The sequence below is a fragment of the Candoia aspera genome, chromosome 6, assembly GCF_035149785.1.
Source record: "Candoia aspera isolate rCanAsp1 chromosome 6, rCanAsp1.hap2, whole genome shotgun sequence".
Lineage (NCBI taxonomy): Eukaryota > Metazoa > Chordata > Lepidosauria > Squamata > Boidae > Candoia > Candoia aspera.
In genome coordinates, this window is record NC_086158.1 from 23574688 (window position 1) to 23696583 (window position 121896).

Genomic DNA, 121896 nt, shown 5'->3' on the forward strand with positions numbered 1-121896 from the left:
TGCATGCAGAGGCAGCAAACACATGAAAATTGTAGCATAAGCCCTAACACAGTGTTACCATAGCTTTAAGGAACAACAGAAATCCTCAAAACCCTTTTTGCAAACCAGTAAGTAGAGGAGATGAATGTGCAAAACAAACCCTCTTTGCTAATATCCAAAAGGCATTGTAAGGGAAAGGGGTGAGATTGTGTTACCTGCCCATTTGTTTACACACACACACACACACACACACACATATAAATTTAAAAGATAGGAAGCTGACTAGCTGCAAAACAAAGTTCCTAGCTTGTTTCAACCACATATTAGCACATAAATAAAGGAGAACGCATAATCTCCCTGAACAGTTTATTCTAAGAAACAATTACCTCAAATGTTACAGTTATGCCAAATCTCTCATTCAGTTTTATCATTTTTATGTCATTTTCAGATGATGTTATTTAATGAACGAGCCGGTGTTTACTAATAATTGCAAAGGTTGTTTTTTCACACTAGCTCACTTTGTTCATATGCAGTCTGCAAAACTAATTATGCATAGGTAAAGGTAAAGGTTTCCCTTGACATAAAGTCCAGTCGAATCCGACTCTAGGGGGCGGTGCTCATCTCCGTTTCTAAGCCTTGGAGCCGGCGTTGTCCCTAGGGACACTTCCGGGTCATGTGGCCAGCATGACGACTCGGAACGCCGTTACCTTCCCGCCGAAGCGGTACCAATTAATCTACTCACATTTGCATGTTTTCGAACTGCTTGGTGAGCAGGAGCTGGGACGAGCAACGGGAGCTCACCCCGCCGCGCGGTTTCGAACCGCCGACCTTCCGATCGGCAGCTCAGCGGTTTAACCCGCAGCGCCACCGCGTCCCTTATCATAATTTCATCTCTGTGTCAGGCAAAGCTTTATTGTATAAGCAACTTTGATTTTAAGAAGCTGAAAATGCAACAGGAGTGGTCTCATCTATCTCGTTACTCAAGTACTAATCACTGTACTTGTTTTCTTTCTGAGGTGTGAAAAACACCCTGGTTGGCAATGACATGGCTTTTGAGACAGTGCAGGCCCCTTGGAGCCCAGAGCATGAGCTCCATCGAATGAAGATGGTGAGGAAAGTTTTGGACACCGAGAACAAGGCTGCATTCCGTCTCCGTGACAACATGCCCAGATACATTTATTTTGCTGCCAACCGAACCAATAAGTGGGGCCATGAGCAGGGCTATCGGATCCAGATAGTCAGTTTTTCTGGAGACCATCTGCCAGAATCAGATCCAATGGAGCCAGGCATCAGCTGGGGTCGGTAAGTGAGTGATTCCTAGGTGCAGAAATAAAATATATTCACCTACTGTATGTCTCTGGGTTTCAGGAGCTTGAATAATATAGGCAGGAACTGCCCAATTTATTCATTTTAAAGAGCTCTGCCTAACCATCTCTCTGCTTTCTTTAGGCTCCATTGTAGATGATGTGGTACTGGAAGTGTTTAAAAAGTCTGGATAATGAACGAATATTTCCTAAGGAAAACCTTTCCAATGCCAAGATTAACTGTGGAACATATAAAGGAACAAAGTGCAATTCAAACTGTGCAGAATTTCTCCTAGTTCACATTCCTCACTGCCAATCATTACAGATCTTTCAAGACCCTGGGACTTCTTTTTATTAACAGTTAACTATTGGATTGAGTTTCAGCAAATGATTGTTACCTTGTTGTGGTGCTGGAGCTTGAGCACCTCAATGATGCCATGAGCTAAACCGTGAAGGGCCTCCCAAGACGGGAAGGTCATGACAGAGAGGCCAGACTAAATGTGATCCCTGGGGAAGGTAATTGCAACCCACCCCAGTATTCTTGCCGTGAAAACTAAATGGATCAGTACAACCAGAGATATGTCAGTATACCATCGGGAGATAAGACCCCCCAGGTCAGAAGATGGTCAAAATGCTACTGGGGAGGAACAGAGGATGAGTTCAACTAGCCCCAGACATGACGACGCAGCTAGCTCAAAGCCGAAAGGATGGCTAGTGGCCGAAGGTGCTGGTGGTGAACGGCGAATCCGTTGTTCTAAGGATCAACACACCATTGGAACCTGGAATGTAAGATCTATGAACCAGGGCAAATTGGATGTGGTTATTGGTGAGATGTCAAGATTAAAGATAGACATTTTGGGCGTCAGTGAACTGAAATGGACTGGAATGGGCCACTTCACATCAAATGACCACCAGATCTACTACTGTGGACAAGAGGACCACAGAAGAAATGGAGTAGCCTTCATAATGAATAGTAAAGTGGCTAAAGCAGTGCTTGGATACAATCCAAAAAACGACAGAATGATCTCAATTCGAATTCAGGGCAAGCCATCTAACATCACAGTGATCCAGATATACGCCCCAACCACAGATGCTGAAGAAGCTGAAGAAGCTGAAGTAGAGCAAATCTATGAGGATCTGCAGCACCTACTGGACAACACGCCTAAAAGATGTTATTTTCATCACAGGAGACTGGAATGCTAAGGTGGGCAGTCAAATGACACCTGGAATTACAGGTAAGCATGGCCTGGGAGAACAAAACGAAGCAGGACATAGGCTGATAGAATTTTGCCAAGACAACTCACTCTGCATAACAAACACTCTCTTCCAACAACCTAAGAGATGGCTTTATACATGGACTTCACCAGATGGACAACACCGAAATCAGATTGACTACACCCTTTGCAGCCAAAGGTGGCGGACATCTATACAGTCGGTAAAAACAAGACCTGGAGCTGACTGTAGTTCCGATCATGAACTTCTTATTGCACAAGTTAGGATCAGACTCAAGAGATTAGGGAAGACCCACAGATCAGCTAGATATGAGCTCACTAATATTCCTAAGGAATATGCAGTGGAGGTGAAGAATCGATTTAAGGGACTGCACTTAGTAGATAGGGTCCCAGAAGAACTATGGACAGAAGTCCGCAACATTGTTCAAGAGGCGGCAACAAAATACATCCCAAAGAATGAGAAAACCAAGAAGGCAAAATGGCTGTCTGCTGAGACACTAGAAGTAGCCCAAGAAAGAAGGAAAGCAAAAGGCAACAGTGATAGGGGGAGATATGCCCAATTAAATGCAAAATTCCAGAGGTTAGCCAGAAGAGATAAGGAATTATTTTTAAACAAGCAATGTGTGGACGTGGAAGAAGACAATAGAATAGGAAGGACAAGAGACCTCTTCCAGAAAATTAGAAACATTGGAGGTAAATTCCAGGCCAAAATGGGTATGATCAAAAACAAAGATGGCAAGGACCTAACAGAAGAAGAAGAGATCAAGAAAAGGTGGCAAGAATATACGGAAGACCTGTGTAGGAAGGATAACAATATCGGGGATAGCTTTGACGGTGTGGTCAGTGAGCTAGAGCCAGACATCCTGAAGAGTGAGGTTGAATGGGCCTTAAGAAGCATTGCTAATAACAAGGCAGCAGGAGACGATGGCATCCCAGCTGAACTGTTCAAAATCTTGCAAGATGACGCTGTCAAGGTAATGCATGCTATATGCCAGCAAATTTGGAAAACACAAGAATGGCCATCAGACTGGAAAAAATCAACTTATATCCCCATACCAAAAAAGGGAAGCACGAAAGAATGTTCAAACTATCGAACAGTGGCACTCATTTCACATGCCGGTAAGGTAATGCTCAAGATCCTGCAAGGTAGACTTCAGCAATTCATGCAGCGAGAATTGCTAGATATACAAGCTGGGTTTAGAAAAGGCAGAGGAACTAGGGACCAAATTGCCAATATCCGCTGGATAATGGAAAAGGCCAGGGAGTTTCAGAAAAACATCTATTTCTGTTTTATTGACTGTGTGGGCCATAACAAATTGTGGCAAGTTCTTAGTGGTATGGGGATACCAAGTCATCTTGTATGCCTCCTGAAGAATCTGTATAACGACCAAGTAGCAACAGTAAGAACAGGCCACGGAACAACAGACTGGTTTAAGATTGGGAAAGGAGTACGGCAGGGCTGTATACTCTCACCCCACCTATTCAACTTGTACACAGAACACATCATGCGACATGCTGGGCTTGAGGAATCCAAGGCTGGAGTTAAAATCGCTGGAAGAAACATTAACAATCTCAGATATGCAGATGATACCACTTTGTTGGCTGAAAGTGAAGAGGAACTGAGGAGGCTTATGATGAAGGTGAAAGAAGAAAGTGCAAAAGCTGGCTTGCAGCTAAACCTCAAAAAAAGCAAGATTATTGTCCTAACAACCAGGAAACACACTGAGACAATGAACTGGTCTCTAATATTTATTGCTAGTACTTAACAGGAATCCTAACAAACTGAAGAAGCGTGGGAAAAACCCAGACATATAACCCCCAAGGGTTAAGGCGGTCCCGATCTGTGTCTCTTTGAATGGCTGAACAATTCATCAGTGCTATGCATGCGCTTGACAGTCTGGATGGGAGCCCCCTGCTCGCCATCCTTACTCATGACAATTATGGCAACCAGCTTGATTGATAACTGGCAAATAGAGGGAGAAAATGTAGAAGCAGTGAAAGACTTTGTATTTCTAGGTGCGAAGATTACTGCAGATGCTGACTGCAGTCAGGAAATCAGAAGACGCTTAATCCTTGGGAGAAGAGCAATGACAAATCTCGATAAAATAGTTAAGAGCAGAGACATCACACTGACAACAAAGGTCCGCATAGTTAAAGCAATGGTGTTCCCCGTAGTAACATATGGCTGCGAGAGCTGGGCCATAAGGAAGGCTGAGAGAAGGAAGATTGATGCTTTTGAACTGTGGTGTTGGAGGAAAATTCTGAGAGTGCCTTGGACTGCCAGAAGATCAAACCAGTCCATCCTCCAGGAAATAAAGCCAGACTGCTCACTTGAGGGAACGATATTAAAGGCAAAACTGAAATACTTTGTCCACATAATGAGAAGACAGGACAGCCTGGAGAAGATGCTGATGCTAGGGAGAGTGGAGAGCAAAAGGAAGAGGGGCCGACCAAGGGCAAGGTGGATGGATGATATTCTAGAGGTGACGGACCCGTCCCTGGGGAAGCTTGGGGTGTTGACAACCAACAGGAAGCTCTGGCGTGGGCTGGTCCACGAAGTCATGAAGAGTCGGAAGCGACTAAATGAATAAACAACAAAATTGCATTGAGTAGAAAGAAACAGTTCCTTTGACAAATTTAGTATGCTTAGGCTGTGAACTTTATATATGTATGATCACGGTTGGAAGAGTAGTTAGAAGACACTGCCGTTTTGGGAAATTATCCTCAATCTTGAGAGCTCTTCTTGACCCTGCCTTAAGACAAACCATACAGATTGTTGGAGGATATGCTATCTATTTCCTTTTCTCCAGTGTGTCCCAAGGAGGCCAAGGAAATCCTGAACCAGATCAGTTTTTCATTGTAGGGAAATAGATTTAAGTTTATAGAAATAAAATTGAGAGACTGACTTTTAGTAAACTTAAGCAATGTAAACTAAAGTTAAAAGCTAGTCTTGGAGAGAATCGCACTACCTTTGGACGTTCAATATTGCATCTTAGATGTGCTTCCAGGTTCCTTTTTTTTGATAGAAGAGTACTGGAGATAGTCTTTGTGGCCTGGAATACATTTTTTAGCTTATCCTACTGTGCCAGCTACAACCATATCTGGAGTAGACCGACCTGGCTAATGGTGGCTGATGGTTTGTTTCAGTGTGTCTTTCAAATTGGTCTGGCTGAGTATTGAAAGGAATCCGAGCCAATTTATTATGATTTTGTGTGCTTGCACTTCTAGACCTAATTTGAGGTCCTGATGTTAAGTTTTTATCTCCTCATTGCTTTGGGGTCAGTATATTTAAGGGAATTCCTATCAGCATGGAGACCCATGAAATGTGCTAGGTTGGCAGGGATAATCACAGCAGTACTGTGGTTCTGTAAACCATCTAAGGAATTACACATGGCAGTTCAAGCCTCAGATCATCTCAGAAATTCATATCTTCTTTAATAATGAGTTACAACAATGTTTGTTCCTATATTTTTATAGTTAAGCTGTTCAAATTCATCTAAATGCAATAGCATCCTGTCATTATATTGCCTTTCAAGACCTATGTCTGGAACAATAACCTCTGAAGAGCTTTAAGAAGTAATATGATGATGAGTAAATCTCAATCTCTGCAACTCCTTTTGTTCTGCTTTTCAGTTATAAGCTGGCTGTAACAAAGAGGAAGGAAAATGAACCATTCAGCACCACTGCCTACAATCAGGTTGACCCATGGAAACCTCCCATCACCTTTGCTGAATTCATAAACAATGAGAGCATTGTCAATGAGGTAAGTGATGATGAACCCAAGATAGCATTGAAGCACCTTGCAGGCTATTATTCCAGAATCTGGTGCTGTCCAAATGAAGTGGAATTTAAGTCAACCATAATTGGAAGACCTGAGAACAGGAAGGTAGCCTGTTGGGCTATCACCCAAAGCTTACTCTGTTAGGAGGAAAATGCTGCTAAGGGTTTCCGCAGCACTTTCTCTTAGGGAAAAAACAGACATAGTGATCTCCAGGATGTTTGCTCAGAGGGGAATTGGCAAATTTAAATTCTCCTGTACCAGTGTTAGTTTTCCTGTTTACATTCTTGTTAGCTGAGGTAATGTGGCCTTGGAAAATACACTGAGGCAAACTACACTGCTGCTTTAATTAACAAGCTTAGTTTCTCTGAATCCACTCCTGTATCATCTTTCTATTTAATGGGTCTTTTTCCTAAGATGACAAAATAATCTTGTCCATTTCCCTCTCACAGGATCTGGTTGCCTGGATCAATACTGGCTTTCTGCATATTCCACATGCTGAGGACATCCCCAATACTGCAGCCCTTGGGAATGTGGTTGGTTTCTTCTTGAGACCGTACAATTATTTTGATGACGACCCTTCCATGTATTCTCCGGACAGCGTCTTCTTCGCCAGCCAGCAGGACGCCACGTCCTGTGAGATCAACCAACTTGCCTGTCTGGCAAAAATCGCTTCGTGTTTGCCCACTTTCCCCCCTTTCACTTACGAGGGTTTTCAAAACATGACGACTTTCTAATGTCTTCCACTTTTTGACAGGTGAATTAGAAATTGGGAACAAACAATGAATGTGTACTACAGGCAGCTAATGCTGAGAGTTTCTGCCCAGTATTTTTGAAATCAGAATTTTAAACTGTGTGCATGTATTAAATGTATTCTTAAACCGTATCTGCAATCATGCTTTTTTTTTTTTGCTTAAATATTCTAGGCAGGTTGATAGACATAATTTATCTTCCTCACTAGTCTCCTACAATTTTCTTCTTTTCTCTCTCCTTCCTTCTGTAGCATTAATGGATGTTTTTGCCTGATTATTGTTATCCTTCTGTCTACTGTCCTCCAGGAACTCTGGTGGAATGGAGTTCTCTGGGGATTATTGAGGACTGAAAAACTGCAACTACTGCTGCCACTCAATTCCCAGAATTTGGGAGAGCCATAACTTTCCATATTCATATATAAATGATGTAGTGGTTAAGGCATCAGACTAGAAACTGGGAGACCTTGAATTCTAATCCCACCTTAGGCACAACGCCAGCTGGGTGACCTTGGGCCAGTCACTTTCTCTCAGGCCTAGGAAGGAGGCAATGGCAAACCACTTCTGAAAAACCTGCCAAGAAAACTTCAGGGACTTGTCCAGGCAGTTTCCAAGAATCAGACACAACTGAACAGATTAAAAGAAAAAGAAAAAGCATGTGATATCAAGGTACTTGTTGATTGCCCTCTAATGCTGCCGATGAATTAACAGCTGAAATTTTTAGCCTGTTTAAAAACAAAAGGCAAAGCATTGTCTTTACCACAATGTAAATCTTATTTCTTTCTTGCTTTATAGTTTTCAGGACTTGCATTCTTTTCTATCCATCTGATATCCAGGTCCTGTAATTTCACACACATGCTTATACCCACCTACATGCCTGCACACGAATACATACATTTTTATTTTCTGAAATACTATTATATAGAAAGTTTGATATGTTTCTTCATATGCTAGTTTGAGTGTGTGCTTCTTTTGAATGGATTTGTTACCAACCTTTATATCCTTTTGGACTGGTTGCAAGGGTGTTTTTTTTTGTAGGGGGTAGGGATATTTTGTGATTTCCTTCCTGAGCAATCAATACCAGTTGGGGTGGTGATGGAGGAGTGATATCAGGCATTTGATTGCTTCATTGTGGTATAATACATGGCTCGGCCCTTCCCCCCTTACTATTTAATATTTACTTGAAACCACTGGATGAGGTCATTTGTCAGCATGGGGTGAGGTTTCATTGATGATACCAGCTCAAATGGACTGGACAGGTGATAAATGGGAGATCTTGACTTGGTCCTAACCTTGGTGGTTAGGGTCTGGATGGAAAGGAACCAACATAAGATGAATCCTAGCAAAATGAATCAGCTGTAGATTTGAAGTCTTTCTAAATCTGGAGACAGTCCATCTATAGTTCTGAATAGTTCACAATCTAGGGGTTCCCCTGGACCCACCGCTCCTATTTGAGCAGCAGGTAAAGACTTTGGCAGAAGAGCCTTACACTATTACATCTTGTGTGCCAATTCCAACCTGAATCAAAAGACATTGCACATGCTAACTTATCCCCTTATTATCTTATGGCTGGAGTATCTCTGTTCACTCTTGATGACAACCTACAAGCTGAAACTGATTCAGGATGCAGTTGCCCAGCTAGTGATGAGTCTACTTACATTTGCCCATATAACACTTCTATTCTGGGAACTGCATTGGCTGCTAGTTAGTTTCTGGGCACAGTTCAAAGTGCTGTTACCTTTAAACCTCTACATGGCTCAGGGCCTAGTCATCTTATTCTGAAATGAATTTGCTAATCCACTAAGATCATGGAGAGAAGGCTCCTGAGGATCCTATCCCAAAATAAGTTCAATCTGCTGGGACCCCAGTATCAGCATTTCTCAATACTTCCTCCCCTGCTGCCCCCCCTCCCCCCAATAGCTTAGTCTTGTACATACAGACTGCCATATCTCTGATGAGCTTTTGGAGACTTGTGAACATATGGTTCTAGAAGAGAGCATTTGGAAGATGCTAACTTTGGGCCTGCCTCTGGGGGATTGTGATCTTGTGATTTGTCTTTTGCCGTTTTTATTTTTGCTTATGTTGTACTCTGTTCAGAGATGGCTGGAATGGAATGGCATAGAAATGTTAGGAATAAATAAACCAGGAAATGAACAAATACATTTAATCTTAATATTGTTAAATCTTAATATGTTTCTGAATTGTTCATGATGACATGCATATCTGCCAAGTTCTAAAAATTAAAAGAATTATTCAAAAGACTTTCTCATCCTTCTACACTGGGCATATTCAATAGTCTTCTCTGTTTACTCTCTGAAATATTGAACCTACTGTGTAGTTGTTTATAATGAACAGCCTGTGGGATAGACTTATTTTCCACAAGAATCATGGTTGAGAATAAGGGATTTATGAATTATGGAATCAAATCCTGCATTGCATGGATCAGTTCATTTTGCTTTTTCTGATGGCCAAATTTAAACTGAATTTATTTATAATTTTCTTGTAAGGACAACTGCAAAACATTGCCAAGACAAGTTCCCATTTAAAATGAGCCAAATAAAATTCTCATCCATCTTTGCCCCCAGTCTGAAAAGAGGGGGGAAGCTATAGCCTAAAAGCAGAACACAGACACTGAATTTAAGAGGTGGTCAGTTCAGTCCATTGCATCTCCAGGAAGGTCTCAATCTACTCCTTCCTGAAACTCTGGCCAGACCTGCTGGTAACTGTTGACTATATGAGTGTCATGCGCTGCCTGCCTCTGAATAATACTCTGACACTGGTTCGTGGATCAGGCTCTGATTTATTCACAGCGCAGTTACAGCGTCGGAAGAAAAAAGCTGAGAGTGACAGGAGCGCGCCGGTGCGGGGTTTAAATACCCCGCACCGGTCAGCGCCCCCTCACTCGCGGTCACGTCACCCCCCTTTGTCCAATACGTTGCCCTGCCGGTGGGTGAGGGGTTGTGAGGCCCCACTGGCGTTCCAGGATCGCCCATCATCGGGTTTTCTATTCATCCGGTGATTGCTGTCAGCTGGGCGATCTCCGTGGTATTGGCGCTGATGGCTTGGGTGTGCTCCGTGATCCGTTTAGTTATTGTTTGTTGGCCGTTAGTCGTTGTGGGTTGATGGCTACTTATCTTGAGCCCCTTCACCTATTTCCTTGCTATTGTCATGTGTGCCATTGCGCTGATGACTTCAGCTCAACGGCACTCATGACATACTGCCCCCTGTCCGAATAGTGCTCCCCCCCGGTTTTCTGGTTTTTTTTTTTTTTTTTTCGGTGGAGCTGTCAAACGGCACTTTTTTTTTTTTTCCGAAATTCCCGCCAGAGTAGTTGTCGCCCCTCCCTTTGCTCCTCCCTCTACCACGTGCCTTCCCAGGGTGTATCCATGGTGCGCATGCCCGGGTCCCGTCCTGGCGTGCGCATGCTCCAGCCACACCCTGTTTGTTTGGCTCAGTTCGGCGAGGAGAGAGGCGTGGCTGGTCGGGTGCTTATCAGCTCCAGGTAGGGCCCTTCTTTTTTTCCTTTTAAAGTGCGTCGCCTTTGTTGTATCTCCTGGGCGTTGCCCCCAGGTTGCCCTGTTGACTTGCTTGCCACTCCCCCGCGGCCGGGGGGCGGGGGGAGGGTGCTGGCGAATGCTTGTCACCACCTCGTGGGCCCGGGGCGGGGGGAGTGAGTCCCGGGGGGGGGAGGTCCACCCAAGTCGCGGGCTTGGGGGGGCCCTTTCCCTTGGGGCACGGGAGGCGGGGGGGGGCCTGCAGGGGGGGTTTGGCTTGCTGACCTTGGTTGTGGCTTGTCGGGGTATGCCCGGTGAAATACTCTGGTTAGGTCAGGCGCGTTAACGTTGTGCGCCGCCACCCATTCCGGGTGGGGGAAGTGTTTCCACCTGACCAGATAGTGTAGAGTTCCTCGTTGCTTGCGGGAGTCGAGAATGTCCCTTATCTCGAAGTGGTGTTGCCCGTCGATCATCACCGGTGCGGGCTGTGGCGTGCTTGGGTGCCATCGGGAGGTGGTTGCCGGTTTCAGGAGGCTGGTGTGGAACACCGGGTGGAGTCTCCGTAGGTTGTGTGGCAGGTCCAAGCGTATTGCTACCGGGTTCACTATTTGGGTGACTCGGAACGGCCCGATGTACTTAGGCCCCAGTTTTTTCGAGGGTTGGGTTGACTTTAGGAACTTGGTGGATAGGTAGGCCATATCCCCCGCTTGGAACGTCGGTTGTTGGCGCCGGTGCTTGTCGGCCTGCTCTTTGTAGGCTGCCTGTGCAGCGCTGCCGTGATTACTGGCCATGCTTCCGCGATCTTCCGTCCCCAGTCGCTAGCGTCCACCTGGGGTTCCGGGGGTTGAGGTAGCTCTGGTATGGGGACGAAGTCGCGCCCCGAGACTACTTCAAACGGAGTTTTCCCCGTGCTCGTGTGGACGGCGTTGTTGTATGCGACTTCGGCGAACGGGAGCAGTTCAGCCCAGTCGTCTTGGTGGTAGTTAGTATATGATCGTATGAATTGCTCTAAGGTGGCATTAAGAACCTCTGTGGCTCTGTCCGTCTGGGGGTGCCAGGCCATATATAGGGCCTGTTGGGTCCCCGTCAGCTTTAGGAAGGCCCGCCAGAATTTGGAGGTGAACTGTGTGCCCCTGTCGGTCACCACACGTGCGGGACATCCGTGTAGCCTGTACACGTGGATGAGGAAGAGTTTGGCTAGCTGTTGTGCGGATGGGACCGACGTGCAGGGGATGAAGTGGGCCTGCTTTGAGAAGTAGTCCTTCACCACCCAAATGGCCGTTTTCTTCTGGCTGGGTGGGAGGTCCACTATAAAATCCATAGAGATTTCCTCCCATGGGCGGGAGGGTTCTGCCACCCGTTGTAATAGCCTGGTGCCTGTTTGGCCCTAGCGCACGTTGGGCAGGACGCTACGTAGGCTTTTACGTCACGCCTGAGCGCGGGCCACCAGAATTGACGCCGTGTTAGGTGTAGGGTCTTGAGGAACCCAAAGTGTCCCGCTTGTTTGGCGTCGTGTGACCTATGCAAGATCGCCTGGCGTTGCGAGTCCGGGACGTAGATTCTGCCTTCCCCCCATGCTAGGTCCTGTGCCATCGTTACCTTGTCGGGGTTTGCCAGGAACCAGGGGTCGGTTTTGAGGGCGGCGGCGAGGTCCATGCGCATTCCCCCTGGTAGTTGCGGTTGGCTTCTTCCGGTCGCCGGTTGTCCCGCCGTCGGCTGCACCGTAGAGTCGAGCTGCCTCCGCGCGCTGCTTCGGGTGGTCACGGCCATCCCCAGTTGCGAGGCGGATAGGACCGTCCCAATGGTGTCTGGGGCGGGCTCTTCGTCTTGGGGCAGTCGGGAGAGGGCGTCGGCCAGGAAGTTCTTTTTGCCCGGCATGAACTTCAGCTGGAAATTAAAGCGGCTGAAGAATTGGGCCCATCGGACCTGTTTTGGGCTAAGGCGTCTGGGCGTTCGTAGGGCCTCGAGGTTCCGGTGGTCGGTCCAGACCTCGAATGGTTGGGTGGCTCCCTCGAGTAGGTGTCGCCATGTCTCTAGCGCTGATTTCACCGCGAAGGCTTCTTTCTCCCAGACGTGCCATCGCCTTTCTGTCTCGGAGAACTTCCTTGACAGGTAGGCGCATGGTTTCAGGAGTCCCGTGGGGTCTTTCTGTAGCAGGATGGCTCCCAGGGAGAAGTCTGAGGCGTCGGCTTGGACCACGAACGGCCGTTCTGGGTCCGGGTGCGCGAGGATTGGCTCCGTAGTGAACAGCGCTTTCAGCTTGTTGAATGCGGTCTGGCACGCGGGAGTCCAATTCAGCACTGTGCCTGGGTTCTTGGCGCGTCGGGTGTCCCCCACCCCTTTGGTTTTGAGGAGGTCCGTTAGGGGGAGGGCTATCTCTGCGAACCCCCGGGCAAATGACCTGTAAAAATTCGCGAATCCGAGGAAGCTCTGTAGTTGGCGTCTGTTGCGGGGGCGCTCCCAGTTTAGCACCGCTTCGACTTTTGCGGGGTCCATTTCGATGCCGTCCCCGGAGATTCGGTACCCCAGGTAGTCTAGGCGCTCTTTGTGAAACTCGCACTTTGTAGGCTTGGCATAGAGCTGTGCCTTCTGAGCTTGTCGAGGACTTGCCTGACTAGGGTCACATGTTCCTCGTGCGTTTTTGTGTAAATAAGGACGTCGTCGATGTAGACCAGGACCCCTTTGAACAGATGTTCATGCAGTACCTCATTGATGAGCTGCATGAACACCCCAGGGGCCCCCGCGAGTCCGAAGGGCAGTACTTTGTACTGGAAGGCGCCTAGGGGGCAGTTGAACGCCGTCTTCCATTCGTCCCCCTCCCTGATTCGGATGCGATAGTACGCCTCGCGAAGGTCCAGTTTGGAAAAGACTTTGCCCGTGGACAGGTGGGCGAGCATGTCCTTCACCAGGGGTAAGGGGTATTTGTTGGACAGGGAAGCCGCGTTTAGGCCCCGGTAGTCGGTGCAGAGCCGTAGGGTGCCGTCTTTCTTCTCCCGGAATAAGACGGGGGCTCCGACCGGTGAGCATGCTGGCTCTATGAATCCCCTGTCTAGGTTTTTATCGATGAACTCCCGGAGGGTTGCCATCTCCTTCGGGGTCATCGAGTAGATCTTTGGTCTAGGTAAGGGGACGTCGGGCAGTAGGTCGATCCGGCAATCCGTCTTGCGGTGGGGGGGTAGTTGGTCAGCTTCTGCCTCTCCGAAGACCTCGGAGAAGTCGGCGTATTGTTCCGGTAGGTCTGCTGTGGTAGCGGCGTTGTCTTGTGTAGTCGCCTCCGCTCGTCCTACAGTGGGGTTGGTTCTGCCCGCTGGAACTGGTGCTCGATACTCGCCGTCGCCGAATGTGAAGGTGCGGGTCTCCCAGTTGATCCGCGGGTTGTTTGTCGCGAGCCATGGCATCCCCAGGACTGCAATGGGCCGTCCGATGTGCGTGACGACGAACGATGTGCGCTCGGTGTGAGTGCCCATTTGCAGGGTGACCGGCTCGGTTTGTAGCGTGGCTGGTTTCCCTCCCGCTGTGGAGCCGTCCAGCTGGTGGAATGCCAGCGGCGTGGGGAGGGGGAAGCAGTGGAGGTCGAGTTTGGCGACTAGGTCAGGGTGGATGAGGTTTTTTGAGCACCCCGAGTCCACTAGTGCCGCGGCCGTGGTGGCTCCATTGCCGGCAGAGAGTTTGATTGCTGCTATTATTATGGGGCTGTCGTCGTTCCGTCGAGGTGGTCCGTGCTGCTGTCCCACCGCCTGCCTCGCCACACGTTTCAGGGCAGGCGGGGAGCTTTTCCCGCCGGCTGGTCGGGGTCTGCGTTATCCTCTTCCCCCCAGTAAGCGTCCCAGCCTTCCTCTGGTGTCGCTGTGGCCACGGTCATTCGGCGGTGAGGGGGCGGCCCCAGGTTGGGTGGTTTGGGGCTAATTTTCGGGGTGGGTTTGGGCGCACTGGTCGGCGGTCGGTTGGCGAAGCAATCCACCGTCTTGTGCCCTAATTTGCCACACCTCCCGCAGGGCTCCCGATTGAATTTCTTTTTTGGGTATATGGGGCCGGCCATCCCCACGTGTGGTGCGGGTACCTTTTTTCCGGCATAGTTTGTGTCTTCCGTGGTTGTCATGAGGAAGGTGCGGTGCGCGTGTTCGGCTTTCCCCGCGAGGTGGATCCACCCGTGTAGCGTTTCTGGGTCGTCGCGGTAGAGGGCCCATTGGAGAACGTCGCGATTGAGCCCCCTTTTGAACATTTCCAGCAGGGTGGTCTCGGACCAGTCGCTGACCGTCCCCGCGAGGGCTTTGAACTCCAGGGCGTAGTCAGGGACCGTGCGTGTGCCCTGTTTAAGTCTTTGGAGTGCGCTTTTCGCCCTTACTTTGGCTAGGGGGTCTTCGAAGTAGTTTTTCATCTCATTGATGAAAGCAGGGAAGGTGGCGAGGGCAGGGGAGCTGGACTCGTACAGTTGGACGTACCAGTCCGCCGCCCTGTCTTGGAGTTTGATCGCCACGGCGGCGATCTTGTCGGCCTCGGAGTCGTAGGAGTGTCCGTGCCTCCCCATGAACTCCCTAGCGTTCGTGACGAAGAACGAGAGTTTCGTGGGGGTCCCATCGAAGAAGATGGGGAAGTCCTTTGGGGCCCGGGCGTTTTGCGCGGCCCTGCCTCTCGCTTCCCGGTCTGTGGTGTCGTCCGCCTGTGCCGTCTGCTGACCCTCCGCTGGCCCGTGGGGGTTCGGTGCTTCGCTCGGGGTGTGGGCCTGTGCGGGGACGTCGTTGGGTGGCGCGGGGGGCATAAGCGACTGGAGCATGGTCCGGAGTTCCGTCAGTTGAGCCCGCATGGCCGCGGGTTCAGCTCGTGCCTCCTCGTCCACAGCCCGCGCCGCCGCTGGGGCCGGTTCCGTTGGCGCGTCAGCGGGGGTGGGTTGCCAGCGGGGTTCATCCTCCCTCTGCCGCGGGTCCGCTTCCTCCGCCGTCTGCTGGGTGTCTCCATCGTCCTCCTCCGTGTTGACCGCCGTTGGGCTGTCGCTCCACGCCCGTTGCTGGGGTGCGATGTGGGGCGCGGGGTCCTCCGCTGGTTTCGGAAGTCGTGCTGCTCCCTCCCGCGGTCGGGTTGCCTCCGTCGCCATCTCCCCTTGGGGTTGGAGCTGAGGCTCGGGTCGGGTGGGGTGGGCGTCCATGGCTCCGGGAGTCCGCGGTGCCTCTGGCCTTGGTCGGTCCTCCTCTGTCTCTTGCCGCGCGGCTCGCCCTCCTTGCCCGCGCGGCTCCGGCCTCATCTTGCTGGTCTTCTCGCCGTCTACTCCTCCCGCGGCTCGTTGTCGTCCGGTGGGGCTCGGTGAGGCTGTGTTTATGACTCTCAGCTTTATGTCATGCGCTGCCTGCCTCTGAATAATACTCAGACACTGGTTCGTGGATCAGGCTCTGATTTATTCACAGCGCAGTTACAGCGTCGGAAGAAAAAAGCTGAGAGTGACAGGAGCGCGCCGGTGCGGGGTTTAAATACCCCGCGCCGGTCAGCGCCCCCTCACTCGCGGTCACATCACCCCCCTTTGTCCAATACGTTGCCCTGCCGGTGGGTGAGGGGTTGTGAGGCCCTGCTGGCATTCCGGGATCGCCCATCATCGGGTTTTCTATTCATCCGGTGATTGCTGTCAGCTGGGCGATCTCCGTGGTATTGGCGCTGATGGCTTGGGTGTGCTCCGTGATCCGTTTAGTTATTGTTTGTTGGCCGTTAGTCGTTGTGGGTTGATGGCTACTTATCTTGAGCCCCTTCACCTATTTCCTTGCTATTGTCATGTGTGCCATTGCGCTGATGACTTCAGCTCAACGGCACTCATGACAATGAGGCTTAGTATCTTAATGTTTTGACTTACTATTTTCTAGGAAAAAGACTGGACTTAAACAACTGAGAAGGTCAACAGAGACAAGAACCTGGCCTTGGGCAACTTCCAGGACCTTGGCAGAGTCCAGGATAGAGGCCTTTAAAAGTCTAACCCTATCCTTGTTGATTCAGGACTAAATTCATTCTGAAACAAGCATGACTGCTTGCCAGGTGCATAACCAGGAGAAAGGGTAAATGAACTTGAAACTGAGTAATGGCTACGATTTGTTTCTTGATTGTATCTATGCTATGAATCGGTATTAGTGTTATCTCCTCAATCTTCATAATGTTCCAGCCAACCTAGAGAAGGAAGCTGGTCCAACCTACCCCAATTTAGAGGAGACTGCAGTGAGATGGGTGGCCTTATAAATTGTTGAAATAAATAAGTAAGTAGTTAGAAATTCTGGAGTTTAGTCTGCCTCAAAGGCACGGACCTCTTCTTGCTAGCCTTCTCCCTAACCTCAATTGTTTTATGCAAATGCTCACAGCTTAGAAATATTCTCATCTTTAAAATTGTTTAATATGTCATAGTATTCCTTGAAATGGAATCCAGAGCTCTGTCTTGATATGATTCTTTATTAAAAGAAATGGAAAAAATAATGTTAGAAATGGGAAATAGGCTGAAAATAATTTATATATCTCTCTTTTTATTCAGCCAACAAATTGTGGACCGCTAGTAGGGGAAGCAGGACCTAAATTTTTAGCTTCTAATAAATATAATGACTAATATGCTATCAATTTGCAATGACATTTACCCTCCAGGGAGCTCAGGTCTATTAACAAGAAACCAAGGGTGACATGACTTGTCATTAAATGCCTAGAAGGACAATTGAACAGTTAATAACCGTGACAGTCCAAATGCAGATGGATTGACCAAAACACTTTGCAGCTTTGAGAGTTTATGGAAAATGAAGCTGAATACCAAATGTCTCACTGGACAAAATAATAATGTAATAACAGTGCCTGTTTCCTATATACATTTGCAATTTATTATTTCTCCAAACACCAGTACTCATTATTTTTCTAATAGATACATGTCTCTCAAATTCATTCACCAGGTATCTTGATCACTGTTTTACTGAAACATCAATTGGCTTTCAGTTTTAGAAAAAGACAGGACAGGATTGAAATGTGTTCAATGAGATTGTATAATGTCCCATTTCAGAGATGTCAGGATAAACCAGACATCGTTCTGCTTGTCAGGCAGCAAAGACTAATCCTTTTTAGAAAGCAAACGTTGTGGCTCCTTTATAATGGACAGAGGTGGTGAGATTTAATCCAGGTCCCATTAAGTATTCAATCTCTGTTCCTCACACATATGCCTTATATCTGCTACCTTTCCTCTTTGCATCCGTGTGGAAAAGGAACGTGAAAGTAGAAGAACTCCAAGTTTATCTGGGACTTCCAAATCCTTCTTCCCCCTTTGATTAAAATACAAGCAGAAACATATTATCCTGATCAATATATTTAAAGCAAGTTGCTTCATTTAATTCAACAAGAAGAAATCTAGAAGCTTTGGGGAAGAAACTGGGAGGGAGATCCCATAACATAAAGGACTTGTGGGGATAGATTTTCTGCTACCCATCAATTTCTGACCTATAAAATTAAATCCATTAAAACGGTGTCTCAGTTTGTTTACATGGGGATGGAACCATGATGAATCATTACTCTAGTAATGAATCATTACTCTAGTAAATTGTAAGGGCTGGTCAATGTTGCTGCTAAAGGAGAGGGATCTGAAGGTTAGGGAAGATGTTCAGCCCTGCTGATCTTTCAACCCATTATACAGCAGCATCTAGCCATGTGCCACATGTTTTTTTTTAAAAAAACATTCATATTGATATTGGTGTTTTGAACTTACTTGTATAGGGCCTGAATTTTTCTCAATCCAAGTTTACGTAAACAAACTACAATTTGCTCAAAGTCTAATAACTAAACCATGGATTTTTCAAACTACAAATTATATCTCCAATAGAAGAGAATCTATGTAGCTCAGGGTTGAACTGTGGAGTCCTTGGTGCTCTCTGAGCTTGGTTGTTTGCTTGCAGACATTTCATTATTTGACTGGGTAACATCATCAGCACGAGTGTTTGTTTGAATGGTATGTAAACCACATTTACACACCATTCAAGAGAGACAATAAAAAAGCTAAGAAGGAAACAAAAAGACCAGAACACATCCTCTCCAACAGCCAACACCCAGATAAGCAGGGATTAACACCAGACAAACAATCAAGCAGAAAACAATATCCTAATCAAGGAACTGCCAAGGAGAAAACCACAACCCCACCAACACTGGCAGGGCAAGCTACTGTATATAAACAGGGACCAACCCCACACTCACTCGCACTGATGATTTTACCCAGTTGGGTAGTGAAATGTCTGCAAACAACCAAACTCAGAGAGCACCAAGGACTCCACAGTATTATATCTGAATGGATGTCATGTTCACTGATTCAATGTAGTTTATACATCGTAACATTTCACATGCCATGGCGCTGACGTGCATTTCTGTTTGGGAGGGAGCTGCTGTGAGACCTTGTACCAAGCTCTGTATGTGAAATTAGTACAATGGAATGTGTTTGGGTTATGTTATCTGTTCAAGGCCTTTTCCCGCAGACCATCAGAAACCGTTAGGAGCACCTGGAGTTCTGAACTTGAGAAGACTCTGCGGGGGGAGGGATTTCATTTGCACTGAGGGTTTTTAGTTTGAATTTGGTGCGGTTTCATCATTCTCAGCTTTCTCTGTGATCCTGCATGTTATTCTTTAATAAATCAGATATCTTTGAATTCCTGCTCATGATGGTGTTTTAGAATAGGCAACCATTACATAAAGCTGAGAATCCCAAAGTTGTATCGTTAGCTCCTACCAAGATCAGTCTCTTGTGAGGGAAAATAGTTAACAATGGCTGAGTCAAAATCCACGACCGGGGGACTCGAGGAGACAGCTAGCTTGATGCCCAAGTCGACGGTCAAGAGTGGAGAACTGAATCTCACCCCAGAACCTTCAGAATCCCGAGACCTGTCAAGGGGTGAATCGAGTTCCAATTCTGATGCAGAGGAATCTGACAATGGGAAAGAGCCAAAGCAACCGACACCCAGCGAATTGCTCGCAGAGTTCATCACCTTGGATGAAGTGGGGGAACCCCAACCAGGGATGTTGGGGATGTCCTGGAAGTATTGGTTCCCGCTAACCCCAGACAAAGAATCTACTATGGTGTCAACTGAGAGGAAACAGGGCACGCAAAGGAGAGGGGACTCTTGGACCCCTGAGAGACTAAGAGTGGTGGAAACCAAAATAGAATCGATGGAGTACATGTTGAGAAACCTGTCTTTGTCACTGGAGGGGCAGGGGAGGCGCAGAGGAGATCCCAGCTTCCTGCAACCATCCCCCATCCTCCCATCCAGACTGCCAGCGGAGTGGGGCTGGAGATGGCTCCAGGATGAATCTCCACCCCGCAGGGCCCAGTCATCAGTATCCCCACCCCAAAAAGGGAAAGCTACTGTAACCTGGGGCCCAACCACTCAAGTGACTGCTGGTTCCACTCCAACTGGAGGCTGAGTGAGAGACTTTTCTGTCAAATTTGATGGGGATCCAACAAAGTTATCTTTCTTTTTAACTAATGCTAAAAGTTACATGAGGCAGTTTGGAGCATACTTCCCTTCCAAAGAGGCTATAATAACTGCCATTGCCACCAAGTTGAAGGGTCGAGCGGCTGACTGGTATGTTCAATTAAGTGATGCTGACTCCCCTGCACTTGATTATTTCGATGACTTCATGTGGGTGTTAAAGCTGCATTTTGAAGATCCTCTGGCCAAGGCAAGAGCTAAGAAGGTGTTGAAGGATCTTACCCAGGGCCAAATGTCAGTAGCTGATTATGCCCTAGAGTTTAAAGCTCTGGCTGGGAAAATCACTGACTGGTCTGAGTCAACTCTAATAGAGCGTTTTAAAGAGGGACTCAACCAGGACGTCCTGCGTTGGGCGTTGTGTAGAGACGACCCCGAGTCATTGTATGACTGGATCTGTCTGGCAGGAAAGGCTGAGCACACTCAGCATACCTTCATGCAAACTAGAAAACCTGAAAAACCACCTGCCACCATGAGAGGACCCTGAAGTGCTGTGACTGCTGCCCAGCTAAGCTATAGAGCCTGGGATGAGGAGAGAGATCGGTGCTACGCGAGGGGTCAGTGCCTCCAATGTGAAAAGGAGGGCCATTGAGCAGCTGATTGCCCAAAAGCCAAGGCTGGAGATCGAGTGGGGAAGCCGCCGGCCAAATCGCCCCCCCCCCTCGCAGCGAATGACAGCAGCCAAAGGGACAGCCGATGCTGAAGAAGTAATCTACTTCTCAGGAGAGGCTGAAGATGACTGTAAGGAGCTGGTGGGAAACACCAGCCACCTGCCATGAAGGGCGCCACCAGGCAGGTGGAAGAAGATGGGCACAAAGATGCTATGGTGAGTGCTGACTGTCCCACTTTAACAGTAAAAGTAAAATTGGGTTCCTGCACAAAAACTACAGAGGTATGGGCTTTAGTTGACTCTGGGTGTTCCAGGTGTTTAATTCACCCTGATCTGATTGCTGCTTTGGAACTGCCTAGTTTCCGCCTCCAGCATCCTTTGATCTTCACACGGTTGGATGGTTCAACAGCGGGGGGGGGGGGGGTGCAGCGGCAACCCATTTCACTGGAACTGTGGCAATGCAAATGGGCAGCCACCGTGAGACTTTAAAATTCATTGTAGCACCTGTTGGCAATCCCTTGGTAATCCTGGGGATCCCCTGGTTGACCTATCGAAGCCCCTATATAAACTGGGAGCACAGAACTGTGACTTTTAAAGATGGATTTTACCAAGCTCCTACAGCAGAGATAGTTGCATGTGCGGGGGTTGGAAGGGCAGCGATCGCCATGCCGCGCCCTGACTTGCCACATTTAGAAGGCTTGCCTGCTCAATACCAAGAATTTGCAGACGTATTTGGGGAGATGGAAGCAGATCAGTTACCTCCACCACTGGAAAACTGACTGTGCAATAGAGTTGGTCCCCAATGCTCAATTGCCCAAGCCAAAAATCTATCTGATGACTCAGAAGGAGCTCGAGGCATTAAGGGACTTCATTGACAAAAATCTGTCAAGGGGGTTTATTGAACCTGCTAATTCCCCAGTTGGGGCTCCTGTGTTATTCCGGGAAAAGAAAGATGGCACGCTTCGACTCTGTACAGACTATCGAGGGTTAAATTCCATCTCTATTGTCAACAAGTACCCTCTGCCCCTCATGAAGGACATGTTAGCTCATTTGTCAAAGGGCAAGATTTTCTCCAAGCTCGATCTTCGCGAAGCCTATTTCCGCATCTGCATACGAGCTGGAGATGAGTGGAAAACTGCTTTTAATTGCCCATTGGGTTCATTTCAGTATGAAGTCCTCCCTTTTGGGTTGGCAGGGGTGCCCGGAGTCTTCATGCAATTGATTAATGAAGTATTACATGATCATTTGTTTAAAGGGGTCCTGGTTTATTTAGATGATGTTCTCATTTACACTGAAACCGAGGAGGAACACAAACACCTCCTCAGACAGGTGTTACGCAAACTTAGAGATGCCAAACTCTATGCCAAACTTTCCAAATGTGAGTTTCACAAAACCCAACTTGACTATCTGGGCTATCGAGTGTCTGACAGGGTTATGGAAATGGACCCTGCAAAAATCCAGGCGATTCTAAGTTGGGAATGTCCCCGCACCCGGAGGCAATTACAAAGTTTTCTAGGGTTCAGTAATTACTATTGGCAATTTATCCAGGGGTTTGCTGAGATTCCTCTGCCCCTCACTGATTTACTCTGTACCAAGGGCTTGGGGGAGACACGCAAAGTAAAAAACCCTGGGGCAGTGCTGAATTGGATGCCTGAATGCCAGGCAGCATTTGAGAAATTAAAAACCCTTTTCACTGCTGAGCCTATTCTACAGCACCCTGATCCTGAACGCCCCTTTGTGGTCCAAGTTGGTGTTTCTGACTCCTCTATTGGGGCTATTTTGTTACAAGGGGATTCAGAAAATTGCTTAAAACCCTGCGCTTATCTATCCAGGAAATTTTCTCAAACAGAATGCCATTGGCATGTTTGGGAAAAGGAGGCATTTGCTGTAAAAGCAGCTTTAGAAACCTGGCGCCATCTCCTTGAAAGTGCTAAATGCCCTTTCGAGGTTTGGACCGATCACAGGAATTTGGAAGCCCTCCACACCCCACTATGTCTCAGCCCTAAACAGATTCACTGGGCTCAGTTTTTCAGTTGCTTTAACTTCCAGTTAAAATTTATTCCAGGAAAGAAAAACTTTCTGGCTGATCCTTTGTCACGGTTACCTCAGGACCTTGACCAGGTGGCAGATGTGGTTGGGACTGTTCTCACTGAACCACAACTGGGCTTGGTTGCTGTCACTCGGAGCCAGACCCGTGCGCAGGCAATCCCATCCCCAGCCCAGTCTGTGGGGAAAGCAGAAAGTGCAAGTTCCTTGTCAGTTACAGAAGGACTTTCTCCAGGCACTGAAATCTGACACTTGGTTGCTAGCTAATAGAGACAATGTTTCTTTTGAAAATGGTCTGGCGTGGGTGGAACATCGCCTTTATGTGCCTGAAACTTTAAGAGCTGATGTTTTGCAGCGTTCCCATGATGATAAACTTGCTGGACACTTTGGTTTTGTCAAAACCTTCCATTTGGTTCACCATCAATTTTGGTGGCCAACCTTAAGACATGATGTAAAAGACTATGTTGCTTCCTGCCTTGTTTGTGCCATGACAAAACGAAAAGGAGGGAAACCACAGGGGCTTCTACAGCCAGTGGCCAGCCCATCCCGCCCCTGGGATGAGATTTCTATGGATTTTATTGTGGACCCAGTCAGAAGAAAACTGTCATTTGGGTTGTAAAGGTTTTTTTCTCTAAACAAGCTCATTTCATTCCATGTGCATCCATCCCATCAGCCCCACAATTGGCACACCTATTTCTCCACCACATCTACCACCTCCATGGTAGCCCCTCCCATTTAATCTCTGATTATGGCACACAGTTTACTTCCCAATTTTGGAAATCATTTTTAAAATCGATTGGCACTAAACAAGCATTGTCCACATCGTCCTATCCACAGACTGATGATTCTACTCAGATTTTAAATGCCACTCTTGAACAGTTTCTTAGAGCATACATTAACTACCATCAGGATGATTGGGTGGAGTTGTTACCTTTTGCTGAAGTTGCTTACAACAATGCTGTCCATCAAAGTACTGGACAAACTCCTTTTCGTGTGGTTTCTGGTCAGGACTTTGTTCCCATCCCTGAACTGCCACAGCCCCCTTCCCAAACATGTTCTGCATCTGACTGGGCTGTTAAACTGTCTAATTCCTGGCCAGTAATTCAACAAGCTTTGGCTGATGCCCAGGCTGCTTACAAGTCTCAAGCTGATAAGCATCGCTCTTTACAACACATCTTCAAAGTTGGGGATCAGGTGTATCTATCTACTAAATTTATCAAATCACCTCAACCCTCTAAAAAACTTGCTCCCAAATTCATTGGTCCTTTGCCTGTTGTTCATCGTGTCAATCCAGTTACTGTTGAATTGGACCTGCCTCACAATTTGAAACGCTTGCACCCTGTTTTCCATTGCAGCTTGCTTAAGCCTGTGCACTACTCACCATGTTGGCACCCTCAACCTCCTCCTCCCGCTCCAATTATGATTGAGCCAACAACACTTTGAAGTCAAGGACGTCTTTGATTCTCACAAACTTTGAGGCACCCTGCAGTATCTGGTCCGATGGAAACACTTTCCTCATCCTGAATGGGTGTCTGCCCACTATGTTAATGCTCCTGATTTAGTTAACCGTTTCCACCTTGCTTATCCTTTGAAGCCTGCTGCTTGATGTATTCTTTATTTTTTGGGGGGCAGTATGTCATGTTCACTGATTCAATGTAGTTTATACATCGTAACGTTTCACGTGCCATGGCGCTGATGTACATTTCTGTTTGGGAGGGAGCTGCTATGAGACCTTGTACCAAGCTCTGTATGTGAAATCAGGACAATGGAATGTGTTTGGGTTATGTTATCTGTTCAAGGCCCTTTCCCGCAGACCATCAGAAACCGTTAGGAGCACCTGGGATTCTGAACTTGAGAAGACTCTGCAGGGGGAGGGATTTCATTTGCACCGAGGGTTTTTAGTTTGAATTTGGCGCGCTTTCATCATTCTCAGCTTTCTCTGTGATCCTGCATACTATTCTTTAATAAATCAGATATCTTTGAATTCCTGCTCATGAGTCTGATGGTGTTTTAGAATAGGCAACCATTACAATGGGTCAAAATATGTGATTTCATTTCATGAAATTGAAACTGTATTTCTAGTTCAGGGTCACAGTACTTTTTTATGAACCCTTTGGATATAACTGATGTATTGTTATTTATTATACATTCCTGCCATAATTTTCTGAGCTTAGGCCTTTCCTGACTTAGAGATTGGAGCCAACATGAGAGGACTTAACCTCTTGCCCAACATATACTCAAGCGGCTGTGAAAACAATTCCTGCCATATATTCCTGCATGCCAGAAGGCAGCCTCAAGAGTTGTCATAAATCTGGTTAATTTTCATAATGCTCCTAAAGTGATTTTCATTATCTCTTTAAAAAGTGCACATTCCAAGTTTAGTTTTGCTGCCTGTTGTTTGTTTGTGTGTGTATGTATATGTATATGTATATGTATATGTACAGTACATATATTTCACCTAAAAGTTATTTGTACAAACCTGCACAGACTGTTGTTGCCATGCCCTTGCTGAAAACAACAAGGACTGGAAAGGAACCAATTTGCAAAGGTCAGCATGTTAGGTTGGAATGCATTGTTCATGGTGGAAATTATTTCCACTAGATCAGGCGTATGTGATATATAATTAGCAGAAGCATAAGACATATGACTGATCAGACAACAGTTTTCCAGGAAACAAAAGAAACTCTTCCACCAGTGATTTTTTAAATTTCTATTTCTATTCAGTAAAAGGAAAAGAAGCATATATTACTGTATAATGATCAAAATCTTCTTCCCAATGGCTTATTCTCACCAGCATCAAATTCAGTCTGCTTCATCATCATCTCCTGACATATTATAAGACACCAGATGGCATTGGATGGATGTTTAATAGAAGGAAGCTGAAGTCATATAAGGAGAAATTTTGTAGACCTCCTGAATGAAATCAGCCTCAACTATTCTTTAATCTGTTTTGTGCCATTTTTATGGAAGAACTCATTTCCATTTGCTTTTTAATCTTTTTTCTATGGAATAGTAATTTGTAGGGGGGGAATCTGCATTTTTGAGCCTTGTCATTCCACATGATAGGAATGAAATTGCTTTCAAATTATTCTTAAAAGGAGAAAAAAAAATCAGTTAAATTCTTATGGGGTGAGTAGTGGGATTCTTGCCTTTAGGAATATTTTTTGTTATACAATAATTTCTCATGTAGTTCCCCCATATCTATGTTTGAATTAAATCTCAGGGAAAGATAGCCCTAGGAAATTTCTCCCAAGAATAACTCAAAGGGAAGAGAGCCAGGGCAGGATGGAGAGAGATGGAAGCCAAACCAACAGCTTCTTTGCAGCAATAAAGATGGTCAAAACTACCACCAGAAGAAACCAGGAAGAAAATGTAAAGCACCATGAGAATGAAGTGGGAAAAACCAAAGCCCTCCCCACTCCTTTTTTGTTTTCAAAGAAAGAAAGAAAACTCTTGGGAAATCATAGGCTTTCAGCACAGTATTAATAATTTTATTTTTCTCACCATTTAAAAGGTTATATCCTTCTGGTCACTTTTAACTAGCTACAGAAAGAAATCTAGGTGCAATATATGAGTGTGAGAAAAAAAACAGAAATATTCAAAGCAGAGAAACATGCTACAGAAATTTGTCAAGGTGACTGTTATGGATTAAAAGAAGAGTCTGCATGACTGGATTAGCAGTCCTCTGGGGCATCTTTGGGGGATGTTATCATATAATATATCATCCATAGATTAAAAAGCAACCTATGCAATGTAACATTGATATCTCTGAAAGCTTAAGGGAAGATGGATTGTATGTATCATTCTTATAGATGCTTTATATGCCTTCCTGCCACACCATTGAGCACTAAGACCTGGATAGCTCCTAAAGTTAATGCACTGAGTATAGTCATCAAAAGTGCAATGGTCCATCAGTTCAATTCCCAGTAGAAGGTTTTAACACCATAGAATAATCTGGCTATATACAGCAGATGAGTCCCAATAAGGATTAACTGATCACATAATGATCAACAACACACAGGACATAACACTGGGTAAAATGGGAGAAATCCCTTCTCCTTTTAGAGGGGGAATGGAAGTCATGTAAAATCTTGAACATATCAGGATTTATCGGAAAACTATCAAGGGGAATTTAAAATCAAATCAAGAGAATAACTAATAGCAGAAGCATATAGTTGTCAATGGTTTTCCCATTCAGAGTTACCTGAAAGATTTAAAATGGATAAAAAGACTTGTGGTATGAAGCAAAGTAAGTCAGAATTTTAAATACAGTTGTGTACTGATGATGAGCATGTAATGGCTAAAATGTACAAACTTTTGTTGCAGTTTGAAACAGAGAAAGAACAGGTTAAAGAATGTATGATAAAGTGGGCTAAAAATCTTGGATAAAATATACAGATGGATCAATGGGAAAATATGTGGTAAAAGGAGTTGAAATTTACATTATGTTATGATCTCAAAGAGAATTTTTATAGAATGACATATCGCTGGTACATGACACCAGAGAAATTAACTAGAATGTATAAAGGCACTTCAAATGTTGGAAATGTGAACAGCATGAAGGGACATTTTATTATGCTTGATAGACATGTAAAAAAGCTGAAAAAATTGGATTAAAATATACACCTTGATACAGAGGATATTAAAGGTCAATATTCAGTTGAAGCCAGAACTTTTCCTTTTAGGATTGATGGACAAACAGCTAGAAAAAAGCCATGGAAGATTGTTTCAGTATATGATTATTGAAGCGAGATTACTATATGGACAGAAATGGAAAGACTGAGCACTACCCATTATGGAGGAATGGTGGGTGAAATTGACAGATTTTGCTGAAATGGATAAATTGATTTTTTAAATTATTATTATTAGAGAAAAGACACTATCTACATTTATTGGTGACTAGAAGCCTTTTAAGTACTTTTTGTATAAAAATGAAAAAAAATGAACTTGTGATTTATGGTTTTGATGATTAGACAGGATAGATTATAGAAAGAGTAATATGATGTGCCATTAGAGAGAAAGGTTAAAATACAGTATATTGTACTAATAACAGCTGTGAAGAATATCAAAAGACACTTCCTTATTTCTTTGTTTTCTATTTTTCCTTAACTTTTTTTTTCTTTTCTGGCACTTTCTGCTTTTTTCTTTGATTTCTTTCTTTTCCCTTTTTCTTCCTTCCTTTATATTAATTTGTGTTAGTTTTTATCTTCTTGTTTAACAGCTTTAATAAAAATTATAAAAAATAATAAACCCTTGAACATTTTTATTTATTTATTTATTATTCAAATTTAATTACTGCCCATCTCCCCCAAAAGAGGGACTCTGGGACTCTAACTAAATGTTATAAGGAACATATAAGGAACATATAATTATATGTTATAAGGTAATATTTTTATTTATTTATTTATTTTATCATATTTGTCACTGCCCATCTCCTCCCACCAGAGGGACTCTGGGCAGTTTATGACAAAGGTAGTCAATTAAAACAGTAAATATAAAATACAAATACAATATATAAAAATATAAATTGTTGCTTATTCATTTAGTCGCTTCTGACTCTTCGTGACTTCATGGACCAGCCCATGCCAGAGCTTCCTGTCGGTCGTCAACACCCCCAGCTCCCCCAGGGACGAGTCCGTCACCTCTAGAATATCATCCATCCACCTTGCCCTTGGTCGGCCCCTCTTCCTTTTGCCTTCCACTCTCCCTAGCATCAGCATCTTCTCCAGGCTGTCCTGTCTTCTCATTATGTGGCCAAAGTATTTCAGTTTTGCCTTTAATATCATTCCCTCAAGTGAGCAGTCTGGCTTTATTTCCTGGAGGATGGACTGGTTTGATCTTCTTGCAGTCCAAGGCACTCTCAGAATTTTCCTCTAACACCACAGTTCAAAAGCATCGATCTTCCTTCTCTCAGCCTTCCTTATGGTCCAGCTCTCACAGCCATATGTTACTACGGGGAACACCATTGCTTTAACTATGCGGGCCTTTGTTGTCAGTGTGATGTCTCTGCTCTTAACTATTTTATCAAGATTTGTCATTGCTCTTCTCCCAAGGATTAAGCATCTTCTGATTTCCTGACTGCAGTCAGCATCTGCAGTAATCTTCACACCTAGAAATACAAAGTCTTTCACTGCTTCTACATTTTCTCCCTCTATTTGCCAGTTCTCAATCAAGCTGGTTGCCATAATCTTGGTTTTTTTGAGGTTTAGCTGCAAGCCAGCTTTTGCACTTTCTTCTTTCACCTTCATCATAAGGCTCCTCAGTTCCTCTTCGCTTTCAGCCATCAAAGTGGTATCATCTGCATATCTGAGATTGTTAATGTTTCTTCCAGCGATTTTAACTCCATCCTTGGATTCCTCAAGCCCAGCATGTCGCATGATGTGTTCTGCATACAAGTTGAATAGGTAGGGTGAGAGTATACAGCCCTGCTGTACTCCTTTCCCAATCTTAAACCAGTCCGTTGTTCCATGGTCTGTTCTTACTGTTGCTACGTGGTCATTATACAGATTCTTCAGGAGGCAGACAAGACGACTTGGTATCCCCATACCACTAAGAACTTGCCACAATTTGTTATGGTCCACACAGTATAGAATAGTCAATAAAACAGAAATAGATGTTTTTCTGAAACTCCCTGGCCTTTTCCATTATCCAGCGGATATTGGCAATTTGGTTCCTAGTTCCTCTGCCTTTTCTAAACCCAGCTTGTACATCTGGCAATTCTCGCTCCATGAATTGTTGAAGTCTACCTTGCAGGACCTTGAGCATTACCTTACTGGCATGTGAAATGAGTGCCACTGTTTGATAGTTTGAACATTCTTTCGTGTTTCCCTTTTTTGGTATGGGGATATAAGTTGATTTTTTCCAGTCTGATGGCCATTCTTGTGTTTTCTAAATTTGCTGGCATATAGCATGCATTACCTTGACAGCATCATCTTGCAAGATTTTGAACAGTTCAGCTGGGATGCCATCATCTCCTGCTGCCTTGTTATTAGCAATGCTTCTTAAGGCCCATTCAACCTCACTCTTCAGGATGTCTGGCTCTAGCTCACTGACCACACCATCAAAGCTATCCCCGATATTGTTATCCTTCCTATACAGGTCTTCCGTATATTCTTGCCACCTTTTCTTGATCTCTTCTTCTTCTGTTAGGTCCTTGCCATCTTTGTTTTTGATCATACCCATTTTTGCCTGGAATTTACCTCTGATGGTTCTAATTTTCTGGAAGAGGTCTCCTGTCCTTCCTATTCGATTGTCTTCTTCCACTTCCATGCATTGCTTGTTTAAAAATAATTCCTTGTCTCTTCTGGCTAACCTCTGGAATTTTGCATTTAATTGGGCATATCTCCCCCTATCACTGTTGCCTTTTGCTTTCCTTCTTTCTTGGGCTACTTCTAGTGTCTCAGCAGACAGCCATTTTGCCTTCTTGGTTTTCTCTTTCTTTGGGATGTATTTTGTTGCCGCCTCCTGAACAATGTTGTGAACTTCTGTCCATAATTCTTCCGGGACCCTATCTACTAAGTCCAGTGCCTTTAATCTATTCTTCACCTCCACTGCATATTCCTTAGGAATATTAGTGAGCTCATATCTAGCTGATCTGTGGGTCTTTCCTAATCTCTTTAGTCTGATCCTACATTGTGCAAGAAGAAGTTCATGATCGGAACTACAGTCAGCTCCAGGTCTTGTTTTTACCGACTGTATAGATGTCCGCCACCTTTGGCTGCAAAGGATGTAGTCAATCTGATTTCGGTGTTGTCCATCTGGGGAAGTCCATGTATAAAGCCATCTCTTAGGTTGTTGGAAGAGAGTGTTTGTTATGCAGAGTGAGTTGTCTTGGCAAAATTCTATCAGCCTATGTCCTGCTTCGTTTTGTTCTCCCAGGCCATGCTTACCTGTAATTCGAGGTGTCATTTGACTGCCCACCTTAGCACTCCAGTCTCCTGTGATGAAAATAACATCTTTTAGGCGTGTTGTCCAGTAGGTGCTGCAGATCCTCATAGATTTGCTCTACTTCAGCTTCTTCAGCGTCTTCAGCATCTGTGGTTGGGGCGTATATCTGGATCACTGTGATGTTAGATGGCTTGCCCTGAATTCGAATTGAGATCATTCTGTCGTTTTTTGGATTGTATCCAAGCACTGCTTTAGCCACTTTACTATTCATTATGAAGGCTACTCCATTTCTTCTGTGGTCCTCTTGTCCACAGTAGTAGATCTGGTGGTCATTTGATGTGAAGTGGCCCATTCCAGTCCATTTCAGTTCACTGACGCCCAAAATGTCTATCTTTAATCTTGACATCTCACCAATAACCACATCCAATTTGCCCTGGTTCATAGATCTTACATTCCAGGTTCCAATGGTGTGTTGATCCTTAGAACATCGGATACGCTGTTCACCACCAGCACCTTCGGCCGCTAGCCATCCTTTCGGCTTTGAGCTAGCTGCATCATCACGACTGGGGCTAGTTGAACTCATCCTCTGTTCCTCCCCAGTAGCATTTTGACCATCTTCCGACCTGGGGGACTCATCTTCCGATGGTATACCGACATATCTCTGGTTGTACTGATCCATTGGGTTTTCAGGGCAAGAATACTGGGGTGGGTTGCCATTACCTTCCCCAGGGATTGCATTTAGTCTGACCTCTCTGTCATGACCTTCCCATCTTGGGTGGCCCTTCACGGTTTAGCTCATGACATCATTGAGGTGCTCAAGCTCCAGCACCACGACAAGGTAAAATATAAATACCAATTAATAAATAAATATAAAAATAAGAATAAGAGTAAAATCCAAGTGTCAGGATCTAAGTTCAGTCCATGTGTGTAAAGTGCTCTCTAAGGTGATAGCCATCCCCATGTGGAGCTACTCTCTTCTCCACCCCAAGCAAGACAGCAGAGCCAAGTCTTCAGGTTCCTCCAGAAGGCCAGGAGTGATGGGGCCAACCTCACCCCTGGGCCAGCATGTTCCACAAGGTGGGAGATATTGCAGAGAAGGCCTTTCTGGACCCCACCAAATGGAATTCTCTTGCAGACTGGGTCTGCAACATGCCCTCTCTGCATGATTGGGTGGGGTGGGCTGATGTAATGGGGATGAGATGGTCCCTCAGGTAACCTGGCCCCATGCCATGTAGGGCTTTAAAGGTGATAACCAACACCTTGAATTGGACCTGGAAGTAGACTAGTACCCAGTGCAGCTCATGTAGTAGAGATGTTATATGTTCCAATCTAGGAGCACCAAAAATAACCCGTGTGGCTGTGTTCTGGACCAGCTGTAGCTTCCGGATACTCTTCAAGGGTAGCCCCATGTAAAGCACATGGCAATAGTCTATGTGGGAGATAACAAGGGCATGAGTGACTGTTCAAAGGGCTTCCTGATCCAGGAAAGGGTGTAACTGGTGAACAACACAAAGCTGCACAAAGGCCCTCCTTGCCACGGCTGCTACCTGCTCTTCGAGCAGGAGCCGTGAGTCCAGGAGGACCCCCAGATTACACACTGGGTCTGTCTGTGGCAGTGCAACCCCATCCAGAACCAAAGATGACAAAGTCCCAGATATGGAAGAGCCCTTAACCCACAGCCACTCCATCTTACCAGGGTTCAGCTGAAGCCTGTTGCTCCCCATCTGGACCACTACAGCCCCCAGGCGCTGAGAGAGGCCAGTCACAGCATCACTTACCTCACCTGGGATGGAGATGTATACTTGAGTATTATTAACATATTGATGATACCTCGTCCCATGGTGACGGATGATCTCACCCAGTGGTTTCATATAAATGTTGAAGAGGAGTGGAGAGAGAACCGAACCCTGTGGCAGCCCACAAAGCAGGGGCTGAGGGTCAGACCTCTCACTCCCTATCACCACCAATTGGAACTGGCCCTGGAGGAAGGAGGTGAACCAGCGCAAAACTATGCTGCCCACCCCCAACTCCCTGAGCTGCTCCAAAAGGATACCATTGTTGACGGTATTGAAAGCCACTGAGATGTCAAGAAGAGCAAGGATGGATGCACTGCCTCCATCCCACTCTCACCAGAGGTCATCCATAAGTGCGACCAATGCAGTCTCTATCCCATATCTGGGTGTGAAAGGGGTCTAGATAATTCATCTCATCCAGAACTCTCTGGAGCTGTAATGCTACCACTTTCTCAACCACTTTCCCCAAGAAGGGGAAGTGGTAGACTGGATGAAAATTGTCCAGAACAATAGGGTCCAGCGATGGTTTCTTGAGGAGGAGGTATACCAACACCTCCTTAAAGGCAGCTGGAAACACCCCCTCTCTCAAGGATGTATTAATCATCGCCTGGACCCAACCACATCACCTCCTGAGCTGCTTTTACCAGCCAGGAGGGGCATGGATCGAGATGGCAAGTGGTGGCATTTACTGTCCATAGGATCCTGTTCACTTCCTCAGGTCCAACAGGATCAAACTGTTCCCAGATAACTGGGTAAGTACATTCCCCTGGTATCTCCCCAGACCATGCCTCATGCTTAGAGTCTAACTTGGAGCAGATCTGAGCGAATATAATTCCATATCTCTCTACTCTGGGAGTCTTAAGGGAAGGTGACTCTATATACCATTGCAGGAGATTCTAGTATGATGCATGGGGCAAACTGGAGTAGAGGCATTAACCTACAACAATATGAAACAGAGGCAGAAGGCACAGCATTGCTTTTGACAACAGAAATCCAAAAACACTACTTGATTCAGAATAAGAGAAGATGGGCAGAGGTTGCCTTTGGAATGGGTGGGGGCTGGGATGAAGGTGATATTGTCCATACCTGTCCTCAAGAAATGGTTAATGGGCTGTCTTTGCACTTGGGAAAGCAGGATACGTGGGCATACTCTTAAAAAGAGGATGAGCTGTTAACCAGTGTTTGTGTGTTGAGATCTACATGTGAACATACTGTATGGTCTGAACAAAGTTAGGGATTAGAGAATACTGCCCCCCCCAATACTTTTCTCACTCCAGATGACATAACAATATGATTACAGCTATTGGGAAAAGCACTTGATCGTACAATTGTCTGATACACTATTTGCTATTATTTCACTTTCATAGATATAAGAGGTACTTAATGGAATTTGTCATATAAATCTATGAAAAGTAAGAAAACAAACACTCTTGATTTATTTGTTATATAATAAATAAATTATACTAACCCTAACCCTCCCTGCGCCCATTTTATTCCTTCCACTCGGCTGACATAAAATTTTGATCAAGTTTATCACTGTATTATTTATTAAAAGGTAAAGGTAAAGGTTTCCATTTAGTCATGTCTGACACTAGGGGGCAGTGCTCATCCCCATTTCATGGCCGAAGAGCCAGTGTTGTCCAAAGACACTTCCACGGTCATGTGGCCAGCATGACAGTCAAGGAACACTGTTACCTTCCTGCTGAAGCAATACCAATTTATCTACTCGCATTTGTATGCTTTCGAATTGCTAGGTTGGCAAGAGCTGGGGTGAGTGCAAGAGCTCACTCCATCACATGGCGCTCAGGTCTTGAACTGCCAAACTTGCAACCTTCCAGTCGACAAGCCTGGTGTCTTAACCACTGAGCCACCACACCCCCTATTATTTATTAAGGTTGCAACAAATAAAGTGCTGCATAGGTTATCAAATGCCAATTTACTCATTAATGTGTATTTTAACACAGAAACTGGTAAATGTTCTAAACATTGTAGGAGGAGTGCTGGGTTAGTCTAGGGTGGCAAAAAATCAGGAGGAGTCTGATTGCATCTTTTCCAACTAGCAAATTTTATTAAAAGGCATAAGCTTTCATTGCTGCAGCTCACTTCATCGGATGCATGGAGTGGCTGGACTGATATACATGCATCTGATGAAGTGAGATGTAGCTATGAAAGCTTACTTCGTTGTTCATCAGTCTAAGGAAGATAGGTTCAAAGAAGCAAGAAAAATATAGAAGAAGAGATTCTGACTGTACAAGCCTATGTTTATCAGTGCTGCAGATGTAACTCCTTTCAAATCATCCCAGGTGTCTAGCACTGCAGTATTCCTGTGAGAACACATGACCTTATTGGGTGGGTCTCAGACATTTATTTATTTTATTTATTTACAGGACTTATATGGCAGCCTATCTCATACAATGACTCTAGGTGGCTTAGAATAAACCATAAAACATACTTAAAAACAAAGGTACCTTCCCCCTCAGGCACCAGACATCCTCACAACTCAACCCCCATCCTAGCCCAATGCTTGGGGGAAGAGCCAGGTCTTCCTAGCCCTCCAGAAGGCTAAAAGGATAGGGATTCCCCTGGTCTTAGGTTGGAGAAAGGTTCCAAAAGGCTGGGGCAGCCACTGAGAGGGTATGATTCCAAGGTCCCATCAGATGGCAACATTTAAGGGAGGGGAACTAGAGTGCACCCACTGTATCTAACTGAATAGAATGGGCAGATACCTTCAGGGAGAGGCAGTCTCACAAGTAACCTGGCCCTATGCTATGTAGGGCTTTAAAGGTGATAACCAGCACTTTGAATTGCATCTGGAAAGCAACCAGAAGGCAGCACAGCTCACACAGCAGTGGTGTTACTTGGGTGAACTGCAGGGCACCAAAAACTGTGTGTGCCACTGCATTCTGGACCAGTTGCAGCTTCCTGGTCTTCAAGGGCAGCCTCATGTTGAGCTCATGCAGTAAGTCAAACAGGAGGTGACTAAGGCATGGGTGACTGTCAGCAAGGCCTCAAACGTATCCCAAGCACCTAATGTCAGTATACATTACATTGTGGTTTAGAAGCTGTCATGACATTGTATGGTCAGAAAATTTATGTTAGATTGTAACTCTGCCTTCTGCAGGAATAGAAAACAAGTTGCGTCATCTTCTGGATGACAGCTCTTCTGACCTTTGAAAAATGCTGTATGGGAAATAAGCAATTGCTTATTTATATTTTGCAGATATGAAGCCAACAAGAAGTGTTGCCATTTCACAGCTTTTCTAACAAAGTGCTCATGCTATAACTTCTGAAATTTCTTAATACTGACTAATATTTAATTAAATATTAAATATTAATAATCGACAAGCTTATTGCTCAATTGTATGATGCAAGATTTGTTCTAAAAGATAAATGTGATGATAATCAAGAGTTGGAATCAGAAAAGTTTGATTTTATTATTTCATATCCAAAAGCAGGTGTTGAAAATCTGTAATGTCCCTGCTATACCAGAAACTATCAATACCAGCACAGCACTGAAATTAACCGTCACATTTTTTTCTAACAGCCTTGTTAATAGAAGTGGTATGAATTTTGATGCTGCTTAGTGAAAAATGTTAGACATACATAATTATTTAATCTGTTGATACATATAAACCAGTGTACACTTTAATGTGTACAAAGTAGATGCATTCAATTTTTAAAACATTTTAACTATGTGAATTTATGAAATTATTTTAGAGAACTGCAGTTTCTGTAGATTTTTGTATAGGGTATATGAAAATAGATAGTAAAGATAATACTAGTAATTATAATAATAAAATAATAGTTAAGCAATAAAATAGGAGCAGATAGCCAACAAATCTCAGATAATAAAACAAATCTAAAATATCATATGTGTAATATACTGTATTCTAATACACTATCAAAACCTGAAACTACTATGAAATGTTTCATACCCAACTTCTAGTCAAAACTTGCCTCTGTTGAACTTTAAAAATATTTGGTTAACACAATTAAAATCAATTAGAGGAACAACAAATTATGGATAATGAACACTACATTAAGAGAATACAGTAGATAATATATAGATTATATGCCAAAGTTAAACATAAACCATAAAATCCCAATTTTACATGTGTTACAATTCCATGTGTAGAATTATAGTCTAAAACAGTTTCTAAATATCACTGAATTGTACATTAGGTCTATGTTTTAAATATGCAGCTATTCTAGACTTTGTATCATATTGCCACAATTTGTTTAATCATTCTTCCATGGAAGGGATCAAAGACTTTTTCCAGCAGAAAGCAAATAAAATCTTTGCAGCTGTTAACATATCCAATGCCAGTTCAGCATATTTTGAGGAAATATACAGTTTAGTATAATGCAGTAAAAATATCTCAGGATGGAATGGAATTACGACTTTCAAAAATTCCTTGCGTTCTATGATGAATTATTTATATAATTAATTGTATATTTGTATAATTAAATGATCTGCCAGACCTAACTCTGTTTTCCTCATATTACCCCATCATGACAAAATGACATACCTTGCAAATTTCTAAACTCACCCCTTTTAAAAGATTATTTCATCAGTTCATGAATGTTTGATTGGCAGAAGTATTTCATGCCTAGGCTAGCAGCTTCAAGTTGTCTTTAAAAGAAAAGATAAACCACATCCCTATTTTTTTGGTTAACTCTTCTAAACTCTGAGTGGCTCACTTAAAGTTTTAGGTTAGCTATGGGTTTTTCATACACATGATGCCCTTTTGAAATAACTTGGATGATGGCAAAATTCCTATTAAAAAGAAAAAAACACACAGACTCAGATAAAATTCTCATCCATGGGCTCCAGCCATTTCCTGTAAGTCCAGCAAATCTCAGCAGAGCAAAAATTCTTATATCTGCTTGCTATGAATAATGATTAGGAGCTGGTCTGAAAAAAAGATGGTACCTTGAATTCATTACCACAAGCAAGGTTTAAGATGAAAGTTTAAATTTAAAAGGATTTCTTCATGTGGGACATCCAAGCTACTCTCAGACCCAAAAATCAGGTATCATATCTGCAGCTGTACACATCTAACTCTAACAGATGATGTGAACCAAATTCCTATGCAGAGTTATTGGCATCTTGAAACCTGCCAGTGATATAGTAGAAACCATTAACTGACAAACACACAACTGGAGTCTTTTTAATGGTTTACTCCATATTAGGAACAGGCATAGTGAATTCAAGGACAACTTCCTCAGTGCTACTGTATCTTTTCTGACTCTTGAGTAAAGATAATTGAAATGCTGGCAATCAACACAGAAACAGGTGCAGGGCATTCCAAATATTGCTCTATTTAAAGCTGCACAAAAGCTCAGAGCTACAACAGCAGGCTCAAAGATTAAATCAGCTCTGTTTAGACACACAAGAGAAGAATGGCCAGAACAGGTATTGTACAAAGCTCGATATTTTAGAAATGCTGTTCATGTGCCTGTAAAATTCAAATATGTGTGTACTTAGCCTGGGAGTTTCTGCTGGTTTTATTAATTAAATATGGGTTTTGAATAACCTGTCTGCTTGGAACTTAAAATGTTTTCCTTATATAGTTGTAGGTATTATTTCTCCCACTTTAATTATTTTAATGGTTTTGTAATTTTATGAGCATTTGGGTGGGGGCAGAAGTTAAAGGTGAGATCCTCTGATACTTCCAAGAAAAATACTTCAAACATGAGCATAGTAGTTACTAGCTCTAAAATGAATCAAATTGTTAAATTACACTGCAATTTAAACATAACTAGATTACTGAAGCTATTTAAGATTTTAAAATAAAGCTCAGTATACCCAGTGCATAGATTTTCAGAAACTAGAATCAAATAAATGCTATTTACTTGAAACAATTTTGTTTAGCGCATAATAATAGCACTGAATAGCTTTCTCACCAATTGTCAATCACAAGGAAGTCAATTTGAGTGTTATCTCTGTTGGGTATTAGCATATTATTTAGCACACTCCACTTACCAGAGTGAAGGTAACTTTTCATTTGTATGAGCATTGAGGGAGATTTATGGTAGCTTTGTAATATTTGATTTCTAAATATTCAGGCAGTCAAGTGTAGTGCCTGAAAGGAGAAAGGAGGCAGCAACACAGCTATTCCTGCTTCAGAATGTCAAATATTTTTTTCAGCTGATAGCTCTCTCTGTAGACTTATGCAGGTACTTGCTTACAGGCATATGTAGTTCTAAGCAGAATGAGGGTGGAAAGAAAATTCAGCCAAACATACAATACTACAGGTAGTCCTCACTTAACAACTGTTTATTTAGCAATGGTTCGGACTTCCAACAGTGCTGAAAAAACCGACTTACAACCGGTCCTCACACTTATGACTGTTGCAGCATTCCACACTGTCATGTGATCATGATTTGAGTGCTTGGCACCCAGTTTGCATTTACAGTATGACTGTTGCAGCATCCCATAGTCACATGATTAGCATTTTTGACCTTCCTGGCTGGCTTCTGACAAGCAAAATCAATGGGGAACTCTGTGATTTGCTTAACAACCATGTGGTTCACTTAACACCCATGGTGATTCACTTAACCATTGCAAAGTAGGTTGTAAAATTCATTAAGTTGAATTCACTTAATGACCACTTCACTTAGCAACCAAAATTCCAGTCCCAATTATAGTTGTTAAGTGAGGACTACCTGCATCCAAATCTTGGAGCCATTTTTTTAAACTTTCCCCCCCAGAGTTGAAAATGATTCATTTTTTGTACACAGAAAGAAGGCATGTATCTTGACTTCTGTTTCAGATAGCAAAATGACTTGGGCCAACCCAGGAGTCAAGTGCAGAAGTTTCACCACATCTGAAAAATGGCTGATAAATTTTCTTTGTGCTGCAGAAAAGCTTCTATAGGCATGGAGCTCTTGTTTGACTCCCTGAATCATGAGATCAGAATACACTTTTGCCAGTTGTAATCATTTGTTATATTACTCAAAACACTTATGAATGAGGCAAGAAGATGCCGTCATTGATGTATATCTGATTTCATTTATTTCATCACATGAATGGTTTGTGGTTCATCACATAACTAACGTTACTGAAAACTTCCCTGTAATTATGAACTGTATTATCACTGCTGGAAAACAATTTGTTTTTTGGATTAGGATTAAAATGTTATGTTTTTAGACAAAACCACATATTATTAATCTTGTAAATCAGGTTGTACAAGGTTGGATCAAATGCCAAAAACTGCCTTCAAAATTTTGGAAAAATAAAGTTTTTAATATATATATATATATATTATTCCTGATGCATTTTCAAATAATTTTTCAATGTTTCTTTGTGATGGTTGCTCTCAGTGGGAATTTTTCTCTCTATATATTTTTTACTTTGCAAAGCACCTTGATGGCAATTCCTGTTTCTTCAAATTGAGAATTATAAACTACATATGAAGATACTTTCAGCATAGTATTGAACTGAGCCCACAGAGAAAAACTGTAGTGTGTGCATGCACATGTATATGTATGTAGGTTAAACCTGCACGGGAAAACTCAGTAATGTGAACAAATAGATCAAACAATATTGTCATAAACTTGAATCCCAAGAACCAGGAATGAAAGAAGGAACTGCATTAGGACTGTTCAGTAAAAGACACAGTGCAAGACCTTTAACAATAAAAGAAAAAGATGAATAAAGTAGATAAGTTATAGAATATAAGATTTAGAGAAAAAGCTTAGACAAATCTTAATTTTTTTTTAAAAAAAACAGCATCTATGTCCAGACCACTTTTTTTGTGAAATGCAGTCCTTTTATGCGTAGAAAATGTTCTCCAGTAGCTGAGCACCTTGGAATCCAAGCCACAAGGCTGTATTTGTTTTCTATTGTTTCCATGAGATAATGTCCAATACATGGGGCAGAACACTGTGAGCTACTTATTGTCAGAGTAGGTTGTACTTTGCTGAAACTGATACGTTACATTCAGTGGTCAATGTACTTCACTCTAAAAAAAGATGAGACAGAGCCTTGGAATGGAAGCATGAGGGTTTTTTGCACCAAGTGTCTCAAAATCTTTCTAAGAGCAGATCTGAAACAGAGATGAATGGGATCAGTTTTAAGAGGGAGACAGATATAAGATTACATTCAGGAATGCAATGGCAGAAAGGCAGATGTAACAAATGGAAAAGGTAAGGAATATAAGCTCTGATTAGTTGTTACTCTCAGTGGTGTAGCTTGTTCTGGCCCTCCGTGGGCTATCTGAAGATCCCATGGAAAGTGGATGAAAGATCCCCTGAAATCTTACACCTGCTGGACTCCCATGCTGAAACTGGGTAGAAATGAAACCATCTTAAGAAATCCTTTCTGGACGTCAACCTCTTCCTCTGTTTTGTTTATGGTGATGGCTTGATGTTAGGTCTGGACCATATTTACCATGGCTGCTGATTGGTGGATCCCTCTCCCATAATGAAATGGACAGCACAGGTGAACCAGACAGCACCAAGCTGGCACAAGCCAGAAAACAGTATTTTTGGTGCATAGCAGGAGGTTGCCATTTCTGGGTGGGCTGGGTGCGGGCAGAGGATTTGGGCTAGCTCAAGCAGCGCCAAAATCTAGGTCACTACTAGGTAGCAAAGAGGGTTTTCAGTCTGTCTGTCTTCCATCTAGTGGGCACCTAGATTTTGGCACCACAGGTATGGCAACCTCCATCAAGGACTTATGCAGAACTCTGCTCAAAAGGCAAGTTTGAATAAATCGTACTGAGCCAATGTTAGTTTTGCCTTGGATTTTATTAGGTAAATGGTATATCATGTTTCTGTCTAACACTGGAGTAGAGATAACACACAGGATAATCATTCATTAGTCTATTATGAGGATTAATACAGCATGCTTGTCCTGACCAATGGAAATTCATACTAAGTCAGGCTTAACTCATCTTGAGAGATTGTTTTCTGAGGGCTACACACCTAGCCAAATGTAGGACAACGCCTTCAAAAAGTAGTGTTTCGTTTTTGTTTTGCTAGTGGCACTGTAGAATTCTTTCCTAAGGTTTGTTCTTTAGGGAATCTCCCCATCAGCATTTTGAGCAAGTTTCTGTTCCCACGGCATCAGCTAAGCTGGTTTATTTCCAGTTTTGCTATAACATAGCTGAAACCTCTTCCAAGCTGTTTTTTTCTTTGATTTTTCTTGGGAGTGGTAGGATGCAATATGACTCATTCCCAGTTTGCTGGAGGAAACTCTTGTTTCACTGCTTTTTGGGGGGGGGGGTTTCTAAGCCTCACATCCTGTAAGAGAAATGCTGACTTCCTGGTTTTGCAGCTCCTCCTCCCCCTTTGCTCAAATGAAATGGGAAGTGTGAAATTAGCAAGAATTGAATTGAATTGAATTACCTCACATTTCACAACAGTAAGAACAGACCACGGAACAACAGACTGGTTTAAGATTGGGAAAGGAGTACGGCAGGACTGTATACTCTCACCCTCCCTATTCAACTTGTATGCAGAACACATCATGCGACAAACTGGGCTTGAGGAATCCAAGGCTGGAGTTAAAATCTCTGGAAGAAACATTAACAATCTCAGATATGCAGATGATACCACTTTGATGGCTGAAAGCGAAGAGGAACTGAGGAGCCTTATGATGAAGGTGAAAGAAGAAAGTGCAAAAGCTGGCTTGCAGCTAAACCTCAAAAAAAGCAAGATTATGGCAACCAGCTTGATTGACAACTGGCAAATAGAGGGAGAAAATGTAGAAGCAGTGAAAGACTTTGTATTTCTAGGTGCGAAGATTTCTGCAGATGCTGACTGCAGTCAGGAAATCAGAAGACACTTAATCCTTGGGAGAAGAGCATTGACAAATCTTGATAAAATAGTTAAGAGCAGAGACATCACACTGACAACAAAGGCCCGCATAGTTAAAGCAATGGTGTTCCCTGTAGTAACATATGGCTGCGAGAGCTGGACCATAAGGAAGCCTGAGAGAAGGAAGATCGATGCTTTTGAACTGTGGTGTTGGAGGAAAATTCTGAGAGTGCCTTGGACTGCAAGAAGATCAAACCAGTTCATATTCCAGGAAATAAATCCAGACTGCTCACTTGAGGGAATGATATTAAAGGCAAAACTGAAATACTTTGTCCACATAATGAGAAGACAGGAGAGCCTGGAGAAGATGCTGATGCTAGGGAGAGTGGAAGGCAAAAGGAAGAGGGGCCGACCAAGGGCAAGGTGGATGGATGATATTCTAGAGGTGATGGATTCGTCCCTGGGGGAGCTGGGAGTGTTGACGACTGACAGGAAGCTCTGGCGTGGCCTGGTCCATGAAGTCACGAAGAGTCGGAAGTGACTAAATGAATAAACAACAAAAGCCTCACATTTCATCAGCAGGAAGGAGTCTTGGTGTAAAGTGCTAGGCTTCTGAGGTTTCATTCTTGTTCTGCCCCTTGTCCTTTTTGTTGTTGGGGAGTGATGCGGAGAGGCTTTTTGACTGCCAGCAGTTCAGGGCAGAGCAGAGATTTTTCTCAATAGTTCAAGTCAGCAGTAATGGGGACCATCACAGAATACCGTGAAACTGCATTGAGGGTTTGGGAAGTGAAAGTAATAATTGCCATCAAAAGGTAAACTTCAGTGAAGTTTCATCACATGTTTCATTGCTTTGACATAATTACCATATGTGACAGACATCTATATTATCTATACCAGTGTTTCTCAACCTTGGCAACTTTAAGATGGGTGGACTTCAACTCCCAGAATTCTCCAGCCAGCTTTAAAGTCCACTCATCTTAAAGTTGCCAAGGTTGAGAAACACTGATCTATATTAATGATTTATCTGGTGGGACAAAAGGATAGAACAGTAATACATTCATTAGTGTGAAAGCTTAGAATATAGGCAGAGCCTGTCAGGATCAGGCCACATTCAACTTAGTCCAGCAAGTTTGTTTCTTGTAGATGCTTCTTCTTTGCAAGTAGGAAATGGAGAGAGAACCTTCTCCCACTGTGGGTCCCCTGCAACTGGCTATTTGGAGCATGCTGCCCCCAATGCAGTTGTATTACAGAGGCTTCAGGATTAATACTGTTGATGTTAGACCTGTCCTCTTTTTATCTATCCGATCCCATTTAAAGCCCTCCAAGTTACTGACTGTCACAATCTTATTGCTAATAATTCCACCTTACACGCTGTATGGAAAAGTTATTTCTGTTGTCCACTCTAAATCTCCTTTCAGTCAGCTCCATTAGATGGTCCCTGGTCCTAGTGTTTTGAGACACGGAGGAAGAAACCCACTGTCTTGAATTTCATGCACCTCATTTCTTTCCTCAGTTGTACTTTTCTAACCCACACATTCTAACTTTTTCATGTAAGGAAGGGGTCTGAATCTCCTGACCAATTTGGCTGCCCTCAAAAGCACTTTTTTCAACTCTATTATAACTTTTTTCAAATGTGGCAGTCTGAACTGTTCACAGTATTTCAGATGCAGATATACCATAGATGTGCATTAAAAGCATTACAAGGTTGGCAATGTTATTTTCAATCTCATTCTTCATGAGACCTAGCTTGGGACTTGCCTTTTACACAATTGCCATAGTCCTCCACTAAGACTCCAACATTTGGTTAATGACAACAGTCCATACCCATCAATGTATATGTGAAGTTATGGTTTTTTGTCCCAGTGCTCCTTTTATCTTTACCTAAATTGAATTGCATTTGCCAGATTGCCTATTCACTTAGTTTAAAGACATCTTTTCAAAACCTTTCAATCACTATTAGGGGTTACTGTCCAGAATAGTTTGGTACCATCTGAAAACTTGACAAGTTCCCTCCTTACTCCTTAATCAAGTTTTCCTTACTAACATGAAGGTGGTAACAATTAGCCAATTTACTACCAATGGCTTGAGAATATGGCAATTGTTAATATATCTGGAGGGCAGCCAGTTGGGGAAAGTTGTTATAGGGTGTGTCCTGATTTAGAGAGGACATTCCTTTATTTGAAGGGCTACTAGTTCAAGTCTATTTCAAAGATAAAAACCAAGGGAAGAGAGGGTTGATCATCAATGACAAGAATGAAGTCAGTCTTCTTAATTGGACAAAGTGCATATTTATTTAAAGTATAATTCTAAATTTGCTTTACATATACAAAGCTGCAAACACATACTGTATACATATCTACACCCTTCCTTGTCTTCTTTTTTCTAGAATATTTATACACTTACCTGGGAGTAAGTACTACTGAATATATATGTATAAGAGAGCACTCTTAACAGAGCACTGTGCTCCAGCCATCCATAAACCTATTGTGCCCATTGGAGCTTGTGGTCATTCTTGGAAATCAAAGTGATACTGGAAGCCAGCCCTTTACTTTACAGCATGCTAGCTTTGTATTTTTTAATTGGCTTGTGAAAAATATTGTCAAAAGCCAAATGGAGTAGGCTACCTAAAGGACATAAAGGGAGGCATTGGTAGGGATAATAGTGCCCCTTAGGGCATCACATTGGAGATGCCAATATGAAAGTGTTCCAGACTGTTGTGCTTCTTAATCCAAGACAGAGATAGAATATTGATTCTAGAAGGAAGAAACAAGCCAATTTTGGATGGGCTTCCTGGGACATTCATTTTGGCAAGCGGCAGTCATGTTTCCCCAAACTGTGTCAGCTATTTGCTTGCCTATTTTTAATAATTCTCCTGGAATCACCTTTCTTGCAGCCAGCTGCTGTCTGATTCATGACATAGGACAGGCATTGCAGAACATTTTTGATCCTTTTATTTTCATTATCTGACTTCCACTAAACTGAATCTCTGTAAGAGAGCATGTTGATGGATTTGTTCTTTTTAAAGATCTTTCCCATTCTATTAATTCATATTACTGTACTTGTATGGCTTGCTGTATACCATTGTAAATGGATGCCATAATGATGGGTAGGTTGTCTGTTCGTGGTGGCTTCTGTATGCTCAGCTCATGGACTTTTACAGTACATCCCTCCAAACATACATGGGTCAGACAATGAAAGCCAAATTAAGCATTTATTTCAATAAGAATTTACTACATCTAGTAAGAATAAATGGCAATAATTCAATTTTTTCCATGGAGGAACAACCTATGATTCCCCTAAGGCCTGGGTGCAGTCCCAAGAACATCTCTGAGCTTCATTAGATTATAATTTCTAATGTAACAGTAGGAGAAAATTTAAATATATGGGATTAGTGCTATTAAAAGTTTGCTTGCTTTTTTAATGATATTTCTAGGTCATCCTTCTCCCAACAGATTCTGGGCAGAAAACAATAAAACAGCAAAAATCCAATTAACACAAGCAACTAATGCAATAAAATTCCTTTTGAAAGACAGAAACATCATGGGGCAGTTTTCTGCTCCTATTCATCTTGAGCCAAAGGCATGATAAAATTAAACAATTTTAACAAGTTTGCAAAAAGCCAGTTGTGTGGGAACCACACATACCTTTGGGGGCAGAGAATTCCATAAAGTGGAGGCTACTACTGAGAAGGCCTTCTGCTTTGTCTATACCCCATTTACCTCAGAAAGTGAGGGGGAGGAACCCTCAGCAGGTCCTCTTGTGATGTTTAAACCAGGTGGGCAGACCTTGTTCTAACAAGCCATTGTCTGATGTATCCTGTGTAGGGCTTTAAAGATAATGACCAGCACTGTGAATTGGGCCTGGAAGCCTACTGGTAATCAATGCAACAACAACAACTTCAAAATAAGTGTTATTTTGCATTGGCAGAATTGACCTGCCCGCATTATAACTGCTGCCCATTTTTCCAGCTGTAGCTTCAGGGGTATTTACAAAGTCCTGCATAGAGAGTGCTGCAGTAGTCCAGCAAGTGGTGATTAAAGTACACATTCTGCCACTAGGGCATCTGCCTCTGGGTGGGCCCCAAGTGGCATTCCAGCCAAAAATGAGTGAAACCCCTCTGGTCACAGCTTCCACTACTGTTTTAACAGGAGCTGTGGAGGACTCCCAAGTTACAAACCATCTCCTTCAGAGGGAATGCAATCCCACCTGAGAAACCAATGAAACTAATATTGTTGGGTGCCATGTTGTCAACTGATGAACAGTAGTTTTGTCTTGGGAGGATTCAGCCTCAGCTCATTTTTCCCCAGCCAGATCCTTACAGCCTTCCAGTATCTCCAGCTTGGCCCATGGTGGTGATGTACAATTGGGTGTCATCAAAATATTGTTGACAACTTACCCCAAACCAATGGATGACCTCCATTCATGTAGATATTAAATAGTATAGGGGAGAGCCCTAAGAAACCTCATATTACAATAATCAGAGAACTGAGTGCTTTTCCCCTAGCACCAGTGACTGGTATCACTCAGATAGGAGTAGAACCACCATAAAACAGTGCCTCCCATTCCTCTCAGATGAGCAAGAAGGATCCTGTGGAGTTTTAATTAGCTTTTTCTTCATTTATGCTCTTTATTATTTTAGAAGTAGCCTATTCATGATTTAAAGCAGAACTGTAGTAAAATTACACATTGAATCAGCTAGCTCCTGGAGTGGAGACAGGTAATGGAAACCAGACAACTATCCTTCGAGTATATATGGAACGGTTTGAAAGGAGGAAGTATGCAGACACAATAAACACTATTGTTTACAGACAATGTTGATGGTATTAACAGGATAGAATTCTTGTAATGTGAAGGAATGCAGAGGCACTAAAGGAAGGTCACCCCCAATCTCTTATCAAAGACATTCCAGTGTAATATGTGATTTTCAATATTTTCTTCACTTTTCTTATGTAGTGTAACAACCCAAATGCATATAATCTGTAACCTTGCTTTCTTTGGGTCTCCTTTGCAGTTCTTTGGCAAGGAGCCCAGTGGTCACTGTAGTTTGTGCATGCCAATAAAGTATACTTTGTTGCATCTGTCTCCAATCACTTTGGCCCCTCCTTTAAAGGGAGCATTTTTCCTACTACAATACCATGGTCAGTGGTATTGAATACTGATGCAAGTCATCCATGAATGCTGCCTGAAAAGGATCAAGATAAGCTACTTCATCTAGAATCTTCTGTAGTTGATTTACATTTATTTATCTTTGTATGTATATGATTTATATAACTTTTTTTACTATAGAGCATTCAAGGTAACTTATAAGAAAAGTGAAACAGATATATTTGCATTTAAATTATGTTACAATGAATTTAATTTTTAATGGCTATATCCACATTTTAGAGTTTGTCTTCTGTCTTGGCCTGCCTTAGTTGAAAGAAAAGGGCTGCACTCAAGACTTGTGTTACAGTATGTGTGTGATCAGTATTTCACATCCAGTAGATTTTAATAGTGTATCCTCTCATGTCCCTGGCAGTATTTATATCTGCCTCCAGTTTATTATGTATTAATCTATTGATCTAGTTCACACAAACATGCACCCTATAAGCCCAGAGCCTGCCCTTCTAAGTTATGAAGTTCAAAACTGACTCACTGCCTCTCAGTCTCTTACTCAAACCAAACATCTATTAACTGTAAGTGTAGTAAATGAGCTAGCTTACTTTATTCTAAATTAGGGTGTCATGGGCAGGTGGCTTCATTAGTTTAAAATTATGCCAAGGAATTGCCCTAAGCAACTGCAGTTTCATAAAAAAAAACTGCTTAGAAAACATTCAGATGTATAATTTTTAATTGCTGAGAGACAGACATTTTCAGTTTCATTTCAGCACTAATGATGTTTGAATGATGGACTGAAACAGATAATGCATTCTTCTCTTCCACTTCTTTCAATGCAGCTATAATTATCAAGGGACGCGGTGGCGCTGCGGGTTAAACCGCTGAGCTGCCGATCGGAAGGTCGGTGGTTCGAAACCGCGCGGCGGGGTGAGCTCCCGTTGCTAGTCCCAGCTCCTGCTCACCTAGCAGTTCGAAAACATGCAAATGTGAGTAGATCAATAGGTACCGCTTCGGCGGGAAGGTAACGGCGTTCCGTGAGTCATGCCGGCCACATGACCCGGAAGTGTCTATGACAACGCCGGCTCTAAGGCTTAGAAACGGAGATGAGCACTGCCCCCTAGAGTCGGACACGACTGGACTTTACGTCAAGGGAAACCTTTACCTTTACCTTTTTATAATTATTATCATAAATACAATATATGATACATTATTACTATATATAAGAGATCTTGATGAGGTTCTCCAGCCAGGCCCAGAAAAGAACTTGTAGAAGCTTTTCTGAAAGAGACACATTTTATTAAACAATATACCTACAACTTGGTGAAACACATCCTTCACAAGTGGGCCCACTTTTTCCTCTCCCTCTTTTGCCTGCTGGAATGGAAGAACCTGGATTGGAAGACCGTTATTTTGCAACTTTGACTTGTTAGCTGAGCTTTTGCTGATAAAATAACCTGCGTCCACTTTCAGTAGTAGTTGGACAAATGTGTTGTCCAAGAGGAGTTGGAGCCTTTAAATCCTGAAGAAGTGGGCAGGGTCCTGTTTGGAAGGAGCTCCACCATCTTTGGGCTTGACCCTTGTCCCATTTGGTTAGTATAGACATCCAGGCAGGGGACAGGGGGCCTGGGGCTGGACTGAATGCCTCCATCCTTTAAAAAGGCATTGGGGTGCCTTTTTCTCAAGGGTCTGGCCCTAGATCCAGCCAAACTAGACAACTATCACCCAATCTCCAACCATTCTTCTTTGAGGAAGGTTGCTGAAAAGGAGGTGAAACATCAGCTATAAAGGGTTAAGGAAGAAACAGGTTTTCAGGATTCTTTCCCATCAGGGTTTAACTTGGGCATGGGATGGATACTCTTATAGATGACCTATAAGATATTGACCCAGAATGTAGTGACACAGGCAGTGATGAGCATGCTTCAGTATGCCAATGTGATTCCACTGCTCCGTGAGCTGCACTGGTTGGCCTCAGGGTGCAGTTCAAGGTGCTGGTTATGTAGGTGACCTTGACAAAGATATGCAAGCACTGTTGCCAAGACTACAAGAGGTAGTAAAAAACATTTTTTTCAGTCCAGAATATCCAGATGACATTCAGAAGTGGCTCAGATAGACACCTCCCTAATTCACTGAACTGTAAGAAGGAAGAAGTGGTATCAATCACATTTCCTATTCTGTTGTTATAGCCAATCTCAATAAAAGTAAATTTAGCCTTCCTGGTTGATTTCTTAGTCTGGTCTACCTAGTGGGACCATAGTTTATCACCTATGAAGCTGTTTATGACATAGGGCCTGGTTATTTGAAGGACCACTTGTCTCCAGTTGTTTCTACCTATCCAGTGAGATCAGGCAGAGTAGGCACACTTTGGGTCCCATTGATAAAGCATGTCATCTACCAGGACCCAGGAGGATACTTTCTCTGGCATGGTGTCTGCCCTCTAAAATGATACCAAAGTAAAATATCATTTTGAACATCTAATTTAATATATTTAAACGACAGCTTCTAAATTGTTATTATGTATATCATTTTGTAAAGCATATATCGTGCATTATTTAGTAGAGAATATGTCTCAAATATTCATCTTAATGATCGGCAAATTTTTCTTATAGTTCAATCATATCTTTTAAAATTTTATTTTCCCATCCTGTAAATAAAATCTTCATTCTTTCTCCTTAGAAGCACAGCCGTTGCCATATTCCAGGTATGTTGTACCTGTTCTTCTCATGATTGGCTGGATTGCAGGTTGTGCATTAATGGTTTATTTTGTCTTCTCTTAAGAAAGGTAAGTGGTGGCAGCATTACATCTAGAATAGTAAATTTTATGAAGTGCGCATTTCATTACTAGAATTTATTAACTACTTTTTTTTTTTTGGTTATACAGGAAAGAAGACTTTGCAAACTTCAAGGCCAATGAAGATGGTCTGTTTCTTAGTTTAAAAATATCCCTGGCCAATGCTATTTTGATAATATTAATGATGAAAACATAATTCAATTTATACATTTTGTCTTCTAGGTCTTTAATAGAAAACAAATAAACAAACCAGTTTTGTAAATGTAGGTTACTTTGAAATTGATTTGCATTAGACATTTGGTAATAGAGCAATACTGGCCCATATCCTGGCAAATTTTATATTCTGGCATCTACACAAAGAAGCATTTTTATATGCCCTGTGCTTAATGGCAGGGTAGAAATTCAGATATTTTGCTGGTTGTAGTTGGAAAACAGGATAATTGATCATTTCATAGCTGTCAACAAGCCATCACTACTGATGAGTTATACTCAAGTAACACCTTGTGTCTCCCCTACAATATTTGTTGTTTATTCATTTAGTCGCTTCCGACTCTTCGTGACTTCATGGACCAGCCCACGCCAGAGCTTCCTGTCGGTCGTCAACACCCCCAGCTCCCCCAGGGACGAGTCCGTCACCTCTAGAATATCATCCATCCATCTTGCCCTTGGCCCCTCTTCCTTTTGCCTTCCACTCTCCCTAGCATCAGCATCTTCTCCAGGGTGTCCTGTCTTCTCATGATGTGGCCAAAGTATTTCAGTTTTGCTTTTAATATCATTCCCTCAAGTGAGCAGTCTGGCTTTATTTCCTGGAGGATGGACTGGTTGGATCTTCTTGCAGTCCAAGGCACTCTCAGAATTTTCCTCCAACACCACAGTTCAAAAGCATCGATCTTCCTTCGCTCAGCCTTCCTTATGGTCCAGCTCTCGCAGCCATATGTTACTACAGGGAACACCATTGCTTTAACTATGCGGGCCTTTGTTGTCAGTGTGATGTCTCTGCTCTTAACTATTTGATCGAGATTTGTCATTGCTCTTCTCCCAAGGATTAAGCGTCTTCTGATTTCCTGACTGCAGTCAGCATCTGCAGTAATCTTTGCACCTAAGAATACAAGGTCTTTCACTGCTTCTACATTTTCTCCCTCTATTTGCCAGTTATCAATCAAGCTGGTTGCCATAATCTTGCTTTTTTTGAGGTTTAGCTGCAAACCAGCTTTTGCACTTTCTTCTTTCACCTTCATCATAAGGCTCCTCAGTTCCTCTTCGCTTTCAGCCATCAAAGTGGTATCATCTGCATATCTGAGATTGTTAATGTTTCTTCCAGAGATTTTAACTCCAGCCTTGGATTCCTCAAGGCCAGCTTATCGCATGATGTGTTCTGCATACAAGTTGAATAGGTAGGGTGAGAGTATACAGCCCTGCCGTACTCCGTTCCCAATCTTAAACCAGTCCGTTGTTCCGTGGTCTGTTCTTACTGTTGCTACTTGGTCGTTATACAGATTCTTCAGGAGGCATACAAGATAACTTGGTATCCCCATACCACTAAGAACTTGCCACAATTTGTTATGGTCCACACAGTCAAAGGCTTTAGAATAGTCAATAAAACAGAAATAGATGTTTTTCTGAAACTCCCTGGCTTTTTCCATTATCCAGCGGATATTGGCAATTTGGTCTCTAGTTCCTCTGCCTTTTCTAAACCCAGCTTGTACATCTGGCAATTCTCGCTCCATGAACTGCTGAAGTCTGCCTTGCAGGATCTTGAGCATTACCTTACTGGCATGTGAAATGAGTGCCACTGTTCGATAGTTTGAACATTCTTTAGTGTTTCCCTTTTTTGGTATGGGGATATAAGTTGATTTTTTCCAGTCTGATGGCCATTCTTGTGTTTTCCAAATTTGCTGGCATATAGCATGCATTACCTTGACAGCATCATCTTGCAAGATTTTGAACAGTTCAGCTGGGATGCCGTCGTCTCCTGTTGCCTTGTTATTAGCAATGCTTCTTAAGGCCCACTCAACCTCACTCTTCAGGATGTCTGGCTCTAGCTCACCGACCACACTGTCAAAGCTATCCCCGATATTGTTATCCTTCCTATACAGGTTTTCTGTATATTCTTGCCACCTTTTCTTGATCTCTTCTTCTTCTGTTAGGTCCTTGCCATCTTTGTTTTTGATCATATCCATTTTTGCCTGGAATTTACCTCCAATGTTTCTAATTTTCTGGAAGAGGTCTCTTGTCCTTCCTATTCTATTGTCTTCTTCCACTTCCGCGCATTGCTTGTTTAAAAATAATTCCTTATCTCTTCTGGCTAACCTCTGGAATTTTGCATTTAATTGGGCATATCTCCCCCTATCACTGTTGCCTTTTGCTTTCCTTCTTTCTTGGGCTACTTCTAGTGTCTCAGCAGACAGCCATTTTGCCTTCTTGGTTTTCTCTTTCTTTGGGATGTATTTTGTTGCCGCCTCCTGAACAATGTTGTGAACTTCTGTCCAGAGTTCTTCCGGGACCCTATCTACTAAGTCCAGTCCCTTAAATCGATTCTTCACCTCCACTGCATATTCCTTAGGAATATTAGTGAGCTCATATCTAGCTGATCTGTGGGTCTTCCCTAATCTCTTTAGTCTGATCCTAAATTGTGCAAGAAGAAGTTCGTGATCTGAACTACAGTCAGCTCCAGGCCTTGTTTTTACCGACTGTACAGATGTCCGCCACCTTTGGCTGCAAAGGATGTAATCAATCTGATTTCGGTGTTGTCCATCTGGTGAAGTCCATGTATAAAGCCATCTCTTAGGTTGTTGGAAGAGAGTGTTTGTTATGCAGAGTGAATTGTCTTGGCAAAATTCTATCAGCCTGTGTCCTGCTTCGTTTTGTTCTCCCAGGCCATACTTACCTGTAATTCGAGGTGTCATTTGACTGCCCACCTTAGCTTTCCAGTCTCCTGTGATGAAAATAACATCTCTTTTAGGCGTGTTGTCCAGTAGGTGCTGCAGATCCTCATAGAACTGCTCTACTTCAGCTTCTTCAGCATTTGTGGTTGGGGCGTATATTTGGATCACTGTGATGTTAGATGGCTTGCCCTGAATTCGAATTGAGATCATTCTGTCGTTTTTTGGGTTGTATCCAAGCACTGCTTTAGCCACTTTACTATTAATTATGAAGGCTACTCCATTTCTTCTGTGGTCCTCTTGTCCGCAGTAGTAGATCTGGTGGTCATTTGATGTGAAGTGGCCCATTCCAGTCCATTTCAGTTCACTGACGCCCAGAATGTCTATCTTTAATCTTGACATCTCACCAATAACCACATCCAATTTGCCCTGGCTCATAGATCTTACATTCCAGGTGTAATGATTGCCTATTCCAATAAAAGGAGTCTCATCAGTAATTACTAGAGAAAACTAATTTATTGAATGAATAGTATGCAAAGTACGAAGAAAGCTGAGAATGAGCAAAAGCGCGCCAAATACAAACTTAAAAAGCCTTGCTCCCGTTGCGAACCCTCCCCTCAGGCTAGCATAGCAACCACCCACCCCAGATGCTAGCAACCGTTAGAATCGGCCTGAGAAAGTAACCTTGAACAGCAGAGATAACCCAAACATACATTCCAGAAGATCACAAGTCAGCACAAAGGAAATTTACCAGCGTGGCCAGGCAGGCACGCAACTGCAGATATGACATGTGAAACGTTACGAGGAACCATAAACATCGGAACGGGAACATGACACCAGGTTCCGATGGTGTGTTGATCCTTAGAACATCGGATTCGCCGTTCACCACCAGCACCGTCAGCCGCTAGCCATCCTTTCGGCTTTGAGCTAGCTGCGTCATCACGTCTGGGGCTAGTTGAACTCATCCTCTGTTCCTCCCCAGTAGCATTTTGACCATCTTCCGACCTGGGGGTCTCATCTTCCGATGGTATACCGACATATCTCTGGTTGTACTGATCCATTTAGTTTTCACGGCAAGAATACTGAGGTGGGTTGCCATTACCTTCCCCAGGGATCGCATTTAGTCTGACCTCTCTGTCATGACCTTCCCGTCTTGGGTGGCCCTTCACGGTTTAGCTCATGGCATCATTGAGGTGCTCAAGCTCCAGCACCACGACAAGGTAACGATCCTTTGCTGAAGCCCCTACAATATACTGTTCTATAATATGATTTTAGGGATTTTTAATTTTGTTTCACAAGAAGCAGAAGGAGTTTTTTTTTCTTAAAAAGTGGTAATAGCCTGACTTTCATAAAATGAAAGATAATATTTGAGGTTATATATCAATGTTCTCAATTACTTTGATTTTAAGAATAATCAGAATCATAAATGTTTGGCAGGTTGGACTAATTCTTATAGCTGTTTATTCTGATGGCTGTTCTACTAGGACTTTGACAAGGCAACACTAAAAATTAACCACACTTGTGTGATTCCCCCCTCCCCCTGCCTCGCCTTTACAGTCCAAGGAACTAGTGAGGGTCTCTTCTGAGATGTTTGCCATGTACACATTCCTTCTGTGGACTTAGCTACAGCTTGTCTGACCCTTGTCTAGTCTGCAGCTCTCCCTCCTGTCTCCCAAGGTCATTTCCACATACCATTACAGATATACTGTAATGCTCTATCTAAAATTTAGGATTATGTTTGAAATTGAATAGGTATGAGTCTTCATCCTTCAACCTATACTGTATCATTCAAAAATATATACCAGTGAATTAAGACTTATTGTACTGACTCTCTGACTTCTGCCCAACAGAAGATGTGGTTATCTTAGGTTTGCTGTTTGGAATGGAATGAATGAGCAGATGTCTCAGTAAACCTTAAACCACCTATTGGCAGCACTTGAGTCGATGAGGATTTAAGGGAGGAGTCAGTTGCCTGTTATATGAATACAGTGTTGATTTGTCTAGGTATTTAGTTTAGAAATTTTCTCTCAAATTATTCCAGTGGTATAGAGCTCTACAGTTTCTTTGGAGCAATGTGATAGGTGAAGCAATCCCTGGCAAATGCTTCTGATTCCACATTTTTAGTTCGTTCTTACTGCCATTTTTCTATATAGCATGAAATCTCTTTCATCCAGTACACTTGAATCTCTAAGGTGCAACCTCACATACTCTTACCTGGTAAACTAGGTCCAATGGAATTGAGCAAAACTGACTCAGTTCTTACTTAATTCCAGTAGAATAACAGTAGTACTTCTCTTACTCCAGATTACACAAATATTCTGCATGATACTTCATATATTACATTGCATCTTAAAGTGACAACAGACTGCAAGCTGTTGAATTTTTCTAACTTCCTTGGAGTTTTATCTTCTCCATCTCTTTTTTGTGTTTTACTTTATTATTTATAGCCTTTTACTAAGCTCTTATTTGGTGAATAATTCTGGAAAATTCAAGTACTTGTTAGCTATTTTGTGATATTTTTAAGTCTTAATAAAAGAATTGGCCTATTTTGGCTTTTGAACCTACAATTTTTGTTTAATTTGGAGGTATGTACAAGACATTGCTTACATAACATGGTCTTTGCACTTATATTGAAAATATCTACCAATCTTTTAACCTGAGATCCTCAGAACTGAACCTGGGATTTATCTGCAGCCCAGCCATATATTGTACAACAGAATAATAACAACTTCATGCATAAGAAACTTCCTTATATTAAGGAATTGTAATCTGCTATAATATTGTTCAATGAGTAGGCAATAAATATTTTTACTAAATGAATTAAGGCCATTGGTGGCTCTTGTCATGAGTAAGGATGGCGAGCAGGGGGCTCCCATCCAGACTGTTAAGCGCATGCGTAGCACTGAGGAATTGGGCAGCCATTCAAAGAGACACAGATCGGGACCGCCTTAACCTTTGGGGTTTATATGTCTGGGTTTTTCCCACGCTTCTTCAGTTTGTTAGGATTCCTGTTATGTACAAGCAATAAAACATTAGAGACCAGTTCCTTGTCTCAGCGTGGTTCCTGGCTGTTAGGACACTTCTCCAGTTCAATCTATGGTAACTCCTGCTTCTTTTCCAAAGTCTGTGTTGCTGTTCAGTGAGGTCAATAACTGGAAGTGTGCAATATAGAGACAAATAGACAAATAGAGACAGGGAGAATTAAATAGGAAATATTCTCAATATGAAATCTTGTCCCTTTGTTTTTAAGCTATGTTGCATGAAACCTGAGAACAAATGACTAATATTATGTCCTCTTTCAGTCTAATAACTGCAAATCTGCCACTTGATGGGGCTATGTTTCTGAACTTACTTTAGTAACAGTACACTTCATTCACAGCCAGTAGGTGGCACAGTGTCTACACTTACATTGCCTGTTTTCACCGCAACAATTATGCAATCTGATGGAATGTCTCATTTCTGTATACTTATAGATATGAAAGATGTGATTAAAATCATGGAAGTTGAAACTGAAATGAGAATAGCAACACAGCAGCCTGTGGTCATGAAATGGTTTGTGTTTTCTGAGACTGTTTAGTACCTACACAGCTCCATAGGTGATTTGAAGCCAAGTCATTCATTCATAACCACTTACCTTAGAGTTGTTGAGGTGGACTAAAATTAGGGACTGCAGGGCACATAGTGGAGGAATAATAAAATTGGGCAGATATTCTTCTATAAGTATTGGCATACTTTGGAATATTGCATTCTTAAAAAAAATTCTACAGTTGCCATTTGGAGCACCGCACTTTATTTAGAGCTACTAAGAAGGCAGACGTTTCTTCATGGTGTCTGTTTTCTTAGTCACTCACAGAGGTACAATATATTTGTCCACATTTTGGTTGCTGGAAATGCCCATGCTCAAACAAGACTTCCTATAACTGAGTAAGAATCTCTACTTCCTCAGCTGGTCTTTCATCCCTTGCTTGATGGCTACAGATTTCAAATGCTACTGTTGAAATCATGCATGTTTAGGTGTTTGAAGGATAGAGACTCTTGACTTCTGCATTTCCTTCTTCACTGGCTTTCAGAAGCACCAAGAAGAAGGGGAATTGGTGACCTTTGTTAGCACGTGGCTGCGTGTAGCTGAAAGGGGATGATGATGACATTTCAGGTTTCGACATCAGATGGCTGCCAACAGCAATTTCAGCAAAACATGGCCGTTCTATTCTTCTGCCCACTAACCTGATTGTTGAGCAATTTCTTCACAATCAGCCCTTGTTAAATTCTCAGAACAACCCACACAAGACATCCTGGCCATGAAAAGCAAAGAAACAAACAATGGCTGTTTGCCTGATCTCAAAGTGTTGTGTCATCTCTGATCCTGTATACTTTGGGATTAGCTTTCAGCCTCTGCCTGCCGGTTTTATTCTTTTTTCCCCAGGGTTACTTAGGCTGCTTCACTCCCAGCTCCCGAAACTTGTTGCAATACAATTGTGCAGCATCCTGATTTAAGTAAAGATAGGACTATTATGGATAATTTAGTTTTAACAGAAGCTGATCTTACCGTATTTCAACCTGCTGGTAGTTATTTATGGAATTCATTATACACACTTAACTACAAATCCATCTAATGACTGTGAGCAAGTCATATATAGAAGAATTATGCAGGAATATGTCTGTAAAACGGGGGCAGGAAACATGTATCTTTCCAGTGTTCCTCAATTACAATGCCCAGATTCCCTTACTTAGCCCATATTTATCAGATGGCAAAAAAGATTATGGATGTGTACAGTTGTCATTGTAGGGTGATCCCTTTACCTGTCTACCATCTCCCTGTCTTACCTCGCTTTAATTAAATTTGGTACGTGACAGAAAAACAAGTATGTTTTGCTATTTCAGAACATTCAAGTCAGCTCAAAAACACGAGAATTTCTAAAGTTTTAAAGCACTGTGAAAATGAGGTAAACAGGCTTTTTTGCAGGGGTAAAATGATTTGGGGTATTTGAAGAACAGTATTCCAGACTGCTGAGGGTATTTTGAACTAACTCATAACAGTGTTCCCATCCATTCCTTTGGAACTTTCTCTAATATGCAGAGCTTTTTTACACCACAGAACTGTTGATGTAAATTCTTGCATGAAGCCACTTTTTATAAAACAATTTTCTCTGGTTTTCCTTGTTCCTTTTTACATAAATTTTCCCAGGAGAATCTCTGTGTTTTTGCATAACTATATCTTTTTGCAACCGTCCTTTTTCAGAAGGCTCTCTCACAAAGCATGTTTTTAATTCATATTCTTGAACAGAGAAATATGAAGGCTACCATATTCTGTTCTATAATATTCAAGACTGAAAAAACAACACAACAATTAACACAACCATGATATGGTCTCAACCATACACTTGGGGCCTGAGGCTAGGTAACAAAACCAGGTCTTCAAAAGGATAGTCTAATTCTGGGTGAAATAAAGTTCCAAGGACAGGCTCCATGACAGAAAAGGCTCTTTTCCTGGGTCCTGCCAGATGACACTGCATAATGGATGGGACCTGGAGCATGCACCTCCTCTCAGATCTGATAAGATGGGTAGAAACAACCCCATAATAATCCACTCCCAAGCCATGGATCTCTTCATGAGGAAATGTTCAATCATCCTGGATGTACCTACTTATTTGCAGGCCAGACAGTATGAGCTTGTGATTATTCTAGTACTGTTGAATAATATATTCTATCTCTCTCTCTCTCATACCTATCGTACAATTCCTGCAATAAGCATGAGGCTGAACTCATTAGCCTGAATGTACAAAGAAAGATCAGAATCTTAAAATAATTCCAGGGTTAATACTAAATAATAACTGAACACTAATTGCACTTAAGCAGCATGCTTGAGATCTGAACAAACTGGATCAAACTGCATTACCCAGGAATACCTTCCTAAGTAGATAGGCCATTTCTTTATGTAGGCTGTCAAGATACCTACACTATATAACAGTCCCTAAACTCTTGAGAACACTAATATTAGTACCTGTTATTGTCAGCAGTTCTTGATGACAAATACAAAAGAAATCCCATATGAGCTAAGATTGTGTCCTTGTGGAAAAGAATCTATTGAATCAATAGTCCATGTCTTGCTATATTGCATTTTTACAAGGATGCAAAACATCACTCTTGACTTAACAAACTACCAAGACAATTCTTATTTAGTCTATGTACAGCTATGCACACCAATATGATTCAGATTCAGTTTCTATGAATATGCCCAACTTTTGCTATACTGCTTGTAAAATCATATACAGTTTGATGGCATTGATGATCTAGCCATCAACTATATTGTGTTATTCTGATTTGTCTACTGTTAATTTGTTGAATTCTAGTCAGTAACCATAATACAGTATTACTACAGTAAAAAATCACTAGATTATTGAATGGTAAACAAACCCTTTCCATAAAATATAAAGGCTAAGTAGGATATTTAGATAAAGGTGGTTCATCTTATATTTTTAGTTAGTTGTATATTAAACAACAGCAATCATAGTCAAGTCTTTTTTTCATGCACAGACTCTATTACTTCTTAAGCATTTAATAAATTACACTAAATCGCTTTGATGGTGTATAACAATGATATATCAGCTGTAAGAATGATTTGTTGCTTTGAGATTTTGTCTGATAAAAATTATGACAAGGTAGAGAATTTTTTGAAAGCACCTTGATTGAGAGAAGATCTAAGGAGAAGGACACTGAAATAAAAGTGTCATAGGACAATTCCATTTTAAGGAAGAGCCATTTATAAACCATGGTGAAAATGGCTAATTTGAATGTTTGGCACACATGATTGGCTTGTAGCCTGCCCTCTATTTTTAGGTTATGTGGAATTGCAAACTTAATTCCAGAGATCTTATGTCTCTTGTCTTTGCAGCTATGGGTAAATTTATATGTTGGCATCTGCTTTAAATAGTTTCATGTCAGGACAGCTAACAGAGGTGAGCCAGGTCACAATGGATGTTTTGAGGGAAGGTATGTTGGCAGTAATAACATCTTGCCATATGATAATGCTACCACATGAAACAATTTAAATGGTCTCTGTCTCATGTAATCTCATAGGTAAAAGGTGACTCTAAAGTCATTAAGTCCCACCTCCTGATAATGCATGGAAATTCTAGCAGCTACAATCCTAGATATTATGCATATCTATCAGACAGTTTAGAATGGTGAAATCTTATTATTAAACCTCAGAATCTTCCTACCTTGTTTTGGTAAAATGAAAGCTCCCCTGTGCAAGCACCGAGTCATGTCTGACCCTTTGGGGGGATGCCACTTTCATGACTTTTTCTTGGCAGACTATAGAGCGGGGTGGTTTGCCATTGCCTTCCCTAGTCATCGCCTTCCCCAGCAAGCTGGGTGCTCATTTTACTGACCTGGGAAGGATGGAAGCCTGAGTCGGCCTGAGTTGTGTCTTACTGCCTATCAAACATTTTCTTTTCAATACATGCAGTTGAATGCATTCACCTTGTGGAGTTCTGTCATAAAAAAGATAAATACTGGTATACTTGTCCTACTGAAAGGATAAGCAATGTAATTCCATCTGGATGTGTACACTCCCCTTGTACATTCTGACAATAGGCTATGCTGATTAGTCCACAACATCTGGAGAACAAATGTTTTTTTATCCTCGCCTTGAAGAAGAACACTTCACAACACTTTGCTGATTTTGAAAAAGTTAAGCAGGGTCTGACCAGGTATTTTGATAAAAAACCATTAGGGAATCCCAAGGTTATAGGCTAGATTAGGAAATTGACAATATATTCCAGAAGAAATAAATGGCAACTCTTTCTGGTACTCTTGCTAAGAAAACTATATGTCCATGTGGTCACAAGGAATGAAGCTCTATTCAGAGTTTTTAACCTTTATCTTTTAATATACTTTTTTTTTTTGCATGTGCCTTCGAGTCAGCAGTCCTGGTGATTGCTTGGACATGACAATTCAAATGAATGCAGATCCCAGATTTGTCAATTATATAATGTCTGATACTACTTTTCTTACTGTATGGGAATATTTAGTTAACAACCATACTTCACTGTATTGTGAGAAATCTTATTGGTTCAGGGAATGGAGTTGTTCTAGCAAGAAACAAGACCTGTATAAAAAGATGATATGTGCTCTGTAATCAAAAGTTTGCTTGGTGAAGATCTTTCACTATCACAACATTTTACAACCTTTGTAAACTGATATGAAATAGAAATGTGTAATGGATTATGTTTGCAATTCATGCAATTGTAAAGCAGGTGCTGTGAAAATTTGAAGGACTTGTGTGGAAATTCATCCAACAAGTCAATAATTTGGAGTAAGGCCAAAAGTTTTTGGCATTGTTTACCTCATGGAATTCAATTGGACCAAATATGTGTGACTCTGTAGTTACAGATTTGCTTTCTAAAACAAGCTGGTTATGGTTTGTTCGGGCTACATAAGACATAAGTGCCAAAGCAGAATACGCTGACACAGTGCTCCAGCTGCTTTCAAGTAGCTGCTATCTGCATGGAACAATGCTGCCAGCCTGTATCGTGTGCTGCCCAGGGGTGTCCACAGGGTGTGATCCAAGAAGTCAAGATGGTGGCTGTGAAGCTCCACCTGGTTTTTATGTGCTTCACTGTCTCTAAATCAGGGAACAGAGTTGCTTCTAATGTTCTTTTCTTCTCTGTTTCTTTTCCAAAACAAAACGTTTCAGAACTCATTTGTTACTTTTTTTTTAATGGTCATTTTATGGTTTTCAAATGTTAGTGGATTTTTTTTCTAGTTCCACATGCAGATTCTTCCTCATCCTGACCTTCAAGCAGCTCACAACCAGGTGAAGCAAATTTTATGACCTAATTCCGCAGTTTGAAAAAAAAAATTGCTGCAATTGGTTCTGTGACCATATATAAGAGTATATGTGGAAAATAAGCAAGTTTCAATCTGCAAACTGGGTTATTTGTTCCAGTTGCAAGCTTTGGGCTGGAGAATCAGCTTAAACACAGTAAGTGAAATACTCATGCCTTGAGGTAAAATAAGGTGTTGCTTACATGTTTTCACTAAGAGGTTTGCTCTGATGGGAACTTCTTGCCCCTGTTTTAGAAAATACGAATAAGAGACTCAAAGGCCCTCTACGTAAAATTTCCATGAAGGTCTATCATTTCCCTGAACTAGTCATATTGACCAGTCCAATGACCAAGGAAAAATCTTGTTGAACTCTGATGAGATGACTCGAGTAGGTAAACTTGTATTTATATCCTACCTTTCCTGCAAGAATTCAAGGTAGCTTATATGAGGATCTCCCTTCATTTTATCCCCATAACAGCAGTCTTGTGAGGTAGATTGGGCTGAGAAAAAGTGCCTGGCTCAAACCACCCAATGACATTCCACAGCTCAAGGGTGGGATTGAACCTGGTTCTTCCTAGTTCTGCTCTAGCACCATCACCACTATATCTCACTAATTGGATTCATTCTCTGTATCTCTTTAAGTATCTAATGGTCAAAAGGAGTAAATACAGAGGTCAAATGAAGGAACATCTTAGGCAGCAATAACACTGATATATTATGTGGAATAGAGTTTTGACTTAAAGTGCTTAGAAAATGGGGTGAAACATGCAAGAAATTCTCCTATTTTAATTCCTTGCAGGCCAATTTATTTCAGCAGGTTTCACTAAATATATTTCAACAGATGCTTTTTGATCCCAAATCTTGAGTATATCTCAGCAAAATAGGGACAGATTCTCAGGGTTCCAAAGGCTTTCAGGAACTTAGTACCAATTGATGTAGTGACATTCTGAAACTATAAGAACTGGGTAGTTCTAATGGAATATATACAATTTTTAGAGGTGGCAGTCAAGCTTCTAACTTTTCAAGGACCCTTGGATATAATCAAAACTGATAAGGTTAAACACTTATTTGACCTCTTTATAAAAGCAACAACCAAGGAAATATTTTAGGGTTCTCAGCTGACATTCCCCTCTCTGCAGGTTTAGTTCAGAATATTCCTATTCTGACGAAAAACGGTTTTGGTCAGAATAGGAATGGACATTGTCTTGACTCACCTAGCAAAGGTTTCTAGTACACTACTTGAAGTGATCAAGGATACTTCATCGTTCTTCCATTGGATAACTCTTCTTCTTTCATTGATTATTTTGTTTCAGTCCTCTCAACTTCTTAAAAATCTGTGTGTGTGTGTACGTGTGTCTGTTTTACTCCAGCATGGCAAAATACAGCAGAAATGAGCATAAACAGTTTCCTATCTTAAAACCAGAAGATAGTAAAAAAATCAAACACTTTAGCAGCTGGGAGTGTACTTATTACCAGAGTATCAGACATGGCAACTGCCATGGTCTGCAAGATAGATCCTCTGTTTTGATTTCATAAATTTATTGTTCATAAGATCAGATCATACCAAAGTGGAGCAGACGTGTCCTTGAGGATTAGAAGCGTTCAAGCCTAAGAATGGACCCACCTATAGAATATGGTTTGCCATCTTAAGAGAAAACCAAGCTTGGAAAGAATCAGAGCACGAACTGTGTGGAAAAAATGGCAACATAGGGACAGGTTACGAGATATCATTACTATGAACTGAAGCTGAAGTTTTATATACAATGACATCAAAAACGTCAGCTTCGTATCATCATGGCTGTGAGTGAAATGCTCCTTTTACCACAAGAAAACTATACTAGTTATGGATTGATTATGTTGGTGATTCTCTCAAAAAGTCATATCTGACCAGTTCAATAGTTCAGAATGAGTGAATATCTTTGTATGTCTATGTCATCCTTTTCAAGAAAAACACATACACTGCAACAGCTATAGACAAGATAAATGTTGCTTAAATTTAATTATCAAAATGCTTCATCAGATGACAAATTTGAAAATTCAAATGCACATAAAATCTTTAGATGCTCAGAAATAGACTCAGTCAAGTCATCTGAGGTATTCTGGTATTTATTCATTCGTTTTGGAAATCGTGTGCTTCAATATCAGAAGCAATATGTCTCTTGCCTGCTTGCAGGAGGGCATGTCAGCAGATTTTTAAGTATTTTTACTACGAGCCCAGATATGTACACACCAACATATGGAACATTATTACTGAAGCAAAGATCCTGATGATTTAGAAGTTTCATGAACATTATTTGTGTTAGGTATATATGTCCCAGGGCTTTATTATCTTGAAAGTTTATCTCAAAATCAGTCCATATATCAATACATCCTTTCACTAAAGGACTTTGTATTGAAAATTAACCATTTAAAGAATGTTTGTACCCTGACATTCCAATGGTATGCATCCATTCATGACCAGAATAGTTCAGAATTAAATATAAAAAAGCATTACCTTATATAATTTTACAAACATGTTTTTCTTTTTAAAAAAATGACCAAAATCTGAGTTAAAACAGGAAAATCTTAGAAAAACATGGAGGAATTTGGTTACAACTGCACTAATTACAAGATATGCTAAAAAATTAATAAATTATCTACAGTATTGTTTGGCTTTACAGTAGAAAGCAGCAAACAACACATTTGGTCAATAGTTAATCCCTTCCCATACAGTATCAAATTGTCTTTGGATTATTCTGATGAGCACAGATTCAAACAGAAAGGAACAGGCAGAGGAGAGTTTTAAGATGGAGCCCACAGAGGGCATCCATCTGGAAGAAAAAGGAGTCCTGTATGCAGTGTGAAATTGAGAAGAAGCAACAAATCCTTTGCCTTGTGACTCATCACTTATTAGTATAAAAATAGGTGACATGAGGTTGAAAGAAGGCAGCTTGCTTGCCTATTTTTCTTTCATCCAGTGATGGGGCAATGCCTACCCCTTATCTCCAACCCAGAAAGTAATGGCAGATAGAGCAGGTTGTGATAGGCACACATCTGATTACACACCCCATCTGCACTGCAGTTATTCATCCATACCCTCCTGACTATGCACATCTTCTCTTGTATGAAGGATATACACTATATGGGGAGCAAAAGTTGTTACAGGTGACTATGCTTAGCTCCTACCACTAGTGTCATAAGAGAGTACCTAGATTCCAGTGGGTTTCAGGGTATATTAACTTAAGGCCTGTGTAGATTTTTCTGGGTCCTAAAACTCCTATGGCCATTTCCGAAAAACAAGCATGTGATCAAAAATGGGAGAGGTTCTAAATCCCACACTCACTACATTTCACATTCAAGCTTCTGCATTGTTTGGTATTCCTTTTTTCCATCTGATTACAAAGTTCAGAACACATTTATGGGACTCAGATTGTTCAAATTGAGCATGCATCCCTGAAAGTAAGTTCCACTGAAATTGGTGGGACTTGCTTTTAAGCAAATGTGTTAATGAACAGACTAAAATGTAAAAGCTGAAAGCTGAATGGAAATCAGGAAGGAACTCTAATGTTTTTTTAAAAAATGAAACCCCCTTGTGTGTGGAGCAGTTTATCATTTTCTTAGTTTAGTCAGAATAATTGCTGGGAGAAGCTTTCTGAGCAAGGCTTTTTGTTGTCTTTCCTAAAAAAATCACTTTATTAGTGCACCTGATATGTCTTTGTTATGGTCCCTCTTGTATCAAAGTCACTTCTATTGCGCTTAAAACATTCCAGATTTCTTCTTCCTCTTGGCTTCTGCTGTTTGCAGCTCTGTTACCAAACACGACACTTTCTCACAGGATCCATGTAATCTTTATCAGTACATTTAAAGGCTTCAGAAAACTCCGGGTTGTTCTGCAGTGTTCCAAGGACCCTTTAGAGCAAGGAAAACAAGAACAAAGTTTGGTACTGCTGGATCTACTTCATGGATTAGCATCAGAGAAGACAAATGCTGGCTTTCTTCCACTTTCTAAACGCTGGGACTTTTAGGACGTGTAGCAAATTGATTAACTTTCATTTCTATGATTTCATTTGTTGGATTTAGCATAATCTAAGTCTTGGTGGCATCTCTGATGCTTGCCTAGAAAGCATATATTGGATACCTGACTATAAAATGCATCTAAATTAAAAGGGAATTTTGCTTCTAGACTAAAACAGGCACTACTGATTGCAACATATTTTGCTGAAAAAAGTGGGCATATGTTCCAAGTTATGATAGAATTAGATGTAATCTTTCCCAGCTTGTCATGATGCCGTCAGTAATAGGATAAATATCTGCACCAACTGAAATCTAATCTGGAAACATTCCAGATTAAGAGACACATTTTTTTTTAAAAAAAATTGATGCCAGCTTCAGAATTTTCATGCTGCTTTCACGAAACATTTCATTACATAGAATATAAACATGGATAAAACAAAATGATTCCATTTCAAAACTGATGTGACACAGAGCAAAATTTGTCCAAGACAAAGTACAGTTCCACAATGTTGTTGATGGTTCAGGTATGTTAAACATATTTTCTATCATTAGACCATTTTATTCAATAAAACAGAAACCACTGTTTTTAAATAGTAGGGTACAGGCTGTTGTTATGGATAGACTTTTCAAACAGCCATTTTGTACTAGTTGTGAGCATGCTGAACTTATTTAAATGCTGATAGCCCAACTTCCACCACAACTTTTCCCATCCTCAAATCTTATAGTATCCTCCAACACTCATTTGGGCATGGACTTATATGCTGCACATAAAAGAACTTCTTATGCCAGAGGTCTCTTTATGTGTGATGCTGGTGCTGGTCAAAAAATTCAAGATGGTAGCTGTATGGTTGCTACTGTAATCCTGAAATTTATTGACCCCCCCCCTCCCATTAGTCCTTGCCTGATGTTACTAGTATGATGGAACTGGCTGTATTAGAGAGGAGCAACAACATGGGAAATTATGCCTGTTTGATCAATTTGTACTGGAATGCAAATTGTTCCAGGTACAAGGAGGGGGAGGCTAGCCATTACTGAATGATGATGAAAAAAAACAAAAGGAAAAAAGAAAAACAGCATTGTGGCACCTCAAAGTCCTACATATTTAGCATGGCATGAACCTCTGAAGACAAGAAACATACTTTGATTTGTAAATAAATAACACTGTGGGTTTTTTTTAAAGGTTCCTTTAAACACCTACCTGAATTTACCAGGACTGTGTGCATCAGTTTTAATAGCATTGACAGCATATTCTGGCCTATATGTCCCACACCAGACCTTTGAAAACAAGAAAAGTTTGCAGAAAACATGATTTCACTGCAGTTGCTACTTTAACTTTACTGAGGTTGAAGCTGTGACATGGAATAGAAAATTGAGATAGTGCAGGGAATATTCATAGTTGATCTGCACAAGCAGCTTGTCCCAGTGCCTCTATGAGCCACTGATTGTTTCTTGAAGCAGGAATGCATAACAGTGTCCTCTGTCTGCCTTCAAACCATTGGGAAGGCAACCCTGCCCATCTGTTCCTGTTACTCATCAGAAGTTGAATGTTTCAAGTTGTGACAGCTCAAATGGCACAGTCTGATTCACCTGCTGTGCTTCGTTTCATTGTAAGGACCCCCCTTTCTAATTGGCTACTAGGCACTCTGGCAGGAATGCCCCCTCCCCTCCAGTCACTGGTCCTTCCCCTGCATGGCCATTTTTATTTTTCCAAGTTCACCAGTGGAATGATGAAAACCTAGGCTTTTCTTTTTTACAAGTTCACTGATGAAGCAATGAAAGGATGTACTTGAACTTGACAAGAGTTCTGCCATTTTGCTATTCTATCCCAAGTGACATGAAAATTAGCAAAACAGTGGTCTTTCCCCTTTCCCAATCGCCCTTCCCTTCCCTCCAGGGGAATCCACCAGTTAAGGACTATGGGAAACACAGTACACATAGAAAACAAGGTCATTCCCCTGGCCAAAGTGGAGGAAAGGACTGAATTCTGGAAAGTGTGTCTTAAGCTGGCTTCATTTTCAGCTGCTTAAGTCTGCAAAGCGGAGAAGACCTTAGACAACTCCTAGTTATAAAGTGCTCAAAAACAAAGCACAGGGTCACATGCAAGTTGGTTTCATTGGCTCACCTCCAGAATGCCTTCATCCACATAGTAGTGTAACTTAACCTGGCAGGCCACACACCTCTTGGTCTGATGGCCACAAAGGCAGCTGCCTTAGCACTCCTGCCAGTTCATATTAGAAGGAGAACAGCAGGCCTGCTGTTTCCAACTTAACTGTGAAATTGTAACTCAAAATAATTTGCAAAGCTTTCAATCAAAACCAAGCATAATACCTGTGCAAAATTCAGAAAGAATAGTTGTTTATGGTTGAAGTCAAGCCCAGGAAGCAGTTTCTCTTCTCCATTCTTCTGTAGATAAGATTCATAGGCCTGGCAAATAAAGAGGAAAGGGAAGGCATTTACTGTTTTGAAACAGGACAACCCTATTACAAGTAAGTATCACTGAATTCAACTCCCGGGTAAATATGGATCAGAAAGAAGCCTAAGAGGACTGAGCCATCCTAAGAATCAAAGGCATTACATTGGTTTAGCCAACACCCATATAAGAAACAGGACAGGAGAGAGCCAGTCCAACATAGGGTTATCACTAAGTTTTGCTTTAAAAATGCCTTATTTCCATCTCCTCCAAAAGCATGGGCAGAGGGAAATTTTCCAGCAGAGTTCAGAAGCCCCTCTTGCCATGCTTGATTGGTGTGCTGACATGCAAATCATCTAACATGGAGGACAGCATAAGCCACCAATCATACATCCATCACTTCAGTAGATCAGCATTAAAGTAATAAACCAACTTTGTCAGTGGGTTTTTTTTAACGCTACTTGCATCACCAGCTAGGTTTGGTACACAAACACACACAAACACACATACTAGATGCTGGTAGGGAAAGTGGCCAGAAGAAAATGCCACATGAACCATTTTAGAGCTGCTTTTCACAAATCAAATGGATACTTCTCTAAATTCCATTTCTATCTACGCTTGTTTCAAAATCCTCTTGAAATGTCATTCTCAAAGGTAGTGTTCCTCTGAAACACCCATCTTTTCTTATAACTGATTCCAATAGATGGTATAAAATGTTAAAACCTTCTTCTCACTTATTACCTTAATGTCCATAGTGAATACTAGCCCTGTTCCATTAATAACATTGTGGGACACCGTGACTACTTAGTTTGTTGTCTGAACATTTTTTGCCAGATTAAACACTAAAAGTGGTGGTAAAGTCTCCTATCCAATATAATACTAACATTGCACATTGTCAGAGAATTTCATTGTGAGTTTTAGAGAGTTTGCTTCCCTCTTTCACACTTTGGGATGCCACATAAAATATAAAATGGCTTTCAATCTGTTATTGACTTCTAAAATGTCAGTTTCTTCTACTTTGTAATGAAAATTAGATTTTGAGCACTATGGAGTTCTGCTGCAGCTTTTATGCTTATCAGATTTTTTCAGATCAGTTCACAGCTCCAATATACTGAAATTTTGGTGCAATCTTTACACTTTATTTTGTCTTCCCAATTTGATCCCACAGCCTATGATGGATAACAGTGAGAAAGAATACAACTGCAAGATTATCAGTTCATCACCTGGTAGAATGTGGTGTCCCACAGCTCCTCCCATACAGTATAAAGTTAAATGTAAAAGCAAGTTAGTGTTCCTCATGATTGAACTCATATATTTTACCATTAGTAAAAAATGCCTATAGGAATCATTTTACACTAGTATGAAATATACAATTAATAAGGAAGGAGTACGTCTCTTAGGTATCTTATTCTGGTATAGTTCATCATGGTTTACTGATTGGAAAGTTCTTTTAAAATGTAAAGTAAAGATAAAAGAGTTGTAATCTCTGTATGGATAAAACAGTGTGATCCTTACTGGAATGTACTTTGCCCTGGAAATTCAATTAATTTGACAATATGTTCTGTACTCTTTTAGTTAAGATTTTAAAAGAAATATCAGGCAGGAAGGTTTTTTTATCCCCTTACTTAGCCTTAAGGAAGTTTTACATCACTGAGTATTTCAGTGAATTAATTAACTCCCAATAGTGTGCCTAATTCAGCATGAGATATTCTTCACAACCCCAGTTCTACTGATTACTTCTTATAAGTAGCAACTGTGAATTGTGTGTTTACTGTTTATTGTGTGTTTATTGTGTTTACTGTGGATGATGGACCTCTAGTATAACATTTAAGGAGGGCAACTAGTTGAGGAAGCAAGTGCAGAATTCCCATTTAACAGTGTATTGTATACATAACTTGCACAACTATAATGGCAATGTGCACCAGAGGTGAAGAGCTTCTGAAAGATATGGAAATAAAGGAGAGGAAGAGAGAAGAGAGGAAAGTTGAAGGTAGAGCAGAATCGTTGGAAAGAAATTACCAACTATGCATTGAAAAGTGATGTACAGTATGTCAGTATGTATGGAAAAAAAAACTTTAGAGGTTTAATAAACCAGACCTGTGTCAAAGAAGTACCACTGAAAACCTGTATTTCAATGAATATATTCCAAGAAATAATCATCTGAGTTTTGAAGAAAGGGAAAATAGCCATTTCTCACCCTGTATGCTTGTCTAATGCCACCATTATCAGCAATATTTTCACCAAGAGTATTGATTCCACTCAGCTGCAAGGACAAAGGAAGAAGTGAAAACTAACCTTCCTTCCTTCCCTGACTAACTAACTAACTAACTAACTAACTAACTAACTAACTAACTATGATCAAGTTCCAAGAACAACGAATGCCTTCAAGGTCAAAATGGAATAGAAAATATGAAGTCTATAGGAAAATGTTTCATTATGGGATTCTATGAAAGGAATCTCACAGAAGGAAGGAAGGTATGTAATATAATCTATTGCATACATCGTTCAAGTTCTCTCTAACATATAGACTGTCATTCTTCACATATTCCATTTCCTATAAAAATTGGTCTTTTGCTTGCACAAAATAAATAAGCCATATTTCATAGATCTCAGGTTGAATGTTGGAAATGGCCATTACTGTTCTTGAAGCCCATCACCAGGAATTTCCATCAGGATATACAGTTACTGTGCAACAACAGTGAAGGAGTCTGAAACTCAAAGTAAAAACTCTATTTAAATGCAAAGATGGGCATATATAGACTGTTAACGGAATGAAAATGATGGAACTTGACATTGCTGCCTTGAAAATAGGTATCTATTTATTATATTTATATATCCCTGTAATAAAACTTCCCAATTCTTGATAGTATATAAGCATAATCAATCAATCAATCTTTTCTACTGTAGAGAATGCAATGAAATTGCTTAATATATTTAGATAAACTGAAATCTCAATTGTTTGAAATGAATAACACTTATTTTATTGAACTGGTGACATTTTGATCCTCTTTGGATACACTGCTAATCTGGAAGGTGAGCCCCCTTTAGTAATTAAAAAAAAAGGTGGGGGGCACAAAGGTAAGTCTATGATAGAAAGTAGGTCAAGCTTTCTTGCATATGAAGGTAGGGCTGGGATTTGATTCCTGCTTCCTGGACTTTCTTTGTGTGTGAATGGGAAGATATCAGGGAAAATCTTTGTTTTTTAAAAATCATATTAAACTATTTTTGGGCTTGCTTCTCATGTTTTGTGGGCTTCCTGCTTCAAAAGAGTAGGAAATGGTATCTCTGATTTTTATCCATAATTACAAAACAAAAGGGGATGAGTGGGTCAGAGGTTGCACATAGCTTTGGAGAGGCAAGTTGCCCACCCAGCAGCAAATTTTGCTTCCATGGCCTCTTCTTTTCTACTTTCTTCAGAGGAGAAGTTTGAACAATTTATATTTAGCTAATCACAGGATATTTAATAGCTGAATCTGGTGGTAAATTTTTCAAATTTGTAGCCCACCATGTTTTAAAACACACTTGTACTGTGTTTTACAACTCTCAAAGGCAGAGTAGAATTAAAATTAAAATGCATGCACACTTTTGTATTTATGTATTTTTAAATTACAGTACAGTTGCACTATATAATAAAACCTCTAAAACACATCTTATATACATGTAACGCCTAAAAATACATATTGTAAATCTTAATTGACTGAAAAAATCTTTGAACACTGAACAATAACACTGAACAATAACACCTGGACAGAAATGTGCAGTTGTACCCATTAACCAAAGACCAAAGTTAAGTTATGGCTTGTTTAAACAAATAAAGATCAAACTAGTTTTTAATATAGCACAGTTGCATCAGTTTAATATTATGTCCAAACTGGAGTCTATTTTTCTGTGATATCTTTGAGTCCTAGCAGAAGAACCTGGAGAGATGAGAACCATCCAAATGTTGAGCTTAACCTGAAGGAAACTAATTTGAGAACAAATCTGATATCTGACAGAAATGTCCATAAACGTTTAGATGTACTGAGCAGATATCCAGTCTTCCAACAACTCTTTCCCTAAATATACATGCTTTGTTGCATAATGAAATAAAAGGGCATGCCCAAAATATACATAAGTTTTGTACAGAAAAAGACACATACATTTTGTCTGCCAGCTAGATCCCATGTGAAATTCCCATACTGATATACCATGCACTGAGACTGACTTTTAAAATTTTTTGCAGATTCTTGAGTCCACCAGTCTATGAGGTCCCCATCTGCATTAAAATTTCTACCTGAAATAACATATATACAAATGAAATATGCATAGATAACAATCAAGAAGGCATAGATAATAAAAACTACATTATATCACAGCATAATGATTTGTCTTAATACCCCAAGAGTGTAGGATTTCTTTTGGAAAACTTGCTCTAAGAGTTCAAGTTAAGACCTAACATATGCAAAGTATGAACTACTGTATAAGCTGTGCCTTGAGCAATGTCCTTTTCTATATTAAAAAATCAACTTGTTTAGCTGCCCTGGAGTTTACACTAATATACCCACTTTCAAGCTAACCTTGCCTTAGGAAATATGTAGTGAATCTACCTCTTGGAAAAGGACAAAGATAACACAGAAAAAGTATTGGGAAAGGCATCTATTCCTAACTACAATGACACTAAAATGAGAAAGCCTGTATTGTAATATGATGACGTAAGCTCCATTCTTTTGCATTCAGGTTGTGAAGTTGCATACCAGTGCATGAGGAACAGAGGTTGCAGTGCAACATCACAACACATGTTTTGCCCACTGTGGATGCTTATGGGTATATCTTCTTCTGAACCATCCACATCACACCTTGTTCGCAGACATTGTTGCTGTGCCACATTGTCAAAGCGTCCAGCCAGCAAGCCTTTCAGCGGTGTAGCATATACCTGGGTATCTAGTGGTGGTTATCGAATTCTAATGCTAAGTAGAATGAAACTTGCATCCTCTCCAAGGGCTGCTTAGTCCATGGATCTCAGGCATAGATTATTTATCCTCCCATTGGCTTAATCTTATCCCAACCAGCTTTCTGGCTTCATATAGAAGAGTACCTGGACTACTTAGCCTCCACTAAGCTTCCTATGCTTGCACATCTAATGCCTGGCAGAAATTGCCATCTGCCGGTTTCCCTTTGCTTTATAATAAAGTGCCATGACTGGCTAAGACTAAAGTATGTTTTTTTAAAAAAAAACACTAGATATCTTAAATAGATGTAAGGAATGGGAGGAATATCTTATCATCTCTATCTCTGACTAGATGTAGATACAGGTAGTCCTCGCTTACTGACTCCTTGTTCAGTGAGGACTACTGGTATAATTGTATATCTAGATTTATAGGTATATAGACATATATGAATGACAGCACTAAAGTTTCAATAAATTGTTTTATTACAAAATCCTAACTGCAACTGAAGTCTTTGATGGGATGCTTTGTAGTATGTTAATTGATTGGCATTTTAATATAATGGAAGCATTTCCAAGAAGAATAGGCTGAGTGATTTCTGTCTTTGTTGTTGTTCTTTGTTGTTGCCTTTGCAGGACAATAGGCAAAAGGGATATACACATGAATAGGTACTTATAATAATATGCAAAGTTAACCGTGTTATGTCAAACTAGTGTGGCGTGATGGTTAAGACATTTGACCAGGCATAGGGAACCCAGGTTCTAGTCTATCCTCAACCACTGAAATTCACTGGGTGGTTTGGACCACTTACTATTTTTCAGCCCAAGTTAAAATTCAGGCTTGTTGTGGGGATAAAATGTAGGGAGGCACTCAGGTAAGCTGTGTTGAAATTTGCAGGGGAAAGACAGGATATAAATCAAATCAATCAATCCTCAATTGGTGAAAAATGACTTAGTTTTTTCCTCCCCAGAACAAATGTTATTATTGATAAATAAAACAGGATTGTCTCTTTTCATGTGCAATTCTTTAAAAAACCTATTTCATTAATGTTGTATATTAAGTCTTACCATTGTCATCAAAGCCATGGGTGATTTCATGACCAATGACCATGCCAATTCCACCATAATTCAGTGACTTTGGTTGGGATGCACTAAAGAAAGGTGGCTGCAAAATACCTGCAGGAAAAACTATATAGAAATATGAGACCAGGGATTCCAATGTTAATATCTTGTACCCATGCAGAACATAAAGCCAGAATAAATGCAAGCAAAGAAATCACTGGAGATTGCCCCATCTAACCACTTAATTCAGTCATTGTTCTTTTTGCATTGCATTACATCCCTCTGAGAGTCATTTTTGATTGTAGCAAGATATAAATGCCTAATGGCTTGTTCTTGGTCCTGTCAATTAAGCTATGTCACCTAGCAGGATCCAGGAAGATGGCATAAGGAACTCTGATAACAAAGAAAGGACATTGCTACTCAATTTCTATTTTGCCTCAGTTTTGTTTGAGAGGATAAATGGTCAGTTGAACTATGTGAATAGCTGGTTGAAGGAGGATTATATTTCAGCTTAGTAGATACACAGTGATCTTGAATGAGTTCATATATGAAGAGGCAGCTGGATTTTATACCAGAATACTGAAGTAATTTGCCAATGATCTGATTGAACCTCTAGCTATTATCTTTGAGGAAACCTGGAGAATGAGTGAAGTTACAAAGACTGGAGAAGGTTAAATATTGTCCCAGTCTTCAAAAAAGGAGGAAAGAAAGATCTAGGGAACTACAGACTATAAGCATGACAATGTTACCTGGGAAGATTCATGAACATATTATAAAGCAATCAATCTATAAACTCTCTGAAAACAAGATAGTGATTAATACAAGTCAAAAACTACACTTGTCAGACTAATCTACAGTGGTATTTTGATTTAACTGACTGTAGTTTAGTGGATTTCGGATGAAATGGACCACATTTCAGACAAGACATACCCCCCCAAATAATAGACAAGTCCACTGTATCTGATGTAGAACAGATGAAGCAGTTAAATTCACACTAATTGTACATCATCTGTGGTGAGTTATGTCACTTATGTAATGATGCCATAATACAGATTATGCCATTTGGGTCAATTTACAGCACTTGTTCAATTATATCATTAAGCAAATCACCATAAATGATGTAATATGCAATTTAATGGATATTTGGGAGTAGCAGACACTTCATCCCCCTAACTGAACCATTAAGTTAAGTTCTGACTTATAATTTCATTATTTAAGTAGGCAGATTGTGCTAAATTTACTTTTTAAGCAGGTAGATTGTGAGAATGCTGTGAACATTATATATCTTGACTTCAGCAAGGCATTTTACAAAGCATTTTAGGATATTTCAATTAGTAAGCTAATTAAGTATGAAATAGCTCACAAAATACCACATAAGACAATGTTCATTATTAACTCCTTATCAAACTTGAATGAGGAGTTAAGTGGCACACCACAGTGTTCAATCTTCAATATTTTTATTAATGACTTAGAAGAAGTGGAGGAAATGCTTATGAATGTTGAAGATGATATAAAACTGGGAATGACAGCTAATACTCTAGAAAACAGAAACAGAATTCAAAATGATCTTAATAGATTAGAGGACTCTAAGCAAGAGTTACAGTCTATATCATTTAAATGAAAATTTACTCATTTTTAAAATATAAGTCTGATTCTGATTTAACTGGCACTTCAGGTATGACTGCAAACATTAAATGATGCTATAAGTTATATGCCACACTTATGGCTCTGTTACATAAAAGGTGTGTAAGAAGAAGTTATGTTCTCAATTCCATGGGAAGCTGCTTTTAATATCCCCCATCTTTCTCCAGTTTTAAGAAGCATGTCTCAATGTGACTTTGAAAACACACTGCAGAGATTAAAGTGAATCAGGAAATTTGAGTATTGCCTCTGTCTTGATTTTACTATGGCAAAATCTAATTTCATTCAAGTAGAAGTCTATTTATGGAATTTTCTCATCTTCTGTTTTTCTCTGCAATTTCCTTCAAAGCAGATTATAAGGGTACATTTGGGTGAAAGGGACAATTGTCTTTCCCTCCCACTTAGTGCTACTGATGGAAATTGTTCTTTTCAGTTGACTGATTAATACTAATTAATCAGCTTGTTGATGGTCACAATGGTGAGGTAATTTTGGATAAACCCACCCATCCCTAGTTATTTGTTCTTCTTTAGGAACTGTTAATTGGTTTATAAAAGGTGTTTTACAATTTTCCAGTTCATCTTTGAAGATTAAGGTAGTAATATTACAATGCTGTGATTATATAATAGCATTGTCTCTTCTAAATTTGTTCAGCTAAAATAGGGGTAGAAACATCCCCAGAACATTCACAGATTTAGATGCTGAAATTCAGTAGCAATATTTATTTATTTATTTTTATTTTTTATCCCACCTTTATTATTTTTATAAATAACTCAAGGCGAGGAACATAGCTAGTATTCCTTCCTCCTCCTCTTTACCCCACAACAACAACCTGTGAGCTGGATTGGGCTGAGAGAGAGTGACTGGCTCAAAGTCACTCAGCCGGCTTTCATGCCTCAGGCAGGACTAGAACTCACAGCCTCCTGGTTTCTAGCCCAGCACCTTAACCACTAGGCCAAACTGGGTCTTTTTATAGTTTTCAACATTTTTTAAATACAAAGAATGGGTGCATTCACAGTCTGCACATTCTTAAAGCCCCAACTCTCCTGTATAAAACAGCTCCCAGATGTTCAACCCCATATCCATCTGGGAATGTTATTTTTCTATAATAATTTCAAAAAGTGCTATCTTTAGGCTAAAAGGGATTGCCTCCCTCTGAGGTGAGAAATGAAATCAATGCTCTTGGGTAGGACTCTCCCTTCCAATTGTTTTGTGCTGTTCTAAATCTATCAGGTTGATATTTCACAATTTCCAAAGGAAAACAGAATTAAATAGACATTTCCTTTCCAACTCAGATCTTTAGAGCATATACCCAAAGTAAATCGTAAAAAAGAGAAAGACTATAACACCACCTCAGATAACAACTGCATTCTACACAGCAAGATCTTGAGCTTCTGGTCAAAAGCATGAGATGTCCAAAAAGCATGTAATAATACCTGGCCTTCAGTATAGAAAGATGAGCAGACAGAAAGGAGAGCAAGATAAGTTCAGAATCCTGATCCAATCAAGATACATATGAATGCTGGGATTTGACAGGAGGCTAGAAATAACTTTCCCTTTCCCAAGTGATTAGACCAGCTCCTTCCAATCTAATGTCCTCTTCATATGTTGGACTACAACTCCTCATCATCTTGGTTGGGTGGGATTATAGACAGCCCATCTGGAGGGCAGCAGGTAGGGAGGGCTAGATTAACCAATATTCAACTTACCAATTTGATTCCTGCTAGGTGAATAAAAGGCATTGACAACAGCAGCTCCACTTACCCATCTACAGAAAATTAAAGTGATACATGAAAATGTTAAAGTTGACATCCATGGGAGAAGGGGACACAATAGATTTTAATTCCTCTAAATCTGGATAACATTAAAAAAAACATGTAAAGGGCATATTGCTGGTGATTTAAAGAACCCTAACAAGGCTGAAGCTTTGCACAGAATTTTATTTGCTAGTGAGCTTCTCTATTAGCTTGGCTGGGATGATGGATTGGATCATGGCTGCACATTTGCTGTGTTCAATCTTTTCATACTCATAAATGAGCCTCACTGAGATGAAATAAACCACAATCTAATGTTTATGATATAAGCCTGCAATGAACCTTGAGCTCTTTTATTTTTCCTAGGGCACTATTCTGTATATGCAGTGACCATATAAATCTGTTAGCTTTCCTTGCATTATATTTGCGAATAATGGAAGAGAAGGACTAGACTCTACAGATGAAATTCTGTCCTGAAATGTCTGTAATACGTTTAACAAATATCTTGGAACTGAATCAATAGTCCTCACAATTCTTCGTTTTAAGATTACTTAATACAAGAAATAAAATAACTAAATGTATCCATAATTGGGGAACTACAGTATATCAAAGTCATATTGACAGACATGTTTAGAGACCTTCTCTACTTCGAAGAATAAGCAATGTTCTGCCTTGTTAAGTGCTGAGTAAATTATGCCTGATTAAGATAAACCAAAATACAAGAGCAATGTAACTATTATTTCAACGTAATTACACTATTTATTTATTCATAACACACATTTCTTTATTGGCCTACTTTGAACTACTCAAGTCCATGAACAAGCATTCTTTGGATTACTCTGTTATTGCTTATTCCCCATGGATTGCATGGAAACTAATGCACATGAATCTCCATCTTCTCCTAATCAGGATAAAAATCTTATTGCTTTTTTCACAGCAGAAGCTGTTTGACTATCTTGGTAGTTGGCAGTTGTGCAATTGGTTCTCATATGACATTCTTCATATAAGAAATTTTAAAGTTCACGTTTCCTTCTCAGAAAGTCTTTGGACTTATTCCATGATGCTATTACCCCCTATGCATATCAGTACTATTCATACTTATTTCTCATAGTTTCCATTGTTATGCCATAAATACAACAGCTCTTTGGTGAATTTATGCACTCTGACCAGCAATACTTTTCTGTGGATCACTAATATTGTTCAGGCTCATATCACACTATTTGGCAAAAGCTGAGTTTGCCTTGCTATTGTTATAATATTATAATGAAATATAAAAGCATTTGCATGAAAAGTTTACTGATAATAATAATACTGGGTGCTTTGAAGATCACTCCATTCATTATTATCTAAAAAAAGAACATACTATCCTAGTGAATCTCTGCTGGCTGCTGCAAATATATCCTCACCACAGTTAAAGGAACAGAATATGCATTCAATGAGCCAGCAATGCCACATGAATCATAACTTTACTACAATTGTGGTCCCTGGGCAGCCTTCCCCATGATGGCAGGGAATTCTGAAAGTTTTAGTCCAAATACATCTGGAGGCTGAGGTGAAATATCTGATGATAGTCCCTGTGCATTCACATATATGTGCACAGGGACTAGGAATATTGTTATCATGGGGATCAAGTGCTATTTCATGAAGGAAACACTCCTGCTTATATTACACCAAGCAGAATGGAAGCAGGCACCATCCAACTCATCCAGGATTTAGCCTCAATCTGCTTGAGTCTGCCTTGCCCTACTTAATCTCCTATCTCCACTCCCTTTCTCAAAGGAGAAAAAAAAAGTGTCTCACTGTATAGGAAAAGGCAGTGGACCATCAGCATCTGAAGGCTCTGAGCTGGAAATGACATAGTTGATTACAGACCCTGTCATCATTACTGGTAGGAAAAGACTATCAGAACATCCCAACCAACCAGAAAGGTTTGAACTTCTCCTTGCTCGATTCACGACTCATTCCCCCTTCTGCAAGATGAGACTTTTTTTTTTCCCTCTTGGGGAAAGAAGGGGATAATAAAGGAGGGTTGGGGTGATGCTCCTTGGGAAAGCTTGTTGAAAGTTATAGAGTTTTAAGTCTTAATGTTTGGGGGTTGCATATTATTTGGGAGGTACATCATTCGAGTTCTTGGTCAAATAGAAATTGCTCACATCACACAACTGTACCATGAAGCTTTCTATAACAGGCACTCGATGATGAGTTTCCTCAACATGTGTATTTATCCTATCACTGATGCACGTCTGTCAGGTAATAGGACTAACAGGTAAGGCAGATGTGAGCTCTAGGGAAGGATTACAGAAAAGTGACCCCAGGACTATGTCTACATCAGCTCAGGGAGATTCTCCTGGTGCTACAAATTAAGTTTTAGAACATTCCTTTACAACAGGGAAAGGTAAGATTTTTAGCCCAAAGGCCACAATCAGGAGTGGATGATGGGCTAGGGACTGTACTGGTACATATTCATATATATACAGAAACATTTTCTCAAAACCACACTGAAGAAATTGGCAGTAGTGGCTGCAACAATGAATATACCAAGGAAGGAAGGCAAAGTGGAGAGGGATAGCAAAATTATGGGAAGCCATCCAGCCCAGGGGCAGCAGGTTGTCTGGTTTTGCTTTTAGTATAAGGAATTATCACTACATCATGATCATCTTTTTGATTACAAAGAGATACTACTTACAAATACCCAACAATCCATATTTAAGTTCAAACCAGGTAAATACATACTCTTCTTTGTTCACTTTTTCTCTAAGTTTCTTTAGCCTTTCCTTCTGGCCAAATTTTAAGTTCTTAATCATGTTCTCAAAATATTCTTCTTCATTGTAGTTCAACTAAAATAGAGAGAAATAGAGAGAGAATGAGCAATAATATTTGTTATACATACAGAAAGACACACATACACATAGAGGCTTTGTTCATGCCAAATATTAGGCTAAAATGTGGTTGGCTAGTTTTGGCTAAGTGTGTTGTGTAAACCTAGTCATTGTGTCTAGCTTACAGTTCAGTGTGTTGTGCAAACCCAGGCAATTTATTTAATAAATGTTGACTCAATTAACTACGGTTAATGTGTTGTGTAATCACAATCAGAGAGAAAGAGAGAGGCGTATATTGGATTTATATTTTCAGTTCAAGTATAAGTGTGTGCAAGATGCCCTGCACATTCCTGAAGGATTCTCATTTTCTCCATTTACCTTACCCCACAGGATAACAACTATATTATATATGGTACCTGCAACCAGTATGGATTGTTCTGCACACAGTTCCAACAGATCAGGTATATCCTTCTTTCAGGATATTCCATTCTATTGTCCTCCTTCGCTCTATAGCAGACTATAAGCATTTTATGGATATTGTGCTTATTAGATTCTTCTTAGAGAACTTCCTGCTTCCCTTTAGATTTATTTTCCCCTCAGTATTTTCTCCTTTTTTCTCTGCACCCAGCCAGGTGGCAGCATCTAGCCAACCTTGGACAATCTCAAAAAGCAATGCAGGGTTGGACTGAATGAATACTTGAATGGGAGATTTCCAGGAAGTTCCAAGATTGGGAAGTTGGTAAAACATCCCAGAAAAAGGCACTGGAAGAGCATAAACGTAAATTCCTCCAGGGCCTTCTCTCTATACCTGTCTACCCTGTCTCCTGTAAGCTTTTACTGAGTAATGTTCTTGGTAGGTAAAGGTAAAGGTTTCCCTTGACATTCAGTCCAGTCCTGTCCAACTCTAGCGGGCGGTGCTCATCTCCGTTTCAAAGCTGAAGAGCTGGCGTTTGTCCGTAGACACTTCCATGGTCATGTGGCTGGCATGACTAAACAGAACACCATTACCTGTCTGCCGAAGTGGTACCTATTAATCTACTCACATTTGCATGTTTTCGAACTGCTAGGTTGGCAGGAGCTGGGACTAGCAACGGGAGCTCATCCCGTCACGCGGATACAAACTGCCGACCTTCCGATTGGCAAGCTCAGCAGCTCAATAATATCTTCCATGCAGGAAGGTAAATAGGTTTTGTGTAATCTCAAAAGTAATCTCATTACATTCCAGGAGAGAAGTATCACTGCTGATAAGATGATCTGTGTGCATTTTAAACAGTTGCCAAATGAAGGTAAAATGGGTCAGACACCTCATAATTAACAGAAAGTGGCAGCTGTTCAACGTGAGATCTTATCTAACTATCTGGGAGAACTATCTCAGCTTATTAACTTGGCTAATTTCTGTAACCTTTAAAATATGAATTCATCTTGCATTCCATTTTTACTTCTTTATTTAATCAAACAATAAATAATTACTGGCTTAAAAATAGCAATGGCATGTTTTCCTGTTAAATCTTCTATCAGAGATGTCTCTACCAGTGTAGCTTTCATAACATCACCGTCATAGTTCTGTGTTTTCTAATTTAAATTTAATAAAATTACCACTGGGAAATCCTTCCATGGGTCCTCAGTAAGCTGGGGGGTGGGGCAGTGTGCAAATTACAGTGTTTAAGGACACTGAGCTTCTTTGTGTAATTTTAAAACTCCCAATACTGTAGCCAGAAATACAATTTCTGTGTGTGTACAGAATAGTGGATGATTACTAAAATCTGTGAAGGATTCTTGAAGGAATTCTTTTACAATGGATAAGATCTATGCAAAGGCACCATAACAAAGGATCTTCCTGTGCACTGTATCTCAAATGAGTTTTTTTTTAATTACACCATCACTATGGACAGATAATATCTGTTGCTCACAATACATTTAATAAATACTTACATCTTTGTACTCATCATTTAGTTTTTTAGGATCTGTCACAATCTCATCAGGGTAGCCAATTCGTTCTCTAATTGCTATAGCCTAAAAATAAACCATGATGCAAAATGAATTAGAATCAAATTTTAAATTCAAGCAGCACAGGAAATAGTCAGAATTTATCTATCAACTTATAAGGCTTTTCAATCAGATCTTCTAGTTTTTACAACCAAATCATGATATCATTCTCTGATGCCAAGATTTCCCTGAAGATTATATTTGGAATTTCCAATAGATAAATACCACAACAATAGTCAATTCAGGCAACACTTCTGAATTGCTGTCTGTTTTTTTTAAAATTTCAGTACAGACATAATTTCTTTGTTGCCATTTAAGCAAGACGTAAGAATCTCCACTTTGAGTTCATGAATACTGAAAGCAATGTGTTTTCACATTATCTGTCTTTGCTTGTAGAATTGATGCTAAAGCCACACAAAGATCTATCTACATATTTATTACATTTATTTCCTACTTTTCTTGTAGGAACTCAGTGTAGTAAATGTGGTCCTCTGTACCCTATCTTATTCTCAGAATATCTCTGGAAGTTACTTATACTGAGAACCTTTTAACAGTCAAACTGAGAACTGAATTAGGAACTCAGATATGCAACACTGTGGGCTTTTCATGTGTAGTTTATTTTATTTTTTAATATACACCAGAGGATGACACCACCTAGTTGCAGGATGACATCACCTAGTTAATCAAACACAAGCTCTTAGGATGCTTCCAAACCAGTGGCTTTTGGAACTACTGATCAAAAGGTCTTGCATATCTGTTCCTTTTCTCCCTCCTTAACAGTTTTTTTCCTAGCAAGAAAAATAATGAGAGAAGCAATGAAAAAACATAGAATGGTTACAAATGGAAGATGATGGTGTCTGGACCTTTTCTTGTAGGATGTTATGGATAATGCAGAATGATCTCACTGTAAAACATCACTTTGAAGCACCATTACACTATGTCATTTTACAATGGTTTCCGGGGCAAACAGGGCGCACAGATAAGTTGCGTGCACAACTGCAAGCTGTACTTAATTAATTGTAGTAGCCACCAATATTTATCTGTCATCTTGAAAAAAATGAGTCTTTATGAATTAGCCAATAACTTATGTGAAGAATGATTCATTTGTTTTCTTTCTCTCTCACTCCCGAATTCTTTTGGTCAATTGCCTGTACTGTTCAGATTTTGAATGAAGAAAATATTCTTAAATTACAAGATAACCCTTAAACAATCCTTGCCTTTTGTTCTGCTTTCTTTTTGGTTTCCACATCCATCCAAGACAGTTCTTCCAGTGTTTTTATAAAAACTTCACGGATTTGTGTAATCATTTCTTGAACCTGAGAATATATGATACAATAAGATTAAGATTGAAATCCTAGACCTGCTTACCTGAAAGGAAGACTAATAAACTCAGTGAGACTCACTTCTGACTAGACATATCTAGGGTAATACTCTTAATTATCCAATTTAGTCGTAGATCATGTTCTGATATATTATATTCCAACTGTTGTTGCTAGAAATTCTCTATTTTTGTTTTTTCAAAATAAGCTGACAATGGCAAAAAATTAAATCATTGCAAAACTAAACTAATCAAGTGGAATAGGTCTTCAAAACAATAATTTAAAATATGTCTATGCATGCAAATGAAAGCTCTAATGTTGAGATAATATTATGCTATATCTAGATATCGTTTTTCATCACCTCTTTGGAGATTCTAGGATTAAAGCTGGAACTTTCCTTATATAAAGCATATATATTTATTGGTGAGCTAGAAGCTTTGCTGAAAAAATATTAGAAGATTCCAGTGAACTCATTCTGAGAAAAAATAAAGCTTATTTATTTATGGAGTCCTTGGTTTTATAATAAACCTTATTTATTTATGGAGTCCTTGGTGCTCTCTGAGCCTTGTTGTTTTCTTGCAGACATTTCATTGCTAGACTAGGTAACATGTTCAGTGCAAAGACAGAGTGGACCTTGCTCTCAGTTTATATACTGTGGCTTGCCCTGCTTGTGTTGGTGGGGGTGTTGTTCTCTCCTTGGGAGTTCTTTGACTGGGCTGTTGTTTGCTGCTTGGTTGATTGCCTGAGTTAATAGTTCCTTGATTAGGGTGTATTGTGCTGTTTGATGGTTCATCTGGTGTTAACCCTAGTGTTGATTTTTGCATATCTGGGTGTTGACTGCTGGCAAGGGAGTGTACTGGTCTTTTGGCTTTTCTGTTGTCTCTTTTGAATGGTATGTAAAACAAGCCAAAAACAAGCCAAATCCAAAAACACCACAGAATTCCTGGAAGGCTGGCACTCAGACAAAGCAGCCATCAACAGACACATAGAGGTAAATAACATTTACATACCATTCAAAAGAGACAATAGAAAAGCCAAAAGACCAGTACACTCCCTTGCCAGCAGTCAACACCCAGATATGCAAAAATCAACACTAGGATTAACACCAGATGAACCATCAAACAGCACATTACACCCTAATCAAGGAACTATGAACTCAGGCAATCAACCAAGCAGCAAACAACAGCCCAATCAAAGAATTCCCAAGGAGAGAACAACACCCCCACCAACACAAGCAGGGCAAGCCATGGTATATAAACTGAGAGCAAGGCCCACTCCCTCTTTGCACTGAAGATGGTGCCTAGTCTGGCAATGAAACATCTGCAAGAAAACAACAAGGCCCAGAGAGCACCAAGGACTCCACAGTTCAACCCTGGGCTACAAATATTTCACTTCAATTGTTATTTATTTATTAAATGTATATGCTGCAAACCAATCCAGAAAGTCTCCATCCCAGTAGACTGAATCTGGTTCCAATTCCCTGGATAAAGTACTTGCACAATTGAATTGTGCTATTAAAGGATTGCAATATGGGTGTGCAAAAGATAAGACCCATGGATCTAGCCACTATAACAGCAAGATGCAATCTGGATACAGATGATCTCCAAAGTCATAATTTGTCTTATTGTCCTAGAAGGGCAACACACAGCCATCATCAGCCTGGCTGCAAAAGGATATTGATATCTACTAGCTTCTTAAATCTGCTTTTCAATACTCTCGAGTACAACCCCCCCCCCTTTTACATATTTTATTTTCTGGGCAACCAGCTTTTCAGCTTCTTACTACTAGATAGTGTGTCATTCAGTTTTTCTCTGCAGAGTGCCCTTCAGGTGTTTTCTACTACAACTCTGAAACCCCTATCCAGTACCAGGTTTGGAAAGCTGCTATAAAGTGGATCGACATGGACATTACATCTCATCAGTGTGTTTGTATGCCGTGCATACTCCAATTACCATCCTGACTCTGTTGACCTCCATAAATCCATTTCCTCCACTACTGGCTGCTCATCTGACACTTTGGGGGAGAATTGTGGCTTCTGTATGTTGCTGAATGCAATGTATTTCCAGATGCAGCTCTATCATGTCCAGGCAAGGGATAGGCAATAGGGGGCTCAGGACACCTCCATGCCTACCAGTCTCCTTACCCCCCCTAACTTTTAAAAATCATGAAATAAGAAACTGGCATGGTGCAAAACAAGGCACCATCTTTAGGCTCATTTTGATTTGCTGCCATCATTTAGGACCCATAGCATTTCACTGGAATAGTATGGAGCATCCTGGGGGCTTTTTCCTCTTCTGATACATGAGTGTTTTGTGACTGGACATGCCAACCATGGTGGCCATTTTGGAACAGATCCAAGGTGGCTGTATTGTGAGCATGTCCACCCTATGCTTTCAAAATTCCACCTTGGAACAGAAATGTTCCCTATGCTAGGAGCAGAGGGATCCTATCAAACAAAATAAAATAAGCATGGAAAAAGCAAATCTGGAAGCTTTCTGTAGGCACTGCAAAACTGACTATAAGTATTTAAGAATGGATTCTCCCCCTGTAAAGGATTAAAGTTAGATTCTCCAATAGAATTAGCTTGTTCAATTGAGTAGGGACTGGGCGAAACCGAGGAACAAGACAGGGGAAAAGGGATAACACAAGTGCTTTTTCCAAGGGGCTGAAGGGGAAGAAAAACTTGCAACAAATGCCCAGGAAGGGCTTGAATCTGTGCATGTTGCCAGATAGACCATTGGAGAAATAAATACTAGGTAAATATCCACAGCAGCAGCAGCAGCAGGAACTTCTCACTGCAATGGTTCTGGATGCACCCAAACACTTGGCCTTTCTAGCACCTCTCACTTCTCTGCTGTCACAAGGTGCATGTCTCATACCGCTATTATAAAAGTCACAGATATTGCAGCAATTGCTGATCATGTGCCTCCTGGAACAGGAGTCACATTTTGGAAAGCTGCTGCTATTGCCTCAGAGATTGCAGTAATCTTCACCCATTTCAACTGAACAAAACCAGCCTGATTTCCCAAACTGAGGTCACAGTTATGAAGGAGCATAATCATGTAGAACTTGACGGCTTCCTTTCCAACAGCCATCCAAGAAACTGTTGTACTCCTGCAGGTGGCATGTTGTTTTTTGCTCTCTCAGTGGGATAGTCCACACTGGGGGCCTCATGCCTGCAGGTAACATTGCCCAAAAGTAGATTATTTTTTAAAATGGTAAATGGCAGATGCAAAGGGGCCAGAATAGATTGGTGCTGCAGGGTGGGGTCAAGAAGCAATCGGACAGCGTGTTGCAAATGACAGATACTATTTTGCCAACACAGGCTAAATTAAGCCTAAGAGTTGCCTTCCTTCTGCCCTGCAGCAAAGATATGATCCCAGAATACTGTCATTCCTGCTCCCATTCCTTGCCTGGGAATAAAATATAAAATAGAACTACAAGATCCTTCCAAGCAGTCATTAAGTATGCCTGGTTTGGTTTCCAAACCTCCACTGCAATTTTCCTGCCATTCATATGAATCCAACACCTCTTTAAGTATCATATCAATGATAATTACCACATGTTTACTCTCTCCAGCAAAGGCTTCTTCTACATAAAGCCTTCCCACAGCATTCTCCATAACACTGTTGACGTAGTTTGCACAACGGCGCCAAATCGCAGCATCTGAGGTTGTGCCATACAAAACCTGCAGAGCATAAACATAAATCAATTATGCATGTGGCAACAAGCAAAAACACAGGAATCTGGGAAAAGTTCATGTCCTCCCTGAATGCTTTTAATCAGGGATGATGAAAAAGTGTTTATGGATAAAGGATATTTAAGAAGTGGTATAGATAAAGTGAGAATATATTCCTCTTTGCATTGTTTCAGGAGTTTGGAGAATGTGAAGCAGGCTCTGTCAATCTCATCAGGGTGAGGGTATGCCTTTGTGCTTCTCTTCTCTAACTACAACCTCCTGAAAACTCAGCAGAGCCCAGTAGGAAACCATCTTTCATTTGGTACTGCCTCTGAGCCATCCAAGGCAATAATAGCTCTCCTTAGAAGAAAGGAAATGACCCCTATAAAGATAAAAGTGATCAAGGCCTCAGCAGAACAGCGAATAAAGCTTGTGATTTTTATGTGCTCTGGAATATTTCTTCTGCTTTTTGATATTGTCAAGCTTCCTCACTTTTTCCTCCTTCTCATCAGATATGAAGGAAGATATGAAGCAAATGGGACTTATTAGTCATAAACTCAACACTCCGGAAGTAAGAAATGGCCAGACTGTGACATCTAGTAAAGAGCTGGCTTCCAGGGGAAAGAGGTACTATATTGATTAATTTTATAGTGTTCCCCTGCAGAAAGAGCTCCAGTCAATTTCACAGACTTGTCTGCAATCTTTTACAGTAGATGAATCCTTGCACAGCCTGAAAAGCAAGGGAAACTGGTTTCTGGAGCTGCTTGGTCTTTATTTTTAATGGCGTCTCAGCACTAGGTTTGCAGAAGGGCTTATACAGAAATGTAATACTCCAGCCCTACTAAATATTAAATCACTTTCTGGCCAGCAGAGTTTCACAATAGTGTTTTTGTTTGATATTTTGTTTTTTGAAAATTACGTTATTACAGATGGGGCAATCCTGGATTATGCTGCCTTCACAATAGTGGTGGCCAGTTGGTGAATTATTTTATCAAAGGCACCCCTCTAATACTGTATCTCTTACTGTCCCGCTTCTAATACAAAGAAAACATGAATGATTGCATAGTTTTAAAGCAAGCTTTGAAATAATATACCCAGCTATGAATAAATATTTTGTGGTCCTATTATTTATATTTCAAGATTAGATGATTCTAGGTGATGTGCAAGGTGCTGCCTTCTGTTACTACCAAGAGAATACGTACAAAGTAGGTGCGCATATTGTGTGCCTTTACACATGCACAAGGAGAAACAGGCTATTTTTTTTCTAAGTGTGGGCAACTGACCTGTAATTTGTACATGTCAAAAAGTCAACAATGATTGTGGTGAAATCTTCCTGTATCTTACCAAATGGGTAATAGTGACCTGCTGTGACATTTCAGACAAAAACATTATGAAAATTGTTTCCACATGCCTTTCCCTTACTACAGGATAAGAGCAGCATATGCTGTTTCTGTCCATTTCAACAGTCTGTGCTTGGGGATTAATATTGGAACGGTCTCTTATTTATAAAACGCCCAGTGTATTCAGAAGGAGAGTGTTTTAGAGCCAAACCTTCCCCCTTGAAATATTGGCAGGTGCTTGCAGGATTTTCACAGCTTCTCTGTGGTGAATCATTGCATTCTAGACAACTCCTTATTGTGGTGAATCATTGCATTCTAGACAACCCCTAGGCTCCAAATGGATTCTGTTCATCAAAACTAAACACTGGATCTTCCTGGACAGGAAGAAGCATCAGAGCTTTGCTTAAGTAACACCGTCTTCCTGAACTTTGGTATGATTCTGTAATTTGGTTAGTCTTTGATCATGACTTTTGCCTTGTACATGGTTTCTGGTTCATTTCAAATCAGTTGCAACCCATTTTATTTGGAAGTGATCTGTGCAACCCTTTTAGATCCAGGGTCATAGCTGTCCTTTGAGTCATATCCTGCAAGCTGTTCCCCAAGAAATTATCTTTCAAAAATTTTAAATAGAGATTAATGTAGTTGAATTGAAATCAATTAATAGGATTACTCTCCATATATTTAACATTTCCCTCCTTCTAGACATTAACATTTCATTTTTTTACGGAGGAGGGTCTGGGAGCATCCATGGCTTTCAGAGGCAGCATGTAGCTCTTGAATTGCAAGTTGTATACCCTTGCTTTAGGCAATAGAGCAGTGTTTCTCAACCTTGGCAGCTTTCAGATGGGTGGACTCCAACTCCCGGAATTCCCCAGCCACTGCTATAGAGAATATAGAAGAAGAATGGATGATGAAGAAGCTGTCTTGGCTATTAATACTGTACCTGATATCACAGCAAAACACAGAAGGCTACACAGCATCTGAAACACCACCAACTGCCTCAGAGTGAAAAAGACTTCCCAAGTCCGAGGAAGACTATGTCTGTCTGTCTGTCTGTCTGTCTATGTAATGGAATGCAAGAATGACCTTGGAAGATGTGGGGAAGAGATGCTGCCTAGGGAACGATTTGATAAAAGAGGGAAGAGTCCACAACTGAGTAACTGGCAGAGAAAGAAAGGACCTGCCCTAACTAGGCGGTAAACAGGGAGGGTGTGAGATTTTTACTTTCAGACTTGCAAGATTCTGTTAATGTAGCCTGACAATAAAGTAGAAGTAGCTTATCTGGTTGTGTTTCCTGTCTGGTTTACCTGGAAGGGCTGACAGTCTGTCTGTCTGTGTGTCTGCCTATTACCTATCTATCATCTATTATCTATCTATTTATTCCTGTTCACTTAATCTTATGTGAACAGATTTAAGTAGTTATTAAATTTGTCCCTGTGTACAGAATGGTTTGAAAAGGAACAGGTTGTTTTCTTTCTTTCTTAATAAGCATATAAATAATATGGCAAAGAGGAAAGAACTTCAGAGAAATGTTATCAGCAAAGTTCAAAAGAACAGTCAGCTCCTAGGCTAATTTTCTTGAAGACAACATTGCTTGTTTTATTTTTACTTCATTTTATTTTTCTGTTGCATTTGTGTGATATACTGCAGAATGGAATATGTAACAGAACAGGACCATCTTTCAGCTTGTAAACTTAATTTTCCTCAAAGTACAATTACAATTATGTCATGAGTCAGAGAGAGTGGAAACTACAGTACAGCCAAAGTTAAGCTCTTTTTGTCTGCAGAAAACAAGCTTATATTCCACTTAAAAGAAGTACTTCACTTTGGCTAGATCGTATCCAGCACTTCAAAGAATCACAGAATATTTGAGCTGGAGAGAATTCTAAAGGTCATCCAGTCTGCCCTCTTTTGTTCCTGATAGCCTTTTATGTATTTGTAGGCTACTACTATACCACCCCTTAGTCTTCTCTTTTGAAAGCTAAACATGCTGGGATCCTATGCTCCTCATACAGCTTATTTACCAGCCCCCTTATTACTGTAGCTCTCCTCCGAATCCATTTCAGCTTCTCCCTGCCACTTTGAAAACATGGTGGCCAGAACTAGACAGAGTACCCCAAATGTACAATGGAACGATTACATTATATGTTCTGGATGTAATTATTAATATATTAATGCAGCTCAAGATTGCCTTTTTAGCTACAATGTCATCCTGCTTGTTCATATTCAGATGGAGATACTCTGCAATAGATAAGCATCCCTTCCATACATTCTCTACGTAATTTGCAGACGTTTTCTCAACATCTACAAATGGATGGAACCCTGGGAGATCCCACTCAATTCTTCTCTACAGGACAATGCAGAACCATTTACAAGCATTCTTTGGGAGTAACCAAAACTATAGCACTGTACATCACATATGAAACACAATACAACACATAGAGATAATAGATATGATCCTAACATCTTACAAATGAATTAATAATATTAGAATCAGGAATGAAGCATCTCGTTCATATGGCCTATTGTATCTTTCCATCCTGCCCCTAAGGCCCTTAACAAGACTTCATCACTGTATCCTCTGGCTTTTCCCCTTTTCTTCCTTCATCTGGGAAAACACCCTCCAGAACCATGCTCAGTGAAGAAAGGCAATTTTTTTTGCAAGCTTAGAGGATGAAAGCATTATCATTTCCATCTAAGCATAGAAAGATGGTTGGAGAATGATAGCCAGAGGGATATGGCTTCACAATCTGTCCCTTATATTAGATTTAGTTTCTCATTCTCAATTTAAATCTTATAAATAATATCAGTAGCAGTCACAACCTGCTCCAGGCAGTTCACTTGTACAAAATTTTGACATTCACTTGAGACAGAATGAAGAATCATAGAATCATAGAGTTAGAAGGGACATAAGAGGTCATCAAGTCCAACCTCCTGCACACTGCAGGATCCACCACACCATCCCTGATAGATGACTATCCAGCTTCTGACTGAAAAACTCCAGTGAAGGAGAAGAAACCACTTCATGTGGCAACCACTGATTGACAGCTTTTACTGTCAAGAAGTTCTTCCTAATGTCTAATCTGTATATACATCTTTGAAGTTTCATTCCATTAGTTCTAGTCTTACCCTCTGGAGCAAGTAAGAATAAGTCTGAATCCTCCACAATGTGACTGTCCTTCAATTATTTGAAGATAGCTATCATGTCCCTTCTCAACCTCCTCTTCTGCAAACTAAACATTCCTAGGTATTTCAATTGTTACTCATAAGACTTGGTTTCCAGCCCTTTTACCATCCTGGTAGCCCTTCTCTGGACTTGCTCCAGTTTATCAATATCTTTTTTAAATTGAGGTGTGCAGAACTGAACACGATACTCTAAGTGAGGCTTGACCAAGGCAAAGTAGAACAGGGTAATAACTTCCTATGATCTGCAGTCCACTCTTCTTGATGGTCCTCAATATGTTATTGGCCTTCTTTCAAGCTGCATTATGGTGTTTATGCATCCCAAACCTCAATCTGAAATGGTAGCCTCTCAGCCATTCCTCTGCAGCCTCTCAGCCATTCCTCATCACTGGAGAACAGGGCTGAATACACCATAAACACTATCTCACAAGCACAATGGAAAAGCCATACTGAAAGGAAGTTTCCTTCAATACTTGAAATGGTGGGAAAACATAATTTGGTCCTCTGCCTCAGGCAGCAGAACATCCTGGGCTGGTTTTAGATTGTGTCCCCTTCCAAAATTCTACAGACCACAATAGTCCTCTCCCTATTCTCCTCCCAAACATCCCTGTGAACAAAACTGCAAAAATGAAAACGTATAGTTTTATTTTGTTTGGATGTAAAGCTAATAAGGGCAATAGAGCTTATTGTCATGTGTGTAACATTAAACATCAATAGTCCCAAGGAGATGACAGTGCACTAGAGCTCCTAGCCTAACACTGCTTATCCTGCTACATTCCTTTTTCCTTCCTACCAGAGTGTACATGGCTCCTAAACACCATAGTTAAATGCTTTATCAAAATCTTCTTTGCCAGTCTATAACCAGGTACTATTTTTAATCACCTCCCCCGCATGCATTTTTCTCCTATACGTTCCAAAATTTGTCCATCCCATTCAATTTAGACCAAAGCATGTATAAACTTATGAATGGGCCATGGCTGTGGTTCCTGGAATCCTGCATATTGTTGCTAAGCTACAACTCTTAGCACTTCCTCCTAATGTTGGAAAGGGAGAAGAATGTGGGGAGGCATAGTTCAACAACATTTGGAGAGCCAGGGGGTCCTCATTCCAAGTCCATGTCTCTTGATCATCTTGAAAAAAGGATCAACTAAATTGATAATTGCTTATTTTTCATCTTTGATGGAATTTGAATAACTTTGTGAGGCCAGTAATACAGTTCTCCAAAAATGTAAGGGGTGTGCCTACCTTAAGCTCCCAGCCAATATTTTCAAATCTGCTGTCTAAATATCAGGAATGCCCACAGAAATATCAGGAGTTCCATTCAAATGTTACGTATGAAAAATGAATGTATGAATTTCTGTACCTTGCGGAAATGATTCCTTGTGTCCTTGTAGTCACGACTTAGGCTGCTCACCATATCCATGATGTATCTCCAACTCAAGTAGTTTTGAATTTCTCTGCATAATAAAGCAACAAGCCACAACATTTGTTGCTATTTGTAGAACTATGAGATATATTGGCGAGTTCAAAAAATAAAAACTTAAAATGCATTTGGCATACGTACCTGGCACTGTAATTGCAAAGGATAGAATTTAGCTTGGTTAAATATTCTGGAGCATAGACAATTATATCTTCTGTATTTTGAACTTTGATTTGCACTGTGGACATTATATTATTTATGAACTTTAGCCAGTCGAATGACTGTGGGAGAAAATAAGCGTTAGGTACAATAGGAATAAGTGATCAAACACTCGACAATTTTATTCTTAACATTAAGTCTTTATCATTGGTTGTGCCAAACACATTGTATGCTTTAGGAAGATTGTTGGTCTTTTTTCGGCTACATTATAACCCTTCTTTATATTAGATTTACAATCTTCCACCTTCAGAAGGAAATAAGAGAAAACAACACACAGTTGTTGTTCCACACAACAGCAATCAAAAACAACGTATCGGAGCGGGAGGAGGGGCCCCAGACTTATTTCAAAATTATTAAAATCATTAAAAATCGTGATGTTACTTTATTCAAACTGGGCCCCATGCCAAACTGTTTTTTGAGGACTTAAGTCCAGATGTTGTTTTAAAGAAGTATATTCAGAGAACAGAATGTTACCGTATATCTCTCCCCACACCCCCCAAAAGCCTCTGACAATGTGACAAGTGCCTTTCTCTCAGCCATAAGCTACTACGTCTAGATTTCACACAGTGAGTGAATCCTGCTTCCAGATACATTTGTACTTTAGCATTTCCTATTTCAAAAATTAAATAGTGCCTCATGGTTACTCAGTGGTTGGGAATATTTTATGCACTGTTGGAAAATGGGCATATGCAAATCACATAATTGTGGTAGAAGCAAAACACACAAAGTTGTGTAGAAAATGCAATCCTTTACTGTTACCAAAAGACTGAGGAAAGTTATATGTATATCATCCTCCATGTCTCCTAAAACATGCTTCATGTAACGAGTAGTGTATTTATATTCTCTTCTATAAGCAATGAGTTGATTCCACATTTAGTGGATGGATGGACTAGAACCTAAGTGGTACAACTATTGAAACTTAAATTTCAAGAATATATGTATATTTTAGTGAATTTTACCAATATATTATTTAACAACTGGCTTATCAAAATGGTTTGCATCAACTATCACATGTACCATTTTGCTTCATCTTTTGTCTTTTGATTTTCTGCAGCCAGACTGCTTCTGTAAACAAATTCTTCATAACAGCAAAAAGAAAAAAAAATCCTTTGATAATAACAATAAGCCACTGTTAAGCATTTTAGCTGGGCTCAGAAACTCTTGGCCAACAGGCAATAAATTAAGTTGAATAGCTTTAATTTAAGATTAATGAGCTGTAAAACAATCAAAGGGCTGTAGTTCTAAAAGCATTTACATGATGGTAATTCTTATAATCAGAGAGACAGCTGTGGTTCCAAGAGGTCTTAGATATGCTTAAGGATTATGCCAAATGTGTTTAGGAACAAAATGAAAGAAATGGTCACCCTGATTAGAGACAATACTAAGTACCTACACTTTTACAGTTTACTTTTCTGACTTGGATTTTGAAGACTGACATCAACGTGTGACATTTGAAAATTACATTGTGGCTTGAGAAATTGATATTTGTCTGGTTTCTCTACCTTTTAAAGATACGTTTCTTGAATGACACAAAACCCAAAACCTGGAAGACACCCTGGTTTCCAGAATCCCATCCCATCATGCTGGCAGCAGGAGGCTTGCCTGGTAAGAGCAGCAATGCAGGCAACACATTCTTTGTTCACCCCTCATTGTACATTTGGAAGAATCTGACTTGGGCCTCCTTATCTGGTCCGCAAAAATCCAGACAACTACAAAAAGGACTGCAGAGAGATACAGAAAACTCTAACTATTAGTGGCCACCTAATGCCCTCCTGGGAGGGAGGGTGGGTGCTAATTTGAATGGTTAAGTTATGAAGTACTTGACTTCATAATTTCTCAATTCAATGAAATGTTATTGACTTTGACATAGTTTTAGTGGGATTCTAGCAGGCTAAAATAAATAATTTAAAAACACACACAAAATAAAATCAGATCAGATCAAATGGCAATCTAAATCCAATATTAACAGTGTCCAGCCAAATTATTCTAGGGGGCCATCAAGCAGATAATAGCCTTTTTCAGCTGCACCCTGCTCCTAATTATAGATTAAAAAAAATATTAAAGAGGCTTTATTTATTTCATGCTTTCTTCAATATGTCTCAAAGTTACACAGGTTGAGAAATTACTGATAATAGAAATCAGTTCATTAATAAGTTTAAGGACAAGTCAATAGTAGATATTCTTTAATCAGAAGATTTACCTATCAGCTTATTAGTGCCAAAGAATTTAGCCTTGGGTCATAGGTTCTGTTCCTATCCTTATGTCACATGGACAGATTTTTCCTTACTGAATATCATGTAAGCATTATATCTACCATAAAACTAGATCTCAGCTCTCTGTGCCAATGAAACAACTTACTCTATACAATTAAACTTTGTCCTGATGTCAAGAGTTTGATTTGCAACAATGAATTGTAGTTAAATTTCACTAATCTAGTTAGACAAGATATGTAGGAAGATGTAGACTTTGGTACATATATATCTAGCTGGAAGTACAGATTTATATGGTTATTTTCCAGAAGGCTTCTCTCCATTTCTACTGATAGGGTGATATATACATAGCTCTGTCTGAAAAATCAGTCATAGAATTGATGATATTCTTTAGAACAGGAAACAAGGCACAGTTTTGAGAGGATTGCACAGGACCAAACTGAGTCACAATACAACCTTTACTACCAAATGGCTATTTTGTGTGACTGTTAATTACCTGGGAGGGCTACTCCCGATGACCAGTTTTATTAGGGCACTTGCTTGCTTTCTCCTGCTGCCAGTTAGGTACGCAACAGGCTGACAAATTTAGTGTAGCATTTTGAGTTCAAAAGCATCATCTTCAGAATTAAACTTTTTTTTAAAGTGGTTTATACTGCTAGTCAATGGCAGAAGCCAATATTTTACCTGATTATAGATTCCCAAAGAGAAATTTTTTTGGACATTGCTGAGCTTCATTTTGTGGTATAGCAAAAGTGGGTCATTCCTGTCATCAGCTTTGGTTGTGGCCTAGAAAAACAAATTTATACTGTACAAAGGAGTAGCTTTTGAGAAAGAGCAGCAGAAACAGGAAAGCAAAAAAGCCTTAATACAAAAGAGAAAGCAAACCTTCAGATCAAAGAGATTAAGGCAGGAGTGATGGTCTTGTTAGATAGAAGAAAGTATGATCTCAGGGACAGGATCCTAGGAAACACAGAAGGCTTCTCCATCCTCTTTCAGAAGCTGAGGATTATGTTAACCTCTGGGAGGTCCATTTGACTCTGAATACTCCTTTCTCACCTCATGTCAGCTTCTACAGTTGCTGCTTTCCAAGACCATAAAAACCCAATCTCAGAAAGCCTCAAAAGAAAGTAATAGAGTAGATCTGGGGCAGGACAAAAAGTTCTTGTTTGTAGGGGAACTAGAAGAGGGTGGAGATGCAAGCAACCAGACCGTCATTTTGATATATCATATTGTCCTGATCTAAAGGCTCAGATCACTCTGTCAGTCATTCTTAGAATAAATCCACTGAGATCAACATGACTTGTAACGTCTAACCCAAATCCCATTGATTTCAATACGTTTATTCAAAATAGGACAAAGTCTAAATCCAAAACATTATCAGTGAGAGAATGTGGCCATATAATACATAGATTTATTGAGTACTCTGAATTTTGTGTATTTCTAGAGTGATAAATATGAAAATATTCAATCTTTTCCTTTACTAGACCCACCACACCTTGAGTATGTTAGCTATGTAATGTATTTCTATTATTACTGTTATAGTAGTATTAATACATTCTACTAAGAAGTATTGAAGGATTTATTGTGTGATGCAGTAATGTCAAAATAGAAGTAGAAGCAGAATTAGAAATAAGGAATTTACCATCTGTAAACCCTGGAACATTCTGTTTTCCACCAGACCGTACTGACCCAGCCATTTTATGGTCAGATCATATCTGAAGTACTATGAACCACTTTCTGTTCTGGAAGATTTTTCTGGAAAATGACCAAACCATCCTTGGAACAGTCAGATCAATATGGTCCAGAGTTAAAATGGAATATTTCTGTATTCCCTGGATTATCTCATCCCCCAAACAAAAGGAAATAGAAATACTTATTTCATGTATAAATTTCCCCCTAGTTTCCTCCTAATACCTCTGATTTAATAGTATAATTTTGGGAAAGAGAGAGAGAGGCAGAAGCCATATATTGTTTCTTCCTACAAAACATTCTTTGTATAAAATAGGAGAGTTAACCTACATTTGCAATTTCTTTCTCGAGACTCATTATCCTTTTTGCTTCCATAGAAATTTGATTGTCATTGATGGAGAGGTTTCTTTCTTGCCGAATTAACTTTGCTACAGAAATCATGAAATGCTCATAGGCTAAACATGCCTGTAAGAAAAAAGAATATTTTGCCTTAGTACTATGACAAACTTGTATAAAAATTGCTAAGATGTTAATAAAAATAGCAACCTAAAAATTAATTTTAAATATTGTCTTATGGTAAGTTAGTGTATATGTTTAATGAAGATCAGTCATAATACTGGATGAAGATTTTATTATGAGTATTATTTTATATTTATAGTGTGTATTTAATGCTATCATTTGAACCGTAGATTTCCTAACTAGTTTACTTAATTACTGTTTCTGAAAATTCTCTAAACTATTGCATTAAATCATGAGTTGGGATAAGGCACTCATTACAGGGACAATGATTCATTGTAATTAACTTCTCTAGGTGCTTGAAGGAAGCTCTTTTATAAGTATGTTGCAGCTTGTTAATTACCTTTCCTCCTTAGTATGCTGGGAGTTGCATACTTACAATCCATATTTGGGTCAACTTTACAGTTGACAGTTTTCTACATTAATGCTGACTTTTGTGTAGGAAATTTGTATTTATGTTAGGAAGCTGCACCCAATCATCATCTGTGTACACAATTAAGAATAACCTATCTATCTGTCATCAGTCAAGGCAAGAAAACCATAATAGAAAGTCACTTTTAAGGATACAGAATGGTGGATGAAGTATACAATCTAGCTGGAACACTCACATGCACTCAATCTACATTGTGCAAAATTTTCTGAAAAATAAGGCTTTGGTTAACTGACCATCAATGTTTATGTGGGATTTCTATGCTATGCTTGCTAAGTAGCTTTGGATAAATGGATTCCTCCTTTATACAGCATAAACATACAGAGAGACAAAACAGTTTCAGGATGTGCTGGACAATTTTATGTAGAAGAGTAAAATAGCATATCTTTCAAATGGAAATTGGGTTATAAAAATCTATAGCAAATATAGTTATGTTATTATGAACAGTTCACATATAGTATATCTGAGTGCTATTATTTTCTTCTTGTCATCTTATTAGCATTTAATGAAGACACATTCTTCTCAGTGGGGCCATCAAATTCATTAGCAATGAGGCAGTTTGGAAGTCTAACTTTTTGTGGGGAGTTTTTGCTTATTCCTAAACCTGGGCATACCTCTTCGTACACTCCGGTGCATTCATAGTAATCCCGGGAAGGAAGTCCAAGTCCAGCTTGATCAATCTACAAAACCAAGTTTAAAAAAATCAGGCCACAAATAGAACAGCAATTTATATATTTCTTTTATGGCCGCTCATCTCAAACAAGTGACTCCGGGTAGCGAATTTGTGGACAGATAGAAGTTTGTAAGCAATGATATTTACTTTTTCTAAATAATTCAATTTCTTTTAATATGCCTCTAAAGTGAGACTTTTTAAGTACAACAACCAAGAATGTAAGGCTAAAAATTTGGAGAGAAAATGAGAAGGAGGGAGGAAGGGGGGGAGGGGAGGGGAGGGGAAGACTAAAATGTGTACACTGCCCAACTCTCAAACTACTGTGAGTGGTTCACAAGAAAAGGAAAAGACGATGGTGGTATCAAGAAGTAAAAGTTTTACTCTGCTATACTTCCTGTAAGAGAAAATAGGTGTTCAATTTCTAAGCATCTGTGGAAGTAGAAGGAGATCATTACTACTTAACAGAGACCAATAAGAAGTAGGAATTCAGTGTTCTTACTAGCAAATGTCATAAGATGCAGTCAAGGGTAGAACTTCAACATCATGGGGGCATGATTGCAGATTGATGTCCCAAGTTTGATTAGGAGCTAGAAGATGTAGCATTATTTCACTCACTCTTTTATGGGTAGGAAAGAAAGCTACATAGAACTTAAAACAAGGGAAAAGGAAACACAGGGCAGATGGCATGGCCCCCAGCCCTACCAAGTACTCGCAAAGGCCACTGTTCTCTATTGGCTGCATACTCCTAACCCTACACATCTACACTTTGTAATTTTTAGTCTGTTACAATAATTTGAATATCAGTCTTAATGGAGATTCCATCACTGAGGAACACAGAATCCATGGGTAGGTTGGCCATGCAGATGCCACAGAAAATTGGAAAATTTAATTACTTTTCCTAAGCATACACATTCAAGCAATTTGTGACAGAATGATTTACATTCAATTACCAAAGGAAATGAACCCTGATTGTGTAAGTAATGTATCGCAAAACATTTTTAATGGAAATGAAATGGGATTTACATGTGCATCACCCTGTTGTTGCACCCTTGCCTGTGAGCCATATTTAAAACTCTACAGCAGGATGATATGTTATTTATATGAATCAACACAACTTTTTATGGGTAGGATATTTAAAATCCCTAGTTTCCCTAATTATGCCAGAATGAACAAATGCATTTTTAGACATTTCTAACAGTGATAAACTTACATGAATTACATGTTGGGAGGAGTTTTTATCATCAGTACCAACAAACATGTTAATGATGACTTTTCTCCCAAATTGAGAATTTAGCTCTGCAATGGATTTTTCAGCACTCCATGTGAGCCCTAAAGTAGTAAAAGCATATATTCAGTGTTGGATAAACATAACTCTAACCCCACCCTCTCTCATTTGAAAATTACAATGAACAAATAACCTGAACTCGCCTACCATAATCATGGTCCCAGTTGTCCGATGCTATAGGCCATTCGGAAAAGTTGGTCATTAGGTTGATTAGTGGTGTCCCTGCTTTTCTGTCAATGGCAACTTGTGAAAATAAACATGAAATCCATTAATTATAGGTGCAGACTTCTTAAACCACCCAATTATCACAATGATGTATGGGGATGGTCCTGTGTTTTCAAAAAAAATTTTTTCTGCAGAATCATATCTCACAAGAAAAGGTAAAGAGCAAACAAATATAAAAATAGCTGGAAGTAGTAGTTTTATCTTGAGTCTTTGATGTCTTTACAGAATATGGCTTTATATTATGCACTAAGTCCATAAGTGATACAAGCCACAATAATGTTACATATGTTATGATGTCATCACAGAAATGATGCAACTTACATAACTTGATGTCATTCCATTCCTCCCCACCCCATAGGAATATCCATGATTTGTTTCTGGCTTATGATTAATGGGAAGGTAGCCACTATGGTTTGTAATTATGGCTTATAGAGATTTTGAAGCCACCATATGTGTCATTAGCAAGCATATGAATTGTACAGCTGTGCAAAGCATTCAAAAAGAGCATTTCATTTCATTCAATCAATCAATCAATCAATCAATTTATTTATTTATCATATTTTTATTACCACCCATCTCCCCCCCTGGGTGGTTCACAATAAAACAATTTAAAATTCAATAACTGCCAGTCTCGCAATAGTGTCTCTAGGAGGCTTATAAAACAACAATGCCTGGGTTCCAATCACACAATAAAGCAAACCAAACCACACAATGCAATGTAAGAGGACTTGTTAATTTAAGATAACATCAGAATCAGTAATGTCTACTGGGAATAACATCATCTCTCCAGTTGTTCTTTGTTAGCCATTTCCTTTCTAGATGCCACAAATTGAAACAACTTGTTTACATTCTATCTTTCTTTTCTATGATCACCTACAGAGTATCCACAGAGTAGATTTAAATAAGTCAACTGTACCATTATTCTCAAGAATTGAAACCATTAAATAAGAAATATGTAGAGAATTCAGTATGCTGATACTGAACTGATTGCCTTACACCAGCCATTCTCAACCTTTGACCCTGGAGGAACCCTTGAAATATTTTTCAGGCCTTGGGGAACCCCTGCACATTCAGGCTCAAATATAGGCCTGAAGTTACAAAATTATTATATTAATTTCATGGGTAGGCCTGTATATATGCATCAACAGTGTTCTTAAACTAAAAATAAGGAATGCAACTTACCTCTTTAATGCAAAGTTGCCCAAAATTGAAATAGTTTTTTAAATAAATCATGATCTCCCAGGGAATCCCTAGTGACCTCTCGTGGAACCCTAGGGTTTCCATGGAACCCTGGTTGAGAAACTCTGCCTTATGCATTGAATTTAGATGTGTGAAGCATACTGTGGTGCCCAAAAATCAGTTGCAAGAATGACCCTAAAGAGCAGTGAGCAGTAAGACTATAGAACAAGGTTATATTCACTACTCGTAAATGTGGTAATTTACCAAGTAACTTACCTTCATTTATACAAGATCTATAGAGTGTTTTTGCTTTCATAACAGCTTCTGTATCATTACTGTCTTTCTTCTCAAGGACATCTGAAAATGATGGAGATATATATTATCAATGTGATACATAATGTAGGTTGTGTTCTACAGATGTTATGCTGAAGCATGGATAATGATGCCCATTTTAGTCATTACTACCTCAACATACAAAAAGATAAATGGATATGAGAGCAGAATCAAAGCCTTATAGTCCAATCTTAAAGTCTCTGGCAGTGTGATGAACCAACTGCCAGAGAATAGAGAGGCTTATTTGAAGAAAGACAGACCCACCAGTAAAGCTCCCCTGTGGATTGCAGCAGTTTTCAGCTGGCATAGTTGCCTTTTACTAGGTGGGGAGGTAAATTAAAAAGGTGCTTTCCAAGCAGATGTCCAGGATGGAGAAGGATCTACAGACCCTTATTTACTAGACACACCAATGGAATTTCCCTTCCTGTAGGCCTAATTAGGGAAGAAAGTAAAAGAAGCAAAACCAACAACAGAACACTTTCTACAGTATCTTCTAACCTGGTCAGTGCAAACCCAGCAGTGCCTAGAAAGCGGCACTTCCTCTGCCTCTTTGGAGGTTTGCTCTGCCCCTCTATAATTGCTCTAAGATTAATATAATACTGTCTCAATTAATGTTTTTATGGGGTATCTGCCCCAAAGTATTTTTCTCATTCTCATCTCAGTTTGACAGCAATATCTACTAATACTTCAAATATAGTCCTTATTTGTCTGTATCTAAACATAAACCATAAGACTGACCAGTTTGGGCTATCAGGGTTTTGAGCAACATATCCAACTTCCTGTTAAGCTAACTATCTTCTTCCACATTTCTAGGACAACTACCCACCCCTGTCTGATCACTGAGCCAGGTGATGTAAGAGTCAGAATGCAATGCAGGGCTTGTCCCAATAAATGAGACCCAAATCACCCAGATTGTTTACACTTGGCCAAAAGATATTTGACCTTACAGACTTGCATTCACCTAACCTAGCAAATCTTTGAGGTCAGTTTTAGATAAACCAGAATACATCTCTTGCTCTTCTGTCAAAAAATTGGAGTAGTAGAAGAAAAGAAATGAAATGATCCAAAAGTTGGATTAACTCATATGTACTACTGACCTTTCAAAACAACTTCTAGTTCATCTCTTAATATGTCAAAGTTACTATAACGGGAACTTGTCTCTGGTATGATGTGCCTTTTTAACCATCCTCCACAAGCATACTGATAAAAATTTTTGCAAGGTTTCACCGTCGTATCCATGTTCTCAATGATCCGGGCAGCTGTCATAAAGCAAAACAAGTAAATGCATATTGAGAGGATGAGCTACACTTTACAGGAGACGCTTTGGCCGCCCTGGAGCAGCTGGTGGGAAACGCCTTCCGCCTGCCTTAAACAGCACCGCTGGGCAGGTGGTGGAGAATGGGCGCGATACCAACATGGTGAGTGCTGATTGCCCCATCCTAGCTGTAAAAACCCAGTTGACCTATCGATCCAAGACCGTCGATGTGTGGGCTTTGGTCGATTCAGGGTGTTCCAGATGTTTAATCCATCCCGACCTGGTCGCTGCTTTGGACTTGCCCTGCTCCCCTCTCCCTAAACCGCTGATTTTTCAGCAGCTCGATGGTTCCATGGCGGGAGGAGGTCCAGTCACCAGTTTACTGGGGAGGTTACGTTGCGAATGGGCACACACATCGAACTGATCCAGTTCATAGTTACCCCAGTGGGCAATCCTTTGGTTGTTCTGGGGATCCCCTGGCTAACCAAGCACAACCCTTACGTTAATTGGAAACGTATTGTGTATTTATGGGTTGTTTTAATTGCCTGGTTATTTTCTACTTTTTTGTTTTGCTTTTGCATGACAGTGTTATTGTTTTATTTTATGTTTACTGATTTGTTATCTGCCCTGGCTATTCGTTTGCTAACCTGGGTTATCATATAATTCAATATAAAAATACGAGGGAAATACTTCTTTGATACTAGGATACTCACATTTCTGAATTGCAGCCTGGTGGTGCCTAATGGAAAGTTAATTAATTTAATCCTATTCCCCCCACTCAAATTGTCAAGATGAGGCTCCTCTTTCTGAATGGCAATGTTCTTTAAAATTACAGCTAAGGACTGTATTCTTTCACTGAGATAATGAATGCAATAAGACTTAAATTATATTGCAATTTTCTCTCTGAAAATGGGAAGGTATTTTTTTAAAAAAATGCATCAGAAGAAAATGTAATGAGGCTTACCCATGAATGTCTGGCTGGAATGCAATGAAATTAAAACATAGGATATTGGACTAGCCATAAAAGTCTATAATTTTAACTGTTTAGGCATTATATCCCATTGACAATATATAAATCTGTATTAGAGGCCATATTTCCAACAATATTAGAGGCCCTTCTTCCAACTTCTTCCTCAGTCCTTATTCACCTTAGGTTGAACAAGAAGGCCTAAAGAAAGCTTTCATTCTTGTTCAAGAGTCTTCATACTGCACTCAAATGTATATACTATATTTAATCAGAAACAAGACAAGTTTTTTTTTCTCCAAATAATTACTTGTTAATTGGAGGAGCTTCTTACATTTGCTGAGGATACAGTGAACAGGAGAAAGTGCTATTGAAAGCAAGCCAACAGGCAGAGAGTGTGAATAATGCAAGTACCTGGGAGATAGAAGCTGGAGAAAAACCACAAGCATTGCTAGCATTGTTGTACTGTTAGGGCTACTGTATATTGGCTGCAAAAATCTGTGTAATCCCTAGATGGCAGTAAAGCACTACCATTTTCCTCTATCTCTTTGTTGCCATCTGGTGGTTACATGGAATTTTGCAGGTCATAAAGAGTAGGCCTATTCAAGAAAGAGAAGGCTGGACATATTAGCCCTGCCATTTTCTCATCTCCTCTGTCATCTCCTATAAGCATCTGCAGTGGAGAACCTCCTCTAGCTCTCCATGAAATGAGGCTAGTGCATTGACTGAAGAGACCTAAAAATCCTTATCATACTGAACTGCATGGGACAGCACACAAAAGTTTCTTTGTGCTTGTAGCCCACCATAAAGGCCTTCATCAAGCTATTTTCCTTTGGGAAAAATAAGGGGAAAAAACAGCTTAATGCCCCAAAGACTTCTTTCCCAGTTTCTGTTGGGAAGCTAAGTTACAGATCTGTTCTGGCATAACAGCAGTTTATGCATACTTACCTGGAAGGAAGAGCTACTGAAATAGAGAAAGTCAGCTACTGACCATAATAGATAATTTTTTTGATGGTAAAAGGAAATGAAGTTATTTTTTATCATTGTCAAGGGGTTAAATAATCCTACTCAGAAGAAAAGTATGCTTAAGAAAATATACCTTTATTTGAGAGTCTCCTACTCCTAAATATAATATGGTCTCTGTTACTTTTTGACTGTTAGTTGCCTAATCTTTCATGTATTAAGAAAGGGACATTTCTACTCATTTTAGGCACCCTACACAATTCAAAGTCCTGAAAGATCAGAATTCTAAAGCATGAAGGGAATCTCCATGAGTGGAGAAAGCCCCATACTGCCTAAATTTGCCATACATACAGATCTGACAGAGCAAAGAAGTTAGCAGATCACCCCTGGATGAATGAGGGATGTAATTCTGGAGACAGCTGACGCAATGAATGAAAAAGCAAATGTGGTAGCGATATAAAACATATTATTCTCTGCCTCCTCCCCAAACTAACTGTGCTGTTTGCTTGTCTGTGAATCTTGACCATAGATGCAGACTTTTCTCATTTTTGTTAACTTAATAAACCAATTAGGGTTTAGTAGTATTTAATGTAAGCCTACAACTGGGTTTCTCATGAGCCAAGAGGAGAGAGGAAGGAGGACTATAGAGACTGGGTTGGGTTTAAAGAGACAATGCATGGCTACTATACCTGTGTTGCAAAATTCCAAGTGACTACCAGATCACAGCAATGAGACACCAAAAACTCTTAACTCTTTGTCTCCATTTAGTGATTATCTCTATTTTTGTGTCTGAGATCTACCCACTCTCATTAGCACCCACAGAGTTAACAAGAAAAAAAAATCATAGACTCTAAACTATAAAGTCTTTGTGTCTTAGTCTACTACATTGAGCATTTGCTATTTTTTCTGTTTAGACCTATTGCTGGTTTCCTTAAAAACATTTTCACAAACATTAACTTAATGAAATTAGATTAAATTTAAAAAGTATGTTTCATTGAAAACAATAATTAGGGTAATAATATGTTGCATGAGTCTGAGAAAGAGTTCTGATGCAGCAAATGTGTTGTCTCAAATTTAGCAACTCAGTGAGAACCTCTTTTATTTATTTGTAGGTGTTATCCAAATAGCAAAAGACGTAACATGCTAATTCAAAACATAGAGTCCCTGTATAATGCAATGACAAGATCACAGACAGCATTATCTAAGGATTCATTTCTGTGTTTCTATTCCCTCTTATGCACTGATTTCCCAGTAGAATATATTACAGTATGGATGTCACTGTAAGTTGAAGTAGTGGGGCAACCCATTTCACACTTTAGATTTTAGATAGTGTCAGCATTTGGCAAACTAAATTTTCATTCTGATGGACTTATACCAGGTAAAGTTTTCCTCCCCCTCACTCAATGGACAGAAAATCTCAGTGTTAATGCATGCTGATGACATGGCTTTATTTCCTGTACTGAGATTGACCTTAGAAGGTTACTGGCCAGACTAGCTGCTGAAGATAAATTATAATAGAACAAAAGTAGTAGTTTTTGGCAAAAGTAGTATCAAAAACAGATGGACAATTAATTCCCAACGAATAGAGCAATGTTCCTCTTTTAAATACCTTGGCATCACCTTTCATAAGTCCCTTTTATGGAAAGCACACTTATCTACTGTCTTGGCAACTACACAGCATACAGTAGGTGCTATTCTGACATTTTTCTATTCTAAAGGAGGGCAACTGGTAGCCCCTGCACTTAAAATATTCCAAGGCAAGCTGTATGGGACTGAGATTTGGGGATGGGATGAGAAGGTCATTGCCCAATTGGAAGTAGTCCAAAACAACTTTATAAGGAAGATCTTGGGCTTCCCCCAGGGCACCCTTGCTGCCTATTTAAGGATGGAGGTAGGGCTATCTTTCATCACTGTTAGAATACATCTTGCATTGTTGGGCCACTATAAGAAACTAGAAAGCCTTCAAGAATCCCATATTGCCAAACTCTGTTTTCTCCATTACACAGCTGGAAATCAATGGACTAAACTTTTATCACCCATTCTACAAATGTATTCCCTACCACCTTTGGAAGAACTTAGATTTTGGAATAGAGAAAATATTAGAGATTGGCTTTTTGAAAGGGATGCTAATAAAGATGCAACTGTAGTACAATCATCCAAGTTTTCCTTTTGGTATCATCATTATAAAAAAACATAGAAGCTTCTCCCAGTACCTGGTCAACATAACCAGTGCTTCACTAAGAAGGTCTTTGACATCCCTTCGCCTGCAGACCATGCCCTCTGCATATCTCAAAGGGAGATTTTGTAAGCTCCCTGTTGAACAACACCTCTGTCCTTGTGGTGTTGGTCAAGTGGAGGATGTTATCCATTATGTCCTCCACTGCCCCATATACAATGAGATCAGGGCCAAATTATTAATGGCAGATGAGCTCATGGACTCTGACCTTGAAAAACTTTTATCTTCTTGCAGATGTGTTTCCAACTGTTAGCAGCCACGTTGCTACTTTTGCTCTGCTCTCATTTAAACTTAGGAAGAAATACTTAAATTCTTAGTTGTAGCTTTGGCTTTATTTTGTTGTAATCTTTTTATATCTAATGCTTCTTTTATTACTTTATTTTATAATTTCACTATTTTATTGTTATTTTATTTTATTGTATTTTATTGCATTCCTATGTTATGACCTGCGGTTACAATAAACTTATTTACTTACTTATTATATCAGGTAAGACAGTCAGCTGCTTTATAAACATAATTATTGAAGCTACAGTATCTAACACTGGAGGAGATTCAGACTTTACCATCCTCATGACTAAATCTCATTGCTGTGATTTGGTCAACCTAGTAATGATAAAATCTGAGTTCAATTCCTTTTTCTATGATACCACAACAGATGAACAGATGTATTGGTGGGAGATTTACTGCCTCTTTTAAACTTATTTGTAAACTTTCTTATTTCTTAATGCCATTAAGATTCTCTAGTTCAAAAACTGAGGTTCACAGTTTGAAATCTCAGAATCATACAACCCCACCCAAACTTCCCAAAGTCAAGATCAAGTTGTAACTTTTAATGTGACAGAATGAAATGATTAAATGAGTGAAAGGGGTTATCTTATTAACTAAATTTAATTTTAATTAAATGTAAATCAAATTGAGCCAAATATAGTAATTGTCTTGCCCCTGCCCACGTCTTTTGGAGTATGGTTCCCCATGCTCAATTTGGTGTTGGAGAAGGCTCCTGAGACTATTATGGATAGCCAAGAAAATAAACAAATGGGTCATTGAACAAATCAATTAAATCAATGAGAGTTCTCATTCAAGGTACAAATGACCAGGCTCAAATTATCCTACTTCAGACACGTTATGTGAAGACCTAGCTTTCTGGAGAAGGCTCTGATGCTGGGAAAGGTGGAAGGAAAGAGAAGAAAAGGAAGACCAACAGCAAGGTGGATGGACTCAGTTACAGTGGCAATGGGTATACCATTGGAAGACCTGAGGTTAGGGACAGATCATCATGGAGAAAAATCTATCTATGTGGTTTCTAAGAGTCAACACTGATTTGATGGCACATCAAATCATCCCCACCCCCCCGGTGGCCCTTGATCCTGAAATTGCATTGCTGTCCTTGAAATTCACGAATCTTTGGGAGATCCCTCCCTTTCCTTTATATTTCATTCTGAAAACCTAGAGCATTGTTCAAGGATTCTGGAATCAAGCTGCTTATGGGCATGTAACCTGCTAAATATGCTATTACGGGGGAAAAGAGACTTAGGGCAATTCTGCATAGTAGCCTAAGCTGATTCTCTCTTGTGCTGTTCCCCACTGTTTCTTAAGCCAATTTCAGAAATTCCAGTCTGGATTGAAGTGGGTTAGTAACAGGGCTGGGCTGGTACTGTTTGAACTATGGCCACTGCAAGATCTGATTGGTCTTCCCCTGCTTCTTGTCCTCACCATCCATGCAGGGAAGACAAGCCTGCTGGATGCCTAGTGCTAGATGTTAGGGTTGAATGGAACATGAACTTCTAGGGGTGAAGAAAGTTTCATAGATTTAACGTGCCATCATTGGATCAACTGCAAGACTATAAAAAACATGTGGAGAACGTGGAAGCTCAGCAGTCCATGGGAAAAAGTCTACACAGGGCAGTGACCAGCCACTGGAGAGGGGGAAGAGGCCAAACACTGCAGCCAGTTGGAGCTGGGGCTACTGCTAGATCACAATGAAGTGCTGAAGAACATCTGCTCTGAAGGGCTTAAGATAGCTCTAATTGGAAAAGAGCTTTTTTTTTTATCAAAACCAGAAAACAATTGTTTCATTTGCAACAGGCTGTGAGTAAGAGGAGGATGACAGTGGGTGACCCATAATGGCAGTGGACCAAGCAGAAAGTGCAGATATGCCCTTAACCAGAAATCCCCTCACTCAGGCTGTGGTTTGAAAGTTTTAATGACCCTAATTGCAAACTAAGCTATTTTAAAAATCCCCCCAAATACAAAAGAGGATCACAAACACCTGATATTATTATCATAGTCAGTTCTTTAAATTCATTTCTCAGCATATTATCTAGTTCTTGGAAACATTTAATTTACCTAATTTATGTAAAAGGCTTCAATTACATGAATTCCCAGAGAATGGAATCTATGCCACAAATCTGTCGCATTTATATATCTACCAAGATTATACTACTGCAAGCCACAACTAGTTTAAAACAGCCAATGAGTGATGGCTTTGCTGGGAAAGTATGTTATTCAGCACTTTTTCTTCAATATAAGAGAGTACAGTTTCCTTAATGTGTGCCAGGGAGATGATTCAGCAACTAAAAACACTTTGATTAAGTAAGTTTAAGATTATGATTAATTGATCCTGAACAGTTAAAAAAAAGTTATTTCATTAATTAGCAACCTTGAAAAGCAAATACTAATTTAATTATTAAACATTAACCATGATAAGCAAACATTTTGTAATAAATAGCATGCAAGATACTACAGGAGTCAGTTATGCTAATGAGATAAACTTTGACCTTTGTGTCATTTTTGTTCACACAAATCAGAATTCTGTATAATCCAGAATACCATAAAATGGGCAATGAAAGATTAAAGGGAAAATCAGCATCATGCACTTGTCCGCATTCACATAAGTGCTTATTTCTGTTGCTGAATTAACTCACTTTCTGGGTTGCATAATACACTGAATCTTAAACTTAACAACCTGGCTAGGTTCCTATAATGTGCTGTGCCATAATCCCCCTTCCTCCCACCAAGATAACACCAACTAAGCTTCAAACATTGTCACGTAGAAAATTAAGTCTTTAACTATCCTAGTTCAGTGCAATACATGAACTCAGTCATTAGGATGAAAAAAAAAAAACCTACTCTTGTAAATCTTTCTGATATGTGCAACCTGTCCCTTACCATGAATTTTGACAAGGTATTTTTAAATATTTCAAAAGTTAATGTGCGGTGTCCTGGTGAATTCCCACATCCACTCCCACCCCATTCCCTTGTGTGCCTGTCAGGGCAGAAAATATAACATAGAAAAAAAGCCAGTTGACTCCCTGTCTACACACCTAAAGGTACTAATGCAAATTTAAAACTGCTCATTATGCGAATGAGGAAAACAGTTGGACAGGTGATAGGCAAAAGGCTTTTCATATGGGTAAGCTATGCAAAGAAAATCTTCTTCCTTTGTGCCAATTTGCTTTTTTCCATTCATGATTGTAGCCTTTATCTGCTGATGATGTGGCACCATTTTCTTTCTCCTTCACAACTTATCGCAGGCAATTAAATTAATCAGACCAAGGGTATCTGCAGGTAATTGAAGGCCTGTCCCTTTTTTACACATGATACATTTATAGATGCTGTCTTGGCCTTTTGCACCCCTTCCCCCTCCTCTCCACCCAATGGATGCTCCTGAATCAGCATTGTCTACACCACTGAGAATTCACAAAACCAAATATATTGCTTTCACTCTAAATGGGTGGTGGGAAAAATGGGTCCCAGTTGTCAAAGCAACTAAAAAGATGTTTATTACCCTGTCATACCACAGCGCAGCACGATCATCAACTGCTTTTGCTCATGCTTTTGCAGCACACTGAGAAAGTGAACACTGGCCTAATTAATTCTGCAGTGGGAATGCATTTCTATCATATCTATATAAGGGGTAAAGATGTCCCTTTTATAGGACCTCTGACAATCTGCTGAAAACATAGGTATTGTTCTTAGCATTTCAAAGCTTCGATGAACACCAACCCCTTTCAACTAGCCATCTTACCTATTTGGTTCCAAGATTACATTTATATTTTATTATGTACTATATTTATTGTATAGTTTTATACTCCATTGTTTTAACTGGGTTCTTATTGTAAACTGCCCAGAGTCCCTCCTCAGGGGGAGATGGGTGGTGATAAATTTGATTAATAAATAAATAAAAATGAATAAAGATTATTTGCATGGCTGTATATGCATTTAGGATTAGCACAGTAATCAGCACAGTTACTGTACTTCGAGACCCATTTTAATAAGCTAATCATACATGAGAGATCCGTAGGCGCATTTATATGCACAGCAAGAAAGACTATTCCTAGCAGATATCATAAACAATATATCCCGGGTTGGAATGATACCTGCGAGAACTTGTATCAAGAATTTCTAAAAAATAGAGATCATGAAATTGCAAACAATTTATTACATAGTCTTGATGTAACTTGACGAGAGAAATGGACAGAAACAGTCGAATTGCTTAACTTTAAGACGTCTAGTAGAGAAGCATGGTCGTTATTATGGAAATTAGGGGGAAGTAAGAAGAAAATAAATAGTAAGACACATATCCCAGCCAATAAGATTGCGATAAATATATTGTCTACATCTAGAACACAAAGGGACAAAGTTCATACAAGACAAATTAGAGATAAACTTAGTGCTCTTAAGAAGGTTGTATAGGTAAAGGTTTCAATCGAAGCAAATATTTGTAGCTTTTGAGACAACTGAAGATGTTCTTACTACTGACTTAGAAATACTCGATAAATAAAGTGGAGGTTACAGCCCAACCCAACCAAGATGGAAGTAACACGCTTCCATCTCTGTAGTAGATCAGCAGGCAGAGAGCTTAATGTAAGATTTAAGGGAAATCGACTTAATCACAACATGCACCCCAAGTACCTCGGGGTTACTTAAGATAGGATGCTTTCCTATAAAGAACATCTAATGAAGACTGCCGCCAAACTGAGAAGCAGAAATAACAACTTACATAAATTATGCAGCACTAGTTGGGGTTCGGCAGTGGATATGCTGCGAGTGTCTGTACTCAGCTTGGTGTACTCAGCAGCAGAGTATTGTGCCCCAGTGTGGCTTAACAGTCCACACACAAGTAGGATTGATGCACAGTTGCATGAGTCAATGCGCATTGTCAGTGGGACAATACGATCTACTCCCACATACTGGCTGCCTGTTCTGAGTCATATACCACCCCGAATGTAAGATGGAAAAATGCCCTCCTTCAAGAATACCGGAAGATTATTGATAATCCCCAGCTGCCATTATTGAGTGACGTAACCTGCCTGGAACGAAATAGGCTGAGATCTAGACATCCAGCCATTTCAACTGCTAAATCACTTGTAGAAGATGACTTCAATAGCCACAATGTGTGGAAACAGTATTGGCTAGAAATTTGTCCTCCACAGTGTCGAAGCTTACCCTGCATCTCAGAGAAACCATCTGGATTTGATCAGCCCCATGCAATATGGACAACACTGAACAGAATCCGCATGGGCCGTGGTAAATGTGCTGATGTCCTTTATAAGTGGGGCAAAATGACATCACCGAACTGTGACTGTGGGGCTGAAAAACAAACTATCCAACCTATAGTGACAGAGTGCCAAAATAGAGCCTATAATGGAGATTTTGCTGATTTCCTGGCTGTGACAAATGAAGCAAAAAATTATATTTGTAATCTAGACATATGTCTATAATTTTATACTCTATATTTTATATCTTGTATTTTATCTCCGGTGTTTTTATTCTATTGAACTGCGATGTGAATGTGCCATATGATAAAATAATAATAATACAGGCAGAGCAAAAATACAAGCCTTCTCCCCCTTCCTTCTGAACACAGTAACCAGTCTACAGCCATTTCTGGAAAGGAAAAGGAAAACCTTGACATCTAAAGATTCAGAGATAGATTCTAAATATTAGATAGCTCACTCAGCACGGTTGAGTCTATTGCTACTCCATAAAGTCAGCATCCCATGCTATATATTCTCATTAACAAACAAAAACATCGTGTTCTGAATCACTAGGTCCACTTCCCATAGCCTTAGGCATTTTATAGAGATATTTCATGGAATGACCAAGGTTGTCTGAGGGAAATCTATTAATATCTCATCACAAGGCTCTGTATTTGCAGAAATCTGTTAATTTTATGAGTGATCTAATACAAAGCCTGATGTTGTACAGCTGTAGGTGTTTTCTATTATTTTGTTTGCTTTTTAATCAAAGGAATAGAACTTCACAATTCTGGCTTTGTGATAAATGCATCTTTCTTGACTTGGCTTACCTGCAGTTACTTTCCCCAGTTTCCACTGTGGTATTGTATTTATATATCTCTGAATTTTAAAAGTAGATTGTCATATGGAATGGAAGTAGAAAATAGAGATGCCATTCAAGAGACACAAAACAAAAAACTTCTTGTGCTTATGTCTCTGGGATACATTATTATCAGAAAGCCCACATTAATATATTGAAAGAAATGGAGACATTGTATCTATCTTACCTGATCTGATACACTCCGAAGATTTACAAATACCATCTGAAAAAAAAAATAAGGTGCTTTAGGGTGTTAATTTTTTTTGAAGCACATTAACATCTTTGTGCTTAAAATTCTGACGCTCACTTCTAATACATGTAAACTAAATATATTTATTTATATAATGTAGACCTCTGCTTCTTCAAGACCTTTGGGTTTGTCCTGATAGTAGGTCACTGTTGTGACAGCAAAGAATTAAGGTAGAGGCCTAATTAACATAAAATAAGTATACTGAAACTTGGGCAGGAGAAAGTGACGTTCTCAGTGCTCATGAATGCAAAGGGAAAGACAAACTATTGTCTGAAAGAGAAAATACTTTTTTTCCCATCATGTGTGCACCTGGCTTGGGGAAGGAAACATGCAAGAGATTGGGTAGAGGACAAAACAATTATTGAGAGTGGAATACAACCCCCATTTCAGATTGTTCATCAAATTTGTGGTCAGAAAGAAGGATGGACAATTTTTCCACTTCAAGACTTTTTTCAATGGGGAGCAGCATACAAATGTTTTAAATCAATGACATTTTTCCTGGGGAAGCAAAACTTTTCCAACAATTTCAGGTCTCCCCTTATTACTGATGATAGCACTGCTATTGAAAAAGCCAAGTGAGAGGATTTCTCTCATTATGGTTTTCCCTTGGGATGGTTGCAGGGGGTGTGGATGAAGAGGACTGACAAGATGACTGTACTATGAAAGACAAGACATTTTCAGACACTCCTTAGCCATCTCATCATTAAATAAGTGCAAGAACACCACATTCTATCCATGGGACTTTCTCCTTTGGAAGTATTTCTGAAGCAAATCCTCTTTCATCGTATCAAATGCTACCTAAAAGATTTAGGGAATGACTCAGGCTCAAGCCATGGGATACTGTCTCTAGGCATGGGCAGTTCACCTCTACATACTAGGCATGCAGGAGTGATGGGAGAAGGGGCCTGCCTTGATCTCCTATTAGTGGACTTCCTAGATAAAGCTGGTGGGTTGCTTAATGAGGTAGAATGACTCAACTGAAGTAAGTCAGAACACTGTCAGTTATCAGGCAGAAGAAATTGGGGGGGCATATTCTGTCTTGGTCTGGGAACTTGCTTGAACTTGCTTGAATAAATGACTGGGTAGATGAGCAGAGAGATTCATCTCTGACGACACAAGTGGGCTAGTCCATTTAGTCCGAAAAAATGAATATTAAGTATTTTATTAACATTTCAGGCCATCCGGATGTTGCTCAACCACAACTTCTAGCAGACCAGCCAGAGTCACCAGTGATGAGAGATGCTGGAGCTGTCATTCAGCAAGATCTGCATTCATTCAGAGTTATTTTCTTTTATTACAGAGGTGGTCCTCCAGATCCTGCTGAACTGTAGCTCCCAGTATCTCTCATTATTCATCACATGATTTTTTAAGAAACTGTTGTACAAGCATGGATGATTTAATTCTCATTAATAATGTCACATGCAGATGGAGAAGGTTGATGTGTTCTCCCTTAGCCACTTACTTTGTGAGAATTTACATCCCACCTATCTGACTACAAGAGGTTGGGGATGGCAAAGATTTAGGATTCCCCCAATAACATTTAGTGCTTTTGGAACTGCAAAGGAAAAAAAAGCAGAAAAACAGCCATCTGTTAAATTTTTAATCATGTAGCACCATGTTTTGGATGAAGGTGTGATTTGGCTGATGGGGGGGGGGCGCTCTTGCAGAGTAACAAAAGGCATCCTTCCCACCATTTTCCACTGAGAGACATTGTGACTGGAAATTGAATGTGATAATTTTAACATGTTGGTTTGAGGTTCTTCATGCAGCAAGATAAATCATTTCAAATATGGATTCTTATGCATCTCTCAAAAGACAAAAAGAGACTCAAAAATGCATGCTTGGAGTGTGAGTGGAAGTATGTGGCTAACCATATATATACTGATTTTTAGGGCTCATTCTGGAACTAAAATCCTATCTACTTTATCTAGAGAAAGGGCTTTGGGATATTTAGGATTCAGCTACCAGATCTGGGCTGAAAACAATCCAGTTGGCCACTAGATAGGAGCTTGCTGACCTCTTTCTGCCTAATTTAAGGACAAGTATGTGATATGATCTGACAAGAAATAGGAACTGCTGATATTTGTGTCTGTGTGTGTGTTTTGGGATGACAAGGGGGAAATATCTGGTCTCTGGGTTATGGTAGCATAAGCAATTTATAAGAAAAGGAAACAGAAAATGTCTTAGGTAAATATCCTTTCTGTAACATTACTATTATAAAAAAAGTAAACCTCAATCACTTCTCTGCCACCCACCCCCACATTAATGTAATGCATATTCTCAAGACTTTACCAAATTATGAAAAACACTATATTGTTTGGACCCAGGGATAATGTAATTTTTGCCAAAAGATAGAAATCAGAAAGAATTTAGATGCTAAAATAAGCATGCCATATGTCTTTGAAACAGATTTCAGCAGAGGCTACAGAAAGGACTTCAGCAAAGGATCATTACCTTGTCGTGGTGCTGGAGCTTGAGTACCTCAATGATGCCATGAGCTAAACCATGAAGGGCCACCCAAGACAGGAAGGTCATGACAGAGAGGTCAGACTAAATGCGATCCCTGGGGAAGGTAATGGCAACCCACCCCAGTATTCTTGCCGTGAAAACTAAATGCATCAGTACAACCAGAGATATGTCGGTATACCATCGGAAGATGAGACCCCCAGGTTGGAAGATGGTCAAAATGCTACTGGGGAGGAACAGAGGATGAGTTCAACTAGCCCCAGACGTGATGACACAGCTAGCTCAAAGCCGAAAGGACAGCGAGCGGCCGACGGTGCTGGTGGTGAATGGCGAATCCGATGTTCTAAGGATCAACACACCATTGGAACCTGGAATGTAAGATCTATGAGCCAGGGCAAATTGGATGTGGTTATTGGTGAGATGTCAAGATTAAAGATAGACATTTTGGGCGTCAGTGAACTGAAATGGACTGGAATGGGCCACTTCACATCAAATGACCACCAGATCTACTACTGTGGACAAGAGGACCACAGAAGAAATGGAGTAGCCTTCATAATTAATCGTAAAGTGGCTAAAACAGTGCTTGGATACAATCCAAAAAACAATAGAATGATTTCAATTCGAATTCAGGGCAAGCCATCTAACATCACAGTGATCCAAATAGACGCCCCAACCACAGATGCTGAAGAAGCTGAAGTAGAGCAGTTCTATGAGGATCTGCAGCACCTACTGGACAGCACGCCTAAAAGAGAAGTTATTTTCATCACAGGAGACTGGAATGCTAAGGTGGGCAGTCAAATGACACCTGGAATTACAGGTAAGCATGGCCTGGGAGAACAAAACGAAGCAGGACATAGGCTGATAGAATTTTGCCAAGACAACTCACTCTGCATAACAAACACCCTCTTCCAACAACCTAAGAGAGGGCTTTATACATGGACTTCACCAGATGGACAACACCGATATCAGATTGACTACATCCTTTGCAGCCAAAGGTGGCGGGCATCTATACAGTCAGTAAAAATAAGACCTGGAGTTGACTGTAGTTCAGATCACGAACTTCTTATTGCACAATTTAGGATCAGACTAAAGAGATTAGGGAAGACCCACAGATCAGCTAGATATGAGCTCACTAATATTCCTAAGGAATCTGCAGTGGAGGTGAAGAATCGATTTAAGGGACTGGACTTAGTAGATAGGGTCCCGGAAGAACTATGGACAGAAGTCCGCAGCATTGTTCAAGAGGCGGCAACAAAATACATCCCAAAGAAAGAGAAAACCAAGAAGGCAAAATAGCTGTCTGCTGAGACACTAGAAGTAGCCCAAGAAAGAAGGAAAGCAAAAGGCAACACTGAGAGGGGGAGATATGCCCAATTAAATGCAAAATTCCAGAGGTTAGCCAGAAGAGATAAGGAATTATTTTTTAACAAGCAATGTGTGGAAGTGGAAGAAGACAATAGAATAGGAAGGACAAGAGACCTCTTCCAGAAAATTAGAACCATCGGAGGTAAATTCCAGGCAAAAATGGGTATGATCAAAAACAAAGATGGCAAGGACCTAACAGAAGAAGAAGAGATCAAGAAAAGGTGGCAAGAATATATGGAAGACCTATATAGGAAGGATAACAATATCGGGGATAGCTTTGACGGTGTGGTCAGTGAGCTGGAGCCAGACATCCTGAAGAGTGAGGTTGAATGGGCCTTAAGAAGCATTGCTAATAACAAGGCAGCAGGAGACAACGGCATCCCAGCTGAACTGTTCAAAATCTTGCAAGATGATGCTGTCAAGGTAATGCATGCTATATGCCAGCAAATTTGGAAAACACAAGAATGGCCATCAGACTGGAAAAAATCAACTTATATCCCCATACCAAAAAAAGGGAACACTAAAGAATGTTCAAACTATCGAACAGTGGCACTCATTTCACATGCCAGTAAGGTAATGCTCAAGATCCTGCAAGGTAGACTTCAGCAATTCATGCAGCGAGAATTGCCAGATGTACAAGCTGGGTTTAGAAAAGGCAGAGGAACTAGGGACCAAATTGCCAATATCCGCTGGATAATGGAAAAAGCCAGGGAGTTTCAGAAAAACATCTATTTCTGTTTTATTGACTATTCTAAAGCCTTTGACTTTGTGGACAATAACAAATTGTGGCAAGTTCTTAGTGGTATGGGGATACCAAGTCATCTTGTCTGCCTCCTGAAGAATCTGTATAATGACCAAGTAGCAACAGTAAGAACAGACCACGGAACAACGGACTGGTTTAAGATTGGGAAAGGAGTATGGCAGGGCTGTATATTCTCACCCTACCTATTCAACTTGTACACAGAACACATCATGCAACAAGCTGGGCTTGAGGAATCCAAGGCTGGAGTTAAAATCGCTGGAAGAAACATTAACAATCTCAGATATGCAGATGATACCACTTTGATGGCTGAAAGTGAAGAGGAACTGAGGAGCCTTATGATGAAGGTGAAAGAAGAAAGTGCAAAAGCTGGCTTGCAGCTAAACCTCAAAAAACCAAGATTATGACAACCAGCTTGATTGATAACTGGCAAATAGAGGGAGAAAATGTAGAGGCAGTGAAAGACTTTGTATTTCTAGGTGCGAAGATTACTGCAGATGCTGACTGCAGTCAGGAAATCAGAAGACGCTTAATTCTTGGGAGAAGAGCAATGACAAATCTCGATAAAATAGTTAAGAGCAAAGACATCACACTGACAACAAAGGTCCACATAGTTAAAGCAATGGTGTTCCCCGTAGTAACATATGGCTGTGAGAGCTGGACCATAAGGAAGGCTGAGAGAAGGAAGATCGATGCTTTTGAACTGTGGTGTTGGAGGAAAATTCTGAGAGTGCCTTGGACTGCAAGAAGATCAAATCAGCCCATCCTCCAGGAAATAAAGCCAGACTGCTCACTTGAGGGAATGATATTAAAGGCAAAACTGAAATACTTTGGCCACATAATGAGAAGACAGGACACCCTGGAGAAGATGCTGATGCTAGGGAGAGTGGAGGGCAAAAGGAAGAGGGGCCGACCAAGGGCAAGGTGGATGGATGATATTCTAGAGGTGACGGACTCGTCCCTGGGGGAGCTGGGGGTGTTGACGACCGACAGGAAGCTCTGGCGTGGGCTGGTCCATGAAGTCATGAAGAGTCGGAAGCGACTAAATGAATAAACAACAACAACTACAGAAAGGAAATATTTTTATCACAGTGAAAGGGAAGTTACTAAAATATTTTGCATAGTCTGTTAAGCATGTACATGTTAATTTTTTAATGGCTGGGGGTATTTTTCCCAATGTAGTATTGAGTTTGAATGTAAAATAATTGCAGTAAATATTCCTTACTAGCCAGTAGTAAAATTACCCATCACAATGTCTATTACAAAACTTACAGGAAAATGTCCCAAAGACTAGGAAGTAGCCCTAGAAATTTAGAAGATGATAATTCAGCTTATTCTGTCCACCACCCAGAGGGTGGAGCAAAGCCACTGGAAAACAGTAGGCATTCCTTGAGATATAAATGTTAAATGAGAAATGGAGAAGGAGACAGAGAAAGAGAACAAGTTTTGAAAGAGATCTGCTTTCTCTAGGTGTCTGATACAGATTTCTGAAATGTGTTTTCAGTATTTTATCTTCATGCTGCTACTCTGCTCAACCTATATGTTATTAAATAAAACTCAAATATTACAAAATGGCAATTCATCTCTAATGACCACATTCTTGTGGAAAGCAAATATAGATAAGTGCTCCTCTACATTTTTAACACTTGAGAAGTCAGGTGAGGAGAATATTAAATATATTTTAAAATATAATTATATTTACATTTGTTATCCATCCATCTATCCTTTTTTCTGCAGAACTCATGGCTGTGTATAATGGGGGTGGTGGTGTCTCCATTTTATTGCCACAACAGCAGTCTTGTGTATTTGGGCTGGTACAGAATGACTAGTTCAAACATGGGAATCTGAGTGGTTCAAACACAACACTATATTACACTGGCTGTCTAGTTGATGATGGAATCCCACCTAGTTATCTTTGAGAAGCCAGACTCAAATAAAGATCTATCAATCAGTAAGTTTTATTTTTAAAAAAGACAACATAGATTTTAATATTTTAATATTAAACATTTGAAGGAATGCTTATTGTCTATATTTGTTAGATTCCTATCCTGTCTGTTCTCCAAGACTTCAGGCAGGCTTTTATTGGATTTCCCTTCATTTTATTCAGACCACAGCAACCTTTTGACCTAGGTTGGACTGAGAAAGAAAGACCATCCAAAAGTCACTCAATAAATTTCTACACCTACAGGTGGACTTGACCTGGAGTGTCCTTGGTTCTAGTCCCACACCTTAGCCACTACACCACAACAGAATATGGACTGTTTTCTAGTTTAGTAGCTAAAAATTCAGCAGTTGCACAGCTCAATCATTCTAATCAATTGTCCCATCTGGGGCACTGTAATCAAATCTCTTTCTAGGAAATTGTATTCACTGACATTTTCTCTCTTCCCTTATAATGTTTTCAAATAATTTTTGTTACTGACATTTTAAGTTTAGGGAGCGGGCTCCTACTTACCATCATAGGTTGCATACAGAATGATAATGGTTATGGCCACTATTGCAAGAAGCAGCACCACCACAGCAAGCCCAATTTCCAATGCGCTCCAGCCCAGTTTTCTCTTTTGTTTTGGGGAGTTCATTTCAGTTATATCCATTTGACTTTCTGACTTGGCCATAACCTAGAGTCTGGCAAGAAAAAGAAGACAAAGCCAAGTGACTGAAACTGTAGAAGGACGGAAATCTTTAGTTCCTCTTACACACTTTTTTTCAAATGAGGAAGAGAAAATAGTATACTTAAAAAAAAAAGCAGTCATCATAGTAAGTTGAGGTACTATTTTTTGCTACTTACAACCCACAGGATAATGTTCTTGCACACAGAGAGAGCAGGCTAACAAGGGGCTGAAAACAAACGTGAGCTTGCTTTTATTGCCAACATATCTATTTTAATTGTAGTCTTGTGGTACAAGAGTTCACAAGTCAGTGAAATGCAGCCTGGCTTGAATAAAAATTAACCTTTCAATCTTTGATCCTTTGCCAGTGGTCAAAAATGTTTTATTTTACCTCTCAGCAATTTTCAGATCCTTTTAGCAATTAATGACAAAAGTTTTTAATTTATTTTTTTGTAGATGTAACTTTTATTAATGATTTTTTAAAAGGAAAATGCAAACTGATACAAACTCATATAGAGTAAGAAATAGAAAATAAAAAGTAAGAAATCAAAGAGAAAGCTAAAAGTGCAAGAAAGAAAAAAAGTAAAAGAAAAATAGAAAAGAAAGAAAAAAAGATGCAAGAAGTAGCGTCTGATCTTCTTCACAGCAGTTATAAGTACAATCATAAATTTATCTCTTGCTCTACAGTTACAACATAATCTC

General features: G+C 40.2%; 3 protein-coding genes across 4 annotated transcripts in view; 2 read left to right on the plus strand and 1 right to left on the minus strand.

Annotated features, from left to right (window-relative positions):
- The window catches only part of LOC134500543 (membrane primary amine oxidase-like), an 8840-nt gene extending 1730 nt beyond the window's left edge, over positions 1-7110 (plus strand). The window contains exons 2-4 of one of the 2 annotated variants that reach the window (XM_063307882.1): positions 996-1281; positions 6149-6278; positions 6746-7110. In XM_063307882.1, the coding sequence (XP_063163952.1) occupies positions 996-1281; positions 6149-6278; positions 6746-7030 (701 nt within the window). In that variant the 3' untranslated portion in view covers positions 7031-7110. The remainder of the gene's footprint in view (positions 1-995; positions 1282-6148; positions 6279-6745) is intronic. The other variant, XM_063307883.1, reaches the window with a different exon arrangement.
- Positions 7111-37696: 30586 nt separating this feature from the next.
- Positions 37697-50272, plus strand: STRIT1 (small transmembrane regulator of ion transport 1). Its single transcript, XM_063307884.1, has 3 exons — positions 37697-37758; positions 49875-49980; positions 50080-50272. Exons 1-2 carry the CDS (start codon positions 37746-37748, stop codon positions 49973-49975), a joined length of 114 nt encoding a protein of 37 aa, XP_063163954.1. The 5' UTR covers positions 37697-37745; the 3' UTR covers positions 49976-49980; positions 50080-50272.
- A 13408-nt stretch (positions 50273-63680) lies between these two features.
- On the minus strand, positions 63681-121463 carry MME (membrane metalloendopeptidase). The gene is made up of 23 exons (XM_063306532.1): positions 121374-121463; positions 121041-121210; positions 113932-113967; positions 103085-103246; positions 101931-102011; positions 100398-100493; positions 100176-100294; positions 98907-98972; positions 97677-97811; positions 96342-96443; positions 93373-93509; positions 93172-93265; positions 87166-87294; positions 83505-83603; positions 82234-82314; positions 80216-80319; positions 77438-77496; positions 74096-74215; positions 72243-72376; positions 70301-70366; positions 68022-68117; positions 66892-66968; positions 63681-65588 (listed from the first exon to the last, which is right to left on the minus strand). The coding sequence occupies exons 2-23, from the start codon at positions 121198-121200 to the stop codon at positions 65489-65491; spliced, it is 2253 nt and encodes a 750-aa protein (XP_063162602.1). The 5' UTR covers positions 121201-121210; positions 121374-121463; the 3' UTR covers positions 63681-65488.
- Positions 121464-121896: the final 433 nt, after the last annotated feature.

Excerpts from the sequence above, each read along its gene's own strand:
- MME (XM_063306532.1), bottom strand. The coding sequence starts at position 121,200 with ATGGCCAAGTCAGAAAGTCAAATGGATATAACTGAAATGAACTCCCCA. Across the intron at positions 113,968-121,040 it reads TCTGTATGCAACCTATGATG|ATGGTATTTGTAAATCTTCG; the intron begins GTAAGTAGGAGC and ends TTTTTTTTTCAG. Across the intron at positions 103,247-113,931 it reads TTCGGAGTGTATCAGATCAG|CTGCCCGGATCATTGAGAAC; the intron begins GTAAGATAGATA and ends GCTTTATGACAG.